Source organism: Elgaria multicarinata, chromosome 2 (assembly GCF_023053635.1).
Source record: "Elgaria multicarinata webbii isolate HBS135686 ecotype San Diego chromosome 2, rElgMul1.1.pri, whole genome shotgun sequence".
Classification (NCBI taxonomy): domain Eukaryota; kingdom Metazoa; phylum Chordata; class Lepidosauria; order Squamata; family Anguidae; genus Elgaria; species Elgaria multicarinata.
This window is the reverse complement of record NC_086172.1, coordinates 66,060,101-66,180,812: the sequence shown is the minus strand read 5'-3', so window position 1 is coordinate 66,180,812 and position 120,712 is coordinate 66,060,101. Positions and strand designations below refer to the sequence as shown.

The 120,712-nt window shown below is 41.6% G+C and overlaps 2 protein-coding genes across 4 annotated transcripts; one reads left to right on the top strand and one right to left on the bottom strand.

Annotated features, from left to right (window-relative positions):
• The first annotated feature begins 10,092 nt into the window (after positions 1 to 10,092).
• LOC134393597 (TGF-beta receptor type-2-like) lies at positions 10,093 to 51,545 on the top strand. The gene is made up of 7 exons (XM_063118653.1): positions 10,093 to 10,272; positions 35,305 to 35,455; positions 37,233 to 37,435; positions 43,346 to 44,157; positions 47,512 to 47,653; positions 48,882 to 49,009; positions 50,945 to 51,545. Exons 1-7 carry the CDS (start codon positions 10,221 to 10,223, stop codon positions 51,152 to 51,154), a joined length of 1,698 nt encoding a protein of 565 aa, XP_062974723.1. The 5' UTR covers positions 10,093 to 10,220; the 3' UTR covers positions 51,155 to 51,545.
• Positions 51,546 to 52,826: 1,281 nt separating this feature from the next.
• On the bottom strand, positions 52,827 to 105,869 carry OSBPL11 (oxysterol binding protein like 11). 3 transcript variants are annotated; one of them, XM_063116645.1, is made up of 14 exons: positions 105,850 to 105,869; positions 104,929 to 105,177; positions 80,310 to 80,378; positions 77,392 to 77,567; positions 74,666 to 74,745; positions 72,739 to 72,918; positions 69,859 to 70,060; positions 66,857 to 67,002; positions 63,647 to 63,787; positions 62,201 to 62,699; positions 59,321 to 59,507; positions 57,367 to 57,549; positions 55,988 to 56,141; positions 52,827 to 54,585 (listed from the first exon to the last, which is right to left on the bottom strand). In XM_063116645.1, exons 2-14 carry the CDS (start codon positions 105,114 to 105,116, stop codon positions 54,508 to 54,510), a joined length of 2,283 nt encoding a protein of 760 aa, XP_062972715.1. In that variant the 5' UTR covers positions 105,117 to 105,177; positions 105,850 to 105,869; the 3' UTR covers positions 52,827 to 54,507. The 3 variants fall into 3 exon arrangements, with proteins under 3 accessions (XP_062972715.1, XP_062972714.1, XP_062972716.1); XM_063116644.1 differs by having other exon boundaries at positions 105,790 to 105,857; XM_063116646.1 differs by lacking the exons at positions 104,929 to 105,177; positions 105,850 to 105,869 and adding an exon at positions 81,631 to 81,725.
• Between the last annotated feature and the right edge of the window lie 14,843 nt (positions 105,870 to 120,712).

The following is a 120,712-nucleotide window of genomic DNA, read 5'->3' as shown; positions in this document are numbered from 1 at the left end:
CTAAGCCTATGCACGTTTGGTTATGCATATTTACTCAAAAATCATGGACTATGCAGAGTTTTACTCCCTGGGAAAATGTCCATCTGCCTTTAACAGCACAAGGCCAGATCTACACCAAGCAAGATAAAACGCTTTGAAAACTGTATACGGAGTGTGTCCTGGGCCCCAACAGTTGTCAAAACTGTTATAAGCCGTTTTAAAGCAGTAGTGTAGATCCTGTATTTGGTGGGGTTTTACGTGCTACTAAGTGTGTTTAGGAATGCAGCCGTAATGTTTTCTTAGAGCATAATACGATACGAAGTTAAGGACCAGGACTTGTTTTCAATGGCAGAAAGTAATAACAATGACAGAAGTTATAACAAAGAAGAGGGAGCGTGCACCTGAGCATGTACAGTATTTGCCGTGCCTTCACAGCTTGCCTCCCATCCACTCGTCCATAGCATCTATCTTCCCACCCCAACCATAGCCCCGGTCTACATATTTCTCATAATTAAAATGATCGTTTTAATGGATGGGATTTCTGTCCGCATAGATTTTTTGAAGCACTCTTAAGATTTTGTTTCATTGTTTAATAAAGTTAATTCGAGTCTTGTTTAAGTTGAACAATCAATGGTGCAACCTTTCTAAGTGCGTTTTAAGACAGGACAGATCAAGGCTGACTGTTCTTATTGTTATTCAGTCTAGAGAAAACCAGGTAAAAGAGAAGAGAGCGAGCAGAACATGGGCCATTGCATGCTGGTGTGTAGCCAAAAGCTTTTCTTGAAACTCATTTAGACTACTTTATGTTATCATAGGCTAAAACAGAACCCCCAGTTTCCCATCATATCATCTATAGGGCCCAGCCATAACAATAATGCTTGGTGAAGCAGAGATGTGGGATTCACACAAGTATTTCAATTATATCATTGGTGTGGGTTCAGAAAATTCCAATATGTGCATCCTTTAAAATGCATGTATAATTGATGCAAGAGACATATCTTAATGTATATCTAGAATAAACAGCCCAAAGACTGCACAATAATGGGAAACAGATTTTGGGCGACAGTGTGCAATCATGCAGAAAATGGACTTTAGGTTTATAAAACAAATCTCAATGCAGTCATACTCAAAGGGCACTTCGGCAGTTCACATACTCAAAAGGGGCTTTCGTTCCAAGAAAATCTTAATTGTAAAAGCTTGGGAAACTCTATCTTACTAGGAATGTACAGTGAAGGTAATAATTAAAATAACCTTGGAAGAAATTTGTACAAACACAGAAGACAACAGAATAGAAACCAGATACATTGAAAGCACTCAAAGGGTCTTAAAAATAATATTGGTGTTTATTTTAACTGTAGTTGTGAAAGGAAGATAGGTTAGAGAGGGCAAATGTGTGCAAGTTTAGTGTAGTGTGAATGTTTTGCCTTCTAAGAAATAAAAGCTAAAATGTTCAGATGGAGAAACATATTCAGAGACAATTGTTGTTAATTAGGTTTGATGGTACAATGGTCCATGCAAAGAAACCAAGGTGTATTGGACATCAGAGGAGGATTTTGATCCTTTTACACTTTTGTAGTATGATTAACTGAACAAGAAAAAGATTTCATGGGAACATAATTATAGTACTATCACGTTGATGTTTTAATGTGCATCAGAACTGCTCCATCTGGACTGAAAATGTTAACATCGATGTGACAGTACTATTGGGCCTATAATTCTGGAGCATTCCCGACATCGTATAGATGGGGCAGAGCCACACTGCTTTCCCCCCCAGTAGCACTGCTTTCCCATTCACAGAATAAAGCTCCCTCCAATCAGGCAGGATACCGCACTAGGGGCTTGTTTCATTCATAGAATGCAGCCTGTTTTCTCCGTTCAATGAAGCACAGTTTTAATCTTTCATATCCCAATGGTGGATGAGAGGGGAGAGGTGTGGGGTTAAACTCTAGGGGTTTAATTCATCACTTCCAATTAACTTCCATGAGCAGGGGAGCATGGACAGGGGCAGGGAACAAGCCTCTCTCATTGACATTCAGTTCTACCTACCCAACCCCAAAGTTTCAAGCTCTGAGTATGACCTATGAAAAGCAGGTTTTTAGGTACAGTATACTCTGCATTTCTTGCTTCCTGTGCCCCTGATGGCCCAAAACTGATTTCATGAAAATCTGGATAATACCTGGAAGTGCTTCGGCTATTGGGCGGTATAAAAATGTAATAAATAAATAAATAAATCCATTTTCATGTAGATGTCCCCCTGCTTGACCTGGTGCCAAAAAGTAAACAGTGTTGGTCCCAGGCGAGCCTCATCGGGGAGGCCACGATGAGGGGAGGGCCACAGAAAAGGCCCTCTCCCGTGTTGCCATCCTCTGAGCTTCCCTCAGAGGAAGACCTTAGACAATGAGCATAGTGTACAGGTAGGTTCATGTCAGGAGAGGTGTTCCGTCAGGTATTGTGGTCCCAAGCCATGTAAGCCTTTATAGGTACCAGCACCTTGAATCGGGCTCGGAAATGTACAGGCAGCCAATGCAAGTGGACCAGAGTTGGTCTTACCTGTTCAAACCTTCTGGTTCCTGTTATCAATATGGCTGCTGCATTTTGCACAAGCTGCAGCTTCTGAACCATCTTCAAAGGTAGCCCCACGTTGAGCGCATTGCAGTAATTAACTTGGAGGTTACCAGAACATAGACAACTGAAGCCAGGTTATCCCTGTCCAGATAGGGGCATAGCTGGGCCACCAACTGAAGTTGGTAGAAGACACTCTGTGCCACTGAGGCCACCTGAGCCTCAAGTGACAGAGAGGTTTCTAAGAGAACCCCCAAGCTACAAACCTCTTCCTTCAGGGGGAGTGAAACCCCATCCAGAACAGGTTGAACACCCTCTATCTGGTTAGAAGAACCACCCACTAACAGCATCTCAGTCTTGTCTGGACTGAGTTTCAGTTTATTATCCCTCATCCAGTCCATTGTCGCAGCCTGTGGATGTGTTCAGCATATCCACAGCCTCACCTGATGAAGATGAGGAGAAATAGAGCTGTGTGTCATCAGCATACTGATGACAACACACTCCAAAACTCTGGATGACTGCACCCAACGTTTTCATGTAGATGTTGAACAGCATGGGGGACAGGACTGATCCCTGCGGAACCCCATACTGGAGAATCCATGGGGTCGAGCAATGTTCCCCAAGCACCACCTTCTGGAGCCAACTGCAATGCACTGCCTTGCACTCCCAACTCAGCCAATCGTCCTATAAGGATACCATGGTTGATGGTATCGAAAGCTGCTGAGAGATCAAGGAGAATCAACAGAGTCACACTCCCCCTGTCTTTCTCCTGACATAAGTCATCATGCAGGGCAACCAAGGCTGTTTCCGTGCCAAAGCCAGGCCTGAAACCCGACTGAAATGGATCCAGATAATCAGTCTCATCCAGGGGGGGATCTACACTACTGCTTTTAAAGCTCTTTAAAGCACTTTGAAAACGTTTTGAAAACTGTATATGCAGTGTGTCCTGGGCCCCAACAGTTGTCAAAACTGTTATAGTGCTTTAAAGCAGTAGTGTAGATCCCCCCCCCCCCCAGGAGTGTCTGCTGCTGACTCGCAACCACTTGCTCAAGGACTTTGCCCAGGAATGGAATATTTGCCACCAGCCTGTAGTTATTAAGATTTTCTGGATCCAGGGAATATTCCTTCAGGAGTGTTCTCACTACCGCATCTTTCAGACAGTCCGGAACCACACCCTCTAACAGAGAGGCATTAATCACTTCCGTGTTCCATTCCTGCTGGCTTTAATTAGCCAAGAGGGGCAAGGATCCAATACAGAGGTGGTTGCACAAACCTGTCCAAGCACCTTGTCTATGTTCTTGAGCTGTTCAAACTGAAACTCATCCAAGAAAGCAGGACAAGGCTGTGCTCTGGATACCACACTAGATGCATCTGCTATAACACTGGAGTCCAATTCCTAGCGGATGCCAAAGTTTTTATTCTGAAAGTGCCTAGCAATTTCATTACAGTGGGCTTCAGATGGTTTTACCATGTCCTTGGGGCCAACATGTAATAGCCCCCGGACATAACTGAAAAGCTCCACTGGGCATATTTCTTTTTATAATAAAGGGTGGGGATAAATGCACATTTAGTTGCATATACTTACCAGGGAGTAATTCCTGTTGAATTCAGTGGAGCTTACTGTATCTCTGAGTAGACATGTACAAGATTTCACTATTAAGTGTACAAGTATAGGCATGGTGCTTAAAGATAAAAAAAAGAGAATTTGTCTGAAGCATGCAGAGAGGATAATTCCTCATTTGATCAACGGACCAATGTGTCTGTCGAGTGGGTCATGAAGTGTCATGATTTGTATGTATATATGCACCCTAACATGTTCTTTGTAAAAGGTTAACTGTTGAACAAAAGGACTTAAATTCCAGTATGCTATGGACTAGGATGCATTTTTTAAGATGTATGTCATAATGGTAAAGAAGACAAATTGGCTTCTGATGCGGAAGATATATGGGATGAAAAACCCTAGTGGTCAGTGATTAAAAGTAAATAATCTTTGGTGGCCCCTTTCAGCCACAAAAGCATTTACAAGGGGAGCCAAAGCTTTATGGAAACAAGAGGATTGAAAAGAAAACAGAAAACCTTGCATATCATTCTAGCCTCCTCAAAGATGCTTCTTCATTTGAGCAGAAGGGAGCGGGGACTGTAAAGAGGCCACAAAGACAGCAGGAGGGGAACCAAATATTAAGCCAAGCACCCAGACAGAGAAACAGAAACTCATAAAAAAATAATTAGAGTCTGGATGGTTTTCAGAGAAAAGAAGGGACCCCAATCCCATCTAGACTGAAGCCAGGGGAAAATATGCTCCTTTCTTTAATGGGAGGGGCCTTGGCCCATAAATACCAATGTGGGGAAACTGACAGATCATTGAAAAAGGCCAGATATACACATGGATTGCGTGAATAACGTTTTGCATAAACATGCGGAGACTCAAAGGAAGAGGCAACACAAATCCAAAGCTTTATGGGAAGATTTGCTTGGTTTGGCTGGGTATCTGAATTGACAAACCATAGTTGAAGGGATTTATTCCACCTCCAGAGACAACTGCACCTACATATGAGAATGCTGAGCAGACAGAAATTGCTGGCAAGCTGGTCTAAGTGAAAGTTTGCCCAATTGTTTGGAAGCTCAAACCATGGCTTGGGTCCTTAACTATAATTAGCCCAAACCATGGTTGGAAAGATGTCTGCATTGAGCCCGTGGTGGGCAGGCCAGCTATTGCACTTCATCATCTTTCATATATTTCCTGGAGCTTCTGCCCTGAAAGGTGGCTAAGAAATATTTTAAATAAATAAATAATAAGTTTAGGGAAAAACAGGTGACAAGGGGGAATAGGATAGAGGTGTATAAAATTATGCATGGTGCAGAGAGAGTGGATAGGGAAACATTCTACACCAGTAAACCTGGATGATGGGAAATGTAAGACAGACAAAAGGAATGACTTCTTCATGCAGCAGCCCAGTGAATATCATGCTCAGAAGTCAGAAGCTTTTCTACATCACAGAGTGCTGGTGGTGGTGGGGTCTTTGTAATCCATACAAATTCCCCCAAGTAGACTAACCTCTAAACATGCATAGGATTGCATCTTAAAATCAGTTGTAAAGTCTATTTGAAGAGATGGCAATGGGAACAGTTTGCTTCCTCTTCCTCTCCTGTTCATAGAGCGGGTTTCCCCCACCCATTCATATTTTTATTTACATCATACTGATAACAATAACAAACAAACCACCAAAAGAGGGGAATTCATAACATGAAACATATCAATATGCAGTAACCATTCACATCTCCCTTGATATAAGGAAAAGAAAAAGAAGGGTAGGGGAAGAATTCACATTTCCATTTCAAATACATACATTAATACAAGCAGTTCATATATCCATCTAAATAAGCATCCATATGACTTTGATGGAGATACACTCAAATGTAGCTAGAGCAGTAAGATCTTCAGTCCTTTGAGTGATAGATAGGTGGTGGGTGTTTTTCCTTCCAAGCTTGAAGTATAGGTCTCTTTGCAAGTGTAAAAACTCCTGGTGTCCACTTTTGCTGTCCATCTGATAATCCCCACATCACAGGGATGTAGTTGAAAAGTTCAGGTGCATTTGCTGATATCACAGATTTTTTAAGAACAAAATTTATCTGAACAATGACTTCCAATCAAAAAGAAGCCACTACAGGGCACGCCCACATCATATGCCTCAATGAGGCACTGTCCTCATTACATTGCCAGCATCTAGCAGAGCTAGACAGCTTCTCCTTAGCAAGCGTCTGTGGTTTCCAGTTTACACAAAACATCGATTTTTTTTGTTGAATCAATTTTATGTCTACAGAAATAGTACATATGGAAGCTAAGGGGACTTCCAATTGATTAAGCTGTATAGAGCATTCCAATTCCTTATTCCATTCATCTCTGACCTTCTTAACATCTACTTTACTACATTCCAAAAGACTTTTATAGACAGCTATTGTAGGCTTGATTCTCTGTAAGAAACCCGCTAATTTCTCCAACAGTGGAGGAGGCACTGAACCACTCATTGCTCAAGGGCCATATATAGATTCCAGCAAATGCTGAAGCTGGATATGCTGCCAATTAGTACTAGATAATAAATCATATCTAATCTGCAATACTGAAAATGGTAGGAATTCATTGTACCTTAGCTGATCTAAAGTATCTGAAGTATAAATTCCATTGTCAGCCCAACTCCTCCACATAAAAGGTCATCTCTCTATTTTCAAAACCGGATTCTCTCATAAGGCTACTTTAGTATGAGAATATGATGTATCAAACTGCAGCTACTACTCTATTGCATTGCAAGTCTCTCTCACTGTTCTGATTGTTGGGGGAGCCATTGCTTTCTTTTTAATATACTTCCATCCTAATGCCATCCAAACAGAAAAGGGGGCCAAATAATTTGACTCCAAAACAGCCCTTGGAGGGGTCTAAAAGGAAAAAAAAGTTGTTTTCCAATTATTTGTAAGCTTTATGTTATAAATGAAGATCTGGAAAATTAAATCCTCTCTCTTTAATTGACAACTGCATCTTCTTCAATGAAAAACAGGAAGAGACACCACCACCACCACCACCAATCAACCTCCAAAAACTACATCAAGTTTTTTTACAGGGCAGTTAGATGGAATGGCCACCTTTAAAGGTAGAACCTTCTCAAGGGAATGTACAAGTTAAGAACCACACAAAGAGCCTATTCAGGCATCACACTAAGCCACTGTGGATCGATCAAAACCCCAATGGGTTTAGCAGTCATCCAAGGTGGTTCCCATGTTGTGTGATGGGTTCCCTGTGGTTAGATTGCTCTATTCTGTGAAAAAAATGCCAGACCATAGAGTCTGTGAGCAAGAGCGACCGCCACTTACAGCTATGTTCTTGCTGCTGTGGATTTTCTTGATGGGTTCTGTTGCTATGTGACAGATTCAGCAGCTACCGAAAGCCCATTTGCACTGCCGGGGATGCTGGGATGTGTGGTTAAACTGCACAGAGGATTGCCAGGTAACTACAGGGGTGGGGGTACGGGAACCACACAGCACTGCATAGTTCCTGGTTGTGTGTCAATCATCCGTGCAGTAGTTTCCCTACCTCTCCCCTCTCCATAGTTACTGTAACCACCATCCCTCCTCATGTATGTGAGTAGGGCCAAAATGAATAAAATAAAAATAAAATTATATTCATTTTTTAAAAAAACCCTTAAGAATAAATTACCAATTACAACTCAATAAACACCAAACCTACCAATAAAAACCAACAACACAGACAGATGAGTCTTCAGAGCTTTCCTGAAGATCTGCCAAAAGGGTCCTGATGAACCCCCAATGGAAGCTGATTCTAGAGGTGTGGGGCCGCCACTAAGAAGACACTCTCCTTTGTACTCCCTTGTAGTTGAAACAGTATCTGCTATGTTGTGTTGCAACTTAGCTTGGCTGCATCTCAAAACTGTGAACACACATCCACTTCAGTTTGGCCTATATATTACACACACACACACGTTAAAATTAGCCCCTAAGAATTAAATGTAACATTACCTTTCACTGAAAGGCTTTTAGGAACCTCTTCTATGTCTTGAGTTTATCCCAACATCAATGCTAGAATATATTCTTATTATACCAAAAGTATGAGCAAGTTAACATTTATAAATCCAATACCATTTGTCTCTTCTGTTCTGCCTCCCAAATGTCTTGCAGCAAAGCTCATTGTGATTTTTCATTGAAACAGTAATACAAACTCCACTGCATAAACTAAAGCTGAGCCATCAAGCCTTTAGTCTTTTCTATTTGTAATTGTCTTTGCTTCCTTAGCTTTCTCCAGTGTGGAACTGGATTCTTCCTAGAATTCAGCTAGATCAGTTTTTGTCACATGCAAAGGATTCCTGTGAATCATTGCCAGATTGGGTGTACCTCAAAATGTGTCCTTTACAAGACAAAAAAAGTTCCTGTGAGTTGTTTTTGGTTTTTTTTAAGGTTGGCACAACTGCTATTTTTGGCAAATTGACATGTTGTTATGTTTCAGCTGTATTTCTAAAACGATGGTGAATTCCCTAAAATGGATTCTGCTCAGAAACTGTGAGTTCAAACATAGGGTACAGATTTATATAGCATGTGTTTTGTTTTAAATTGCAAAGCACTTCCAAATCCTTAGGGTATTTATCTACGGCATTTGTATCCGGCCTTTCTTCCATGGTGGAACTAAGGTGACTATACATGGGGTTCCCAAGAGGTCTCCCATCCAGGCACTGAACATAACCTAATTGGCTTAGCTTCAGCAAAGTTGCTGTATATGTGCACGAGACTACAGACCACTTTTCCCTCATATCTCTCACTATGGGGAGGGGGTGTCACACACCACCACTCCCTCACATGTCGAAAATGCATGTGAAGAGGTCATAGGGCAGGCTGACTTGCCCTGTGCCCAATACCCCACACGCACACCATTGGCCAACACCGAACATGAGGCCAACAGGGTGGATGGTCAGTGTGGACATCAGCGCCTGTGAGACTCCTTCATGCTTGCTTTCCACATATCAGTGGTTGATGTGAACCACTCTATAATAAAAGAGCTCACAGTTATTCACATTTTACAGAGAGAGAACCACAGCTGAGAAATAGCGACTTGTTTACGGTCATACAATGGCTGGGTTCACACAACAGGCTAGCCCACACCATGTAGTGTGGCTATTTATTTTTTTACTCAAACAAGCCATCTTGAGAACCCATGGTTTGTTGTTGGGTTGTTCAGTGTAATTAACAAGCCACACTACATGGTTAGCAAGCCACCCTGTGGAAAATGTCCTGGGTTTGAACAACACACTAACCCATGGTTCAACAACTCACACTCAACCACTGAACCCAGCCAATGAATCCATTGCAAAGTTTTTATTTATTTATTTATTTATTTATTTATTTATTTATTTATTACATTTTTATACCGCCCAATAGCCGAAGTTCTCTGGGTGGTTCACACACACCTAAGTTCACCCACACCTAAGTCAAACTGCCTTGTTCCCTGTGTCATTACACACAGGCCAGTTTTCGAATGTCAACAAAATACTAACTATTGGGAGCTTTTGTTTCCTTTTTCAATAACTTAACTGTGGGTTTTTTTATGTGATGAAGATAACAATAAGTGGCTTAAAGCAACGAATGTGCCAATATTTCCCTCAATTTCATGTTCTCATTTTTTAGCATCCCACTGTAGTGATGTTTTTGAAAGGACAGTGATAAAATGGGGGAAATAGTTCCTTGCTACTGTACTCCTTCATTGAGTATTTTATTCTTCTTTTTCCAAGAAAAGGATTTGCACATCGAATCTAGCAGACCTGTTAAAATTAGAGGCAGAAATTAGGTGCTCTTCAAAGAGCTTTGGCCGGGATGGGGTTTTCTGAAGCAGCTTAGCATTGTCATCATTATATCAAGTCTTGCGTTCAGTGCCAACTTTTTCTTCCCCCTTCTCCCTTTCCCATATTTGTGTGCGCGTTCATACAGTCAGGCTTAGTCTGCTCATAAACTTCAGTTCCTGGGCGGACCTCACACACACACACACACACAGCTGGATTTGAAACAGCTGGATCTGCCTCCCCTTCAATTTCAGCCAGGAGCCCCACAAGCTCCGGACTGGCTGGCGGAGGATGAACTGATCAACACGGTGAAGCTGGGATTCAGTTGCTGGCAAGTTCCAGAGAATGGGTGGCTGGAAGAGCCTGCCTGTGCTTCTGCTACTGCTGTTGCTGCTCTGTGAGTAAAGAAAAGGCTTTGGCTTTGGCTGTGTAAAGCAAGAGAGACGGTTTATTTTCCCTCTTCCCAGCTCCATTGCTCCTCTGCTGCTGACTTGTTGAAGGATAGGAATTGTTTGAGATAAAAGTCTAGCTGCACGGAACTCCAGGCTGTGCTTCTTTCTAACAAACGCTAGATGTTTTGCTTCTGTAGTCGACTTCTTGAAGCTACATACAGGCATTGCACTATTTGCTGTAACCCAATTGGTGTAGAAGTCAAGGTTTCATGAGGAAACCTCTGAAAAAATGGCATTTGTTGTTGGTGTTTTCATTATATTTCAGCACATCCAAATCAGCTGAGGTATGGGGCTGTATGGTGTGATTTCAGCATGTTTGGATGCTGAGATGGTTGCAACATCGCTGTTGACATTCTGTTTCACATACACACATACATGCACATAGATTGAAGTGCATAATGAATTCAGCTTAATTAAGCATGGTGGGAGTGGGTAGGTGGGTGGGGAAGGGTCTCTGCATCTTGCGCTTCGGTAAAGCGGTCCAGCCAGCATATTAGCAAAGCATTCTTTGTTACACACAGTCTGTTTATGTTTCTATAACGGTCTGCTAATACTGAAGATACACCTCTCAGGCCATGGTTTGAAAATAGGTCCCAGCGTGCAGTAAAGGCTCTTCTTTAAATCTTCAGTTTCATTTTATCGCAGGAAAGTACACGCATATAGATGCCATCTGCAAGTCAAAGTAAGGGTATATACTTCTCATATATATGTAGCATACCGTGTGTAACATCTGCAGATATGCCTTTATATGGAATTTGTTTATTTTACTGATACACGCCATTTCCACTAAAACAGGATTCAATGTAAATCTATGAAACCATCAGGGCACCTCTAAATGAAGGATTTCCTGGGTGTCAGATATGCCAATCCTGTGCACCCGACAACCTGCAAACATTGCAAGAGGCCAGTCAGTCTTTGTGCTGCTGACTCCCACTAGTCCAATCAGCAGAGCAAGGGTCAACCTAGGTGGCACCCTTTACATGGTATATTTGGACAGAACAAACTTGATCTTTTCTGTGTGATGCCATTTCTCACACTTCTGCCACCAGAATGGTGCCAAGCTATGAGATGTATGAACGTATGTGAAGCTGTCTTGTACAGAATCACACCATCAGTCCATCTGGTCCAGCCATGGGTAATGCAGTTGACAGTGGCTCAGCAAGGTCTCAAATAGACATGTCAAGTGAGCTATTTTTAACTTGAGAAAATGGGGCTGAAACTTGTGCATGCAACATCTATGTTTTACAACTGAGCAACAGATCTTCTCTGCTGGGGGAAAAAAAATCCTGCCCTCATTCCCTTACTATCATTGGTAAACTCAAAGAGGTGGACAACTTGTGGCTCTCCAGATGTTTTGGCCTACAACTCCCATGATTCCTCACCTTCGGCTACTCTGGCTAGGGCTGATGGGAACTGTAGGTCAAAACTTATGGAGGGCCAAAAGTTGCCCATTCCTGTGCTAAAGGATTGGGGCTAGAAGTTGCCTTAAACAGAGGTGGGTAACTTTGAGGGTTCTGAGGATCACTTTCCACCTCCTGGACACCTGCTGCCCAGGGGAGTCATGTGCCAGCAGTGCGGCAGGAAAAAAATATTCAGTTCACTGCAGAGTCTTAGAAAGATCAACTATATCTTGAGAACAAGCTAACTGTGACCCTTCTAAGGCTCTGTAGTGGTTTGCTGCTGAATTTCAGTAGAAACCCACCCATATTTTGGCCACTGCCCCCCACTGCCACAGGTGGGGGGGCACATAAGAGGATGGGGAGCCAGAGGTGGTCTGCAGACAGTGTGTTGCCCAACCCTGCTTGAGACCTTTGGAGGCACAAGAGTTTCCTTTATTCCTAATCCTTTTAAGGGAATGCCTGCATGGACACTTCTTCAGTTGTCAATTTAGTCCTAAACCAGAAGTTTCGGAAGCCCTGTGCCAGCCTCCCCTAATCTGGACTACACCACACATAATCCTGAGTTAGCATGCCCTCTGAGGATGGTGGGAGTTGTAGTCCAATATATCTGCCAGGCACCAGGATGAGGGAGGCTGCTTTACACAAAGCAAAAACATAAAGGAAGGGGATGGACTCGATGGCCTTGTAGGCCCCTTCCAACAATGCTATTCTATGATTCTATGAATAACCATGTTGCATGGGTGGTGGTGGTTGTGCCTTATTCCCCCGAAATAGACTGCATGACATCTGCTAAAACCTCAATTCTTCTCGGGTATTGTATGAGTGTTTTTCAGTGCAATTCCCATGTAATTAGTGAAAGCAGGATGCTGCAAATCGCAGAGGCTGAGTTCAGATTAAAACCGTGGTCACAAACCAGCCAAAGTGAAGCACTTCGAAATTTCATTGATTGTGATGAAAGGAACTGCTTAAAACCCCAAGTTTATGCATGTCTTCACAGAACTAAGACACAATGAATTCAGTGGGAATTACTTCCAGGTATATGTGCATAGGACTGTAGCCTAAATCTCTGTCACTAAAATCAATGAGACTTTAAAGTGGGATCATTCCCTCAGTTAACAGGGCTAAAGGTGCAATCCTATTTCCATTTACCTACCCAGTGGGTATAAGCCCCATTAAACTCAATGGAACTTGTTTCTCAATAAACATGTATAGAATTGGATTGTAGATCTATTTTGGGTACACATTATACTATCTACAGAGAAAAGAGCATGTAATATATTTTCTTTATTTATTGATGTAGTCTGGGAGTCTGTTTTATTATCAATAGAATGTTCTTGTTGTTTCAACGGCTCTACAATCTTTGGAAAATCGCAATGATTTCATATAATATAGGTTATATTATATGAAATACTCACTACAAATACTCCCATTACAATATACATTGTAATGTAAATCATAGCTAATGGTTTAGGGAAAGTATTATTAATAATTTCTATAGCATTTTTCAAAGGGTTTGGCAATTATTGGGTTAGATCCAGACATTAGTTGAATTTATGTCCCATATATTTCAGTGGCACCATTTGGTCATGACTTAAATCCCATTGATTTCAAGGGAACTAAGTTCAACAAACTCTGAGCACAACCTTATGCATGTTTAGACAAAAAGGCCTACAACTCCCAACATGCCTCAGCCAGCCTTGTTTGGCTGGGGCATGCTGGGAGTTGTAGGCCTTTTTTTCTGTCTAAACATGCATAGGACTGCGCCTTTAGTCTCATTTCAACCAAACTATCTTGCTCATACTTAAATCAACATGTAGGACATTGTGATTCCCATTTCTCAAATGGAGAACTGATGCTGAGAAAAAGTGACTTACCTAAGACACCCTGGGAATCTAGAGCAGGGATTTGAACCCATGTCTTTGAGGGCCCAGTTCAGCATGTTAGTTACAAGCTAACAAAATACAAAGTAAATTTCCCCTCATGACTGAAATGTCTTTAATTGAAGTAAACTGCTTCATGATAGGATAAGTATCCATCCAGCAAGTTTTCTTCAAACCAGACACATGGCACAAGCAGTCACATGAATTAGACCAGCAAAGGCTTCAGAACTCTAATTTCTGTCTTTAATTTGCAAATAGGCATCTTTCCAGATTCACTGGAAAATACTGAAGGATATTCTCACCAGATGTACAGGAAGATAGTTTTTGGGTTGCTTTCTCTCCAGCATACGTCTCATCATCATCATCATCATCATCATCATCTCTTTGAAGATATCATTCTCAGTGATTTAGTCCTTCTTTTAAAAACTGGCATGTAGTACTTAGGGAAAGATTAAAGGTGATTTCAGAAGAAGGAGTCTGACAGGGTTAGGCACAATAAACCAGTGAGCTTGACATGCACAACTTATAACGGGACTGTGCAGATCTTTATATGAACCACTATTTACCCAAATGGACTTGTAGGATGTTGGATCAGGGCAGATGTCTCAACAATGGCAGGGAAGGAACTTGATGGTAAGCTCCCAGGGTTTTCTACATGAGGCATTTATTGTATGCTTGTCATTCTTTACTTATGGTTGCTTAAGGGTTCTTTAGATGATTCCAGATTTGCTTCTGTATCTAAAGAGTGCTTTTATGGTGTGTGTTTTTAAGAGTAGAGAAAATGGAGTATTATTTGTGAAAGTGAAAAGAAACCTATTTTCCTACTTGCGCTATTCCACTATAGCACAGCACCACATAGAGGTTATGTAATGGAAAAACAGGAAAGGAAAAGCTCTTTGTGTAGAGCTCAGAACTCAATTCTGCAAAGAAACCTAAAGTAGATACAGTGGATTAATAGCCTTGTTTGGAAAATCTCATAAGCTCTACACAAAGAGCTTTTCCTTTCCTGCTTTCCAGTCTTTGGTTATTAGGTAACTGTAAATAACTTCTGTTCTTCACCCCACTTTTAAAGGAAGGAAAACTGTTGTTGTTGCTGCTGCTGCTGCTGTTTTTATATTAGGCAAGAGTTATTTCTAGCTTTTGTTGTTACTATTTAACAATGAGAGGAGAGGATAGATCTTAGGCAATGTTTGCTATCTACAGAATTTGCTTAAGAATACATGACATAAAAATCAACAGTACTCTTGGGCACTATATAGTGCTTTTCATATTGGCTTTCAATCCTCTCAGAAGTATCTTGCTATATTTTACATACATCTTGTTTGTGTTATTATGTTGGCAAAATATATAAGGAATGTCTAGTTGAGTCAACGATTCAATCATTTCCCTTAACATTACAATAGCAAGTGCTAGAAGTGCTCTTAAGATAATTTTATTTTAATGCTGCACATCAAAACTGGATGTAGTATTTTTCTACCAATTTCGCCTATGTCAATTTTGGGTAAGTCAAATGGCCCAGTTGAGAGTACAAGAATTTCTTAACTTTTGCATGTTTCATAAGCAAATTTCAGATAAATATTTACTAAGATTATATGTACTTGAATCAATTGGTACAATCCACTAACTAAGGCTACAATCCTATAAACACTTGTGTGGGAGTATGCCTCATTGAACATAATGAGGCAGACATGTATGTGGGTAGACATGTATATAAGTGCGCTATAGAGCTTTAATTGCAGATTAACAGCACAATCCTATACATGTCTACTCAGAAATAAGTCCCATTATTATGTGGGACTTACTCTCAGGTAAGTGGCTTTAGGGTTGCACTTCCAGCCTAATATTGCAGCTTAAACAACCCTTTCAATTAATATTTATTTATTATTTATTTATTTAAAACATTTATATCCTGCCCTATATCATTAAGATCTCAGAGCGACGTACAGATAAAAACATACAGTATAAAACAATAAATATGCACAGTTAAAAACAAATGAAACTATGAACCAAGTTAAAACAATATATAATTCAAAAACAGTTAATACAGTTAAAACAATGTGCCAGTGAGTTTAACCATCAAAGGCTTTGTTAAAAAGCCATGTTTTTACTAATAGCGAATTCCAATAATAAGTATGTGATAGACCCTCCCTTCCTTCAGGGTTTGATGAAAAATAAATTTCGGGATGGCTCTTCTTCCTTCCAGTTTGTATCTATAGTTTGCCTCTCGGGGTGAAATGTATAGGGCTTTCCATCTAGCAACAAGGACCACAGGCTAGTGAACCTAACAAACGATGGACAGTTGAAATAAATCTCAACATGCATTTTAAATTTGGAATTGTTTACAATAGTACTGATGGGCTTTGAAGTTATTTCTGAAGTAATTTTTTCTGCTCTGAAGTATTACTGTAATATTTCATATTCTTCATACATAGCAACAACAACAAAAAGGTCGCAGAGCTGTATCCCAGCATTAGCAAAACAACCAAGTCTGTGGATAGTCTTGATGGTTATTCGTGCATTTTGAGGCCTTAGCTAGACCAGGCTTTATTATGGCGCGAACCCCGGGATCGTCCCTGTGTGTCCACATGATGCACAGGTGTTCCCAGGATCAGGGAGGGATGATCCCTCCCTTGCCCCGGGATAGAGCCTCCTCTTTGGGCCTGCTTTTTCCATGGTCCTGGGCTGATCCCGAGACCGCGGAATGTGTGGCCCATTGCCATGCTGCGCCCATTGGGGTTAGCATGGGGGGAGCGGGGAAACTAAATTAAATTACGAAAAACACTTACCTTCAGCGCACAAGCGTTTGTGTGCTGCTTCTCCTTTAATTTTTTTTAAATGGCGGGCATGACGCCTCTCTTCCTGAGGTTGTCGTGCCTCACTTGTGAATGGAGGAGGGAATCTCGCGTTAAACACAACACGAGATCTTCCCTCCTCCATCCTGGATTATAAAGTAGGTCTAGCTAAGGCCTGAGTGTCTATGGTCATGATTCTTGAGTAAGTAGATTTTATCCAGTCTCAGAGGAAGTAAGCCTATATGTACACCAGTTGCTGGGGACATTGGTGGGTGAGTGCTGTTCAGCTTGTGTCCTGCTCGTGGGTTTCCAGACGATAGCTGGTTGGCCACTGTGTGAACAGAATACTGAACTAGATGGACCCTTGGTCTGATCCAGCCTGGCTCTTCTTGTGTTCTTATGGTTATATTCAGTGTTTATATCAATGTAACCCTGAAAATTTATAATTCCTGACTATTAGATTTGGAATGACTAAGATAATAGGAAAAAAAATTCTCAAGAGGCGTGACCCTTGATAAACAACAGTAGAGACTCAAAATACATCAGATGTATAAATAAACGTTAAGACTGTCATCGACTGGTTTGGATACCAGGAACTGCTGGTTCTTGTTTTGCTGACACTCATACTCTGATATAGGAGAACAAAATGTTAAACACTGTCTTGTTAACAATGATTAGAAGTTATCTTACATTTAAGATCAGCTTCCCTTTTGTTCATTATGATTCAAAAAGAGTCATCTGATTGAAGTTCTGCAATATATAAACAACACAAAATGTAATCCACTCATTAATTAAAATTCAAACATTTCAAGTCAATTATAAAACCAGTAAAACAGTTTAAACCTCTAATATTTACCGAAATGGAAGATAAAATGAAACATTGATTTTGATTGGTGTATATTGTCACATAAACAAGATGTGTGGTCTGACAGCACATTTCCCCTGTGAAACTAACCAAGGCAAGTGAGACAAAATAAATGTTTCTGAGGCAAGTAATAAAAGCTGAAAGCTTGAAAACATGATTATTCAAAAATGGGAAAATCCCCATTTCCTTTTAGCTCATATATTGGAAATTGTCAGTAAGTTTTGAATTATTCATTGACATGCCCTTTTTTTGTATTTGAAGATCTCCACACAGTTTAAACCTATTAATGTTTACGCTATAACCTTTGACATCCAAAAGATGTTTCCTGACATAATTCCTCTGGGTACATACACGCAAACAATTCCCACGCGATTGCTTTCTGTATGATTATGTGTAGTGAGTCTGGAGTAGCTGTTGATCACCAGATTCCATTTTACAAACAAGTTGTGTGGATACTCATCTGGACACTGCATTTTCATGACTCAACTGGTGCAGGATGTGGCGGCCTCCTTGGTTATACTGCTATTATCAAGTGTTTGGATTTTATTTTATTCTTTAAATGTAGCTTTATATCCACAAACCTTTTGGTCTTCACTTTTGGAATGACTTAATACTCACTGATATTTAAGAAGTAAGACAATTTAAAGATTTTGGTAACACATTGGCCTCAGCTAGACTAATAGGTCTAGCGCGACAGAGGGGTGAGGATCCCCCCTCTGTTTACACGTGGCGTGTGACAGCCTCAGACGAACAGGACGTCGCGCCTGCCATTTTGTTGTTGATAAAGGAAATGAGTGCATGAGTGCTCATGCGCAAAAGGTGATTTTTTAAAACAATTCCTCTGCTCTCCCCCACCCCCGATGGGCGCAGAACTCATGAGGAGCTCTGCACCTCATGCACTGTTTCTGGCTCCTCGCGAGTAATCGCGAGGATCTGGGACAAACCGTGACGCACGCCCACACGTTCCATGGTCTTGGGATCAGCCAGACACTGCGGAAAAAGCGAGCTGAAAGTGTAGGGCGATATCCCAGGGAAAGGGAGGGATCATCCGTCCCTGCTTCCAGGATCCCCTGTGCGTCATGTGAACGCACAGGGATGATCCTGGGGATCGCCCCGGGATATCGCCCCGCCTAGCTATGGCCATTGACTGGTCCTCTTCAGTTGCAACCTATACCCACTTACCCGAGAGTAGGTCCCTTTGAACTTGGTGGTATGTACTTCTGAGTAGAATGTATAGGATTTCGCTGTTAATGGGTCAAATCACTGTTTAATAGTTGATTGTTTAAAATAACGTTTCCTTAACAATTCTTTTACCCATTGATGCACATTTTGTTTCATGCTGAATGATTTCTTAGAAATTTCTACCTGTTCATGACAAATGACGAAATCTCAGAAGCACTGGTCCTCCTAAAATCCCTTTCAAATTAAGGGGGCAAGGCACAGTGAAAGAAGTACTATGTTGATTTCAATTTATACAGACTGTTGCAGACTGGTATATAAATATTATAAATACCTAAACATGAAAATATATTTGGTTGGAATTTCAGGTGGATTTGCTATTTATTTTTTTAAAGTAACTAGTATATAGCCAAAGAATCAAGGAGGTTTAATTTTTGTGACCTGCCCAAGGAGCTTCGGCTATTGGGCAGTATAAAAATGCAATAAATAAATAAATAATAAATAGGGGTGGGTGATAGTGGTAGGATTTGCTTGAAATGGGACAATGGAGAGAGACCACAGGTCAGTGGTAGAATACTTGCTCGGTATACTGAAGGTCCTGAGTTCAAATTCTGACATATCCAGTTAAATAACTCAGGAGTTCTGCTTGGAAACCCTAGAGAGCCACTACCAGTCAGATTAGAGAATACCAAATCATTCAATAACCTAACCGGTGAAGACAATCTATGTTTTATAGATATACTTTGAAATTAGAAATCTACATTCAGCCAGAAATTGACTGATTAATTACAAATCAATCTGCACCATTTTGCCCTCAGCTCCCCACCTACTTGACCCTTAACTCCCCCCCCCCCCACACACATTGAGCTTCTTCACATGGGGCTAATTTTGTGTGATCAAAATTGGTTGTTCATGGATGTTTGTGGGTCCTTTAAATGACACCATCAACCTCCAGGGCCCTTCCCACAGTTTATGACCTTTATCCCTCTTTTAAAAAGTTTGGGTTAAGGGATGTTAATCTTATCTATCAGCTGGTGGAATGACAGCATTGTGCTATAATCACAGTGCCATCTAGTGGCTGTAAAACAAAACATATTGAAACATATAGAACTTGCCAAAAAAGAACTACCCTTGATTCAAACCATGTGTCCACCTGTGTAAAGGAGCTGATCTTAATTCTGTGAAAAATCCAGAAGCAGAAAAACCCAAAAAGGATGCAAGATTTTAGCTTTGTGTGATGAACCCCTTAGGTTTGAAAAGTCATAATGCAGCAATCCTAGCCATGTCTTGATGGCGCGTCTGCACCCCAAGGCCTCCAAATCCCGCATTGGCACTCCTTCCCATTATCTGCATGGAAAGGAGCGCAAGTGTGGGTTCTGTCTGAAGGAGCCGCTGTCACTACCCCCTCTGCGCCCATGCGCCCAAGCCTGTGCACACCATGGGACATTGCACAGGTGCTTGGGGGAGGGCAGCCTTTACAGGTAAACAACAACAACGGGGGGAGGAACTGGACATTGCACAGGCATGCATGTTGAGCTAGAAGCTGATGCATGTTGATTTCGGCGGAGCGCATGTTACAGGCAAACAGGGAAGCTCTCTGGTAAACAGCTGGTTGGCCACTGTGAACAGAATGCTGGACTAGATGGACCTTGGTCTGATCCAGCATGGCTCTTCTTTCATTCTAGAAATATTACCGACTGTTTGAGAGCCTCTTTATTAGGTCAAATAACTCAATCTGCTTCTCACTAACTTCTTCTTACTAATTTCTTCTTGTCTCACTTCTCTGTCTCCTCTGCCCATTTTACTTAGCCTCCTCCTTTTCTACCTCCCCTCCCCTCTCCTATGTTCGGTTTCCAGTTTCTTTCTTCGTTGCCTGGTTTCTACCATACCTTCAGCCACTTTGCCTCTGAGTTCCAGGCCCATTAATGTTTTTTTTTCTTCGGGACCTCTTTACAGCCCATATCCTTACCCATGAAACTATCCTTGTCAGTATGACTTCTGTGGTTTTTAATCCCAGCCTTCCTGACATCTGGACTGCAACTATACTTGCAGTCCCCCCCTTCTGAGCAGTTGAAATGTTTATGAGCATTCCATGCTATCCCCCTAGTTCAACAAATCGTTGTCAAAGCCTTTGCCACTACAAGCAGAATGTAATATAGTTTGAAACCCTCACAAAGTCTATGGGATGGCTCAGGTTATAAGTATGAACAAAATAAAGAAACTTCTTTCTGCTGTTCATGTATTACATTTACACAGTTGTAGAGCATGGGGTGATATCAGCCAAGAGTGTTGCAAGTCCAGTTATAATGTGTGAGGAAGCCTTTTGGAATATATATATATATATATATATATATATATATATATATATATACATACACATACATACACACACACACACACACACAGAGAGGCAAGAAATATGAGTGAATTAATTGATTACCAAGCACTTTTTTAAAAATGAATTTTAGTTTTCAGAGAGATTAAAATGGTATCAGTTGGCAATTTTGCCAGATGCAAGGAGATGGTTGCTGCTGGAACTGTCTGATTAAGAAAAAAAGAGACATTAAACATTACACCCTTCTCCTCACTTCTTGTTATTTATAGCCTTTTGCAAGCAGTGGATTCATCACTGCAATAGAATAACAAAAAAGGCTGAAAAATGCTTAGCTTAGTGGACCACAGAACTCTATCACTGAGTTATAGCAGTTTCTTTGCTCTGACATCTCTTTGTTGGCTCATCAAAGTCCTTCTGCCAGATGGTAAATAGAAAGCCTGCCAGAAATTTTCAAACACTCCCCAGGAAGTTCATCTAAATCACCAGTAAACCATTTGCACTTAAAACAGAGCACAAACCCCTATTGCTCAAATGTGACACAGATAACATTTCTGCCATGTTTGCTATTCCAAGGATAATGCTAGATTTCTTTGCACTGTTCTTTTCGGTTCCTTCCCATCCACTTGGATGGATCTACAACTCCTACAGGGAAAAGAAAGTACAGGCAACATGAGTCTTCACAACAGAACAGCCACATGAAAGTTCAGATATTTGCAGTGCATTCCTATGTGTGTCTACTCAGAATACGTCCCACTACGTTCAACGGGACGTACTCTGAAATATAAGTGTGCTCAGGATTGCAAGTTTAGGACACTGAATGTTGGGCCCAAATGCCAAAGTCTTCACTTTTGCTGTGGTTATGTTGAATAGCAGGATACACTAAGAGCTTATCTACATGAGCTATTTATTGCATGCTCATGATTGCCAATCAAGGAAGTTTGCTGAGCCTTTACATGATATCATTGACCTCCAGGACGTTTCCCACGCTTTTCCCAGGTAATTTCCCTTTTTTTAAAAAAAACTGAGATAATGCAGTATTTAAGTTATCATGGGATTTCCCCAGCGTGTAAATCTTGCATAGTGCTATAATTTCACTATTAGATGGCACTGTTTCATTTAACAGAATAGCATTGCAGAGATGGGAAGTTTCCAGTTCAAAATAATAATAATAATAATAATAATAATAACAATAATAACAATAATAACAATAATAACAATAATAACAATAATAATAATAATAATAATAATAATAATAATAATAATTTGTTACCCGCCTCTCCCTCTGGGTCACCATCTAAAGAAGCACATAATGAACATGAAAAGACTCCAGAGGAAGAAACCCTGGTAAGACTGTGGTTTCCCCCCCCCCCCCTTAATGTAGAGACAGCCACAGTCTTATCTGTAATCTGCCCAATTCTGTCATTCAAGAAGCACATTTGCTCTTTATGAATAGGGCTCAAGTGAACAGGTAAAGTTAATGGGAGTTTCCCTCTGGAAATTAATGGGACCAGTTATTATGCTCTTAAGGTCTGCAGTGACCTAGAGAGTAGATTGACATCATGTACCCTGCTCCAATGGGTGATAAGATGCAGTCAAAAAACTAGATAGCTACATGGCTGTAACCGCACAAGAAATAACAGAAATCAGATTGCTGTTGCGCTCCTTTCAAAAAGAAGACAATCAAACTTCCTTGTATTTCTAGTCTTCCGGGTTGTTGGAGAGAAAAACCCAGGAAATACATTAATAGAGTCATGTAACAATTGTTGCTGAATATTGTTTAATATGTTAATAAACTATTGGAGACTGAACCACAGCCAGAGAGGTATTGCCACTAGACTGAAGAATCACAACCAAACCTAGTTTAGATTCTCTTCTCCTTGATGTCCTCCTATTTGCAACAGTACTCTGAACTTTTGTTTCCTTCTCCATGTGTCATTAGAAATACAAGTCAAACACCGGAGAAGGCCTGGCCTGGAGTGGGGGTTACCAGGGCCCAGAATCACACAAGCTTTCTATTCCTTCCATAACATCTGGCTTTCATAGTTTGCTTCATAATCTGCTCCATATTTTGGATTTTCACACCTGTTGTCATAGACTATTCAGAGGCAATGCATCCTGGAATACTAGAATCTGTGGAGAAAAGCAACAGGAGGGTGGACTGTTGCCCTCATGCCCTGCTTGTGGGTTCCCCAAAAACATCTGGTTGCTTTGGGGGGTTGTTGGGCTAGATATGGCTTTTTTCTGATACCGTCGATTCCAGTAGAGGCTGGTGGCTTCAATTCTCGTGGGGCTGTGATTCCATTCTGGGTTTTAGTCAGAATGCTAACAGAGCTATCCAAGGTCATGAACCCTCCTCCATAATGGGTTCACCACCTTGGACAGCTCCTTTAGAATTTTGACAGGTTCTGACTGAAACCCAGAATGGAATCACACCTCCACAGAAATTGGAGCCACCACCTCCACTGGCAGATTCCTTCTTATGCTCTTTTATCTCATGTTCCTTTCACCTCTTTCCTTCCATAATCCTATGCTTCTCAGTCCCACTCAGTAGAGGCTGCTGGCTCCGATTTCAGTGGGGCTGTGAATCCATTCTGTCTTTCAGACAGAACATGCCAGAACTATAAAGCAGCTATCCAAGGTGCTGAACCATATCCCCAAAATGGGGTCAGGCTGCTTCTGACTGAATCCCAAAATGGATTCAGAGCCCCACCGAAATAATATCCCATTTCCCCTGCTCTAAAAAAAAGTCACCGAAAGTGCTGTTTACAAACAGATGTGAAACTGGAGAGTCAGGTTGTCTATAGAACCTGTAAATAACTGTGAGGAGGGAATGACGAGAGCACAACAAGTACCTCATGTAAAAACGCTCATTGTGAGAGGGGATGCTGGGATTATTTGCTCACCCCTTTTAAATACACAGAAACAATGACTGGAAAGGAATCAGGTGGTTGCTTCTGCTTATTTTAAAGAGATAAACGTCAAGTGCACCTTTCACAATTGTGGTGGCATATTTATTTATATATTATATTAATATTTAGTATGCACTAAATATTAATATAAATAATATTTAGTATGCACAAAATACTAAACCGAATGTTTAATGAATCCCTGAATACTCTTAGCCCAGATTTTTCTATATGGTCTAAGAGAGCATCACAATTCCAAAGATGGTTCTTTTTTATCCCATAGTAAGTATATTATCTAAATACCACTGGGTTTACTTTTGTCCTGGGGTGGGGGGCGTCTATACAACATCACTTTGGTAGCAGATTCCCTCAAAAACCTGCAGGCGGAATCGATAAAGTTACACAGCAAGAGAGAATGTGCACTCTCTGGTCAGGAAAAGTCACAGCACCAGCAGCCATTCTGCTTGTCAGTCCCGCCCCCTGCCCCCTACCCTGCGTTCCCATGCTTAGCCTGCACTTGGATCCGCCCCTAGTAACACCTCCTTGCTTAACCCAAATTGAGGCTACCACTGACAGATGAAGAAACAGCATGGTGCCTTCGGAGCAACTGAAAATATTTCGGTAAAACAACCCTACAGAAAAGCGCCCTTTCCAGTGGGCCGGGGATGCGGGGGAGCCTGAAGTGGCTGAGAGTTGGTGGCTGCATCTTATAAACAACACAGCACCATTGCACAGCCATGATGGGGAATACAGGGCATAAAGACAAGCCCCTGTTGAATTCCCACAAAATCCCTTGAATTTTTGTCGGTGGCCAAAAGGCAAGCTTACAAAACCCTGATGCATTTGGGAGCTGAGCAGGGTAGTCTTCAGCCAACAGCCATCCTCATGTGAGTTGGCAGAAGGACCTTAGGATTACATGGGCTCTTTCTGGGAACTGGATGCAGGGTTAGCAGATCTGCCTGCTCTAGGAGTGACTGTTCACTTCCAGTGTGCTCTGTTTATATAGCTGTAAATAAAACAAATATTACAGAGATACCATGAGTCTCAAGTGCTCTCTCAATCAAAGGAAACTAAGCCCTGAATGGCAGCCAAAACTGGGTATAGATTTAATAGTTAGTGTTATGATTGTGGGTTTCAATAAATCAAAAGCATGAATGGGAAAAAATAACTTTAATAATAAAGAATGAAGCTAATCCACCCTTGCACTTTGCTCAGCTATTTTCAGTGACCCATAAGACTGCAGCCTGCAATTTGTGTCTCCAGATCATAAGGCATTGTTGTAAATGAATGATTCTCTAAATTCAATTATCGCAATGCTTAGATTACTGACAAACTCAGAAAGGGGGAAGAAAATGCTGTCGTGCCTTTTGAATTCAACAATAGTTTGTTGTGTGTTGTTAAAATACTTGTTAAACTAATGTAAATGCAAAATGGACAAGAGGGGGATTATGTACACTGCTTTGAGTTCCTTGGAGGAAAAAACGCACAATAATAATAATTCAATTTTCCCCATCCATAACTCCACCAACTCACCTCATTAACTGAGATAGATTGAATCCTGTGCTTTGATGTTACCCAGAACAGAATTTAGTTCCATATTTTGTGATTTTGAAGTGTTTTATATAGCTCAGCTAGGATTTAAATATAAAAACCTGTGGCTCAATTTAAGTTGTTTTCATTTAAAATCTGAGATATTTGGAAGAGTATTTTGGTTTGGGTGGCTTAAAATGTGTATATCACACACACACACACACACTTTTGCCACTTGCTGTGCTAAATATCAATCTGGAATAGCTTGATATAAATTATTTTCAATTGAATGGTGCCCATACAACGATGCGGGTTTGATGTGCATCTTGAATATTTTCTAGGCTTTAGCCGAAACCCCAAAGTTAGTGGGAATGTTTGTGTCCATGTCAATGGGTTTTAGAGGATGCCGTGTATGAACTGCACCTTGATTTCATCACTTTAGAATGTGACTTCTCTCCTCCACTTTTATTGAGAGATTTGCTTTGTTCTCTGATCTGATTATTTTTTTTGCCTCAGTATTGATCAAAAAATCATGTAGTAGAGAAAACGATTTTATTGTACTAAGAGTAGAAAATGGTCTTCATTGCAGTAAATGTGTATTACTCAGCCTGTAATATTATGCACGCTGACCTGGGAGTAAGCCCTGTTCAGTTCAGTGCGATTTGCTTCTGAGTACACATTCATAGGATTGCATTGTTAATAATCTGAACCCAGAGTAAATGGAGAATATCTCCTCATTTTACTGTATAAAAAGGTTCAGTTACCTTTTTTCCCCCAAGGGCTTGCAGTCTGGCTATTTGTGAAGAGGAAAATATTTGTGAAAAGAAGAAGTAAGAAGGTGCAGGCAAAAAATGTTTGTCATTTCTTGCCTGCAAGGTATATTCTCCAGGAAGCCAGTGAGCCAATTCCCACATCATGGCGGCAAATGAATAAAGCCAAGATTTGCTCTGATGTGCACTGCGCACAAGCAGCTTCCATTTTCTGTAAACAACATCCAATCTGCCTGATCGGAGGTTGTGAGTGTGATGTACAAACCCAGACTGTCAGTGAACAGCAGCCTTCCCCAAGCTGGTGCCCCCCAGACGTTTTGGAATACAACTTCCAGCATTCCTGACCATTGACCATGCTGGTTGGGGCTGATGGAAGCTCTCCCATTCTTTGTAATCACTTTAGTGTTTTGTTTTGTTTTTAAATCAGAGGAAGTCCAGGATATTGGGGAATGACAGAATGAAACCCTAATGTAGTTGCATGATTCCGCTATACTGCAGCATCACGTAGAGTTTATGTAATAGAACATATAAAAACGCAGAGTAGGAAACCTGAAGATCTGAGCTTAATCCTGCAAAGAACCCAGAAGCAGAAGACTTGGTAAAGTGGTGGGTTAAAAGCCTCGTGTAGAAAGTCCTGTATGAGTCTTTGGCCAGAAAACGATATTGTAGAGAAACTGCATCCCTTTTCTCAGTGGATGCTTCAGCATCGCAGAAATGTTTAATTTAACTCTTTCGGCACACTGGCCATCCTCTCAACTGAGCACTAATCTGCCCTGGCACACAGAGTATGGATTACTGGTATAGAAACTTGAATGGAAACAGTTCAAATTAATAACTGCCTTAATTGAATTTCATTTCAGCTTTATTTATGGGCCCGTAGGGAAGGGGTGGAGTTCCCTCCAGACAGAACTTGATCAGCAGCACAAATAACCACAGACACTCCACAGGAGGTTTGCGCAACTAAAGAACTTTAAGAACTCACGTCGGGGGTGGAATAGCAAGAGAAGCAGCACTAAGAACACATATTTCAAACACAAGTATACATTGAAAATGGGGAGAAATCTATTCCTTTATCTCACTTTAGGTACCTTCTGTTTAAAAAAAATGACAGCAAAAAATATTTGTGGGTTCTTAATCCGCATTTAATTGACCTTAAGAAAGCACCTCAATACATTATCATTGATTCTATATGATATTTAAGTGCTCATGTTTACATAGTCATGTTAATACCAGTATTTGGGGGGGGGGGGGCAAAAGGCAGCATCTGTAATAAATCAGTTATTTTCCTATCTTTGAAGACAGTCCAATTATCCCTGCAAAACGTGTACCACAGTGCATGCATTGGCAACAGAAAACACTGGTGTCGAATCCAATAAACTTCAATACTATATTTGGTACAAGCAAAGAGGCAGAGGTGAATGAAAAGTTTAGTGAGAACAGAACAATGGGAGTTACTGCATTTAAAGGTGTGAGTGAGTCTTTTGGAAAAGAAGGCAAATATAAGCAATTCAGTATCTGCCAGATCTCAGCAAAAGTTCCACTTAGTGCTGGTGTTGTGTAGGCAGTCTTATTCGGATAACTTTAGACTAGTTGAGGGACAGAGAGACATGATGGAATTCTTTGTGTCTGGAGTCCTGCCAGGGTGGCCATGTGTTCTCTTTTCTAGAGAACCATTCTCTGTTTGAAGGGCTGTCCCGTCCAGTTCTGGTTTAAAGGTAAAGAACCGTTGCCCATCAACAGTTAGCACCTGGGCAGCAGAAGGAACAGGTAGAGACACACAGGCCACCTGGCTGCAGTCTTCCACATTATGGTAAGATGTACTGTATTTCTATTTAAATGATAAAAAAATTCCTCTAAATTTTCCTCTATACATATAAATTAGCACGGGCAATTGTTATGCACACCACTGAACTCTTTTTTATTATTATTATGCATTTCCTCTTTAGGGGCAATTTGTAGGTAACTACCCTACTATCAACGCAGAGGTGTGGAGAAAGTAATTTTCAGCCTGGTGCAGCCACGCTGACAGCCCACCTCTTTTGGTGGGAATTCACAAGATGAATTTTCTCTTTTCTTTTTAACCCATATGCGCACGCTGTTCAGCTTTCAGCATGGTTGTACTGGGCTGTGGTGGGACTTTGATCCCTCACTGGGCATGCATAGAATCTGAATAGGACTCCTCTCTCTACCAAACAGATCATAACTTTAAAATAGAGTTCCAGCTTATTCAAAACAGCCAGCTAGGCTCTCCAAGCCCCTGCTCCTTCCATATCAAGCTTCTTCACTGACCCTGTTCAGTTCCATCTGCTTAGACGTCTTAAGCTGGTTCTACACATGCAGTAGAACAACCTTCCCCAACCTGGGGCCCTCCAGATTTGATGGGCTACAATTCCCACCATTCCAGACAGCATGTGTGTGTGTGTGTGTGTGTGTGTGTGTGTGTGTGTGTGTGTATATAGGCAATGATGGATGTTGTAGTCCAGCACATCTGGACCTTCCCCTCTCTTGTCCAGGAGGGGGGGATTTTTTCCCTTTTGTTGGCATTTTTTGTTGGTTTTTCTTCTGTTTTGGATTTTTGAATTTGTTTACACGAATGGGGGCAAGTCCTTCTAAATCCCTTTTGAGGAGGGAATCCCATCTAATTTTTATGTGCACCACCGATGGCCCCTGTGCAACCCAATATGTGGAAAGATGGACTTTCTACAGCTGTGACCAGCCTGTCAAGCAGCTTCCAATCAATTGAAGTTTTAATCCAGAAGTCCTAAAATAACTCTGAAACAATTTGGAAAGCCTTCAGTGATTCTGATTCTGGGGTGTTTGTGTACTTTTTACACATCAAAGTTTTGGGGGATCTTCAGATTTCCCTGTCACCAGCTCTCTATTCTACCACTAGTCTACCACCTCATCTACTGCAGTGTTCCCACAACCTGGGGCCCTCCAGATGTGCTGGGTGATACAGTCCCAGATTCTCACTCAAAGAGGTATAGCTGATGGGAACTCATCCCTTGAGTCATGGACTCTTAGAGACATATCAACTCCTTCAGCATTAGAATGTAAGATATCTACAACCTGGTACCCTCGAGATGTTTTGAACAACAACTTCCAGAATTCCTGATCATTGGCTAAGGCTGATGGGAGTTAAAGACCAAAACATCTGGGAGCATCTGGGGTTGGGGAAGTCTACTGTAGGGCCACCACCTCAATGTTGTGTACTTGGTAGTCCAGTGGGAAGATTTCACATGGCAGTGTTTAGTTTCTCCAGCAGGCACACTGAGAAGAACTATGCTGACTGGAAATGATTGGATACACATGGAAGAATCAACAACACACTGCTTGAGCCATCCCAGAAGCATATTCTTTCAAGGAAGATGCCTCGCCTATGTGTCATTAGACACAGCTGTCAAATAAATTGAAGACAGAGAAATGTGAAAGCAAGGATAACACATGGATTAGGAACAGGTTTTGGAGAATCTGGGGTTCATAAAAGTCAGTGGATGGATCAGTCTCACCCTTACCTGCTATTCTCAAATATATCTTCTTTCTTAGTGCCAAGTGACACCATCAAGCTCTTCTATATGATTATGTATGTCTGTGGATGCACACCTTTGTGGAGAACAGCTAGTGTTGATGAACAATCACATATACAGTAGGTAGGGAGCCAACAGCTACTTGACTCAATGGCTGGATTCAATGACCTTATAGGTCTCTTCCAATTCTACTATTCTATGATTCTATGATGTGGTCACAATAGCATTTTCCCCAGCAGCACCTACCATCTCCCTGTGTGTGCAGCCTACTCCACACTTGACTTTCTCCATGTGAAACATAGGAAGCTGCCTTGTACCAAGTCAGACCCTTGGTCTGACTAGTCCAGTACTATCAACACTGGCAGAGGCTCTCCAGGGTTTCAGTAAGGGTTTTTCCAACCCTACCTGGAGATACCAGGCATTTAACCTGGGACCGTCTACATGCAAAACAGATGCTCCCCCACTGAGCTTTATGAGTGGCACTAGCAGCCAGTCTACGTATTTCTGAGCCCAATTCAAAGTTCTGGTATTAACATAGATAGGCCTACATGGTTTGGAGCCAGGTTACCTGAAGGACTACCTCATTCAACATACCTTAGAGGTACCTGAAGGACTGCCTCATTCCAGATATACCTCAGAGGTACCTGAAGGATTGCCTCATTCCATATATACATCTCTGATGCCTCCACTGAATGAGGTGAGATGGATGGCTGCTAAGGAGGGGGCTTTTTCAGTGGTGGCATCCCAGTTGTGGAATACCTTTCCCAGAGAGGCTCATCTGGTGCCTACATTCTGGTCTTTTTGGCACCAGATGAAGGTCTTTCTTTTTATTTTCCCAGGCTTTTTATCTCTTCATTTAAAAACAACAACAACAACAACAACAACAACTTGTGTTAGTTCTTTTTTAAAAAAGATCTTTGTACTTCTGCTGGCCTTTATCTTGTTTTACTTTGGTTTTATTTTATTTTAAACTTATGGTTTTTATATGATGTTTTACTACGTTACTGTATTTTATGGTTTTAAGTTTGTTTTATGAACCACCCAGAGAGCTTTGGCTAAACAAAATAAGGTCCAACAAGCATGGCTAAAGGTAAGGGACTATGGGGGGACATCCTTGTCCCTTTCCTGCCAGACAGTCTGTGTATATTTGAGATGATGCTTGGGACATGACTACGGAAGACTCATGCTATGCATGGACAATTTACCCATAGTGAGATTGGGCTAGGTAAAGGAATACTAACATGATATAGGGATGTCAGAGAAATTCACAACAGATTCCAATGAGTTCAGATTTCTATGAATCTGACCTGCAGATTCTGAGTCATGTGGACTGTTGTGTGTGTTGTTGACTTTTTTGAGGGATTTGCGCAAATGCGCATTTGCAAAGGGGAACAATATTCTCACACATCCCTAAAAAATGTGATTCTGTCAATGAGCAGACGATGAAGTGAAAGATGCCGGTCAATCTGTGGAACACAGACAATGGATTTAACCCAATTCCTATTGTGATGTGGCAGGTGTGAGGTCTTGCCTTCACCTGTGCCACCCACAGGCTATCTGACAGGACGATCTATGCCACTAGCATGCGGGACCTACTTCCATCTCCCCTGTGCTGATGATGCTTGTGAGGGTTTGTTTGTCTGTTTGTTTATTTAAGCATTTTAACCCACCCTTAGCCAAAAAGGCTCTCAAGGCAGCTTACCGAAATATTTCCTAAGACAGTCCCTGCCCACAGGCTTACAATCTAAAAAACATGACACAAAAGGAAAGGGGATTGGGAGGGAGGAGGGGGGGAAAGGAAAATCAAATTCAGGCACTAGATTCTTAGTTGCAAAGTTCAACAGTGACAGTTGGTAGCAGAAAGGAGGCGGGCTCTCAGCTGGAGCTGGACCCAGGCACGATGGAGATATACCTGGCTGCTGCTTCCTCCCCTACTGATGGCCCACTTTCCCCTTTTTTGTTCCATATTTACTTGACCTGTAAATACAAATTGTAAGTACATGAAGGCCTACTTACTTCCTAGAACTTTATGCATAATATGAACAATAACTTTGCAAATATTTACATTTAAGGCATATAAGGCAGCTGAACCCAGGGAGCTTCAGCTATTGGGCAGTATAAAAATGCAATAAATTAATAAATAGACATCACAACAGGCAATGTGGGCTTCACTCAGGGTAACATGAGCGTTATGTGGAGGGACGCTATCAAGACTTCTTGCTTTACCTCACACTCGTTTCAATTGCATTTGAGGACGCTAACAGGTGCTTTTCAGTTCTGGTGATGCACAGGGGAAAGATTTGAAGAGACATCATCCTTCCTGTAAAATCTGACTCCCATTTTTTAAACACTTTGGTGCTGGACAGCTGGGCTGTTGAATCCATATCTATGGATAAATTAGCCCAGGGCACAATCTGAAGATACATGATGCAACAGCAATCTTGGTAAAGTTAAGCAGACCTGGGTCTGAATGAGAGACTCCCTTTCAACCCTACATATGCGACCTTGAGCTCCAGCATGGGAAGAAATATGGGGTATAAATGTAATAAATAATTATTTAATGTATCTTCGTTGCAAAGACAAATCCTAAAATGTTTGGATGTACTTCCAAATATGCTTAGGATTGGAATCTTAATTTGACAAGGAATGGGGAGGGGGAAGAGAATGTATCCAGCTATAACAGTACCACTAACATACCAAAAAAACTATCCTTCAGTGGGAGATTATTGCAATAAACTAGATTTATCATGTAATTCCACTATCATTTTTGGAAGGTACGTTTTTGCATAGAAGCATAGCTTCTTAATTAGTGAAAATCAGGGCAAGAAACTTGCTAAAACTACTATTAGAACTTTGTGTCCCTGAACCATTAACTCGTAGTTTAACTGCCACATCACTCATCTTACCCCTAATTAAACCCAGACAAACGCTTTCAATGTTAATACTCAGATACTTTAACTGCTTGTGCAGCTTTATTAAATTAGCAACAAGCTTCTACAAAAAGCATTCCAGATGTTGCTGAGGAAAATGCAAAGCATCAAAATAAAAACTTCAAAAAAAAAAAAAGGTTGGAAAAGCAAAACTTGGAAGAAGCTATAACCTAATTAAATATGAGGATGAGTTTTCCAAAAATAAATTGAAGACATAAGGATTTGATGACACCACGAGTCAACATTATTGCAGAGTCTCTCTCCCTTTCACACACCACACACACAATCTAAATTCACCCATCATGGCATTTTTTCAGACACTGTCTCTTTTGTAATGCAAAATATCATTCTTATTCATCAGGAAATGGGATGGGAGTTTTACTGCCCTTGCCAGAAACAGAGGGATTCTCAGAACAACAAAGAGTCAAATCTGAAAATTGGAATAAAATATTGTTTGGAAGAACAGCTGGAGTCTGATAATCAGAACCAGGGATATGGGTCTGGTTTCCAGCTTCTGAAAGGGCACCCAGCAACTCTCCGCTGCTCATTTTGCTGGGTGGGAAGAAAGATGGAAAAGACAAATGCAGCTTCCCTGTTAATTTGAGAGAAGCTCGCCTTTCAGTTGAGACTGCCACACAATTAATATCCTCATTCCTGCTTTTCCTGAACATTCAGAGATGAAGTACCATGAACCAAACCTACACACCTACTATGGCTATTCTGATATACTTCCAACACTGTCTTGTCCACCTCAGTAGCAGCTTCTATTAGCTCTGCAGCCTTCAAATCTGTATTCTCCTTGGTCTTTCATTCCATTTCCTTCCTCAGAATATCTTCCTTAAAGTTTACTAAAAGCGGTTCTTATACTACATCTCTACTTGAAGATCTTGATGTTGTATCATACCTACCCACTCTTTTAAATCATAAGCAAATGGCCCTAATGCTCTCTCCAGACTGCTGTTTTCATTTATAAAATCCCTTCAGCCAGGTTCCCATAGGCACCTTATCTCCATAAATTTCTTATTAACACTTTTTTAAAAAACAATATATGTTTGGGAGGTTCTTTTCTCAGCTGAAAGGGAGAATTGCACTGGCTGCTTGCACTGCTACATGTTGCTTTTACTAATCCCACTCGATCCTCAATAAGAATGTGTAAAGTTCTCATTGCTTGGACGGCATCTACCTAATTTCCTTCCTCTAGAACTTTTAGCATATTCTACCTTTAGGTTAAATGGGATTTCCAGCAGAGATTTAATTATCTTGAGGGACAGACACATTCAGTGCTGGCTTCAGGTTTTGGAGGGCCGTGGGGCAAGTTACCCTCAGCACCACCCCTTCAGTGAGTCTATCTGCATACCACCATTGTCACCTGCTCCTCTTCTTCCTTGTCATTGCTACTGTCTGCTTGCTTACTTGCCAGGCAGAGAGCCAATAAGCAAATAGGCAGTGGCATCTATTGCTCCTCCTTCACAGCACCACAGCTGTGGTGCAGAGTGAACAAGCAGGTTGCAACAGTGAAGAGGAGAAGCAGGTCCAGGAAGCTATTGTCAGTGGGCTCCCTGCTGAGCTGTGGGCCGTTGGCAGGTGCCCAGCGATGCTGACCCCTGGCACCTTGTTTTTCAACTACACTACTAGTTAGGGATACTACTTCCCCTTGCTCTTCTTTTGTAGGGAAGGGAGGTTTAACAGTGTCTTTACCCACCATACCCTTGACAAAAATTACCCCGCCTAAAATTGCTCATGGACGGACACACAATCACACACGACATAGTTTGAAATGACACCGAAAACATAATGACTCTAATGCAAGCCCCCAAAACACGGTGGCCCTGCACTGTGAGAAGATCTCTGCTCTCTTTTGCACAGAGCAGTACTAGCATGTTTTCTCCTTCCATGCACGGTTCTTTGGATCCAAGCCATTGTTCTTCTGAAGGGACCAAAGAGGCTCAAACAGATGGACAATGGCAAGGAAGGTTTTGGTGACAAAATAAGTCCACAGAAGTTAATACTCCACAAAAATTTGACTGGGCCATCTGCCACCGATACTTCTGCTGGTTATCCTGACAAAAATGCACCATGTCTATTGCAGTTTGTAGAGGCTTTCCTGCCTAGTCATTTGGAAGTAAATTTGACACACCACAGGTGACTACATAAATGTCTATTATTATTTGTGAACTTTACTTGCTACAAAAATATGTATAAACAATATTTTAAATAATTATATTTTGAGGTTCAACACTGACAGAGAGAGCTTATTGGTCGGTGACCGTATCTGCTCTCTATACTTCAGGCATTCATCAAAAATATTCAGAGCTAAAAGAAGAAGAATGAAAAGAAATAGGAGATACTTAAGAGACCACAAAGTCAATCTTACCAAAAATGCCTGTTTATCCCTAGCAAGGAAATCTATGAGTTTTCATTTAAAAAGAATGGGGATCTTAGCCCTTCCTCTCATCATATCTGCCTTGATCTTTGAAACAACCATGTTACCTTACTTTGTTACTCCGCTGCTTTAGATCTTCTCCAGCTCTGGGAGCTGTGCCAGATAGGAGAGGGGTCAATGCAAATGTGTGTGAGGGAGTGATCAGCCTCTCTGCGTGATCAGCCAAAATGTGGCCCAACCACATTTTAGCCTTTGCTTGGTGCTCCCTAGTCTGGGTCATGTTAAAAAAAGTCATGGCTGAGTGGCCCTAAGAGTGACAAGCCTGTGAAATCAACTAGACAATGTTGTTACACCCTCCTCATTTCTCCGGGCTGTCACTTAAACATGAATGTGTGAACTCAAACCAATGGCGAAGGCACACAAAGCCCTGCACTGAGACATTTAAAGGTACTCTCCCCCCCCCCCATTTTGTACTCACAGCATGTGATAGCCAAGCAGGACGGAATGTGAAGAGCAACGTGTGCAAGTGGTGTGACAACACGTACCCAGTCTGTGAAGAACAGGTGTGCTACAGCAACTGCGATTTAAGTTCCTATTGTGAAAAACCAGAGGAAATCTGTGTGTCTATATGGTAAGCAGGAAAAATAATAATAATTAAGAGGACACCCTAACGGTTGATAAAACGACACATTGTCAGTGAAATCTAGTATACATGTAATCTCTTCTTCACGGAAGCCTGGGCCAATAGTAATTTCCCCCAATTAGCTGTTCAACAGCTAATGTTCTTTTGCAAAGGAAAAGGGAAAAGAAACAAAATTGCATAGCTGTTTCCATAGCCACAGAAGGATGGCAGGCCCAATTTCCAAATAATGAATCTACGCAGACCCTACAATGAACATCAGAGGCCTTCCTCTGCGTGCCTCCTCTGAGGGAGACTTGGGAGGTGGCAACAACAGAGAGGGCCTTCTCACTGTGCCCGCCCCCCGGCCCCGGATTATGGAACAATCTTCTCCTATGGCCTGCCTGGGGCCAACACGGCTATCTTTTAGGTACAGGTTAAGATTGTCCTCTACTCCCAGGCATTTAATGGCATTTAATGGCATATGATGAGGCATTTATGGCAGCTGTCTTTACCAGATCCAGTATTTTATTAAAATTGTTTAGCTGTTTAAATTGTTTGGAATTTTGTATGTTACAACTTTTATACTACGTTTTTAGTATCTTGTATGTTGTGGTTTGTAGTAGGACTGTGCACAGCCCCCCACCCCAATTTGACTTGGAGGCTGATTCCAGGGTTCACAATTCCCCAATTCAACTCAGGGAGCCTTGGCCCCAGGCCACCTCACTTCAAATTCACTTCCAAATCCCAGGAAGGCCGACTAGGAGTCCATTCAACTCTCCCCCTCCTCACCACTCCCCCCACTCCCTCCCAGCTGCTGTCCCTGCTCTCGCCCATTCGCCAACCTGTGGGACTTACCCTCCCTAAGGAGGTTCACTTGGCACCTACATTACATGCTTTTAGTCACCAGGTGAAGGCCTTTTTATTCTCCCAGCATTTTAACAGTCTATAAATAAATTTTGTAATTTTGCATTGCTGCTGTTTTTATCTGGTTGAGCTTTTATATTGTATTTTATATTATGGTTTTATACTGTTGTTTTATACTTTGAATGTTTTTAATTTTTGTGAACCGCCCAGAGAGCTCTGGCTATTAGGCAGTATAGAAATGTAATAAATAAATAAATACATAAACAAGGCCTCAGTGCACTGGTGGGCTGCCCTGTCTCCTCTCCAAACTGCTGTAGATTTAGTGTTGTAAACTACAGCAGCCAGAAATGGCCCACTTGGACTCGGATTCGGGACCAGACGAACCACCCAAAGAGCTTCAGCTATTGGGTGGTATAGAAATGAATAAAATCTTCTTCTTCTTCTTCTTCTTCTTCATCATCATCATCTCAGTTTTAGTCCTGCATGTTCAACAAGAAGAACCTTACAAGAAGACCAAGTAAAATAAGAAAATGTTATGAGAAGAGATATAAAAGCCTTTTATCTATTGCAAACTTCCCCAACCTGGTGCCCTGGGGGAGTTGTAGACCAACACATCTGGAAAGCACCAGGTTGGGGGAAGGTTGATCTATTGCCATATTAAGTGGGTGATATTAAAAGTGCAGCTGCCATATATAGTAGGTTAGTCTTCCTCAACCCAACACCTTCCAGTTGTGTTGGATGACAACTCCCATCATTCCCCACCAGCAGCCAACCGGTCATGCTGGTTGAGGATTGTGGGAGTTGTAGCCCAATACATCTGGAGGACACCCAGTTGGGGGAGGCTGCAGTAGGTCATGCATCTACTGGACTTGCATCATTCTGCCTTCACAATGGCCAATTTGTTCTGTGTTGTGCATTTCAGGAAACAAGACAATGAAAGCATTCGAGTGAGCACGCTCTGTCACAACCCACAGCTCCCTGTGGAAAATGTCATGGTTCCCAAGTATAACACGTCACAGTGTGTTATGGTCCGTCAGCACAACGAGGATGGGGTGTTTTACATCTGCGGCTGTGTGAATGAACAGGAATGCAATGACAAACTTATATTTGAAAATCATACCAATGGTGAGTCTTCTTAATGGTTGGGGGCAGGCATATGTAGAATTTCAAAGTTTTCACCCTTCAGTACCCAGAGGTGTGTACCTTACTTTGGAAAGACTTTTGACTCACACAAGCTCTCACTCGAAACCCCCCCTTGCTAGAAAGATTAGTAAATGTGGGTATCTAGCAAGAAAAATACAGCTGGTTTTAAAAAATATTACCCCCTCTCCTTCCCTCAGCTATTTCACAAAGATTACTAAATTCCCATAAAAAAAGGCCTCAGGTTTAATTCCTGGTCCCTCCAGTGAAAAGGATATCAGGTTGTAACACTGGGAAAGACCTCTTATCTGCCTGAGACTTTGCAGAGAACTGGCAGTCAGAGTAGACCAGGTTGTGGGCAGAAGGTAGACCAATCAAGTTTTAATTGCAAATCTCTGGGTGTTCTGAAGCAGATGGCTCAGGATTTCTGATTCCTAATTATGTCTGAACAGGAGTGCAATACTGGGCCTGTTCAGACAACATGCTAAGCCATGGTTGGGCCACTAACCCTTTTACAGCAAATGGTTAGTGACCGTCTTGAAACCGTGGTTATGTAGCCACCATGGTTAGGAATGGTTCACACTGTACACTGTTCTGAGATCACAGTCATATAGGGTGGGATGCAAATGTCTTGATAAACAAATAAATAAATAAGTCATGGTCTGCATGACACACTAAGCCATAATGTTTAGCTCAAAATATTTAACCACTGTGGCTTAGTGTGTCATTTGAACAGGGTCAATGTGTGGTTCAGTTCTAGTACTCCAAACAAGTTCCCTGGGCTCACTTTTTAATTTTTTTTAAAAAAGGCATGTCTCTTGTCCTGGCTTTGGTTGGTGGATCTCCAGATTCTATTTTAAAAAAGAAAAGAAAAACCAAGTAGATCCCACAAGCCTGAAGACTTTCCACCCCTGCTGTAGACAATCCTGGGCTTGATAGACCAATGGAACAAATATGATTCTTGTTCATTATTATTCACCCTTCTCAGACTTGCAAGAAGTCATAGTGTTCGGTGTTGTTGACCTTATCAGATGCTAGTTTTGCAAGAAATGGGATCTGTTTCCTGTTGCAGTCTAAAAACAGGGATGGCAAACTCCCACCCCACCTCCTAAAACATTCCTCTGAAAGTTTGCCTGCCAGGCAAAAACATAAAATCAATAATTAAACACCAGGCTGGGTCATGTGTGGGAAGAAACAACATACAGGAATGAGATGCCTCTCTCCCTGCCTTGTTCCCTAATTGAGAGTCTGCTCAGTTTAGACTAAAATACTGCTTTAACGTTTCAAACAGATTTTGGGCTTCAAGGATGAAATTGAAATTTGAGGCTTGCAAACATTTGCAGCACCCCAGTTTGAAAGGTCATTTTAACCCTGCTCTCTGAGCAGCTTACAGATGAATTAATAAAAAAAGTCCCTGCCTTCAGGCTTACAATCTAGCAGACATAACACTGGTTTGTATGTAATCCCAGCTCAGAGTATGGGCTGAGTATGGGTTGTTGAATGCTGCGTTGTCATTATGTGCGAACATGGAACTATGGGTTAACTATGGGTTAATTATGAACAACTGAGGAAGAGAAGTCATGGTTTGTTGTTGGATTGTGAACTCTGGATAGTTTTAATAATGGGTTGTCATTACATGTGAACTCAGAACCATTGGTTGTTCATGGGTTCTTTTGCTCAGCTACAGAGACAGCAGGCAAGAGTGGTAAGAAGAAACAAACATGTCCACTCTACATACTAATACTACAGTGCCAATGCATTTGAGATACAAGGAGGGAGTGTGTGACGGAGGAAGGAATTAATGAATCCAAGAACTGAAAAACAACATGCACTTTGTGTGATTGCCTGGTAGACAAACCATGGGTAAACTCTGGATAAGGCATAACCCAAACTCTGGGTTGTTGTTACTTGAAAACCAGGAAAAAGGAATTGGAGGGAGGAGGAAAAATAAATGAACTATGTTTAGGCAGAAGGTAGCAGCTGGGATGCCTCTCTGAGAACTTTGAGAGCTGCAGCCAGTCAGAATGTTATAGAAAGTAGATTGCAGTCAGATTCAGCATAAAGTAGCTTCATATGAACTCTAGATGACTGAGCCAAATCTTTTTGCTGATGGAAATTAAGCATCTTTACAAGAACTCAGCTACTAGATCTTGAATAGAGAAACCCAAGAGAACAGGGATGGAAAATGCTGGTAACACATTTATTCTAGGCCTTTCGAAAATATAAATGGCCCTGCTATTAATTATCATATTATTCTAAGGGAAGAATACTAAATAAAATAGAAAAAATAAAATAAGGCATGGGAATTAAAATAGCAACAGCCCATTAAAACTGATAGTAAAATCAAAACTGTCTGAAGTTAAAAATGCTAACATCAGCAGTTCTTAAAAGCCTGGAAAAACTGGTTGTTGTTGTTGTTGTTGCCTGGTTCCTGAATGATAGTGATGAGGGTGCCAAGCAAGCTTTGCTGGGCAGGTCATTCCAAAAGCAAGGAGCCACCATTGAAAAGGCTCTGTCCAGTCACCACTCACCTCACTTCATCCTCTTTGGTGAAAGCCCTCCAATGCCTATTTCAGTGAATAGGCAAATTTGAACTGGGAGATGGCAGTCCAGTAGGTATTTCGGTTCGATGTCATGTACGGCTTAAAAGCACTTCGAACTGAGCTCGGAAACTTACTGGGAGCCAGTGGCGTTACTTCAGTACAAGTGAGATAAGACTTCTTTGTCCCACTGCGTTGAGATATGCGTAGTCCCCCACTGCTCGTCATGAAATTCAAATAAAAACCATTACTGAGAGGGTTCTTGGCCAAATATAATAGCCAAAGAGAAGTTCAGGAACCGTCCCGCAAGCAAAAACCTTGGCTGAATGACCTCAGTGGGTGCAGCCTACAATTCAGATACTGGAAAAAGAAACCCAACGCACTGGGCTGTTTTCCTTGGCAGTTTCCAAAAAATGTCTGCCCCAGCTAACTTCAGCAAAACTGTGAATGTTTCTAAAATAGGCACCGAGTTCAAACCGCAAGATCAGCCTCAAATGATATAATTTAAGTTTGTTTTGGAAAGTGTGAGGCCTGGCTATCTCCTACTACTTCTCTAATGGGTTTACCTGATGGGTATGACAACATCGCTGAAGCTGTGAAACTCAATGGAAAGCAGAGTGTTTTCAGAGCGTTTTCAAGGAGTGCTGTGGGCAAGCACCGAAGTAATGACTGTATACATAACTCCCATGAGCTGCTTAAGTAGGTCTCCCCCACACACACATACCACCCCCCACCCACCCCGGTGTTGCAAAGTCATCAGTTCCTAGCAGTGCTCGTTCAATGAGCCTGAAGAAGGATCGGCAGGCAATTGTTTTCTATGAAAACAAATGCTGCAGTGTAAAGAAAAGGAAACCAGGACTGCCTCCTAGTTCTCTGTATCTCTGACAGAAAGGAATCCGTTCTATAAAAACCAAGGTCAGGGGACATAAGAAATATAGCAATATATTTCGGAGATAGGTATACTCTCAATATGGTGTGGCAAAAGTAAATAGGGAGATTTCCCCCCTCCGCCTCTCATAATTGTAGAACCCATGGGGTGATCCCATGAAAATGACTGGTGGGAGATTCAGAACAGATAAAAGGAGGTACTTCTTCACACAGCGCAGAGATAAATGATGGGGTTTGCTACTGGAAGGTGTAGTGATGGCTACTGATTTTGAGTGGTTTAAAAAGGGGGATTAGACCAGCTTTCCCCACTCTGGGGTCTTCCAGATGTTTGGGACTTTAATTCCCATCAGTCCCAGCAAGGATGCCTGTGGTCAGGAATGCTGGGAGGTGTAGTCTAAAAACGTTTTGCCATTGGGCAAGGTTGTATTAGAAATTTTCATGGAGCATTATTCAATCAATGGATAATAGTCATGACTGTTGTGTATTATCTCTAGTAATAAGGGCAGTATGTCTCTCAATACTAGCTGTTGTGGAACATGAGCGGAAGGGTGCAATCTTGCTGACATCTGGCTTGTGGGCTTATGGCTGTCCACTATGGGCATATGGTTGGCAACTATGCAAACAGAATGCTGGACTAGATAGGCCCTTGGTCTGATCCAGTATGGTGCTTCTTATGTTCCTATGTTTGCCAGCCAAGGCCTAATCTACACCAAGCTGGATATTGCACTATGAAAGCGGTATATAAAAGGTAGGAGTTACACTACTGCATTATAGCGGTATTGAACTGCACTGACAACTGCTGGGGCCCATTGACACAGACCATATACCGCTTTTATACTGCTATATCCTGCTTGGTGTAGATGAGCCCCAAGTTGCCAATGGGAAATATGGGGGAGGTTTGCCTGTTCTTTGGATTGGTCCTCAAATACAGCAATACCGCTGAGTGGGCGGCGTTGTAATATTCCGTAGTTGCTGTTGCTCTGCCCTGAGTACTGACTTGTTCTGCTTTAACGGAGCAAGGACCTATTCCCTTCCATGTATGACTGCCGCGCTTTGTCACTATTTCCTGGTTTTTGTTTAGGGAGATCACAGAGATAGGAAAAGTTGTAGAGTGACACACCGCATGAACTTCCCATTTCAGTAGGTTACCCCACTCCAGCCCACCCCTGTATGAAGGTGAGAGATGACTATGGATGACTATCCATGCTCTGATAACCTCTCGTTTGGATTACTGCAATGCGTTATACGTGGGGCTGCCTTTGAAAACGGTCCGGAAGCTTCAGCTGGTACAAAACAGGGCAGCCCGTTTACTAACAGGGACTGGCTGGCGAGATCACATTACGCCAGTCCTTTTACAACTTCATTGGCTGCCAGTCCAGGTCCAGGCCCGATTCAAAGTGCTGGTATTGACATTTAAAGCCCTAAACGGTTTGGGGCCAGGTTATTTGAAGGAACGCCTCCTCCCATATGTACCTACCCGGACCTTAAGATCATCTACAGGGGCCCTTCTCCGTGAGCCCCTGCCAAAGGAAGTGAGGCAGGTGGCTACTAGGAGGAGGGCTTTCTCCGCTGTGGCACCCCGGTTGTGGAATGAGCTCCCCAGAGAGGTCCGCCTGGTGCCTACACTGTACTCCTTTCGTCGCCAGCTGAAGACCTTTTTATTCACTCAGTATTTTAACACTTAATTTTAACTTAAATTTAAATTATACTGTTTTAACTCTGTATTTTAACCTTATATCAATTTTGCTGCATGGTTTTATCCTGGTTGTGCTTTTTATATTGTATTTTGTATTTGTATTTTTAACTTGTTGGTTGTTTTATGATGATTTTAATTTTTGTGAACCGCCCAGAGAGCTTCGGCTATTGGGCGGTATAAAAATGTAATAAATAAATAAATAAATAAATAAATAAATTATTGAAGCTGTGATAGTGCCCTAAGCGTCTCCCCCCCCCAACCTTCCCACCCTTGCTGCCAAAAAGGTAGCTGCCAAGATAGAAGTCCATGCTCTTTCTGACTCAGGTCTTATTTCGTGTGTGTGTTGAGTGGGGAGGGGATACTTTTGGGAGAGTTAGACATTTAAAAGCATAACAGAACTGCATGCAAATTACACCAGGCTTCTGCATGCAACTTAGTTCTAAGTTTCAGCTGGGAGGCAGTCCAGAGGGCAACGTTACTAGGCTGACCATTGCGTTGCTGCAACTTCAAGGGTCTTCTGTATGGGAGATTTTGGGCTAGAAATTTAAACCAGCGTCAGAGTGCGCCCCCCCCCCCCATGCAATACTAATAGTGGGACTACATTGTAGGGCAGTGGTACACTGGCTTAAAAAGTTGGTCCTCTGTCTTGGGCCTACGGTTCAGGAGAAGGCAAATTATTATGAGGATGCATTTGCCACTGAGAAAAGTTGTTTGTTTTAACTAGTTTGGATGTGTAGAAGCTTATCCCCCGCCCTTTTCTCTCCACTATAGGATATTCTATGTTACAAAGCAAGGAAATAATTCCTGTGGCAGCCATCAGCCTGTTGCCGCCACTGCTAGTTGCCATCGTGATAACAGTGATATTCTACCTCTGCCGAACCCACAGGCAGAGGAGGAGATCCAAGGAATGGTCCCAGAAACAAACCCAGCGTCACACGCTGTCCAAACCAAGCAGAGCCACTGGCTATGATGAGATCCTGTGTGTCAAGATGGACAACCACTCCGCCCTGAGCTCAGCCTGCGCCAACAACATCCACCGCAACACTGAACTGTTGCCCATTGAACTAGACCAGAGAGTGGGGAAAGGGCAGTTTGCTGAAGTCTGGAGAGCAAAACTGAAGCCCGCCTCCTCCGGCCAGTATGAGGCCGTGGCAGTGAAGATTTTCCCTTGCGAGGACTACGCTTCCTGGAAAAATGAAAGCCAGATCTTCACCGACGCCAACCTGAAGCATGAGAGCATCCTCCAGTTCCTCATGGCGGAGGAGAGACACTCAGGACTCCAGAAAGAATATTGGCTCATCACAGCCTACCACAGCCAGGGAAACCTCAAGGGATATTTGTCCAGGAATATTCTGAGCTGGAGGGACTTGCAGAAGACAGCCGGCTCCCTAGTGAGCGGTGTGGCTCACTTGCACAGCGACTACACAGCCAGCGGCAGCCCAAAGATCCCCGTCGCCCATCGAGATATCAAAAGCACAAACATCTTAATGAAGAACGGACAGGAATGTGTGCTCTGTGATTTTGGAATTGCCTTGAGGCTGGATCCATCCTTAACCGTGGAAGATTTTGCTAACAGCGGACAGGTGAGTGCTCTAGAACGAAACCAGCAAAGCAGACTCTTCTGCTTGATGGAAAATCGAAGGGAGCGATGACATTATGCGCGTGAAGACTGCTTCAGGCATAGAAAGGACTGTGGGGCTGGACCAATGGCCTGGCTCCAAACATTGTGCTGCTCCATGCTCCCTCCAAACCAGCCTCCCTATCTGCAAAGGGGGCTCCTCCATATGTAGCTTCCCTACACATATACTTTCTCATATACATAGTTTGCATGATCGGGTTTCCAGATCTTATGGAAGCTGAAATGTGTAGAGCTCTATGTCCATAGACTAAAACATGAAAATGTGGATGGGGGTGGGTGGGATTTGCACATTTTCTCATTTCCCCCTACCCCAAATAGCTAATGGACATGAAAGCTAATGCATATTAATATGGGTTTGTGCTAATGTGGCAAGTTGAATGAAATTCTCCTATCCCACACCATAAAAAACAGTTTTATCAAAGAGCAAAAAAAAAAAAAAGATGCCTGATAATCCATGAAAAACAGATTTCACTAAATCCGTACTTTGCTATGTGTCAATACTGTCAGTACCACCCCCTGCAAAAGGGGTGGTTTCTGTTGGAGCTGAGCTGCAGTCTTGTTCACTGAGCAATCTCCTCTCCCTTGAAAAAGCAAGTTTTCTGGGCTGCAAGTAGGTTTGCCAACACCTCTGCCTCGCTCCAGTCTTGCCTGGCCTACTTGTTGAATCACTGCACCTCCCTCTTTCTCTAAAAATGTCCTTTTCCTGACAGTAGACCTGTGCCCTCTTCATTAAGGTGACTCTGTGGAAAGGAGGACAGGGCTCCTGTAACTTTAACAATTGTATAGAAAAGGGAACTTCAGCAGGTGCCATTTGTATGCATGCAGTCCCTGGTGAAATTCCCTCTTCATCGCAACAGTTAAAGTTGCAGGAGCCCTGCCCTCAGTGACCAGATACAAAAAAGGGCAGGGCTCTTCTTCTCCTTCTGAGCCCCAACACAGTAAACAATTCCTTTGAACCCACAGTTTTTAGCAGCAAAAGAAACTTAATTCACAGCTATCCTTACTGCCAATAAGAAAAGGGGACATATATGATTTTGGTGCCCACGGACATCACTTTGCCTGCTCCTGGCCTATGGCCTATATACCAAGGAATGAGCTGTGTAGAGTTCACAGTCTATATCTACCTATGTTCCTGTCTCATTCCCACCTCAAACAATTGTGAGGATAAAATGGTAGGGGAAATAGCCATGTGTGCTGCCTTGAACTCCTTGAGGAAAGGTTGGGTATAACCCTAATGAACAAACACATAAACAAGACCCTTGGTTTCACCGCACATAACCCACGACTTGCTGCCTGCACTTATTCCCTTAGTTGGTACGGACCTCGGCTCAGCTTGCCAAACAACTGCACGCCCACCTTACCCTACAGTTAGAGGCCTGGCCTGTCCCCTTGCTTAGGCAGATCCGCTCCGGCAATACAGTCCGTCTGGCAGGCCCTGAGGATGGAGGGCCGGCAGTTCTGATGGTAAAGGAAAGTGCTGAACCCGTCCAAGGCATGGGAAGCAGTATGCTACCAATTATTGTGGATTGCATTGTATTAATTTTTGCTTCTTAAATGGCATCTTTATTCATTTAAGTGAGCCTTGTGTTTGCTTTGCTGGTACAATATTGGCTCAGGATCACTTTTGTTGCTCAATTTGTTTTGGAATGCCATATAGATGCCTTGCATGGCCTCTAGAACAGGGATGGAGCACTTGAAATATGGCTAAACTCCAATTCCCATCAATCCCAGACAGATTATGCAATGGTCAGGCATGATGGGAGTTTTAGTCCAACAACATCTCCCATATGGTACTGACCAATTGCTAAAATTATTTTTGGAGAAGAATCACTCTTCTCTGAGTGCTGCTGGCAACAATGGCGCAACGGGTTGCTACCAGGGAAATAAACTTCTCTGTAGCAGCCCCATCTGTTCCAGTATTCAAGGCAGTAAGCCTGCATGCACCAGTTGCTGGGGAACATGGGTGGGAGGGTGCTGTTGCACCATGTCCTGTTGTGTTGCTTCTTGGCCGATGGCTGCTTGGCCACTGTGTGAACAGAGTGCTGGACTAGATGGATCCTTGGTCTGATCCAGCACGGCTCTGCTTATGTTCTTAAGAATGCCGTTCCCAGAGAGACGCCCCTGGTACCTTCCCTGTATACAGTTAGATGCCAGGTTAAGACCTTCCTCTTCCCTCGGGCATTTAATTTCTAAATTGGTGCTCTGATTATTAATTTTACTGCCAGCTCTTTCATATTTGAACGTTTTAATACTTTGCTGTTTTTACTGCTGTACTTATTGTTTTGGTTGTTACTGCACTGTTGATTTAGGTTTTTTTCAATATAATCTGCCCTGAGGGCATCTGCCGGTTGAGCAGCATATAAATTTAGTAAAACATACAAACATTCATACATACATACATATATCTGGAGGGCTGTCGTTTTCCGCACCCCTGTTCAAGAAAGAATAAGTAGAGATATGTCTCTTGCCTCTGACATTATTTTTTTAAATGAAAAGTTGAGAGTTTGAGTGGTTCAAAGGTGTAGGGCTATGTAATCGTTCCCTCTCTAGCCCTTTTTTGCATGCAGTCCTCTCTCCCCAAGACACACTCTTTTCTGTTATGGTGGAAAAACAACAGAAGTGTGTGTACGTTGTGGGGTGGGTGGACCAATTTGAGCAGAAAACTGCCCACGGTAGAGTTGAGCAGTCTGGTGTCTCTGCTTCCTGATCCTCTCCATTCACACTCACAGCTGTCGAAGGCCCCTTTAAAACCAAAAAAAACAAGGAAAGATGCATCCGATTCGGTGTCACCTCAAATTTGGTCCTTAGTTTTCTTCATCCATACCCTGAAACAGAAGCTGTGGCTCAGTAGTAGAGCAGCTGCTTTGCATGCAGAAGGTTCTAGGTTTGATTCCCGGCATCTCCAGGTAGGGCAGGAAAAAGTCCTGCCTGAAATCCTAGGGAGCCATTGCTGCCAGTCAGTGTCAGCAATACTGGGCTAGATGGGTCAATGGTCTGACCCAGTATAAGGCAGCTTCTTATATGCCTCATGTTTGTGGAAAGGTTGCATAGCAACCATTCAACGCTCAGTATAAAGTCTATGCTAAAAACATTCCTGGCTATCATACACTTGGACAAAACTCTGGAGTCTTCAAAAACATTTTTGATCCCATATCCAAAGCCTTTGAAAGGAATCTCTAAGTATCAAATGTCCTCTGTATCCCAGATTTTACAGTGCACATTGCAGCCGCCTTTTAACTTGGAAACAACATGGGCTTCTTCCTCACACACACCTTGTAATGTCTCAATTTATGGTCAGGTGGGGACGGCCAGATACATGGCTCCTGAAGTTTTGGAATCCAGAGTGAATCTTGAAGATTTGGAGTCCTTCAAACAAATGGACGTGTATTCCATGGCTCTGGTTTTATGGGAGATAGCCTCCAGGTGTGACGCTATAGGAGGTAAGACTGTACCAGCAGCGTCTGTCTTTCAAGTCCTGCTTCTTTACAGGCCCATGGGACAGGGGTGGGGAGCCGGTGTTTCTCCAGATGTTGCTGGACTACAAGTTCCACCATTCCTGACCATTGGCCATGTTGGCTGGGGATTGTGGAAGCTGGTGTCCCACAACATCTAGATGACCACAGGTTCTCCACCGCTGCCCTATGGGCAATGTAAGCCTGCCTGTTCCAGCAAGCCCAGTCCTTCACATCAGCCAAGCCAGGCATTAGTCAGTCAGTTAGCAAGAAGGCAAATTCTCAAAGCTCACTTGGCGCTTGGATTGGGATAAATCCACCCCCCCATCTCTACCCAGTGCCGTAAAATTGCATAGCACAAGTCTATGTTGCTCTCTCTCTCATCCATATTTTGATTCCCCTCCAGCCCCTGCTGTGGTGCAGATTGCCCTTTGCTTCTTGGTCTCCTCCCACCACAGCTAATTTGCTCATTGTTCCTGCATTTGCCTCCCCCTCCACCGGCCATTTTAGAGCTGAGCAGTTAGGTCTCCTAACTCCCAAGTCCTTCAGTAGTCCAGATCACAGTGGCTAGTGTACTGCTAAAGCAAGCAACACGGCTTAGTTGGAGAGCCCCTGCTGAGCTACTGCAAAAAGAGAGAGAGGCAGAGAGCTGCACTTGAGGTGATTGGGGGTCGCCAGTGGCCCTTGGAGCTTGCAGGGAAGAACGCTGTTTTAGATCATGCTAAAAAGTCAAAAGGACCAAGTGAAGGAGATCATTGGAGTATCACAGGACTCTAAATGCAGTCATGAAGATTACTGTGTTCCTTAAACTTTTATATTTTTCTTCACATAGCCAGGCTTTAAAACAGTAACAGTAATGCCCTCCTCTCCTGCTAATCCAAAGTGGAGCTATGCAGCATTAGTGTAACTGGACCTAAGTTACAAATGATGAACGTGGAAGGAAGTACAAACGCTGTGAGAATTAGCACCCTTTGCTGTGTCCTACAACATGGCACATTATGCATCCTCCGGAGACTGCAGCTTTTGTCCATAACTGTTTATGAGCTGGGTCTTCCACTCATTTCACAGCTAGCCTCCACTGGAGGTAGTTTTATTAACCACTTCCTGTGAATGTGCTTGGTGGCAACGCAGCAGTGCTCCAACATGCACAGGGTAAATAATACAGGTATGTAAGTTGTTTCCATATCTGAACTACCCCAACACTGCTTCCCTTCAGACGTCAAGAGTTATGAGCTACCATTTGGATCGAAGGTCCGGGAGCAACCCTGCATGGAGGTTATGAGAGACATCGTCCTGCACGGTCGAGGGCGTCCAGAGATACCAAGTAACTGGATGGTGCATCAGGTAAGCCATAAAAGCAGTGAAGAGATAAAAGGCATGTAAAAGAAGAACACTATTTAGGGTGGTATGAATGTAAGAATAGCCTTGCTGTCGAGGCCTGCGACATACTTCTGGATGCCTTTGGGCATGGTGCCACCGAAGGCCCCTTCTCCCTCTTCCCTGCTTTTGCCTCCCCCCTCCTCCCCCCCAAACTCACACCCTCTGCTCCCCGGGCATTCCATTGGCTTTGCTGAGAGACCAGCTCCCTTTGGCTCTTCTCCCTGAACTGTTTCTATTCAGGCCAATTGTTCTAAGACGTTTTCTAACTTTCAGAACTGGCACCTGAGTTTGTTTCTTTTCCTCTTCCCTCCTCACCAACTTTTTCTTTTGTAAACCTAAGGGCAGGCAGAGAATGTCTTATTTACTACTGATCAGTTTTAAGCTATTCTGGAAACCTTTTTGGCTGAAGAGCAAGTTAGAGTCCCAGATTTGAACGTAATGACAACCCTCAATTCAACGTAACACCAACCCCCTGTGAGCTAATAGGGCCACTATGTTGCACCTGGCTCTGGCAGCCAGACCTCAGTATTCTACTGAAAGGTAAAGTAGAGCCTGTAAGCCTGACATTTGCCCACTCCTGCTCTAATCCACGAAAGCTTATGCTATAACATATTTGATAGTCTGTAAGGGGCCATAAGACTGTTGCTTTTGCAGGGGGAGGCTCCAGGTACAATTTTATTTCTTGGAAACAAGGTCAGTTGACACATGCAGCAGAATGAGGCGGCAAAATTTATTTATTTATTTATTTATTACATTTCTATACCGCCCAATAGCCGAAGCTCTCTGGGCGGTTCACAAAATTAAACCAGTTCACAAAATTAAACCAGTTCAAACTACAGGAAGAGATTCCACTTTTGAATGCTCCCCAAGCTAAATAATTCCCTACAAATCGAAAAGTAGCACAGGAGAGGGAAAAAGGTTTTAGCCCTGCCACTTGCAGAAAGTTCTTAAATTCAGGTGGGCATTCAAAAACATAGCACCACCCCCACATACAGTCCGAAGTGGCGCAGTCTATCCTAGTGCCTCTTTCTGCGGCATATGTAGGCCAAGCCTGAGAGGTTATACTTTTTTGTGTAGGCAAACAGATTTTAGATTATAGCTAAGTGAAAAGTCATTAGCTCACTCTGAAGTTACACTGCCAGGAATACCTACTAGAGGCAAAAAAATAAATAAAAAATTAACTACATTTTGTCAGTGGAGGATCAAACTGAATAAAAAATGATGCACAGGGTTGACTAATACTGCACATTACTATCCTTCTGAGAACAAAGTGTCATTTAGCACAAAAACTGTGCGATGAGTAATACCATTGACTCCGGGCAGTGAAAGAAAATACTTTAATAAATGTTCATATTCTTAAGATTTTAGACTTTTATTCACAATTCCTGAGAGTCCAGGTTATTTATTTATTCCTTTAGAATTTTTTTGGATCACCGCTCCGATCAGTGAGTGCTTCGGGTGACGAACAATAAAAATACACCGGTTAGAATACATAAAAATACAAAAAATACTAAAGCATATTTTAAAACTAGTGATTAATAATAATACCTGGCACTAACTATTATAACCTTCACCAGCTGGCTAAAAGACACTAAGGCTGAAGCCAGCATAACTTCTTTGGTGAGGGCCTTCTACATCTGGGGAGCTGTTACACAAAAGACCCTGTTATGAGTGTGCACCAGCCTCACGTCTTCACATGACAACCACAAGTTTTGGGCAGACTCATAGAGGAGGTGATTTTTCAGATACCCTGGCCCTTGAAAATTAGACAATAACTGGAGTGAGGCACAATTAAACTGGGAGTATGGTAATCTTACATCTTCCTTATTTTGATGTCTAATCCTTTCCTTTCTCCCTACCTTCAGCGTGCTAATCTCCATGTTCCTTGTTCAATTTCAGGGAATGCATTTCCTGTGTGACACCATCACAGAATGCTGGGATCATGACCCCGAAGCTAGACTCACAGCCCACTGCGTAGCAGAGCGGTTTAACCTAATGGCACAAACAGATTGTGATGACATCCTCAACAACAACAGCATTGACCATGAGGCAAGCAAAATGGGTAGTCCAAGAGATGAAGATCAAGACACTCACAGAGACATCCAGTGACTGGAGAAATAACAGCTGGACAGACGCACTAACGGCCATGCCACTCAACAAAGATATACCAAATACCAGCACATTTAGATTCATGAATGTATAAAAAACATATATATTTATAAGATCTTTTTATTTACTGAACAAAAGGCAGATCCACTCTATTAATGTTATGTCCAGTACAGTCTATAAATGATTTAATACTTATTTTAAAGGTAAAGTTATTGGGTGAAATCTGAGTATCCCTCTGATGTCAGAAGGCTTCTGTCAGCAGAATGGGGCGATGGGTGATTCCCCCTCCCATCTGTGCTCCCCCAATCCATTCCAGAAGGTTGGGTGGCTCCCCAGAGCACATTTCGGGGGAAGCATAAGGGGCTGCAGGGGGAGGGAAAGACGGTGAAGTTCTATTGCGCAAGTGGAGGCCTGCTCATGTAATGTTGGATGTAATCCATTAATACATACAGCATTTTGCTTTTTTTCTTTAAAAAGAACAATAAAAACACTTTAAAGATTTTTCTTCTTCAACTTTCATTTTTATGAGGGGTAAGGCATAGAGACCCTAGTCTATCACTGGATCACACCAGAAATCGACAGAACTATTAGGTGTTAATAGGGTAAAAGCTGAACTTGCTTATTCTTCTTTAAAATTACATTTTCTAATACGCTTACAATGCTTGAACGATTTTGTTGCTTCACTCAAAGAGCTAAAGAAACCGTTATCAATACCACGTTGGGTCTGCCACCCAACTCTTGATGTGCCTTCTGCAATCTTCCTTCTCCAATATCAATTAGAGAGGATATTTTCTCTATCTCAGCCAGATCCCACATTTTACCTAACCAAAGAGATAATGCCAGATTTCTACAAGAGCCAGCATCTTTCATCATGTTCTTAAAACATACGTACTTCAAATAAGTCATAATGATTTCAGTAGAACAAGTTCCAGGTTCTCTTCTCGATCCTCCCAGAGTGCAGGACACGGAATAATGGGTTCAAGTTACAGGAAGCCAGATTCCGGCTGGACATCAGGAAAAACTTCCTGACTGTTAGAGCAGTACGACAATGGAACCAGTTACCTAGGGAGGTTGTGGGCTCTCCCACACTGGAGGCATTCAAGAGGCAGCTGGTCAACCACCTGTCAGGTATGCTTTGAGGTGGATTCCTGCAATGAGCAAGGGGTTGGACTTGATGGCCTTATGGGGACCCTTCCAACTCTACTATTCTATGATTCAGGTGTGCTAAGGGTTGCAATCTTAAGCCTGTGCCTAACGCACAGAAATGCTACCTGATGTGATTCCTGTTGCAACCCCCTTGACACTATCTTAGATGCCAAAGTGTCCTGTCATTTATGAATGGTTTTTAGGGAGGCCTAAGGAACTCATGTGGAAGGGGAGAGAGGGTACTCAAAAATCCTGGCCCTGTGCATCACTTTGGAGTCCCGCCTTAGTTTACGCTCTAGAAGTATAGTGAGAACTGCTTAAACAACAAATTATTCTGAAGCAGCAGTTATTAGATGGTGGACAAATTTCTCTGTGTATGTATTAAGAGAGGGTTTGGAGCAAGGATTTTCAGGACTCTTAAAAAGCCTCTAGATTCTGAACTGGAAGGTTGGTTTTAAGATAATGAAGCCTAATATTCAATCAGCATTGATCATCTCATTACTATGAAAGCAGACAAAACAAACAGTTCCTTTTGGTAGCTTTATTTCCTTTCCTCTCCATTTCTTACACATGGAATTGTACACTGCTCGCATTAAGATTTCAGTGCATTTCACAGCAAAAAAAATGTACAAGGGAATCTGAACACGTGTGCATAAAACCCCAAACTTCTTTTCTCTGCACGCTTTTCAGCCTTTGTGGAAAATGAGTATTGTTAGTCAACCACTCTTGGATGCATTCCAATATTTCCCTTAATATGGAAGAAAAATAAAATAAAAACACTTGACCAGCACACACACAGTTCGTAAGTTTTCATGATGGTAGGGAGAAGCCCCACTGTTGACAAAACCAGAAGGTGACAGATTATGGTATATACACTGATTGGAAGACTACATCAGAAGAAACAGAGTAAGGCACCACTCTTAGAAAAATTAAGGTAGCTTGTAGTAACAACAAGAATGAAAGCCATAAATCAGTACTATTCTTAATTGCCAGCAATTCTTAGATTTCAATAAAATATCTGTATCATAAAAAACAAGGGACATTTTACCTGAACATGGTTTCCTGATATCAGATTGCATTTGGTTATGAATGCAGTCCCATAGCAAAAAACAAGCCTTTTCAGGTACTATAGAAAAAACAAAGTGACAGTCTTTGTACTCCGTGGGAACGTACAGATGTTGGACTTTGAACATAAAGAGAAGACAAATGAAATTACTTGCCTAGGACAGTCCGGACTCTGTCCCAGAAATGATCCAAAGAGAAAGGGGGGCAGAGAGTTGAAGGAAATTAATACTTTTCTTTTTTCATCTAGGCCTTGGTCTTTAAAGAGATGGAACATCTTCATGGTATTTACAGCATGAAGCAATTATGAGCAGTTTGCTAAGGAAATGACGCTGGGGTGGGGTGGGAGAGGGGAATGTGTAGCTGAAAATTGTTCTGATTTTTACCCCTTGCCCCACATTGCTCTCCACTCAGCTCTTTCGGGGAAGGGGAATATAGTTACAATTCTAATCTATTTTAGAATGCTTTAAAAAAGAAAAGAAAAGGTGTGGCTTACAGGAGTCCCTCATTCTTCCACAGCCATGCACTCATTGCTTTCGAAGAATAATTTTAAGAAGTAGTGCCAAGTCCTGATCCAGATGGTTCGTAACACTGATTCCAAGGTCAAACTTATGAAAAGCTTCTTCTTCAAGATATTCAGCGAGGTTATTTCAGAGCAGCAAAAGGTGTTTTCCTCTTTAAATGGGCACTGAGTAATTCAGAAATGAGTGGAAACTGAAGCACAGATTCTGAAACACTGTTCAGGTGTTACCCCAGAGGTAAATCCACTTGGGCAAAACAGCTCTGAATGCCACTGCTTCTAGATGGAGTCGTTTTGTTTTTTTAAAAAAACCAAACACATCTTAGGCAGCTTTTGCAGTAGTAGAGTGTGCTTAGAAAGAACACAATATACAGTTCAGATAAAATCTTGAGCGCCATATAAAATGTTTTTTGAGGGGGGTGGGGGGGAGATATACCTGGCAAGGTTCTCTCTCTACCTTTTGATTTTCTGCAACTTTAAAGTGCCCTAGTAGTTTTATTCCTTTATGCTTATTTAATTTTGTGCAATTGTATAAAAAAATCCCAAAGGACTCTTAGTGAGATACAGCATTTTGGAAGTTGTGGGGATTAGATAAAAGAGATGAATAATTTTGAAGAAATGCCATCTAGTTTGTGTCCACTTCTTGATTTTGTACAGCAGGCAACCTTTTCCAAAGGGGATTATAATAAACCCAGCCATCGCCCTGAAATTCAAATAGAGAACAAGTTTACACAGTTGAAGAATAATTTTCCATGTAAATTCAATGGTAAATGCTAGTTGTCTTAAGCACCAAACTGTATCTCGCTCTGTACTCTGCTGCTAAGAGACTGAACACAGCCATAGGATCTAAAACAACAGTTCAAAGCTTCAATTAAGCTGCAAGTGTTTGGACGTTACGGGGAACTGTGGCTAGTTTGAGAGCAACACTAAGATCTCCTCCTCATGGATGCAAGAGAGGAGCGGGGAAGGGGGGCTGTGAAAGGTTCACCATGCTTCGTTCTTATAGCTGCTATGATAGAGCAAGAAACAATGGCTTCTCATTACATTTGCACTGAGCCAGTGTGTAGTCTGAAGCTTTGAGATTCATTTCACTCACCATAATGCATAACAAAAAAGCATGATTTCTGTGCCTATTTTGGACCTTCACTTGCGGCACTAGAGCTAGTGCTGCACTTTGGCTAGAAGTCAAGCCAGGAAGTCAGTCATTCAGATCCCATCTCAGCCTCAAACTCAACGAGGGCATTAGACAAGTTACACTCTCTGCCTCCATCACCCCCTCATCTCGCATCAGCAATACGAGGATAATACGGACCCTACCATACGGGACTGTTTCAAAATCCTCCTTAACTTTTATTACTATGAAGAAGGAGCCAAATCAAAGCTACGTGGTCAAGGCTTTCTACACAGGAGGCAATCTGAGGCAGCTTGTGAAGCGCTCTGTATTTAAAGGGAAGGGTGGGCTGGTTCACATGATAGCAGTGAGGGAAAGTAGCCACGGGTTGCTGCCCTCTCAAACAAGCCATGCTGCCCAGGTTGAGACGACACGCCAAGCTGCGCTAGTGAAGATAATTAAGAAAAATCTGCCAGCATGCATGGCGAGGTTAGCAAGCCACCATGGTTTGTTAACCACACTTGCAGTCGCGTCAACCAGGTCAATGAGTGAGACATTAAATTTATAATATTGTTGAGAGTGGGTTTTTTTCCTTATGAAGGTTTTTGACCCATGGGAAAAGTCAGTAAGCGGCGAAACCGGTTCCCAAATTGGACAGAGTTTGCAATATTGCATGATAACATAGAGCACTCCCTCTCTACCACCCCACCCCACCCTATCTCTACCGCTTTCTCTTGTCTTGCACACGCGCACACGCACAGTACAACACAATTCAAAGCAATAAAAAGAGGTATATAATATTTTTATACGTCCAGATGGACTACTAGAAGACACCTCCCTATCACCCAAATACCTTACAGCAGTCCTCAATACATGAGTTGGTAAGTAAGAGTAGTGATTAATAAGCCTACTCCAGGGGAAGCACAGAGCAGCAACTCCATTAGGGGTTAGCAGGCTAGCATTTTAAGCATTCAGCTTCTGTTAAGTTACTTACATCTTTAACAAAGTACTTAGTATGCCACGGCGTGCCTGTCTCAGCCCGGAGCCGCTCCTCATTTCTCTGCCGTTCTTCAAGTGCTTTCTTATGCTCAGTTGCCTTATCAATGTCCCCTTCCCTCAGGGACTCTGTCACATGCTGCCACAGTTTCCTGAATCAAAAAAGTGCAACTGATTTCAAGGTCTTCAGCAGGTCAGTGAGATGCCCGAACCTGTGGCTACTTCACATGTCACAGTAATTCACAGCTATTTTCCTTCTCTCCTCTCAGATCAACAAAAAGGGGACTGAAAGGCACAAGGAAGTGCCACGAGTCCAGAGGAAGGCTGAAAGCACTTTCAAGGCAGTTTAGAATGTATCTGTTACCCAACTGAAGAGTAAGACATATGGGACCGCAACCCACTTCTTAAATTCCTCCATTTCCCATATAAATATGAACTGGTACAAAAAAAAAGGTTCTATTGTCAGCAACTGGATATACTTGGTAAACATTACTACATTTCTCTTCTTTCTCTTCTCCCAGGCATTTTAAGCAGCATTTAATAACGTTAAGTTTGTTTTTAATGGACCCCAGAATTGTTGTTTTAAATGGATACTGTTGTTGTTTTTATACTGTTTTTATGTTTTTTAAAAAATTTGTATACTTTTAATGATTACTATTTTTAATTGTTGTAAACCGCCCAGAAAGCTTCGGCTGGGGGGCGGTATATAAATGTAATAAAATAAATAAATAAATAAATAAATAAATAAATAAATAAATAAATACATGAATTACTCCTTGTATGCAAAATAGGCACAATAGGATCAAGGAGGAGAATTATTTAGTGACACTCGTTAAACAAGAAGCATTGCTAAATAGTCTAGGACAAAAAGGCGTAAGTATGAACAGAGGTAGGTAATGTATACTCCAAGCAGATATATCCAGATAGCTGCTAAAAAAAAAAAGCCACTCAATGTCACAAGGAAAAGCAAACCAGGATCACCGGTTAATGTTAATGCAGAATTAATCCATAACCAGTGGCAGCCAAATACATTGACAAAAAGATCTACCTACAACCATTTCTGGCCCAAGGGTTTTCCCTCTCACTTAAATAATATGTTGGAACCCACAAATGAAAAATTGTAGCCATTTGAAAGTGAATTCAGTAGAAGGAAATGATGAGTGTAGACAAACAGGAAAGCATCCACTACAGAGAGAGAATGCGAGAAAAAGCAACTTTATTTGTAGCCCCTGAAGAAGACCCCAGAAGATATCAAGGTCAAAACGCATTGGGCTTCATTGAAAATAGTGTTATATTTTCCAGGATCTTGAAACACGCTCTCTCTTTGTAGATATCCAATAAGAGGTCATTATGAAAACATAACAGAGCTTCTCTCACCTGGACTCAAATGGCCCTTGTTTCTCAATGGGTCGTACTCGTTTCCTAGTCACAGACAGTTTTGACAAGTCCATGCATTTTGTCTCCCCATTGTTATAGGTGAATTCAAGGATACTATTCCATTCACCTTGCACTCTACAGACCACAGTGTTGGTAGCGTTCTGCTTCACCTCACCAGTGACACTAAAAAAACAGCAGTTAAAAGTAAGATGTGAAACTAGGTAGCTTAGCGCACTCTGTGCATTCATATAAGATCACATTTCACACCATGTTATTCATGTTTAAAACAGAGGAATACATGCAAGTCCTAGTACAGCAGGATTTGGGTGACTACCTCTTGTGATCCATTTGCAAAGCTGTTTTTAAAAAATAATTTCTAATATTTTAGCATGCAGTGAGTTTAAAAAGTTTTTCAAAAGCAATGAAAATAATAACCTAAGAGCCCTCTGATTACTTTTGCACTCTTATCTCTTGTGGCTTTTATATATTGCAGCCAATTCACATTTTAAAAATCATTGCTTAATCTCATGTAGGGGATCATAAAGAGACTCCCTTGATTCAAGCATGTGGCTCTGCAATTAACATTAGAACTCAAGCAAATGAGAATCATGTTATTCAAGTTGTCAAAGGACAACTTCTGCCTCAGCATTACTGTTCAGTATAGATTGGATATTTAACAACAAGCGTCTCTCCAAAATCTGTAACACACTACTTGTTATAGCACTATCAACTAGCAGCAGGATCATTATGGCACCATTTCTTCTCTCTTGTATTTACAGCCATGCAAAAGCTCTGACAAATACTAATCCAAAGACTCAATGCAAATTCTTAAGAACATAAGAAGAGCAGCAACGCTGGATCAGACCAAGGGTCCATTCAGTCCAGCACTCTGTTCACACAGTGGCCAACCAGCTGTCGACCAGGGAACCACAAGCAAGACTTGGTGCAACAGCACCCTCACACCCGTGTTCCCCAACAACAAGTGTACTGCCTCTGATACTACATCTGTGAGATGAAGTAACAACAGTAGAGCTTCGATCCCTCTTGCCACCGCTTTTCTGAGAAGGGTCACAGTTCAATAAACCTTTGGTAAATTTCTAAACCAGCAGGGCAAGGTGGTTTTAGATCCTGAAAAATTGTGAAGTGAAGTTCTGAGTATCTCCAGTAGTGTCAGACTAGGACTGGGAGCCCCAAGTTCAAATCTCTGCTGAGTCATAACGCTCATTTGGCAATTTGTGGCCAATTACACTCTCTCAGTCCAACCTACCTCAGAGAGTTGTTTGTTATGATAAGATGAAGTTGGGGGAGACCTTTGTGCCTCCCTGATCTCCTTGGAGGAAGGATGGAATAAAACGTTTTATTCCATCGTTTTTAAAGAAATAACACACTGTGGAGTAATATTTTGAGACTATTATCGTCTGAGAGGCAAGTCATTCAATGTTGTTTGCTCTCTCCTTCCCTTTTGACTAAAAACTGGAGATTTTCTTGTTAACAAGTTGCTTTACTTGAAATTACTTTCCAGCTGGAATCAAAAGCATTTTACAAAGTGTTTTAACTTCCTTTTGCATGTAATAATAATAATAATAATAATAATAATAATTTATTTCTTTGTTACCCGCCTCTCCCTCTGGATCGAGGCAGGGTACAACACAAATGCAAACGCCATAAAATACATATAATTGATTAAAACATTTAAAAGTAATACATTATTAAAAGCAGCACATTATTAAAAAGCATCTTAAAATTCAACTGGGTAGGCCTGCCGGAAGAGATCCCAAGCTTTCAGGAGAAATGATGAGGCGAAGTGACCTACTGAGGTTAGTAGCAAAACCAGTAGATACAACATGCATTTCTATTCCTAGGTTAATTTAAAATTCATCATTCCCATAAGAAAGTGATTTACAATAAGTTTTGCCCTATACTACATAGAACGCTTGCAAAAAGAAATATTTACCGGTGAAGCTTCCCACCATAGAATGGCTTGGTATGGAAAGTAATACTAGCAGAATATCCTGTTTTTGCACAATTAACACTGACTTTTCCTCCCAGTTCTACCCAAGGGACAGTCAAAATTGACCGAGCATATGCGCATGGCAGAGAAAACGTGTATTCTTCTCCATGTTCCAGAAGACTTAAAATACCTGTGAGACAGAGATAAGTGTTACAACCACAAGAAGGGAAACAATTCACACTTCCCAAAATTACAGAAATCAGAGGACCAAGAAAAATTCGAATAAACTTAGCCTCTTGAAGGTGGTGATATTACAGGCCTTCAAGGGACCACCATCCCCGTTCTGCATCCCCAACAAGAAATATGATATCATTTTAAAGATGACAACAGCTTCCCCTTCTTTGAACTGGCAGAGGAACTCTGCTTAGATGAACAGTGTTCCTGTAAATATCATTAGGGAAAAACACTGATTTACCTCCCAATTTTTCCACTCAGAAGGCTAAATTAGTTTTAGAGTAACAACCCCTCTGGCGCTTCTCCTCTCTCCCAATTTTCTACCTTTTTGATAGCTATGGACCATTGTACGTTGCTATGCCAGCAACGTATTACCTGTCTAACTCAGATAAGTGCAACCACACAATGTTTTATTACAAAAAATACATCCACTGCACAAAATGTTAAGCAAGACTAGTTTTTGATGCTGCCAGTCCTGTGCTGAATACGCATCACCTCTCAGAGGCAACTTCCCCCAACAAACTAGAGTCATAACGCAGACTTTGTTCTTGGGTTACAACTCTGGCTTTTCAGGAGCGAGACAAGCCAGATGTATTGCTAACCAAGCCAGGGATAGAGAATCTTTGTATTGTTTAGCTGTTCCCACTGGCAGGAGGAGCCAAGCAGGAACGATCATGTCATGTTCGCTAACATGCTGGCTTGCTCATGGCAAGCCGGGGCTTTAAAAAAAGCTCTGGGTTGCTGAGACATGTGAACCATCCCAATGTTACAAGCACAGACAACCAGAGGAAGAAATTTGTGTGTCTGAAGTTCTGTGTTTCAGGTCTGAAATTAACAGAAATGTGAAAGGCAAAAGGAAAAGTGGAGAAGAAACAGTTGGGATGGAATGCAATGGATTTTAGGATCAATAAGTGCTTAAGGGTCAGGAAGTGGAGACCATATATGGAGGCACCCTCTGGAAATGAAAACCACAGGCCTTTTCAAATATAAGACATAAGATTACTTAACCATTTCAATAATCTCTGGAATCCTCAAAGCAAGAAGCCAGGTATTTTCTAAAATAAACACTTATGCTGTCAGGATTTTGAAGCAAGTACAAGAGGCTGGCTACATTAGAAAGTTTAGTTGAAAATACCAAGAAGTTTCTGCTTATTTCTTCATGATCCACAGAAGCATTTATTACAGTGACCTCAAATTGGGACTTTCCCATAACAACACAGCACCACTTAAGAGATCTGCACTTCAACGTAAGCTCAACAACAATGGTGAAGGAAATGGCAAAAATAAAAGAAAATGACCCAGGTTACACTTAAACAACCCTTAGCTAGTTGGGGTCATGTGGGACTGAGTGGCCGTACTACTTTCCTCCTGTTCACCCCTGCCACTTTCTTTTTGGATTACAAAGAAACCCTGGTATGCCCTGTTCCTGGGTTGTGCTCTGTGATGTAAGAACCCAGCACTCTTACAGAATTTTAACCCATGGTTTGTTGTTCGTGGGGCGTTCCTGGTTACTTTGGAATCTGGAAACAAAGTGGCAGTGGCAGCAGGTGAGCAGGCGGCCATGCGCTTGCTCGCTTGCTCCCATGCAGCTCCAATCACTCACAGGTTGTCATTATTTTCAAACCAGAAATAGGAAATATATTTTTTTTAAAGTGATGCTGAAGGGAATTCCCACCCACCCGGCCCCAAGTTCTAGGAATAGTTTCCAATTGTGCTCCTGAAGTGGCAGTTAAAAAGGAATTGAAGGGAAAGGCGTCTGCTTATTCTCTAGGTATACATAGCGCATGGAGCTTCCCTGCTCGAGGGCAGGGGCTAGAACGCTCTGTGGACCTCTAGAAAATGCCACCCAGATGTATTGGGCTAAAACTCCCATCACTCCAAGCCAGCATGTTCAATGCTGACTGAGGATGACGGAAGTTTTACTCCAACGTGCCTGGAAGTCGCTAGGTTGCAGAAGGCTTCTCTACAGTGTCCCAAAGTGCAGTGTCTATGAAGAAAAAGGACTCATTATCCTACCCTCAAGCCAACTAGAAATTCCTATTCAGATAAACTAGGGTGACCAGAGACAAAAGAGGGCAGGGCTCCTGCAGCTTTAACTGTTGTGATGAAGAGGGAATTTCACCAGGTGTTGCATGCATACAAATGACACCTGCTGAAATTCCCTTTTCAATACAGCTGTTAAAGATACAGGAGCCCTGTCCTCCTTTCTACATGGTCACCCTATAGGCTAAACCCATTATTTTGTCAAACACCAATGTGAGCCTTTACAAAAAAAAATCCCATTTATCAAGTCTTTGGATTAGCCCAGATATAGACAACATGAAGTACTGTCTCCCGAATCTCTGCTTCTGATATTCAAATAATACTCGAACCAGGTAATAACTAATATTCAAATAATACTCGAACCAGGCAACTAGTGGCCCTCCAGATGTTGGCCAACTGTGATCTAAGTCACCAACTCATGATCTCCAAGATAGACCATGGTATCTGACAAGCTTGCTCACCGCTAGGATTAAGATGAATGGTATAGGCAATCCTCAAGACATCAAAGATGTTTTATATGAAGTGGCTTTCATAGCGATCAGGCTTGTATTTCCAGTTAATTCATTACACAAATGGGAGGTGGTCAATGACAACATTTTCACTCACCTTCTCCAACCATAGTCACTCCTATTGACATGCCTAGGAATTTACTTTTTGTCCAGACATGAGCATTAACACACATCTTCCTCTCTCCACATTCTGCATAAAACCCTGAGACTGGAGGATGATGAGACACTTGTTCCGCTACAAATCTGACTGTGTAACTGTCCAACTCTGCTTGGTCCTGTGACTCCTCTGAGACAGTCACTTGCTCAGAGAGGGACTGGGAAGAAGAGTTACTATTTGTGTCAGATGGCACGTGGCTCTTCGCCATCTTCCACGAGCAGTGAAACGTTTCCCCGATGATCGGATTGTATGGTTTTTTCGCAATTGCTCCTTTGCGACCTTCATGAAAAGAAGTGAGGTAATACTCAACAAAGCGGATCATCCTCTCTTCGGGGCTGGTGCCACTTGAAATTGCAATGAAGAGATCTGGATGGGACATGAAGTCGGCATACATTTCCAACAAAGAGCGTTTCTCTAAAATAAAAGTGGGAAGAACCACCTGCAATGAGGAGAGAAAGTTATATTAATTCAAACACCGAGGACACATAAAACTTCAGCTATAAAGCAAACAGATGATGGGGAAAGAAACATATAATACTTTTTGTAACTGAAGTGCATAGCACTAGTACAAACACAAGAAAGGCTTTTTAGAGAATGCAGTCATAGTATAAATGACAGTGGTAGATTGGCTGCTTTTAATTTTTTTATATATATTACCTCTTTCATAAGGCTTGTACACAACCAGAAGATAACAAATACAACTGAAAACCTTGTAGAGCAGCATCCTCCAGCCTGGTGACCCCCAGATGTTTTGGATTTCAACTCCCATTAGCCCTAACCAGCTTAACCAATTGTCAGGAATCCGGGGAGGGTATGGGCAGTGGCTTGGCTGCGCTCCCGAATAGCCATCACACCCTGCTGTGCAAGAGCGGCAGGGGGTTCTGCCATTCTTGCCCTACAGCTGTCTAGCTGGCCAAAATAATCCATCATGACCACCAGATGACACAATAACCCATGATGATTTAAATAATCCATTCTGCAGACCATGGGTTATTAGAGTGGGTTATTTTGGCCAAATAAGCCATCGTGGGTTGAAAAATATCCCATCAGATGACACGATAACCCACAATGGGTTATCATGACAATCGAATGCAGCCACCATGAAAATTTCATGTTCTCTCTCTCTCATGAACACACTTAAAATGTGTGGATTCCAAAAGGAAATGAAGAGGCTTGTTTCAATTCATTTAGAAGGCATGTCTTCAATATGAGGTTAGAGTGGAGGGGAGAGAGTTGGTGTGGTTTTTTTGCTCCTCTATTGGTGTGATTGATAAAATCCAAGTTAATTAAGCTCTTTGGAGAAATCCAGATGTAGCAGGGTCATCCTCCAGTTTACAGAAGTACACTCTTCTCGATTTCAGAATGATTAATGTTTTAGTCACTTACTCTTGTTAAGTCCATGCCAAGTTTGAGTTGAGACAGGAGATGCAAGATAACACTACGCTGTTCTTCCACGGCTCCAAGGTCATCCTCTTTATTGTCACATGTATCCTCTAGTTCCTCATCTGGGTTTATTTCCTCTGGTTCCTAGCAAAAACAAATGACACTTCGAATAATTTATAATTCAAAAGTTATAACTGTAAACCCACTTTCTCCCAGACATGACAGCTTGATCATCCTCCCAAATCCTACAGGAGATCAATCATTTCTCAAGCAATAATTTGTCGCGAGTGATACCAAGCAAGTCACCAAGGTTTAATTGATTAACAGCCCTTATACATGTATAATCAGTAGTTTAAATTCCAAAGAGTTCAATGAGACTTCTGTGCAAGTATGTACCAGACCGTAACTTTAATCAGCTAACGCTTTTATTTTCATTAAAACCAGCACCCTAAGTAATTTGTTATGCTGTCACTTTCCAGCCTACAGAGATTCACTTGCCCCCTCCTCCCTCTGGACGTTGTGATAAAAAGTAAACTGTAAAATATGGATTTTATTTCCAGTTTCTGAACAAAGCTAGCAGATATTTAGTATTTCACCTGAGCAGTTCGGCTGGCAGTCTACTTTCCCAGAAGGAACTGCTGATTGTCCTAAGTGGGCCAAGTAACTATAAAACCATTATAGGCCAAGCACAGCAGGTGAGTTTAGTAAGACAACCCAGCTTGGCAGACTCAAAGGTCTACTAGCTCCTATGGCACACAGGGAATTATATATTCAGTATCATGTCTCACCTCTCTTATTCTGGATGTGGAAGAGGCAGGCTGAAGACAAAGGCAGACAAGACAACAAATTTCACAGAAAAGAGTCCTAACCACTTGGCGACTATGACTTTCCTAAAGAGTAATTTGCCAGTTCAGTGAAAACAAACTTCTTGCGATACTATTTTGACTGGAGAAGCAACACAGTTTGAACAGATTATTCAAACATACAATTCTGTTTCCCTCCATATTCCACAATACTTGTTTGAGATATTCATAAAGTATGTAAGTATTTATTCTTTGTCTTCATGTCCTATTGAACTATCTCTCAAACTTATATGCTGACAGACACCCTGCTCTACTAGGCCCTGAGAAACATGCAAGAACTTTCCATTTATGTTCTCTCCTCCCTCTAGAGCCTCCAATTAGCACGCTTAGATTTGCACACTTAGATGTTACTTGCACGCTTAGATTTTATTTTATCACTATATAAGACTTTGAGGAATTTCCTCCACAACTCTGACTAGCTAGTTGTCTTGGTTTGTTTATTTGTTTATTACACTTCCTGCTTGGTTGAACATACGGCCTGGCTTATCAGCTGGTGTCCAGCAGATCTAGTTGGCCAGCAAGTTCGAGCTTCGCCACACTAGTTCTCCCCATAACACACAATAGTCTGAACTTTGCAGTCTGAAATCTCGTAAGGCTGTAGTCAAAGAGTAAATGCCCATGATCTTGCAACAGAGTGGCAAACTACCCTCTGCTCAATGCTGACTAATGCTGGTACTTGTTGTTTTTATGTATGTTTGCAGTTTTATTACCATATCAGTTTTTATATGACTTTTACTACTGTAAATCACCTCAGGATAGCTGCTGTTGCGGAAAGCGGCTTAGTGATATTGGCAGGGAGCAAGGGCAGCAGAGCCAATGGTGATGAAACCAACTATGGCTGAAAAGCCTGATGCTGGACTAGTTTCACTTTAAGTATTCTATGGTGCAATCCTATGCAGATGTGGACAAAAAAATGTCCTACAATTCCCAGCATTTTCCAGCTTAGCATGGCTGGCTGGGGAATACTGAGAGTTGTAGGACATTTTTTTTTGGTCTAAACTTGCATAGTTTCATCTTACTGAAACAGTTCTCCTATTTATTTGTCTACTTCCTTGCATTTGTATTCCTTCCTATTCCGTCAAGCTCTCTGTTCATGGCACACTATATTCTGGTCCTAGGCTGTATTCTCCCCTGTTATTATCAATGTTCATCAGTCAGGAATGCTTGGGTGTGGAGTAGCCCTGCTTCACCGAAAGAGGGGTTGGGCATCAGGTCTCTGCAAGTACAATTCAGCAACTTTTTCAGGTAGCAATAAAGCTGTCAAATGCTGTGAGCAACAGGGTGTAGTGGGGAGAGACCATTTCCTAGCAAATAGCATGGTAGTAACGAGTAAGAAGCAAAGAAAAGCTATAAATACCAATCATCAGAATGGAAACAGCAAGCAGCAGGGGGGTGGGGGGAGAGGGAGAGGGAAAGCCTCTCCCCTTGCATTATCTCTTCCGGTTGCTAACAGCTGATGAGTTTTCAACAAGTTCATTAACACTCCTTACCCCCATTATTCCACTGCCACATATTTACACACAATTTCCTGTTTGGAACAATCTGATTCAAGAAGAAACTACCTTGAAATTCCAGAATTAATTTTCAAATTGAAACATACACACACATAACTTTAATCAAGCTGGTAAGCAGTCTCTAAATTCTCATTTTTAGCAAGAGGAAGATTTTTTTTTTGACAACCCTCCCGTTATAATTTTTCGTTCAAAAGAGGGCTCCTGAAAATCATGCCTATGTCAGAAATGGTTATGACAAAAAAACAAATCTATACCAATTTCTCTATTTATAAACTTTATAATTTGGGCTTCCCAAGCTTTTAAAAATACCCTTTCAAATATATATATTTATATTAAAAATCTAGTTTTGCAATAGAATCTCCCACCATGTCACAGCTTTAATAGTCTAACATGCTGTTAAGTTTTAAGAATGCTTTCTATATCTAGATTAAGTGAATCAAACTCTTGCTAAAAAATATCCAAATTCCCTCTTATTTTCTCCTGACAGATTTTGCTTTGTACCTGGAAGGTTTTTCACTGTTTAACCTGATTATTACTTTATAGCCGTACTTAACTGTGCTGAAAAATTAATTCATTTAAACATTACTTTTATTCATGCTCAATTTTCCATGCTTCCTCCTACACTTGTTAATGATCAAAGAAAATCTGCTACAAGGTAGAAAATGTTACCTACAATGGTACTGTGTTATTTCTTCTGTACTGAAGTCAAACACAGACACTATGCTTTTTTTTAATGATTCAATACTAGTTGCCTCTGAGATGGCAGAGAAGTTCCTTAAATAAAGCGAAGGAAAATCAAAACAAAACACAGAGTTGGGACTTTCATGTTACCTTACCCTGGTTAGCTGACTGGAATCCGAAATGGACTGGTCCTCCATGACAGATGATGGCTTGTTTTCATCTGCTGAGAAATTCTGATCTGCTCCATTTTTGAAGTGGTTTGGCAGGGAGAGCTTTGGTTCCAACCAACTGATAGTTGTTCCTGAAGCAAAAGAGTGTTTACGCTGAAACTTGCTCATATTGTAAGTGTTTAGTTTCTTTTAAAAAAAGGTCGTTGTCATTAGACAGCTTTACCCTCCCCCCTCCTCCTAAAAAAAAAGATTAAAAGCAACTGAACTCGCTCAGCCACAACAAAAAAAGGTAGGAGCAGGAGAACACCACCTCCTCTGAACATTAGAATGAGGCCTGTGATTGGGCATTGACGACACACACAACTTGCTTTGGAGGAGAAGGAGATAGTGTTATGAAAGGTGTAATCAGACACCAGATAAAGAACCCAATAAGACCGGATTGTTACATAATCCCTTCGGACATGTTGCTGCATCAACATTCTAGCAATACCACTAAGGAAAAACAATTGCAAACTGAAATTGACTTCTAGGAAGTAAGGCTAGAACTAAAGAATGTATTTTCTGCCACTGCTTTTGGGTTTTTTGTGTGTGTGGGGGGGGGAGGAATCCACACCTCTGCGCAGCTGAAGCAGCGGTGTGCTCTGTTAAATAAATAACAGTTGCTTGAAAATAAAAGCTGCAGCGTTAGGAAAACTGTCACCCATTTGTTTAATGATTCTGGTGTCTCCAATTACCCCCTAGCTACTCTATCGGAATGGATACAATTCCTCATCAATAATGAAAATGTTCCATTCTGTTCTCAAAGGCAAGTGTGTGTAGACTCTAATAAAGCCCTATTAAAAGAAACACATACATAAACTTGAATAAAGGAATCGTTATGCTGGGACATAAACATTACTGATAACTTGGCATCTTCTGCCTGCTGTGTTGGATTCTGAGCTTAGTATTAGGCCATGCACAGACCTTGGGGAGTAACAGCAGATATCTAGACTGACTGAACATACCTCATTGCTAAAATGCAGACTGATTGCAGCAAAGCGTCCAAAGTACTGAAGACATTTAAATGTTTCTTCCCCCCTCTCCCCCCGACCCCATTATGCATATAAATCATTGCTCTGTTTTATTAAACGTATATACCGCCCAACTTGCAAATGCCCTTGGGATGGTACAGTCACAAAACAAAACACCAAAACAATAAATACAATAAAAATATCAAAATATTAAAAATTTAAAAATGTCAAAAATATGGAAGAGCCAGCAGTAAAATTAATAATCAGAGCAACAGATTAAAAATTGAATGCAAACTGGAAGAAGAGTTTCTTAACCCAGCATCTAAATGAATACAATGAAGATGCCAGACAGATCACCCTGGAAGAAGCATTCTATGGATAGAAGAGCTGCTACAGAAAAGGCCCTTTCCATGGTAGCCACCCATGGTACCAGAGTAGAACATCCCAAGATTATCTTGGGAATCAAGCAGTCACATATGGGAGAAGACACTCCTTTTCAGTTTTCAAATCAAGTATAGAAGAGTTATTGAAGGTTTTCTGCTCTAGTCTCAATAAGGAGAAGAACATATGGTCAGTACTTAGTGCTACCAACTTCTGATGCATAAGGAGATCTTTAAAAGTCTGCTTTATAATTCAGCTTTGAATATAGAAAGACTTGAAAAATGCTTCATTCACCACCAAAGAATGTAATGCAGAACCTCAGTTGTAAGCTCCATCCACACAGTGACCTGGTTTGCATGATTGGGGGTGGTGGTTAATAAGCCATGGTGGCTTGTTAACCACCATGCACAGACCAGGAGGGGGTTAATATAACTATCCTTGGCAGCGTGGCTTGTTGTGTCATGCAAACACGGCCAGGGTAGCTTCTTGCCGTGATTAATAAAGGGGTCAAAATGCATGGGCTGTTGCAGCGTTCTTGGGTGGCTTTTTAACCATGATCACACAACATGACAAGCTGTGCTGCCAGGGACATAGTATGTCCTCATTTGGTATTTAGGCAGTCCATAGTATCTTCAACACATGTCAGCATATCCACATGACTAATTGACTAATTAATCAAAATTCTCACACATTTCTCAGACTCAGTTATGCAAATGAGTCATGAATACTTGTCTTTACGATTTTGCAGTGTACCTCACTCCCAACCCCATCACACAAGCCTACCAGAAATAGAAATGCCACCTTAAGTCATTAAAACCTAGTGAAATATGCTGGTTTGTCTCCTTCATGCTTGGCAGTCTAATTCCATTGGAGCAAACCAACACAAAAAGAATCCGTTTTATATAAAGTTGCTTATTAGGTAATGAACAGCTTTCCATGAACATCAGGAGTCTAACATATCACAGTTATTCAAAACATGCTTCCTACAAACAGTGTTTTCCATATGCAATCCAATGTCTTCAACTTGCTACAATTCTTCATTTATTTCAAAATCTTGATTCAACCCTAATGCAATATTTTCTCATCCATTCATAGTGCTTTTACATGGATGTTAGTTTCTCATATGATCTGACATCCTTCTGAAACAAGAACAGCTGGCTAAACCTAGCATAATCTTAAACGCAGGGTAATTTCTATAAAGGAGCTTGCATTACGAAGAACGGCATACCTGAGACTATTAATAGTTGCACAGTATAGTATCCTATTGTGCCTGTGCACTCATGGGACTCATTGCTTATGCAATGGGGCTTTGGTGTTTCTAAAAAAAAAAACCAAAACAAGTGGAAATGCTCATTTCCAAGATGGGACAGGTCAATGGAACTGCCTCCTATGTTTTGTCTCATTTCAGGGCTTATTTTAAGAGGAGCCAAAGACCCAATGCATAAGCAGTGTGTTCTTCTGCGAGTGCAACAGAACTAGAGGAGGATGAGCGGCCCTGTTGGACACTACCCTTAGAATCATCAATGAAAATAAAATACATGGCTTTGATTCTATTCCTGTATTAAATTAAAACAAAACAGAGCAATCATAACTCACCAGTAGATAAGGATCCCTTCTGTTGTGATGCATGCTGTAGCTGGAGAATGTGAAAACAGTCATTTAAGCAATTCATTGTTGCCATGGAGGTTGCCTTGAGCATCAACAGGTCTTGGTCCAAAGAAGAAAGATGACCAGAGGCAGGAAGGCATTCTATGCTTCTTATCAAGTCTCTCTGCTGTCCCTCAGCTTGAGACATCTTCTACAGACAAACAAGACATAAAAGACTGAGATTTTAGCTGAACCCTCAATTACCTAAAACTCATTATCAGTCAAATTCATGTGTGCCAATGTAACCAATAATCAACAAGAAAGAGCATTCCTTGTTGATTATCTAAACTTGTGATAATCTTAACCCCTCAAGCACCCAAACTAAACAAAAGGTTTAATGAAAATGGATTAATTATTACATTACAGCATGCATGACTCAAGTCATTTGGGTGGCAGATTCTGCTTTCAGTAAGCTATATTTTGTAGCTTTGAGACTACACAGGTCAGCAGGCACGGGAGCTCTTCGAAACAACTTGTTCCTTAGCAATCACCAGTGAACAGCACTTGTATACTACAATGTAATAGGAAGGAACTGCTCATCCGAGTCTATAGGAAAGGAAAGGCGAGCTGAATATTGTTCAATGTGTGATGGCAGTTCCAGAAAGGTGCCAAATCATCCATTCAGAAGAGTAATAATCTTAGCAAAATAAAATTCTTCTTTTCTTTCCCCACCCCTTTTTATATGGTACATCAATTATTTTCTAGGGCTACACTTAATGCAACACGGAACTGATCTTGCTGGCAAAGAAATCTGGGGACATGTAGAAAACCCCTCAGCTTATGTTCAACCCACCATATTTATGAAGAAAAACTTTATAATTGGGGGAGCGGGTGGGGGAGAATCAGAACTGAAATCCAAAAAAAAAAAAAAAATATTCCAACTTTCTACCTTCGAAAGGTGGCCATCAGTCTAAATCAATTTCAGATTTGCAAGCTCTTTTCCTCCCTCCTTTGTTTTCTCTCCCATTCAAACTCTCAACTCCCTTTCAGCCCTAACTGAAGGGTTACATCTGCACCAAACGGAGTACTAACCATAGTTCGCTCAAAGCCAGTGTTTGGAACCTGCTCTTAACCATCCTTTCAAATTATGGTTAGTCTTCAATGGGATGCAGATATAATGCTAACTATAGCTGGTGCTGTAAAACTATGCTGGGGGGGGGGGGGCATAATTTGAGAAGAATGAGGAGGAGCCTGTGAGCCCAAGGAGGAAGAGGAGAAGGGAGAGGGAGACTGTCTGGGGCACACCTTATCTCTTAAGAAGAAATCAGGAAACATTATGCCTGCACTCAGTCTTAGCATTACACATTGTTCACTAAGAGCTAAAATGAAAAAGGATTACTGCCTGAAGGATGCTAGAACTCTTGCAAACCCAAGCTGTACACACCAGGTTCCTATGTAAACTGTATGTTTTACTTTACAGCTATCTCACAGTAGCCTTAACAGTTGATGTACAAGGACTGAGGTAAGCACTATAAATGCTCTTCCATAGCCTGCCCTAATTACTGAATGAGTCACTCAAGGTATACTGCAAAGCGACACCTATCTAGCGTAAGTCAATACTACAAGATGTAAAAAAGATTCAGGTCATCTGAGGGTTGGTCTACACAGTTTTGTCATGTTCCTGAAGCAAGTCAGATTTCCCCCCCCCCCCCCCAATGATAAAAAGAAATCCTTAATAATAGGCTTTGGAGAAGGAAAGGAAGAAAGGTACACTGTGACATCTTCCTTTCTTCCAATACTACGATAGATCAAAATCATTGCAAACAGTAAGATATTAACACAGGGAAAGAGAATGGCACAATTAAAAACTAAATAAAAAATTGTTGCTACTTTTCAAGGGTTTATCTACCCAAAAGTTTAGACAAAGGTGGAAAAAATATTGAAGGAGTTACTAGTATAATACTACTCCAGTGGTTTGTTACTGACTTTCTACCCATGAGGGCAGGCAGGGAGGGAACGACCTGATTCACATGATCACTGCAGCTTAAGCCATGATGGGTGGGGTGGGTGGGTTGTGCCGGTGGCCATTTTGAATATTCAAGCTACAATGGGCAGACACAGTGGCTTATTGTGCCAGACAAACCCAGCGAATGTGGGTTGGTGGTGTGGTTAACAAACCCCTCACAACCCATATTCTAGCCTGCCTGCCACAGTGCTCACCCACCATGTTTCAAATATTCAAAATGCCTGCCAGCACGCACCACAACCCACTGTGGTTTAAATAAATAAGCAAGCCACAGTGGGCTGCAGTGATCATGTAAGCCAGCCTACTGAGGAGGAAGCCTATGAGCCCAGTGGCCATTGTTAATCTTTTCATGGGTAGAAATTTAAGGGCAAAGTAACTTCTAAATAAGCCCTAAATGCTGTTAATATTGTAGAAGTTGATAATTTACTATTAGGCAAGTCATATACAAGACATTGCTCTCAATTCCTCAACATCTATGTATACCACAAGAAAGTAACATCACTGGGAAGCACATATACTACTTTCAAGCTGCAATCCCAGCATGCAACTAGAGTGATAACCTACACACTATATAACCCAAAACAAGAGGCAATATTGTTATGTTTGTAGCTCTAGGAAGTTTCTTTGTTCTGTGTAGTAAATTTTCTTAGCTACATCAAATCAGATTAAATAGAAAAGCCTGGAACCACCACAGAATGCTAAGGAGTGGGTAAGCGTGGGTGCCTTTAATTATTTAGAAGCTTTCACTATGGGTTCCCACAGAAATGATTGCATTGATTTTCAGATGGTACAGGGGCTTCCAAAACTTCCAAAGGCAAACCAGTCTTCCAAGCAGAGTAGCAAAAGTTTTGATTTATACTAACCTCTCGTACATCAATTAAATGATCTGGTTGAAGAATGGGAATTCTTTTCCCTGTTGGCAACCTGTGATGGCCAACATTAAAAAAGGAGGCTGCATTTTGGCTGGGCCTTCTCTGCACACCAGGAGAACCACTTCCTTGAGATGCAAGAGAGAAGCTGCGGGATTTCAGAGGAGGATTGTTCTGGTGAAGGAACATACATATTAGGAAATACTTGAGAATTAATTCTTAAGTCTCCACCCTGCTAACCTACACATGGTATTAAGAATGTAGTTATAGTATTAGAATATGCAATCAAGGATTGAGAAAAACCTGAGCATTAGCTAAGTTATAAATATACTCAGGCCTTGACTAAACACTAAATATTTTTCAGACCCCACCATTGGCATCCATCAGAGCTGCTCCCTAACTTTCATTGTATAAAACAGAACGCACACTCTTCTCTACTTTGTTTACCTTCATTGCAGTGAAACTTGGCTGGCTCCAGAATAGCTCCACTGACAATGATGGGGTTTAGAGCACACCCAAGAAAGTTTCCAAAGATCAAACTTAAAAAAATACTACAGAGCCTTAGTATTTTTTCAATTATTTTGGAAACGTTTAGTAGCAGGTTGCAACCTGTATTTTCCTCTGAAGGCTGGCTAATGCTTGTTTGCAAGTAATTGAAACAGAATGCAGTGAGCCACTTTTTCCAGTTATGAAATCCGATCTACTAGCCATGCTGCAGTGATATGGTTTAGGAAAGATGGGCATGCTGACGTTGAGCATTACCTTATACTGCCGCCCTGCTTACGCCATTGACATAGTGCTAGCAGAAGCAACCTCCAGCACTCCATCAAGAGCGGAAGCTGGCGTGTGATGTCACCAGGCTCTGTTTAACCCTTCCTTCGCTGCCACCACCCTTTTCTTTATCTTCTAAAAGAATGAGGGAATAACAGACTTTTGTGTGTGAGTGTGCCTGTGTATTGTCCACCTGAAGTAACGCATATGACTGAGCGGACGTGGTTGTTAAACATAATAAGAATAAAGTTTAGTCATATAGAAAAATACTTTAAAAGACACTTTAAGATTATTCTACTTTATCCACATACACCTCCCTCCCTCAACCTCCCATGGAATACTAACCACCTCCAAATCCTATAACCCCACTTTCTTAATACTATCCTTAAGCAAGCCTCTACTAAACCTCACCCACTCCTACTGTCACTAACTCGATAACCCTGATTGACTAACTCTAACTGCCAAACCCCTTAACTGTCTCTCACTCCCCCTCTTCTCTTGCCATTCAAATCAACCAACCAATCAGGCGACACCATTCACATTACTCACCATTCTAACTCCCCCCTCCCACTTACCATTTCCTGTAAATAAAAGAATTGGCCACAGCAAATCCAAACCTGAACCAAACACTTATATATACACACATAGAAACAATAACATAAATTATCATTTTGCCACATGGCACAATGGCAGGGCCCCCCAGAGGAATATGGGGGCCTGGGGCAATGGAATTTGAGTGGGGGGCAGGGCTGTCACATGCTCATACATACACAAAATGCTTGTTGGGACCTGGGGCAAATGCCCCCTTTGTACAGCTAGATGTACAGCCAGCATTAAATGTATGAGGAGATTTATTGGCTCTGCCCACTCCACTGTTAATGACTGTGCTCTGGAAGCAAGTGGGGCGGGGCTGGGTGTTGGTGTTGGCCAATAGAAGTGACATGCATTACAAATCTAATTCATCTGCTTTTTCATATCTATGAGTACACAGATTCATGGCCTGATCCCATACATTACCCAACTTGGTGCCCTCCAGATGTTTTGAACTGCAACCCCCAGGCTTCCTGACCACTGGGAGCTGCAGTCCAACCACATCTGGAGGGCCATACATTCCTCATCCTTGACTTACAGTATGTGTTTCAGACAATACCTTTCCAATTGCTTCAGTATGGTGTTGGGTACATATCTGAAGCCTGCTCACCCAATGCTGCCGCTCCTTGGCATCAGTAGCTGGATTAAAAAGAAAAGAAAGCAAAGACAATTCACAGGTAGGCAAGGCAAACGTACAAGTATTGATTTCAAGTGACTTCCAGCAAAGCAGAAGAAGGTGTGCAAAATTGGAATGGACTCAAACTATGACAACTCTGTTTTTGGATACCTGGATCTTGTCCTTAGGTATATCACAACTCTACCCTTATTGTAATGATTCTGTCATCTACAGAGCACTGATTATCTGTGGTATGCTTTTAGGTGGTGCCAGAGCCCACAATGGAAAAAGAAGGAACAATGACAGTTCTTTCTTTAGCACAGCAACAAATACTGAATGAAAACACAACATCTTCTGCACTCGAAGCTGAATTGAATAAAGGAGTGAAAAAAATGGGTGCTATGCAGCTTAAGGCCTTATACATGAGTCTTTTCAGAAATTACATAGGGTAAAGTTCTTCATACTGCTCCTCTACACACATATGCATGTACACACATTTTAAAATATCCATTATTTTGAATATCTTCATTTGCATCCATATTTTTTAAAGGCCAAAGGACCTAGGTAAGAAAACCAGAGACATCTCCACGGGGTGTAAAATAGCCAGGGCTGTACAAGTTCATATCCATGAGAAGGGAATGGGGCGGGGGGAGTGTATGTTTAATGTGCAAATCTTGCTTCTTAGGTGGCTCCAGTAATGAAAGATGTGGCAGAATGAGTGAAAATGACTGAGCAACTTAGCTTTACTCTTAATAAAGGAAAGGTTTCTGATGCCAAGGGAGGTGGTTTGGGACAATGAGGATTCAATATTTGCCTCCTGGGGACAGAAGGCAACCTTCCATTTGCTGAAGGTTTCTGATCCAGCAGAGCATTTCCCCTGTTGGAAGGAAGCAGCAGCAATTTTTGTTGATTCCTCCCCTTTTTTGCAGCTCCCTATGTCTCCCTTCCCCCAATTGCTCCAGACTCTCGAAAATAGTGGGTGAAGTGGCGCTAGAGCCTGCAGGTGGAGAAGGACGTCAGCAGAAGTCACATCCCCCAGTTTCCACAAAGGGGAGCGTTCTAAGGGAATCTCTGTTAAGGGGTTGCTACCTTTGACAAAATGAAAAGCTGACTCCAATCCAGTGGCTGAGTAGCATATATCTCAATATATAATGATTTATTTGTCCAAACAAAAGTACCAACTATAAAAAGAAAGCTAATCTCTCTTTAATAAGGTACTAGATTTCACATGATGAAACCAAGAAGTGGCGCATCTATCAACAACCATCTAAGGATTAAGCCTGAGATGAAGACTGCAACAAAAATAGACTGCAAGCGAGTGACCTGGTGTAGGCATCTCTTAGGTATCTATCTTAGTTCATTTCTACTTTCCACCAGCAGATCAACCTCTTTTGTCATAGAATCATAGAATAGCAGAGTTGGAAGGGGCCTACAAGGCCATCTAGTTCAACCCCCTGCTCAATGCAGGAATCCACCCTAAAGCCTTCTTCTCCCAAAATGGAGAGAGAGAGAGAGAGAGAGAGAGAGAGAGAGAGAGAGAGAGAGAGAACACACACTTGCTTAGGAAAGGCCAAGCTATATCTCTGTATGCTCTGGCATTAAATTCATGTGAATAAAGCTGGAAAAAATGAGGCCAAGTAGTATGTATGTATGTATGTATGTAGATATCAGCGCTATAATTAAGTCTCAGAGAATGAGACATTTTTAAGCAATATAAAATCACACTGTATTTCTATGCAGATCAGGAAAATAGATGATCACACATGCGCACACATGGACAGAACAGCCTTAATGAGAAAAACCTAAAACTATCCCCTTTAGCCTCTTGTGCTACACAATCTCCTGCACCTTGACAGGTAGGCAAACCTCAACCCTCCCAACCTTTTTTGCCATTCAGATTGGTCCAGAACAAATGTGAATATCCTAAGCTCTACCATAAATTATAAGATTGATTCAGTGGAGCAATGTAGTAGTAATGGAGCAGTGTAGTAATCTTACTATCTGATTACTACAAGATTCTCACAGGAAAGTGTTTTAGTCAAAATAAACTTTCCAATCTCAATTCTGTTTCTGAAAGAAATTACTCCTTGGAGAACCTATAGAAATAAGACTTTAGGAAGACTTTTTTAAAAAAATTAATGAGTGCTTGACTACAATTTTCCTATGAATATACTCTGAGCAAACCAAAGTCTGCATTTCCACAGAAAGCTTTCTTACTGTTCTATGAACTGTACCATTTGCCCAACCCCCTGTATTAGTCAACCCAGTAAAAAGGTCAAGACTTATCCTTTCTCAGTAATGACATTTTTCTGCTATGTGTTTTGGGAAAGACCTTCTGAATTTCATAGTGCCTTCAAAGGCCAGGACAATGAAAAGGCATCACTCTCTCCAAATTGCATAAGTAACTGTATATGTTGATAACTATCAAGCTGGAATGACTAATATAATCTCTTTCAATAGTTGTTGAAAATGTCCATTCTATTTGTTTATGGAAGTGCTATATAATTTCAGCACTCTAATTTGCAAAATGCATCTTGCCCAAATTCAGACAAAACAAGCTAAAGTTGAGACAAAGTTAGCTACGTAATCAAAGAGAGGCAAAGAAGAGACAAGATTGCCCCCTGGTGGGAAAACAACATACTGCCGGCCAGGAATGAAGGAAGTCCTACCTCTCAGCTTATATTGCTCTCCACTAGCGGCATTCACCGTAAAAGTATGAGAATCTTCATCACTAGGGGATATCACAGCTCCAGCCAGTTGTAAGGTACCTCTTGGCTTCTGATTTCTGGACTGTTCATTCACAAAATACTCCAAGAGGCCAGCTTCATTGTTTAAGACAAAATACCTGTAGTTGTGAGGAAAATGTAATTTCAAACATCACCAAGCTTTTGCAAGCTTCTAACCAAAATACCCAAATAATATGGCTTGGATCCAGACTTCGCTCCTGCCAGTGTAAAGTGATGGGTGGCAAGGTTACTTCTGCCCATTCCCTCCTCCCCCTGCAGCCCCTTGCACCCTCTGGAACCCTGCTCTGGAGGGCTGGATGTCCCTCCAGGTTTAGTGGAGAGGAAATCAGCAGAAGTTGCCTCCTGCCCTTCTGCCAGCCAGATTGCTCTCTTTCATTTTTACATTAAAGTCTGAATTCAACCCTCTCTGTTTAGCAGGCTGAAGATGCAATAATTTTTCCTCACTATATTTTGCATAAAGTTCCAACAATCATCGTCAAATTAAATTGTGGAGCTGTGTTCTGGCTTAAAACTAAATTTAGACAAAAGTTTAAACATTTGACTCTTAAAAGATGGGCACACTTACAGAAGTGTTTGGAATGCACAGGACTGGCTTGTGGCAAATAATGGAACCAGTTCCAGCTTATGAGTTTTAATTAGCATTGCAATTCCTGTCAGATGACTGTTCAAATATTCCACGAAGCCAAGAACAGTCCTTGCCTGCCATGCAGATAAGTCAGCCAGCTCACAGCAGAGCCAGGATTTCTTCCTGTGAGTTCAATGACTGTTCTCTCCCTCAGGCACTGGGTGCACTGCCACCCAAGGGGGCAAGCTAATGCACAGGAAACCCAAACTGAACAATCTCTGGACAGGCAAGGAAGCTTTCCTGTCACAAAGAAATTGTGCATATGCTCAGGAGCACTTTGTCCTTTGTTGAGAGCCCTTTCTTCTCTTAGAATAGAACTCTGTACAGAGGCACTCACCAATAAGGTGCCAGAATTATAGTAAACAAAAACTTGACAATCCTACGTAGCTCACAAGAACTCAGAAGCCAGCAATACTATCTTGGCTTCTCTTTCTGACTGAAGAAGTCAAGCTTTTAAGTGACCAAACAACAAGAAACTTTAATATGCAGAAGTAGCCACCTTTCCAAAAGTACTGTTCCTCCCCCATCCCCCTAATTCGAGCTAGCTTCCAGAAACCAATAAGGTTGAGATGTATTTTACATTTTAGCATGATTTCATTTCTTACTTCATTAATTACCGAACCACATGATGTGGGTGATCCATGATCAGATCTGTCCTTACATTTTCTCCCCTACAGACCTAATAACAGATACAGAGAGGGGCAATTTAGACTAGGACAATGGGGTACAGAGAAGGGTTAAACATCTTCCCCCTAGCACTGATCTTCTGATCAAATTCAAAGTCCCATGAATGTTTTAAAATAATAATGTTTAAAAGTTGGGAAATCCAAACATGGATCTCCCACATCATGTGTGGTTTGGTCCCAAAGAAATGTATTTATTTCTAGGTACTGTTTCTGTATCAATTATGGCTACCCTGAAAATACACAATAAAGTATTTTAAAACATGTTAAATTGTCCTAGATGTTCAGGGCTGGGCAAATAAAGCGCCACTTATAAAGTAAACTAACTTTTGTGGTACTATTGTAGCTCATGCACACAATCAAATATTACCGGTGCTAAGGAAATATCACTGTTTCCATTAATTTTTTTAAAAAAAAAACACAGTAATTTTGCAACTGCACTATCAGCAGTAGTGCCACTAAAAGCAGAGCAGTTATCACTCTATTTAGAACCAATTCTTTACTGGACAATAAAGATGCAGTCAACAATGAAGATGCGATAGTTGGAAAATATTTATAAATATGTGTGGTATGCTGTTCTCTAAGGCTCAGCAAACACAATCCAATATTCTTAAAGCATTGAGAGAGAAAGGGCAGGTGAAATGGCTAACTTCAAAGAAAACAAGAGGCGTTTCTGTTTAAGTGTATACTTCAAAGAGCCTATTAAACTAGATAGAAGGCATCCCTGAGTCTCTTGTCAAACCTGTATATCACTGAGCTTTTGAGGTAGGGAGAAAGACTCTCTCTCTCTCTCTCTCTCTCTCTCTCTCTCTCTCTCTCTCTCTCTCTGTGTGTGTGTGTGTGTGTGTGTAAGCAGCAGCTAAACTGGGCTTTTTCCAAGGCCCTTGTGAAAAATAAACATTTCAAGCTTTGTTTTCAAATTCTCCAAAATATTCATTCACCAAAGGTAGCTGCTGTAGTGATACACTAAGGCTGCAATCCTATACATACTTAACTAGGAGTAAGCTCCACTGACAACATTGCTACTTACTTCTGAGTAGACAAGTATAGGATTGCACTATAAATACACTCCAAGACATGCCTCAGAATATGAGCTGCAATCTTTTACAGAGACACAGTTTATCCTCTTGTGTAAACACAATAATGTATGAAATATGCAATATTAAGATTGAAATCAAAACATGCCTCATATCTGCACTTTGCTTCCAATACTAACTGTCTGTGATGTGTTTTTCCAAGTGTGTTTCATAGCTGTGTTTTCCTCTGCTCTATCCCTTGAAAGGTAAAATACATAAAAACCTGCTTGTTAAGTTAAACATTTACATCACATGAAATCAAGGCCTGTAAGAGATTATCTACAACACTTCTGCCCTGACCTGTAGTTTGCTTATCTATTTCTAAAATTGAACATAAACAATTCATCTCCCTTGTATTTCTAGCATTCTAAGACAACTATCTACTTGATGATTAAAACAACTTCATTTCATCAAGTTTAATCAGGAAATAGTGAAATGTTAAGAAATCAGACTTACCGGTACTGCCAGCCTGTGACAAGGTTTGTATATTTCATTAAATAGCCAGAAATATTTTCCATGTGATCACTGTGACAAAGGTAAGAACAAAGCCCATCAGTGAAAGGCAAATAATGGCAGTGAAAGCATTTCACATAGATGCTCTGCAATTTCATATTTGCAGCCTAAATCGTACTTCAGTAATTTTATTTTTAGAAGCTGACTTTACACTCAGCACAAATGTCAAATGACTCTTAAACACAGATCGCTGCAAGGGCTCTCTCTCTCTCTCTCTCCCCGTTTGTCTTTGCAGCGCTGATTCAGAATAGAGACGCTTTAAATACATCTACTAGACTGCAGATTAAGGGGAGCCATTTCCAACATTACTGACGCAGAAACCACTTTGAAGCGGCAAGAAAATCACTGGGCAGCTCTTGAGTCATTTATAAAGCTTCAATATGAAGATTAAATTACTCAATACAATTAAGATTTCCAATTTCCCCTAAGGTTTACTTTTGGGCTCTTGGACAAGTTTTCACTATGAAAACTGCTCTTAACTAAGATTTAAATAATAGATTTAAGCAGAATGGAGTTAAGAAAATCAATCACTGGACACGAATAATTAAGGAAAAGATTTTCATTTCCAAACACACAAGTGTACTTGCAACCAATAAGTAGGCATTATATATTAAGACCCTCACTGAAAGTTGATATTTGGCTCAACAGTCTGAAAGAAAACTCCAAATCAATGGCCCACTTTATATCTTGACTTCATAAGTCGCAATATGAACAAGCCTTTTGCCTGCTTAAACAAGCCTTTCGCTTGCATATGCTTCCCCTTCATGATGTGAGCAATCAAACTAGGAACCCTCTCATTAACCATTCTTTCCTGTTTCATCTTAACCAAGAAACAATAGTTATCAGTTTTGTAACAAGCCAAGATATTAAACCAACCTCAAACTATGGTTTCATAGCTTAACTTGTTCTGAAACTACTAACCGTAGTTTCTCAGTTCAGTCAAAACAGGAAACCACGGTTATTTAGTGGCTTCCTGATTTGATTATTCATATCAGAAAGCTACGTATGCTTGAAAAGTGCATGCTCATATCTTGATTTATTAAGCTGATCACCCAAAAAGTGGCCATTGTGTCCACATGCAGTCTCAATACCCATATTAAGAGAAGAAAATAGATCTTTAATATATCCACCCAGTTTGTTGCTACTTAGCACAGCTGATTTTGAAAGGTGTGCTCAACACTTTGGGTGGTTTAAGAAGCCAGCTCACCACCACTGATGGTGCATACAGAACTCTGACGTGAAGTGCAATCCTATGCAAACTTACTCAGAAAGCCAGTGTGGTGCAGTGGTTAGAGTGCTGGATTGGGACTTCGGGGGCCCAGGCTCTAATCCCCCCTTGGCCATAAAGCTCACTGGGTGACTTTGGGCCAGTCACTGACTCTCAGCCTCACCTACCTCACAGGGTTGTTGTTGTGAGGATAAAATGGAAAGGAGGCAGACTTCGTCAGCCATCTAGGGTTCCTTACAAGAGGAAAAATGGTGGGATATAAATGTAACAATAAATGTAATAATAATGAAAAACACACGTCCTACTAATTCCACTGGGACTCACTCCCAGGTAAGTGTGCATAGGATTGCAGCCAAACTGTTTGTATGTGTTGGGCAGACCCTAATTTGTAATTCCTTGGATGCTAAATGTGTTCAAATAAAATTGGTTTTTGTAAAAAAAGAAAAGGAAAAAAAAAAGAGAGAGAGAGTAACAATTGGAACCACACATGTACAATACATACGGGACTTGATGCCTACTCCATAAGGAAAACAACTGAAGGGAGTTTATATGCCAATTCCATTTTAGCTGTGCTCTCAGATATGGCTAAACCACCAAGAGAGCTTCGGCTATGGGGCGGTATATAAATGTAAATCATCATCATCATCATCCTCACTACCCAACTTGCATATGAGCATTGCAGTTCACATAAGTCAAAGGATTTTGACATCAAGCCACTCGTTACCACTATGAAAGAACACCTCAAGAATTAATAAAAGAATGACAGTGCTCCATACAATGAGGTGTTGCAACACAACTGGGTTGATGCTACCAGGTGATGCAATGGAACTGCCATGAAAAATGGTGAGAAATCTGAAAGGATTTAAGGCACACACAATGCAATTCTGCCCCACAGATCAAACCGAATCGTACCTCACCCTTCATAATAATATCAGGACAGTTTTAAACATTCAGAGGAGACATAAAACCAAATTCCAAAATCAATTTATAGAACAAGCAGTTAAAAGTTATAGCTCTACACAAGATCAAGGACTTGTCTAAAGGGAATTCTGTTTTCTATACATTTTACAAGGCTAGAATCTGTGAACCTGCATAGGGAGGATATTCCAAAGGACTGTAACCGTTGCTGAAAAGGCCTTATCCCTGGTCCGTGTTACTTCGCAGAGGGCTAGCAACCCAAGCAGAGCCTCCACTAAAGGAGATGCCATTAGATCCCACAATTGGCCCAGACAAGTTGGCCCTTGCAACTCTGAAATAATATCTCCAGCTCTACTTAAAGTATATTAAATGGTAAAATGGAAGATCTCCTATCCAAGCAATTCTGTTCTGTGGCCACTTAGAGAAGAGCATTACTCTACACCTAAACACCAGGAAGAAAATGCTTTGAAGTCACTATAAAGACCAATAAATAGCCAGACCCCACGCTGGTAAAGGCACCCAGATACTCTACAAGCACTATCTTAATCAAGCAAGTCAGTGTTGCTGGAGCTTTGCCTATTTGGTGTGCAAAATACAGAACCTGCCGCAGATGCATTGCTTAACAGAAGCCTTTTATTAAATATGACCTATTTTTCGCTTAGAAGCCTACATCAAGATGCTGTCATTTAGAACTGCATACACAGGGTATGTGAATAATTGAAAAAGCATAACGGAACTAGGAACAGTATTCATCTTAAGTCCAACACACAGAAAGTCACCTAGAAGTGGAGAAACCCGCCAACATTTCCCCAAGTAATGGATATCACAGAATCCAGTGCTATTACTTTCTCCCAACAAATCATCATGGAGCTACCTTGTCACAATTTATAACAGTATGCCTGAACCTTACAATGAAGACAATTATCCCATCTCAGCTTCCTCCATCCCAACACAATGCTCCTTTCTGTGTAACAGGTCCTTTGGCTGGCAGGCATAACACATAATAACATGTTCTGCTTGGTGGCAGCACCATCAAAGGGCGGGTGCTTCAGAAGCAAACTCAGGTCAAAAGAACAGATGAGGAAAATGTGAAGATCACACTGTAAAGAAGAATGGCAGTGGGACTCAAACTTAGACATACATGTCATAAACGCAGATGTTAAGAGTATTCAAATCTTCCTCTTATAAAATAATTGTTGCGGAAAAAAGTGGAGTATCTAGAAGGGAGAGCAAGATGGATCAGCACTGACTCTCTTTTTTTACTTTACTACATAATAATACTGGAATGAGAATGAGAATGGCCTATATCGAACTATGCAAGTAGCATAAAACATAATCTGAAAGCTGTATTTTAAAGTTTCTGTGGTTAAGGAAACTGCTGGGGCTGAAATCCACAAGCTCTGGCTCAAAGGTTAACCTTCTTAGAGAAAACAGCCCCCCCCCCCCTCATACTGCTATCTGGCCTCGGAAACTGTTTTTGAATTTGTTATTGCATTCATTAGTAGCATACGAATCAGTGGAGGACTCTCATAGATTGCTGAGGTTCATTTACTCTGTACAGCACCATGTACATTGATGGTGCTATATAAATAAATAATAATAATAATAATAATAATAATTTATAATTTTGCTCCTGATGAAGATTTTGCAGGAAGTTTTAGTGACTTGTCAGCTGAACCTTCACAACGGCGTTTCAACTTCAGTGAATTTTGTGGACTGCTAAAGTTGTGAATTTGGTAGACTACTAAATTTGTTATTTAGTAGGAATAAAATTGACTAATTACATGTGAACATTTTGTTACTTTATATTACAATTATTCTTGTCCATTGGGCAATGTATATTACAAAAATATATCGTTTCTTTGTCTCTGTTGCTCTTCACCATGTGCATTCCTGCCTGCATTGCAGTACAGCCAAACGTATTTCTCTACCACTCACTAAAGCTGACTTCCTCAGTCCGTTGTCCTTCGACTACAACTCCCATCAGCCTAGGATAGTATGGCCAATAGTCAGAGGTGATGGGAGTTATAGTGTAAAACATCTAGTTAGGGAAGGCTATGCCAAAGAGTGTCCCTTTCCCCCCCCCAAAAAAAAATCAACAGGTGGGGGGAGATTTCCAGCTATCAAGAAACATCAGGGACTTTTGATTAAAAAAAATTAACCATCTGTGCATTGCTCAGTGCCCAATCACCAAGAGAGTGCAAATCATAACAGTTGCTCTCTCTCAACAATCAGTGCAAAGGAAATAGACCACATTATCTTTTGGCTTGCTCTAGCAACTGATATTCAGAGGTATTAACAAACACATTATTTTTACCAATGCTATGTGTTAATTTATTGTAATGCACTTCAGCAAATTAAGCAAGAGCACTTCATGTGGAAAGAAAATTTATTTGTTATGGAAGTCATCCACGGAAATGTTGGTTCCAAGTTTTAATATTCAAGGCAAGAAACACCATCCTGTTTGAGGATCACAATACAAACGAAACTGCGTGGAGACTATCACTACGTGCTACTGCTCAAGGGCATGTCTTAGCTAATGATCTACTATCTGAAGAAAGTCATTTATGTTCAGCAACTACAGGACAAAAGCACAGTTTAAAAGTTAATACACTGCTGCCTTACTGAAATGTTGAGACACAAAGCAACTTCTGTTTAGGTTTAATAGTGAACTTCGTCCTCCAAATACAAAATCTAAGGGTGAATTTACACAGCAAATGTGTAGTCCCAAAAATACATTTGCCAAGGAAATGTAAATACAGAGATATAGAGGTACTTCCGCACACACCGATTCTCATCCTTTTCCCCTTAACCTGACAAAGGGGGTGCAACTGAAGGTTACAGGGAAGCGTAGCACAAAAGCTGCAAGAAGGATTACATCAGCCTAAAACAGAAGGTTTCAGAACAGGTTGCAAGGGAAAAAATCCTCAAAGCTGGAAAGCTATCTTTGCAGGTAACAAACAAAAATAAAAGATAGTTGGGTTTCCTTCAGGTCCAGGGGAAGGAGCGGAGCATGGTCCACTGGCCCAGCCTGTGCTTGTCTTAGCAGAAGTCAAATTGTTCGTGGAACAAACAGTTGTTTTGCTCCACTAAGAACATAAGAAGAGCCCTGCTGGATCAGACCGAGGGTCCATCTAGTCCAGCACTCTGTTCACACAGTGGCCAGCCAGCCATCAGCCAAGGACCAACAAGGCAGGACATGATGCAACAGCACCCTCCCGCCCATGTTCCCTAGCAACTGGTGCACACACTGATACCCCAACTCTAAGGGAAAAAAGATCAGCACAAGGGCTATGGCATTATTCTTCCAGTATCGCTGGACAGAAGAGGGGGAGGGCTGACAACTCTGTCATTTCTCCCGAGAGGCACAGACTTCCATGCCTCCCTTGGCAACCGTCCATACCTCACATTTTGAAACCCATTGATCTAATGCAATGGACCTTACAAAACAGCTCTGTTCTAAAACAGTACAACTTATTTATATCACAAGCAGGAAATGCAATATCAAACCGCTGCAAAGCGCCATTACGAAATATTGAACCCACAACACCACGAGTTTGCAGTGAAACTACAGATTTATGACAGCTTGCATTGCTAAACTCTGCTGCCTAGTCTGCATCAAAAGCAAAACACACACAGTAGAATTCTCTCTGAAATGAAAGCGCCAAATGGGGAACGATGCTGCTTCCTCAATGCTGCAAAGTCCAGGGCAAACAAACAACCCACAATCAATTTGCAATTCTGCAACAAATCAATTACATGACTGTCTGATGTGCACTGTTTAGTGAGTAGCTCTTCTGTCAGTCTCTCTGAGCCTACATTTCAAGGTTCTTTATAGAAAAATCATAGAAAACAGAGCTAACAACCCAGCAAATAGAAGATCAAAATCAATTTCTTCTCAGCTAGAAGCAAGACATACTTTCAAATGGAACATGGTAAACCTTAGAGCTCAAGCTCTGCTTCTAGCACCATATGCATGTAAAACAAACAAACCTTAACTCCATGGTGGAAGATGAGAAGCATGTGTCATACCCATATATGGTTAAGAACCTTGCATGCATCTGTTTGCTCCTGCACAACAAATTGGCCCACTTGACATCATCATCATCTATTTATTTCTTACCCGCCTTTCCCTCTGGATCGAGGCGGGGAACAAAAACAACTTGATATCTAAGAACTATTTTTAATGCTGGACTTAGCAGTATGAAGTGTCTATTCTAAGTGACACAGGACAACTTCAAATGCCCGTATGAAGCAGCAGTCCCAAGACTTGATCTGAACTAGAGCTCTCTTGCAGAATCTGTTTTGCATTCAGAACTGAGTCCTGAAATATACAGCCAGACAGCCAGAAACATACGATTGCCAGCTCATGGAAAGAAGCATCTCAGCCCCTGCCAGAGCTTCCAACTGCAATGGCTACTTCATGTATGATAATATGGTGGCAAATGCACATTTGTCACTATGCGTAGGAACAGCAGTTAACATTCAGTTTCAGCTTTCAGGTGCACATATTACATTTGTGTGTGTACAAACCACTACAACCTTTTGTATGCTTACTTGGGGAGTATCACCAATGAACCTAGTTCTAAGTAAATATGGATAGGATTTCATTGGCAATGTGAGAAGCAGCCCTTTCACCTACTTGAAGCTGTTTGTATTCTGTAGTAATTTTTTTTAAAGTGTAAAAAGAAAACACCTTGCACTAGGAAAACAAAGGTCACATTCAGAATATATATATATATATATATATATATATATATATATATATATATTAAATGCAATCCTTACAAAGATTCTGGCTGCAGCCTTCTACACCATAAATCATGTCAGCTACTGATGAAATTAAACTGTAGTTACTAATTCAGACATTATGATAATGTTCTAAGAGGCTTGCTGTTAGCTTCTCGGGTCCTAGAAGTTCTCCTTTTTCAAGACTTCACAGTTTGTCAACAATATTTTCCAGGTACATGGCTGTCAAGAGTCAACAAGCCATTCTAATGAAACTCTGTTGAAGCCTTTAACACATGGACTTCCTGTTTTCCACTCAGAGCAATGGAGCTAGGAAGAATTTGATTCTAGCAGCAAGCAGTATCTGGGCCTCAGGATATGGACAAGGCATTTAGAGGGGTGCAGCCTAACATTTGACCCTAGCCCTTCATGGCTACTAACTGCAAACAGAAAGGGATGGATAGCTGGATCCAGGAGATTAGTGGGCGCGGGGGTGGGTGGGAGGAGAGGTTTCCCAATCATCTTAAAAAAGACATTCCTGAAAGCTGCTCCGAAGAGAACCCTGCCTGGACCTGAAGAGTTGTCACTATCATTGACCAATAGCTAACGTCCCTTCTTTGGTCAAGGTACTTCAGCAGTTGATGGCTTCACAACTCCAGGTGCTTTTAGATGAGACTTGCTTAGCTGGCTTCAATCTGGTTTCAGGGCTGGTTTTGATACAGAGACTGCCTTAGTCACCCTGATATTTATTTTATTTATTTATTTATTTATTAAAGCATTTATATCCTGCCCTTTTATCACTGGGATCTCAGGGAGCCATACAGATAAAATCAAAACAATATAAACATAATTTACATAGCTAAAATGTAATAAATCGTTCACAAATTAAAACTGGTAGAAATTTTTTAAGAGCAATAAAACAATTAAAATTAATTAAAACTATGTGTAACCATGGAGAATTGAGCCCTTGAAGCCATGTTTTAACTTGGCGCCGAAATGAAACCAGTGTTGGTGCCAGTCAGACCTCCAAGGGGAGGGTATTCCACAAGCAGGGTACTACAATAGAGAAAGCCCTCTCCCACATTCCACCATAATGTATGTCTCGCTTTGATGGGACGTGGAGGAGGGCTCCTCTAACAGATTTCAAATCTCAGGCAGGCATATATAGGAGGAAATGCTCCCTCAGGTCCCTCAGGTCCCCTCAGGTCCCAAGCCGTTTAGGACTTTGAATGTCATTGCCAACACCTTGAATTCCGATTTCATTCCACTGTCAAGAGGACTGCCCGCCCTTTGCTGCCACACCTAGGCTGATACCTCACTCTGAGGACTCCTCAGAGCAAAACAGCAGGGTAGATGCTCCAGAGAACTCCACTGGCTGCTCTCCTACTGCAGCAAATTCTGTTGCAGGAAATTGGCCACAACAGCTCTCATGAGCAGTGATATAATGCCTCAGTCTGAGGACTCCTCAGAGTGAGGCACTGGGCATACACTGCAGGCTCTCTGGGTAGCCCCACTAGCTGCTTTCCTGCTGCAGTAAATGCCCAAATGCTTTGCTCTAAGGGATCCTTCCTCAAGATAGGCCTGAAGACCATCTGTGACACCGGGCCACAATGCCTCATCAAAATGCCTTGTTCGGAGGAAGGAGCCATCGGAGCGAGGCATTGGGAAGGGCAGAAAGACAGTGGCGCCTCATGGTTGCAGCAGGACAGGGGACAGAGAGGACAGTAGCAGGATGTCCCTGCACCCACCTGCTGTTGGGTAGGCAGTTCAGTTATTTCTTTCTTCCAGGAGCAGAGACCATTTATTTATTTATTTATTTATTTATTACATTTTTATGCCGCCCAATAGCCGAAGCTCTCTGGGCGGTTCACAAAAATTAAAATCATGAAGAGCATAAAAACAACCAACAATCTAAAAACACAAATACAAAATACAATATAAAAAGCACAACCAGGATAAAACCACACAGCAAAAATTGATAGATGTTAAAATATGGAATTAAAACAGCAAGTTTAAATTTAAGTTAAATAAGGTGTTAAAATACTAAGAAAATAAAAAGGTCTTCAGCTGGTGATGGAAGGAGTACAGTGTATCATAGCACCGAGGGACTGAGTCTGCCTTACTAGTCACTTCTGAGACTCAGATTGCAATCTGAGGCACACTTACTTGGAGGAAGTTGCAATGAACTCAATGGAACATTTTTATTTCTACATGTATAAGATCTGACTCTAAATTTCACATATTTTAAACTAGTCAGCCTCAGCCTCTTGTTTCATGGAAGTAGCAGCTCCACATACATATTCCTGAGTGCACAGTGGAGGAGAGGACATCAGGGATTATTTATTTCTGGAATAAATGTTTAGAGTCACCAGGTAAGCATGTCAGTACCATGCTGTTCTCTCTATGTAGGCAGACTCTGACAGATGAATAAACAGCATTGAGCAATCGCTTCTCAGGCCTCTCTGACGAGATCCCAATGTGACAGATCTCATCTCACAGTTCACATTCTCAAGCCCCAAATGTCATCATAGCAATTCCCAGAAGGAGTGTTGCAATTATCAGGGGAACTTCCTATGCAGGTGTGCATTATTTATTATTTACATGCACATTATGCTTTACAGATTGTTCTTGTTATTTTGGAAACAGGTCATCAGTTTCATTGCTGCTCAAGTGCAGCCTTAAAAGAAAATATATCCAATATTGTAAAGCACACAATTAAATTTATTATTAAAGTTTATACCCTGCTAAACCAAAAGGTTCTTGCAGCAGCTTATATAATACAACAAGCCTCTGTGTTTCTTTGGAGGCTAGGAGTGATATAAAGATGTATATTCTCAGAGGCAAGAAAGGAAGAGAGGTTGTTTACTGGTTTGGAATTGCAAGGATGAACCAAACAACACATAAAAACTGAGCAGAGGATTTAATGGAAGAGACAGACAAAAGATAATTTAAAGAATATGGAAGCACACAAGGCAGCATGGGAAAGGAATGGAAAACTCACATTAAAAAAAACTTGATCCCAATACATTAAAGTATTATATTACAGCTCTTTAAAATGAATGCTGGTTTATTCTTCTGTATCTAACATCCAGAACAGGCTTATTTTGGAAAAGCTAGTTAAAATGCAAATATTCATTACAGATGCACCGCTGTAAAACATCTCAAAGGAAATCTACTCTCTAAGACAGCAGGGGCATAGAAACCTGATTTTCAGGCAGTGTTATCTAAAGTATGGCACCTAAAAATCATTACAGAAGCATTTCAGCCAATAAATCCACAGGATAGAAACCTCGCAAAAAGAGGGAGGGAGTATCCCACTGATTGGCAGCTTACTTTGTGATGTCACAATCATCCCACCACCCAACTATGAGCTGCTTTCAGAGAGATGCAGTACAAAAATGAATAAATAGGGAGAGCAAGAGTCAAGGAAGGGAGCAGAGGGGAAACAACAATGCCTGCCTCAACACAGAATCCAAGAACACATCAGGTGAGAATTCTTAAAGCAGAAAGAACAAAAAACAAACTTAAAGACATATTTATATTGTAGTGTTTATCAGCCAAAGCCCACTTAAAGCAATAATCTTAAGCAACACCAAGACCAAATTTCAGGTCACAGGTATAGATAGGTACAAGCCTCATTTTGCAGCTCCCAGTTGTAAATGAGAAGCAGATCTGAAGGTTGTAGAGGTCAAAGAACACTGGACATGGTTCCATCCTCACAAGACCAACTCAATGTGCCACAGGCTCTATGCCTCAACAGACCAAAGCAGCTCAGATATACTTTAATAATATTAGTCTTTATTATATGGAACATGGGGTGCATAAAACATGGATTTTGAGAACACGTTGGAAGTCAAGTGATTTTCACAAGAAGGATCCAAGTCAAGTTTATCTGAATCAAAGTCAGAACATGACACTGTACGTGAGGGGATCAGTGTAAAATAGAATAGTACAGGAGGAAAGAGAAGACTCTGGAATTTTCTTAAAAGCATCAGAGAAAACTAGCCATCAACCAATTATGCACACAAACCATCTTACTCATCAGAACACCAAGAGCTTTCAATTTAATGGAAGCTTTGGCAAAGCCTCAAACATCCAATCTCCATTAGACTAATTATTAATACCTATAGAATTCTAATGCATTCTACAATTTCCTGATGTGAGGAAACGGGGTTAAAAACTCTGAGGGATCAACCTATCATAAAGCCCACAACGATCAAACTCCAGCTGTACGGTGGTAACCAATACCCAAATTTCTATTATTTGCAATCTTACAAAGAATACAATACTGATGAAGGGCTACACTGTACATCCAATTTTGCCAGAATCCATAATATATGTCCTTCAAAAAGCATTTCAGGCCCCAAGCCCGCTCCCATCTCCCCAGACTTTTTGTCCTTATAGTATGCTAATACACCTATTCAACCATTCTCCCTATTTGTGTTAGGGCTTGCAAGAATCCCAGCAACTGGACCCTAGAATATTAAAATGCAAGGTAATTCACATGAGGGAAAACCATCCCAATTTCAGATTTAAACTGAAAGGATCTGAACTTGAATCACCTGTGACTCTCTTGGTGTGTGTGTGTGATGGCTAACTAAATGAAAATATCAACTGTGGGACTGTTAAAAAAGTAAATTTCATGCTAGGGAATATTAGAAGAGAGACTGAAACTAAAACACCCAGTACCATAACATTCCATTTCAAATAAATCTGTGGTGCTGCCGTATTGCAAAAAGACGACCAAAACAGCTTCCCTATGAAAAAAGGCTAACACATTTAGGCTTTAGGCTTTTTAGTTAAGGGGTGGAGTGGGAGAGAAGAAAACCAAGGAGGATTAGAAATGTATCAAATCAGTAATGAAATGGAGAAAATGGATAGCATTTTTTACTCTCCAACTCTACTTTTCTCTCATGGTCTCTCAATGAAATTAATGGGCTGTACATTCAGGACACAACAAGTATAACATATGTAATTAGCTGTCTCAGGATGTGGTGATAGCCACTGCCTTAGATGGCTTGCAGAGGAGATTAGATGACTTTATGGAGGATAAACTTGACTTGGATCCTTCTTGTGAAAATTTTTGTGAACTGCCCAGAGAGCTCCGGCTATTGGGCGGTATAGCAATGTAATAAATAAATAAATAAATAAATAAATAAATAATATATCTATTAACAACGGCTATCTATAATTCTATTGAACCTCCAGGTTCAGAAGCACTGTACCTCTGAATATCAGTTGCTAGGGCACAAACAGAGGAGAGTTGACTTCATGACCTGCTTCTGGGCTTCCTGGCACCTTTTGGCTAACCTAGCAGACTGATTCAGCAGGGCTCTTCCATTCTTAAAATGGGCCCTCTCCCTCTTTTTTTCAGACTATACAAGACCATGATTATGATGTCAAATTGAATTTTGAAATATTTTCCTACCTGGCTTCTGCAGTTCTAACATTATTTCGCTCAATGCAGTTCCTGGCTGCCCCATGAAAGGGGTCATACGGTTAACAAAAACTGTATGGAAAATAGTGGTAACTCTATGGATACATAATCCATAACTCTGATCAAAGATGAGACTATGTGTTAACAAATGAGTCTAAACCTCAATTCTCCATCAACTAAACTTTATTTTTTATAGAATCTTTAAAGTTGTATCCAGCAGCACTGTTGTGAGGTTTAAATTTAATTATTAGATCATTTATATTTGCATATAAAATTATACAGTAGGCATAAACACATAAAAACATAAGAGCAACCCTGCTGGTTCAGACTAAAAGACTATGGGCCCGTTCATAAGACACCTTAAACCATGGCTTTTAACCATGGTGGTTAAGCCAGAAAACCAGGCTGTGTTCGGAAGACACCTTAAACCACAGCTTTAACCACAGTAAATAAGGCCTTTTGTTTTATTCACCGTGGTTAAAGCCATGGTTTAAGGTGTCTTCTGAACATGGCCTATGTAGTCCAGTACCCTGTTCCTACAGTGGCCAACCAGATACCCATGTGAAGCCCACAAGCAGGACATGAACGCAACAGCAGCCTCCCACTTGTGTTCCCCAGTAACTGGTATTCAATGGCATACTGCCTCGGATACTGGAGGTAATGTACAGCAATCATCAATAGTAGCAATGGATAGCCTTATCCTCTATGATAGAAGTTAATGTGTAGGATGTTACATTCCGCCAAATCAATCTTTATTTGAAGTTGTTTATCAGGCTCTGTATGCATTTTGATGCCGCAGAACAAAAACAGGAAAAGAAAGCAGGCAATATGATACAAATGTGGAGATAGGTTCTTTGTAACAGAATACTCAAACTTTTGATGTTTTGAACATTAGTTGCTCCAGTAAAAGGTACCTAAGCATTATTTTTTTAAAACAGTAATCTCAATTTCAGTGTTGTTACACAACATACAACACTGACCTGGTAAAGTTGAAGGTCACATCCTTTGGTTTGATATTTACGATGGTAGAAAGCCAACAGACTATTTAGTAATTGATCTTGTCCTTCTACAATCTCTGCTGGCATCACCACTACACTACACTTGCCAAATAAGATACCTACATGCTCCTTAGAACCAGCCATTTCAAGTTTCCCGATAAAAAGAAGCCAAATTGGTAATATTGATGGCAAAAGCGTTTATTTTCTGTCACAACTCCTCACCAAAGAAGATGTGTTCAAACCTTTTGGAATATTGTTACAAGATGAATTTGGCTTATCTCCTACAGGCACCTGAAGATATCTACAATTTAAATACAGTCTCAATAACAAATTCGGCCCAAATGCAATGGCTGTCTCAGATGCCACAGACCTACTTTAAGCGGCACAGGCTGTGCCAGAGTTAACCAAAGACCAAAACATTCCTATATGGCTTCATCTGAGATGCCCTTATCCCGGACTTGGACCCCCTAAGGATTAAGTGGAATGCAGAGTTAGAAACTACACTGAAGCCTACCTATTGCATTGAAATCTGTCAAACCATCTAACATCTCAGGCTGCAGCTTATACAGCAAATTGGACTCCAGAACAAAAAAAATATTAAACACATACATGCAGGTTATACAGTACATTGGACTCCGGGACAATTCAAATGTCTGGGCATCTCACAGTAAGTTTTGGAGGTGAAATAGCTTGCAGGTTAATCTAGTGCCTATGTTACTGAGTTGCCCAATAGTGATACCTTTCTTGCTTGAGGTCCTAACTAGGATCAACATGTTTCTGGAAACATCAGTCAGTGTAAAAAAAATAAAAATGCCCATGCCTTAATGAGATACATTCCAGGCAAATGGGACTTGGCAGAGGGGGATAATGCATGAGTTAGTAAGGCCACACTAACATCTAAGTTTATTATTCTACAACACTGGAAAGCAAATAAAACCTCAAATTTACATAGATGGATTCAGGATCTATTGATCTTAGTTGTCTGTAAAAAGGCGTATCACACCAAATTACTAAAAGAAATAAATTCCAATTAACATGGGGAAGTGCAGAGTAATGTAATCCACCACAAAACCAGTGCAGGTCAGCAAAGAGCCATGCTTGACAGAAACTTTTATTTGTTTTTTCTATGTAACTACCAATTTATCAGAATTTTGTTTAATGTTTTTACTTACTAGTCATGAAACACTTGCTCTTTAAATACAGAATGGGGAAACAGAAAGGGGAAGGAATGGGAGCAGGAGGAAAGGGCCTACTATTGTATTGTATTGGAAAATCAAACCAAACCAAAACTTATAAGCTGTTAACAACAACAACAAAAAGGAAGCCAAGTTGGCATACAGTGTGCCTCACCTGCCTGCCCCCCCCCGCCCCCAACGTATTGCTCAAAAGAATGACAGAAAACCAAAATTACCTGCCATGGGTCAAGACATTTCTGTGCCATCTCCCCACCCCATTTATTCACCCTAAAAGAGACGCCACAGATGTATAACCCAGTCTATGGGTTACGCTAAAATAAAAAGAACACTTTGTAGAGAATTAAAATGCTCAATTACTATCCCTTGTGGTCATGGATACAAATCTTTTTCACTCTCATTCTAAACTTGTAGTTAACCCAATTACATGTGGACAGTTTCATCAACCAGAGTGGGAAAAGCAAAAGCAATCCGAGAAAAACAACCCTTAATCATGTGAACCACAGACCAGGAGAAGGTTTTAATGAAGTTAAATGAGTGAAGAAAAATATATAGTAGTGGCTATATGATGTCGCTGTTAACACTATTTATTTCTCACCATCAGGAATTAAGAACCTTTAATTTAATCTGGAGCTATGATGCTAATCTTAAACAAACCAGAGGTCTTTACAAAACAACAACACTGTACATATGTTCTCTCCCTCCCTCCATCAGAACCACAAACACTTGATTTAAATAGAGAAGACACACAATTGTGAACATGAAGTACCAGTTCTAAAAAGTCTTCTGGCTTCAAGTGTGTTTCGGAGTTAAATCCAATTGTGGGTTTTAAGATTTAAGAAACAATCCTTTGCATGTTTGCATTTAGGACAGAAAAATGTTCTACAACTCCCAGCATTCCCCTGTTGTAAGTCTAAACATGCAATGGGATTGTGTCCTTAAAGGCTTAAACAGTTTGGCAGGGGAGTTAAACGACCTCTTGCGTGAAACTGACTGAAATTACAGACATGAGGGTATCTGTATAATTGGGTCAAGCTGCATTCCACCATGATAAAACCTGAATATTCTAAATAAATCTAGATGATTTGCCCAAACAGTATGAGACTTGGTATGGAATATATCTGCATGTTGTCCTGTCATAGAAGTGTGTACAGATTTCAAGCAGATACATTGAACGATAACCAAGTTACAGCAGTTGAACTGACTTCCCTTCTTGGGAAAAGTTCTGCTATTTACAACCTTTTTTTGTTCTTTCACCCCCTTATAACATTTCCTTGCCACTTTAAATGCATCCAACGATTTGATGATCTTTCATTGGGGGGGGGGGTATTTTGGCTGGAAATCCTCAGAACCACCTCTGACCTGCAATATTAGCAGTGGACGACATTGCAGGGCTATTGTAAGCTGCTCTCAGTCACAGTCCCCTCTCAAACAGCAACTTGGGGATAATGGACTGTATTTGCACTGAAACCTGCACTAGCAGGGCTTTTTTTGATATTGAAAAATAAGAACAAAAATCATACAAAATAAGGCCCAAGTCCAAAAGAACTGGGACTCTCTTTGCTGCTACTTTTTGTTTTGGGATGGACATGCTGGTGTCAAATTACCTGAATTTCTCCACAGTGTCTACGGCCATTTTCATTTCTGCCCTAGAGACATGTAAAAATGACTACCCTCGTGTGAACCTACCTATACAAACAATGAGATGTTCTATTTTGTTTTTTAATATCTCAGTGGTAGGTTGGGGAAGTGCTGTGTGTATGTGTTTGCTGTGATGTATTTGGTGAAGTTATATGAACAACTGTGAGCTGGAAGAACTCAGGGGGTTGTAAAGGGCATGTGATCTAGACACCAACAATACACACTAATTCTATTCACTCCCCCAAGATGGTAGAAGTTTTTATGCATGGTAAGAACCTCTATCCTTTCTTTCTGGCTGTCAAGGTGCCTGAGCGAAGGCAAGCATACATGGGGATGCAATCTAATAGCTTTTGTGGACTTGTTTGCAAAGCTGACATAAAGTACGTCACATAGCCATAATTCAGCAAGGACTCTGCAATGGATATGCCATGGATGTGAATCATGCTAAATCTCAAATATCGCTCTGATATTTCAATAACAAGAATTTCAACCCAGCCAAATATGAAAAGGAAAAACATCCCAATCTGAAGGGACCTATCTTCACATGCAGCATCTCTGATGTGATTGAAACCAGTATTTCGGATAGACTTCCAGTGATTTATATAGTTTCAGATTATAATGCATAAAGCTTTTGAGCCTCCTCATTTAGGAATTTGAACATATGAAACCGCCTTATGCAGAGTCCATCTAGTTCAGTATTGTTTAAACTGACTGGCAGTGCCTATCTACAGATGCCAGGGATTGAACCTGTATGCAGAGCAAATGCTGTACCACTGAGCCATTGACGCAACCTCAAAGCCTCTGGTATTACCTGCTCCCTTTAGAATTTGTGTCCCATAACAGTTTTCTAAAGAAAACAGGGGGAGCATTTTAAGATGAAGGACTTAATACGTTATGTTTTGCTTTACAGACACAAGTTACACCATCTCCTTAAGAACTTCATCTGTTCAAAGACCTCTTTGTCAAGGTCAGTACAGCTAGTTTTAAACGTATAATCAATTAAGTTCAAATAAGATTATTCTTAAAGACAATCTAAATTTGGGGATTATTACTTTCTCTGCCTATCAGAGACATTATTAAAGGAAGAAGACAATCCACATGCCTCTAGTACCATTGGGGTGGGGGGCTCGAAATCTACATTACAGTATCCCAGAATCTCACAGTCCGTTCTTTCTTGTAAAGCAAATGTATACCCCTCCTTGTAGCTGTGCACAAGCAATGGCTTTTCAGAGATTTGGAAATGGTATTATAGAACAGTCATTGCCCGTGATACACTCATTTTTTTCTGTCCACCCTTCCATGATCTGTGGCCAATCTGATTTTGCAGGTTTATGTAGCGTTTTAAGCAGACACCTGGGAAAAGCTGTAACTAACTCTCAGCAGCGTAGCTAGCGCGACTGTAATACATGTGTGCACATTTTAATGTGATTGTAGATGCCCATGACAAACACCACCCTTCCACCACCCTCCACTATGCCTGGAGCAATTTTGGAATCATGTCAGTTTCTTTTCTAAGAGCTGAATGTTGTTGTTTTTTAAGTTGCAAAAGCATAGGTACATATCTCCACAAGCATACAGCTAGTCAGCTTTTACATGTGGCTGTGGCTATAAATGCAGGAAAAAAGGATGCATTACCAAATGAAGAACGTGTTGGACAACAAGGAGCCCTCACTCTTGCCTTAGCTACCAGATGACACCAAGATACAATTTTCAAAAGCTAGATCAACTACTACACAAGGGCATTCTTGGCTTCATTGAGTAACCAGTTGGGATGTTCTGAAGCAGCAACTGCGAAACAGGTTAAAAGAAACCGGAGGCCTGTAATGCTGTTTTGCTCAGCTACAGAGAAAACACACACCATTCTGCTTTGTTCAGTTACAGAATATTATTGCGATTATATCATATTTATGTACCTTTCTCATATATATTTGCTTCCGGATTATATATACTTAGGCTTAATTTGTGGTTTTTTTTACATTATAGCTATGGTATTATAAAAACCTGTGTACCCGTTTTCCTGACATTGCTTAGTTCTTCTAGCAGTTGTGTGCTGCTTAGCATTATCCCACTTTGGTAATCAAATATTGTCACATAGTCAGCAGCCTAATAATTACTTCCCAGCCCAATTTCAATGGCTGCATTTGGATTTAACCATGTCAGAATTGCTGAGAGTTATGGGTTATCATTCATGAAAAGTGTGAATGGGAGTATTGCCTGATTGCCCCCATTACATCCAAAGCTATACCCTGGCTTGTTGCTCTCTTAACAATCCAGGAATGGGAAACCAACTTCAACCCCTGACTTCAGACTCTAGTTTGTTAGGGGAGAGAAAAGATAATATCTTGCTTTAGATGTAGCAGGAAGCTTTTACTTCCTCATTAGTTTTTAGTTATTTTAGCCGCTCCCACTGACAGGAAGACTCAAGGAGGGTTGAGTTCTCAGCAATTCTGGATTAAAGTTATAGCTGAACACAGCCAGCGACCGCAATGTCCTTCTTCCCTTCCACTATTCTAATCACTGACAAAACAAATCCCAGAGCCTACAAAGAAACCAAACTTCTGCAGCTAGAAGATACTCCAAGTAAGGAAATTTGCCACAAACATAAGGCTTTGGGACATTTAGCACAGCAGTGCACAGTCATGACTAAGAACTTTTACCTGCCATGTAGTTTCAACTATCTGGATATTTTCTTATTTTGTAATTGCTTTTCCCACGGTTATTATATCACAATATACTTCTGTTCTGTTTCAGCAAGTAATACCTGCAGCAAAATACTGCAGCGTGGAGTACTGCTGTTCAGGATTCCAGCCACTCCATTCCCCCTCTCCTATGTTTTTCCATCCTCCCCACTCCCTCTCAACAGTCAGCATTCTGTGGCCACAGAACATAGTTCCTTTGATCTGTTTTAGAATCTCTCCACTGATGTTTCCCCTAAAGATACCTCCCCCATGTGCATGACTGGTGCTGTTTTGGCTAAACAAGCACCAGTGTTCATAGCTTGAACATCAGAAATAGTGGTAATGTAGGAATAACATGTTCATGCCCTCATTCTTCCTCTCTGTGCTGCTCCAAGCCAGCTTTTCCAAACCTGTAGCCCTCCAAAGGTGCTGCACTACAGTTCCCATCATCCTGTCTGGCAAAGATGAGAATCATAATCCAACAAATCTGGAGGGCACCAAGCCAATACTAGACAGTGAAAGAAACATTCCAGACCACAGTTATTTGTCTAAAAGGGGAATGTTTAGATTGATAACAGTGTTGGTTCACATCCTATAAATTATCTGTTAGATAACACGAACTTTCAAAACAGCATAAATAAGCAAAACTGGAACAAAGTCAGGTGGGGCTCAAGATAATGAAGAGTTGCCACTAGCCTGCTTGGGATGAATGCATGAGCAGTTGACTCTAACGCAGGCTGATTTTGAATATAATCTAGTCTCTACAGAAGCCTTTTTAAACCAGCATGTCTGTGGTTAATTAACGGACTGAGTTAATTGTGCTCAAAATCATTTGAAGGTTGCTTGCACTTTGAGAACTCAAAAAATGAAAATTTTAGCAGTTTGGGGAAGGGCTTAGATTGCCCACTACTACTACTACTACTAATTATTTTATTGCAAGATTGGTTTTGAGCTCATCTTTGTAGTTTTGAGCTCATCTTTGTAGTTGTGTATTTAAGAGTAAGCTATGGACAAACTTTCTTTTCCAACTTTCAAGATTCCACAAGTCATGTAACCAAGTATACGCAGAGCGCTCGCGCTCTCTCTGTAACTTCTTTAATATAAATCTACTTATGTCACCTGATGGTCTATTTGCAAAATTTATGTACAAAAGGCTGAAGTTTACAGGACAGCTACTGCAATCATAATTTCCGTCTGCAACTATAGACCAGGTTCTCATGTAACAATCAACCATTTTCCTCCCACTGCTTCCACTTTGCATACTATTTAGCAAACAGCCCAATCACACCCCATTTCTGGGTCGGCCAGCGTGACGCAAGAACTTGACTCAGGGTTGTTGAACAAAAAACAACCTAGAGTTTAACCCAACAAAAAGCCATAGGTTAAAACTCTGTTGCTTCCCCCTCAACAACCCAGAGTGTTGTTGAGTTGATGCAAAGTAGATGCAAAGCGGAAGCAGTGGGCAAGAGACAGGAGAACCAGGTCATATTGGAGAGGGGGGGGGGACAAATCATAGATGTTTGCCATTTCCTCCCTCTAATTATATTTCACAGTAGGGATTTTTAGCTTGTTTAAAATGCAAATTGAAGACAAGCATTTGAGTATTATTTTGGGAACTGTTGCGTGTCAGACTTTTTGGTGTCAGGTTTTCTAACGTCCTGTCTAGAACATTCAAGTGTGAAAATACCTGTTACTTCTTTAAAAAGCATGTCTTTCATTTCTGAGAATTTGACAGGCAATTGAATTGCCTCTTAAAACTACCACTCATATAAAACATAGATATTCTTGGAGCCCTATAGAAGGGCTCTGAACTACAAATTACATCATGCTTTTGACTTCTAGCATATCTAGAGTAGATAATGTTGTACCATGAACCATTCTTCTAGAGAAAACAATATGGTTCATTTATAATAAATGAAAACTCAAACTTATCTTCTTTGAGGAACTCTTATTACATTTATCTTCTCTGGTTTTGCGTCCCGCCTTCTAAATTTTGCCACTTTTTACTTTAGTTGACTGACTACTGCAAACATTTATTTACTTATATAAATGTAAAATGTAGTTAAGTTTATTCTTTATCCCACCTTCCTTAGAGGGGTCTCAGAGCAGCACACATAGGATTGTATCCAAAGTTAATCTAACATAAGCACCATTCATTTCAAATGGTCTACTTTAAGTAGGACTAACATTGAATACAACCCATAGTCTCCTCAGACCCATTTTGTCCCCACAGCAAGTCTATGAGGTACATTAGGGTGAGACATAGTGATTAGCTCAGGGTAATAATGCCACTGAGCTTCATAGCTGAGTGGAGAAATAAATCCCGATTTCCCCTGTCTAAGTCTAACACCCTCTTCACTACATCAGCTATGTGTGATTACAAGAACATTCAGTTTGGTTCTTTATCATATTCAGACAAGATTCTACTAGCTCTAAGGAAAATAATGCTTAGTGAAGAGAGGCTAACATCAAAGGGCTGAGCATTTCCCCCATCTCACCCCACTGCACCATCCTGGAACCTGATAAAAGTTTGCTGCTTGAAGACAGTACAGGAGGGGTCCTTGGTGGACAGAGTGACCAAGTTATATATATAAAAAATGTGAGCGCATTTGGAGCTTGAGTGAGGCCTACGTCCCCAAGTGAGAGATGGAGATGGGACTGAGAGAGAAAGGAAGGCTGTTGAGAGTGAGAAGTGTGGCTGACCACCAATGTGTGTAGATTAGTTGTGGAGAGCACCATGTTGCCTTTGTGGAACAGAGATCTATTTGACCTTGAGATAGTATATTTTTATTTCTATATTAGGCTTTATGCTCTCTCTGATTTAGTTTTAAACTGTTGGACTAAGTCAGTTTATTTGTATTGTTTTATTCAAAGTTGTATGGACTGTATGATTTTTTTAATTATATATTTCCCTATTGGCACTATGTTTATTTGTATATTGCTTCTATTATGTTTTTTGCATTGTTATATTGTTGTTTATTTGATGTGTCATGAACTGCTTTTGGCAAACTTGTTATACTAATAAAGGGATTATCATTAATTGAAATTAAGTTTCAGGAAGTGCAACGTAACATTAGAAGTTATTTTTGAGGGGACATGCTGCAGACAGATTCTGTTGGGGTATAACAATATTCTGAAATCTCCTACACAGTTTCCCACCACTACTTGAAAAAGTAAACACAATGACAAGTTATTTAAGGAACAGGACAGTAAATGAGACGATATTAGAGATATTGTTTCAGTGGGCCTGTTCACGCTGAGCCACGGTTAGGCCGCTATCCCTTTTGCAGCAATGGTTAGTGAGCATGTTTAAACCATGGTTATGTAGCCACCATGGTTAGGAATGGTTCACATGACATGCTAAGCCATAATGTTTACCTCAAAGTGCTTTACAACAGCGGCTTAGCATGTCGTCTGCACAGGGTCATATTGCTTAAACCGTGGTTATGTAGCCACCATGGTTGATAGTGATTCACATTACATGCTAAGTCATGGTTTAGATGACACTCTAAGACATAATATTTAGCTCAAAAAGCTTAACCACTGTGGCTTAGCTTGTCGTCTGAACAGGGTCAGTATTATCCTTTCTTAGCCTGATCTGCGCATGTTTACTCAAAATCAAATCAGACTGAATTCAATGGGGCTTAATCCAAAATAAATGTGCGTATGATTGCAGCCCTTGGGATAAAGAACCCTTATAATTCGGAAATCATTCCTATGGGATTTACAAAGTTATGACTAACATGCACGAATTAGGTGACTGATAGTAAGACAGACAGATCTACAACCTAATTAAAGACAAGGCATTTTTTATTTCATTAGTTTCTGCAGGAGGAAAAGCCTGTTGAAATTATAGTTAAACTGGAATGTTTTAGACTGTTGATTATGCAAAATATTCGCTAAAAATATTTTTAAAAATCAATTAAGTATGAAGCAGTGAAATACCTGTATTGGGATATTTATTCATTTTTGTTTCCTTACATGTGCCTTCCCCAAACTAACACCCTTCACAAGTATTGGACTGCAACTCCCATAATTTCCAGCTCGTATGGCCAATGGCAGTTGCAATCCAACACATCTGGAGGGCACCAGGTTGGAAAAGGCTAGCTTATATCAAAGAAGAGGCCATATACTGATATTTAGAAACAATAAAATAACTGTTTAGCACAGAGCAATTTCAAAGCAAATCCAGCTAAATACCACTTAACAAGAAGCTGCCAATAACTGTAGATATTTGCAAATCATTTATTCCATTCATAATTATAGATACATTAAGTGATCTGCACCGCATGACAGCATGATTGTACTATGAGTACCTGCTTAACTGATGCACAACAGAGCTGTGCTACTCACACTATAGTAGAGTGCAAATGCAGTCAGCATGACTTTCAGAGGAAACTAGATTTTCCTGTGGTACCTCATCTGTTGTATTCAAAATATAAAGTACTTTTCTGCCATTATAGGAAAGCATGAAGTGCAGATACTTCAGGGCCTAGATGTCAAGATAAGCTACAGCTAAAGGTTGATACAATTGGCTAATTCACATCTTACACAGAGGAAAACCTGGGCTACCCACCAAATGTACACTCAAGGAGCTTGACCGGCCTGCATAACATATGGATTCAGAAAAAAATGTTTCATCGTATTTACCCTTCATATTTTTATGTATATACCTAAACATGTAACATGTAAAATGACTCTTGTAAGGAGAACACCAATGGCCAACTCATGCACATGTCTGCCACATGTACAGGCTTAAGCACTTATCAGTGTATTGCAAAGACATGCATTGTTATATACATGGCAGAGAACAACTCCATGCCATGTGTCCACTGAGAATTTCAGCACATTTACCAACATACATTTCCACTTACACAATTATTGCTGCAAACACCAATGAACATGTCGCAAATACCATTTCCACAGAGTGTGAAGTAACCCCAAGAGATTGTTTTCCCTCTTATACTTAACTGTTCTGACATTACACATCCCTATTCACATATATTCTGAAGACAAACATAGCACAGCAAGCAGAGAACCTCAGACCTTTTGTTTGTTTTAAGTTCCCCTCACTATTTGTGAGCCTCTTAATTATGACATTTGTAAGCTTACATACATAGAAGAAGGTAACTTTGGCAGTGCACAAGTCTTGAGGTCTGAAGAAACAGTTTTGAACAATTAAGCCTTCAAAATGAAACCTCCATAGTACAAGATAAAGTGCCAGCAACTTTAGAGTTGGGCCTCTGGTCCACCATTCTACAGTGGCCCCATTCAGACAACATGCTAAACCATGCTGCTTAACCACAAATTGCATTAGCATTCCGTTAACTATTTTGTGGTTAAGCAGCATGGTTTAGCATGTTGTCTGAACGGGGCCAATGAAAGCAGGGTTTTGTCAAAAGTTTGCCAAGCAGATGAGTGCTTTAGGTGCATGCTTAACACCTCTTCCTTCCTTAAGTCATGACATAACTTAAGGCATAACATGACATGACATAACTGAGAGACAGTATAGTGAAATGGTTAAGAGTGTTGAACATAGATTCAGATCTGGGTTTTAGTCCCCACTCAGCTAAGAAGCTCACTAAGTGGCTTTGGGCCCTACTTCACAGGGTTGTTCTGAGGATAAAATAGAGAAAAGGAGGATCATGTAGGCTGCTTTGGGTTCCTTGCAAGAGAGAAAAGAGCAGGATAAAAACGTAGTTATAAAACAATAAGCCCGCACTGGATGGATAGGTACTTACCTGTACTGCCAGCTTTTGGTACTGTTCCCTCCTCGGCTACTGCTGAGCCCACTAGTGCTGATGCCACTACTACTGCTGCTCTTGCTTGTGCAATTCTGGGCTGGGAGCAAGTTCTCCAGCTTGCCTTCACTTTCAGAGACTTTCATAGCTGTTGCTGCAGGTGCCGCCACAGGTTCCCCACTTTGCATGGCAGCGTATGTCAAGCCACCCCCACCCACAAGGGTGGGAGGGTGCAAGTTAGCAGCAACACTGAAATCACAATGGTTCGGGGAAAGCTTTTTAAAAATGATCAAATGTTGCCACTAAATCTAAAAAAACTTGGGTGATTCTGAAGTGGAACTTTTGCTATAGGGGCAAAAGTGCCAGGTGCAGCCAAAAATATATTAGAAACCTTGGAGGAGAGTAAAAACTGGAACTTAAAACAGGGGCGGGGGCAGTGAGGGACAGTCCCTCTAATGCAAATAAAAAGAGCTCCGAATGGGGGAGGGTTTTTTAGGAGGGAAGGGGAGAATTCGCACCAGAGACTCCTCAACCCCAGCGACCGAATCAGAAGTGGGCAGCCGTGTTGTTAATGTGGGGTTCAGGCATTTCCTAGGCAAGTGGGTGGGTGTCAACGGGATGGGGTGGATGAGTAACTCTACATTAAATTATGGCCCCGCCTCAATATCCCAAGTGTAAAGGGTTAGGCATGGGGAAGCAGCAGCGGTAAGTGGGAAGATATGACAATTGTACCCAAAAGGATGCTCTACACTGAAGAGAGACTGCGAGGGAGAGGCTGGAGGCTGCTGCTTCTCCTCCTCCTCCTCCTCGCCCGTCCTCCCTTCTCCTCCCTATCCAGAGGCTGCCTGGGGCTGGTCTCACCATGAAACGCGAACACCCTCCTCCTCCTCCTCCTCCGGCAGCCCCCTCAGCCCCGCTTACGCCCTCCGGTGGGGTCTGGAGCGCGAGGGGAGCCCGCCCTGCTCGGCCAAGCTCCGTCTCCCAGGGCCAGCGACAGCACCCAGCCCACACGAACCGAGAGCAGCAGCGGCAGAGCCGCCGCCGCCGCCACCCCTTCCGGGTCAGGCTCCGCCGTCTCTGCCCTCCTCCCTCTGCCGCCAAAGAAAGTGGTTTGGTGCCGGAGCCGCCATCTTTGTTAAGGGAAAGAATGTCCTGGCAGGAAGGAAGCGAGGAGCGGATTTCCCTTTTTTAAAGTACAAAATACTTTCTTTGGGGGATTTTTAAAAAATCTATGGAAGAACCGGACCTTCAGCAAGGATGTGTGGGTGCTGCACATGAGCCTTCCCTAACCTGTTGCGCGCCAGATGTGTTGGACTGCAACTCCCATCATTCCCAGGCGGCAATGGCCATGATGGGAGTTGCAGTCTAACACACCTGGAGGGCACTAGGTTGGGGGAGACTGTCCATTAACACGCCCTTCCCGCTCCCCCCCCCCTTTCCCTGTGATGTGTGGCAGAGTTTGCTTTTTAGAGTCGCTCCCCAAGCCTCGCACTTTCGCTGGCCGAGGTCAGGGTTCGGTTTATTTTCGTCCCCGTCAGCCGCAAGTTATAGCTTTCGCTCCAGCATCAGGCGAAAGAAAAAAGGCGTGCAAAGCGGCCGGTAACCGCTTCTCTAATTTGTTGCGGCGAAACAAAGGAGGAGTCTTGTGGCATCTCAAAAACTAACCGATTTATTCCGACCTAACCCTTCGTGCCCCTGAGTCCGTTCCAAAAGTGTGTTTCATTTTCATTTAAATTTCTTTTGTTTCTTCTTAAGAAAACATGATTCTAAACCATGTTTAATGTAATTTTATCATTATTAAGCTTTTTGTATTTTTAGCATGTAACACAATGCTAACCAATGCTTTATAGAATTTCATAAGCATAGTTTGCTTACGCCCAGTATACTCTTTATCACATACTAAATAAGAGTGCTATCCTATGCATCTTTAGACAGAAAAAGTCATGAAACTCCCAGCTGAGCCATGCTAGGAGTTGTAGGCCCTTTTTCTGTCTAAATATGCACATGTTTGCAGCTTAAATATAAATTTGAAACAAATCAGAGTGGCAATATGTTTTTATTTAACATACCTCTCCGTTATCAACAATGTTATCAACAACAACGTCTTTTGGCACCTTAAAGGCTAACAAATTTATTGCAGTGTAAGGCAGCCTTCCCCAACCTGATGCCCTCCAGATGTTTAGGAGTTCAACACTCATCAGCCCCAGCCAGCATAGCCAAGAGTGAAGTATCCTGGCAGTTGTAGTCCAACACTTCTGGAGAGTGCCGAGTTGGGGAAGGTCAGCAGATACCTGAAGTGTGTTTTCTGGGTTTCCCAGTACATAAGAACATGAAAAGAGGCTTAGCTGGATCACACCAAAGGCCTGTATAGTCCAGCATTCTATTCTCACAGAAGGTCCATGGTGAACATTCTGCCGCTTCCCAAGTGCTGGCAACTTGTGTAAACTAAGACAGGAGGAAGAAGAAGCTATTTTGTGTCCCATCCCATTTGTGCCCCCCAGCCTGGATAGATATGCATTTTTGTTATTTTCCCTCCCATTGAAACCAATGGGAGGGGAAATACCTTCAACAGGCATAGGCTGACATAGGTTCTGGGTGAGATCCGGGGGGCTTTTGGAATGAAGAGACTTTGTATCTAGGGATATGAATTTGGTAAATAGATGTAAACATTTGTGAAAAACGTAAAGAGTGAATTTGATGACAGCATATTTGTAAATGCATGTATTAAGGAGAGGAAGTAATACCTTTATACTATACCATTGTGCCTTTATATGGTGTGGCTTTTTATTTACAGTATTTCAGTGGTCCAAATGCCACCCTGTAGGATGACGCCTTGGTGATGAATCATGCTGCCAGAGATCCCTTTTTAATGATGGCACCCATGCTGCTACAAAACACAGAGTTGTTAGTAGTTCCTAGTGCCACAGCTGGGGAAGCATTCATTATGCCTCCATGAGTAATTGACCATAGCTCCTCATCACTCATAATGCACTTGATGAAATAATAGTCTGTTGGCTACAAAAAGTAAAAGAAACCATCCCATTGAACTCAATGGGTTGGATCCGGGATCCGTCTTCCACAAGGGACTTTCTACGAGAAGAAGGTTTCTGCTTGTGGTGTCTTGGGGATTCCCCAGACACCATAGTTCACTCCATTTGGGGGTGGGTGGGTCCTGACTCTCTGTGTAGCATTTTCATGGGGCTGGAGGAGCTACTGTGGGGAGGACATGGTGGGGAAGTCTGCTTCCAGCAGTGCAGTTGATCCTGCACAAATCTAGGTCCAACCCAATGAGACTTACTCCTGAGTAAACATGTATAGGATTGCACAGTTAGGCCACAATGCTAAACACATTTACTAAGGATTAAGCCCTACTGGAATGGACTTCCAGGCAGTAGTGTATTGCAGGGAGACACAGAAGTGGGAACTATGGGCCTTTTTTCAGAACAAGAACAATTATTTGTGCTGGAGCACTGGAGTAACTGGTGGACTCTCCTTCCTCTGGCAAATGAATGAAGTGATAACGAGGCCTTCAAGTTTTACAATTATTTGTTACAATTTGGCATAGAGGAAAATAGATGAGGAAAATAATCAAGGAGAGGATGGATGCTTCTTTCCTTTTCCTTGATGGTGTTCCTACTTCATGCTTGCAGTGTGAATGGGAACTCTTCTTTGTAAGATTGTTTGGATTTCTAACTAAAAGCTACATGTTGCAGTTCAGTTGATGGAAGATCTTTTATTAAAACTGGATTGTCTTTTTTTAAAAAAGTCGAGCCTATTTAGTCAGAAGTAAGCGCCACTGAGTTCAGTGGAACTTTGCCCCAGGTAACTATGCATAGCATTGAAGTCATGCCCCATAAGTTTATTTGTGGTTTATTTGTTTTGGATTTCTTTGTTTTATGATGGAGTTTTTAACCAGAGTTTTGGCTCCTCTGAGTATAAATAATAGAAAAGCAGTATGTAGGTGTGTATCTATACACTGGGGAGATGACATGGGGGGCTGTCATGAGCTTCTGTATTTCAAAATTTATCATTCCACTGTTGCTTCCAAGTAAACACGCATAGGATTGTAGTGTTCATCTCTATGGTGTCATCATGGTTTCCCTTCCTCTTTCTGCTGTACAGGAAACTGCATACTCTTTTGAAATTATTGGCTTAAAACAGAGGTGGGAGACTTCAGGCCCATGGGAACTACTTTGGTTTTTTTACTACAATCCCAAGATCCAGCAGCCGGAGCCTTGTGCTAAAGACATACACTTAAAATTAAAGAATTCAGAGTTCAGGCCAAGAATGTGAGTTCTGAACTGAATGGAACTCACATCCTTCCACACTAAATCACACTTCCGGTTACCCACCCGCCAGCCAGCTTTCTTAATTTCTGCAGTATAATTTAAGGTGGGCAATGTCATTTCAGTTTTGCTATTATTAAAATAAAGGCGAGTAAGAAATCTTTGTTGACTTATTGCAAATCACTCACTACATCTACCTTTTGATCTTTTGGCTTAAAAGATCAGAAGACATTTGAAATAAATACCCTTTTGTACTGAGCAGTTTTAGGATCCTGACTGGATAAGGGTAGTTTAAATCATGACCCTGAGAACTGTTTTCTTTGTAATGATTATGAACATTTTTTTTATTTTATTTTTTTGCTCTTATTTAGGTTTCATGATTATCTTTTTCTATGAAAAATGCAATCTTTTCCTGTATAGGTTCACTGATTCTGAATTGACCAGGCCTTGAACTTTTATGTTAAAAAGGAAGAGGGTTATCTATATTTTACATGTTGTTCTTGACTCAATGAGATTATCAATCATTTACTAAGGACTTCTTTATTACAAGGAATTAAGTGTAGCATCTGTCTTAGCTAATAGATAAAACTTCAAACCTTTCAACAATTTGTGCAGTCCATTCTTCAGTGTTCTTCCAGCATTGGTATTGAAGCAAATGCAAAATAAAATAAAATGGATGATGTTCTCACACCTGTACTTTAAAAGCAAAAGAAAAATGTAATGAAAGATAAGTTTGATTTTACTTAACAATCGTTGCCCTCTAGTGACCAATCTAAATACTACACATGCATACAACATCAAACACGTTTTTATTCTTGTTTCTAAAAACTACTGATAAGGTTAGCATCCTCCTTATCTTAAATACCACCAAACCAGAAATGCAAAAATCACACAAATTCTCACATGAAGAGCTTGATACAGTACTTTACCTCCACTGTATGATGTGATGGATTAAATCTTTCAAGCAAATACTGGTACTGAGTTACAAAGTAGGGATGTGCTCCGCTTCTAATCGGACCGGCGAATTAGAAGCGGAGCAGGGGGCTTCGCCTGCCCTTAAGGCGGAGGCGAAGAGGATTGGGGGGCCGGCGGAGCGTGGTGAAGAGGATCGAGGTGAAGGCGGATCCTTCGCCTCGATCCGGAGCTCTGCCAGAAAGGTAAGTGGGGTTTACCGGGCCCTGCCGCTGTCGCCCATGCGGCGATGGCGGCAGGACCCGGTAACACCCCCCCGCCCTCCTCTCCCTTACCTGCCTCCGTCCGTGGTCCGTCGGCATCTTCAATTGAGCCCGCGGTTCAACCAGGAAGTCTGGGACGCTTGCGGCCCAGACTTCCTGGTTGAACCGCAGGCTCAATTGAAGACGCCGACAGACCGCGGATGGAGGCAGGTAAGGCCCCCCTCCCCCTTGGTCCCTTACCGGGCTCTGCCGCCGTCGCTGCACGGGTGGTGATGGCGGCAGGGCCTGGTAAACCTCCCGCCCTCCTCTCCCGGCCTTACCTGGCGCCACTCCCCTCCACTGCGGAGCTCCGATTCGGAGTCGGAGCTCCACGGCGAAGAGGAGCGGAGTATGGGCGGAGCGGCGCGGAGCGGGCCGACCCAAAATTTTCGGATCGGCCCGCTGGGCGGAGCGTGGGGTCCGTGCACACCCCTATTACAAAGTATTGATAATTGCATTATGTTTTATGCTCCCGCCTACTATTCACATAGGAAGTACATAAGAATACACAATACAGGTAACCAGTCCTTTCACTATTGTGGATCCTGTGGCTGCATCAGTGAGAAGGGATTTAGATCAAGGAATAGAAGGGAAGGAAGAATTACCTCACCACCAACAGTGCAGCAGCTCCAGTAAAAATTGGAGTTCCTAGTGCTGTTTTAATTTTTGTTAAAAGGGAGGAGAAATGAAGTCTGGAGATTCAATCACGAGGGTCTCCTGTGTCACGTTTGCTTTGATTCTGACACTTCTCAAATGTGGTAGAAGTAACATACACGGATAAGAAAAATATATAACTTACCACCACAAAAACACATGAAATGTCATGGAAGGGCCTTGTGAGTTAAAAGACAGAGCTACAAGACTATGGTGCAGAAATTTACATACTTTGTAAAGTGACTTACAATAATGACGGTTTAACATGTTGCTCTGTTATATTACTTTATTGATAAAATAAATTATTAATAATAATGAGGTTTAAGGAAATTAAAAATCAGGCAAACAGTGCATGTATATTTACATGTTTGCACAAGTTCTGTACATAGTGTGTAAACTTTAACTAAGGTCAATGTCTGAAATAGACACTGGTCTTTTTTTCCCAGCTTAGCTTTGCCACTTGATTATTTCTGGCAGGGCTCCTGCGTTTTCAACAGCAGAAATTCAACAGTTCATCTTCATGCTGGAAACAGCACTTCTGGAATATCTGTCTGCCAAGTTGTTAAAGTTGCAGGATCCCTGCTAGGGAAAAAAAAGAAAACCTGGCAAACCCATGTATGTTTCATGTTATAGGACACAGGTGGGCTTTCATGTTGATCTAAGAGGCTGGGTCTGGCTGCTCATATCAGGTTTTCAGACTATCTATGAGCATCATGTATACTGCTCTGAATTCCTTAGAACAAGTTGAAGGTATGAATAAACACCACTATGGTCTGTTAAGCCCAATACCATCACAATATGCAATATTAATAATCTCACGCTTTTTCCTAAGCACTTAGACAGGTAACGATATATGACCACATACATTGGGCCTGTTCAGACAACACACTAAGCCATGGTTAGGCTGCTAACCCTTTTGCAAGATGTGGTTAGCGAGTGTGTTTATAAACTGTGGTTATGTAGCCACCATGGTTAGGAATGGTTCACACAACACGCTAAGCCATAATGTTTAGCTCAAAATGCTTAACCATCATGGCTTAGCATGTTGTCTGAACAGGGCCATAATTTCAGTAATGCTTGCAACCATAATGTAAGATAGACCAGAATCCTTTTACAGATGAGTTGATAGGCCGTTACCTCTTTAAGTCCTGGTCACTTGATAAGTTAATTGCTGAGGTAATATTTGAACTTCTCAACTTGTTCACTTTAATCTCCATGTTACAGTTAGCTCAATTAAATTAGGATTCATCCCTAGGAATTGCTTTCAAAGAACTGGAAGCACGTCTTGAAGAATATGTAGGATGCATACCCCAACCAGGTGCCCTTCAGATATTTTTGACTACAACTTCCTGCATTCCTGACTATTGGACATACTGACTGGGACTGATGGGCCACTGGAGGGCACCAGGCTGAGGAAGGCTGAGCGAAAAGCTTCCAGTTCCAACCAGCATAGAAGCTTGACTGACAATGAAGCTCTTAGTCTTCACCTCCACCATGTGCAAGATGAACAAAATGAGGGCCAATTTGGATCAAATGTGTTGCCTAGCCTCTGGATACTGGATCCTATGGTCATGTGAAAAGATAGTAAGATGTAGCCTCCAGCCCAATGAAATGGTTAATCCCAGCTATATTATCCCTTAACAGCAGTTTATAACCCAGGAGAACAGAAGGATGGACCGGAAACACTGGTCTTAACTGCATGGTTAGGGGCCACATTTACTCAGTTCTCCACATGGCTACAGGTCCACTACATATTTAGGGCCGAGAGAATCCTTGGAGAATCATGAATTCCACTGATCTTAAAACATGTATCTGCAATTGATTCATGACATCTGTGGTTGACTTCATACCCTTGAGAAGCTGGTGGTCTTCATGCAGCAAAGAAACAGCCACATGTATATAGTATGTGGGACAGGCAGGCACTCCACGTGAAGGTCTGACTCATGCAATTCTTGCCTCTCAAACAAACAAACTATAGGCAGGGATGAAGCATGAAACGAGGGCTTTGCCAGTAGAAGTTTCTAATACACCCAACTCACATAGAAACGCCTAAAATTTAACTATGTCGAAGCCCAGGTCGCTCTGTGGAATGCAGAGATGACTCGGGCGGTTGACACGATCGCGCCCAAGCGTCCTCTCCCTCTGAGCAGAGCCCGGTCAGCTCCTTGGTATACACCTGAGCTGAGGGCAATGAAGCAAGAGGGGAGACGGCTAGAACGCAGGTGGAGGAAGACTCGTGCTGGGTCTGATCGAACACGGGTTAGAGCTCACTATCGAGCCTACTCTGTGGCGGTGAGGGTGGCAAAGAGGCAGTTCTTTTCCACCAGCATTGCGTCTTCTCAGTGTCGTCCGGCGGAGCTTTTCCGGGTGGTTCGCGGCCTGTTACACTCTGGGCCAGGGCGAGAGATGGTGGAACCCTCGGTAGCACGCTGTGACAAATTTGCACGGCACTTTGAAGATAAAGTCGCTCAGATTCGTCATGAATTGGACACCACACTTAATGCAGCTCCACTAGTAGAGGTGTTCAGAGCGCCGTCCGGTTCAGTTTTATTGGATGAGTTTCAGTTAGTGAGGCCCGAGGATGTGGACAAGGTGCTTGGCCAAGTCCGGTCGACCACCTGTGTGCTTGACCCTTGCCCCTCGTGGCTCATTACATCAAATAAGGAGGGGATCGCCGGCTGGGTCCAGGAGGTTGTAAATGCCTCCTTGAGAGAGGGAGTGGTGCCGGCCTCTTTAAAAGAGGCGGTAATTAGACCACTCCTGAAGAAGCCTAATCTGGATCCGGAAGATGTTAACAACTACAGGCCGGTGGCTAATATCCCTTTCCTGGGCAAGGTGCTTGAGCGGGTGGTTGCAGGACAACTCCAGGCACTCTTGAATGAAACGGATTATCTAGATCCATTTCAATCGGGCTTCAGGCCTGGTTTTGGAACAGAAACTGCCTTGGTCGCCCTGTGGGATGACCTCTGTCGGGAGAGAGACAGGGGGAGTGCGACCCTGTTGGTTCTCCTGGACCTCTCAGCGGCCTTCGATACCATCGACCATGGTATCCTTCTGGATAGGTTGTCTGAGCTGGGAGTTGGAGGTACTGCGTTGCAGTGGTTCCGCTCCTACTTGGATGGCCGATTCCAGAAGGTGGTGCTGGGGGATTATTGCTCTGTGCCGTGGCACCTAAGCCATGGGGTTCCACAGGGCTCTATCTTATCCCCTATGCTGTTTAACATATACATGAAGCCGCTGGGGGAGGTTATCCGGAGATGTGGACTGAGGTGTCATCAATATGCGGATGATACCCAGCTCTACCTTTCCTTTTCATCAAACCCAGGTGAGGCAGTGGCTGTTCTGAACCAGTGCCTGGGCACGGTAATGGACTGGATGAGGGCTAATAAACTGAAACTCAATCCAGACAAGACGGAGGTACTGTTAGCGGGTGGTTCTTCTGTCCGGCGAGGTGATGTTTGCCCTGTCCTGGACGGGGTTGCACTCCCCCTAAAGGATCGGGTCCGTAGTTTGGGGGTGCTCTTCGATCCAGAACTGTCACTTGAGGCACAGGTGAACTCAGTGGCAAAGAGCACCTTTTATCAGCTTAGGCTGATATACCAGCTGCGCCCTTATCTGGACAGAGATAGCTTAGCTACAGTTATCCATGCTCTGATAACCTCTCGTTTGGATTACTGCAATGCATTATACGTGGGGCTGCCTTTGAAAACGGTCCGGAAATTTCAACTGGTGCAAAACAGGGCAGCAAGGTTATTAACAGGGACTGGCCGGCGAGATCACATTACGCCAGTCCTTTTACAACTTCATTGGCTGCCAGTCCAGGTCCGGGCCCAATTCAAAGTGCTGGTATTGACATTTAAAGCCCTAAACGGTTTGGGGCCAGGTTATCTGAAGGAACGCCTCCTCCCATATGTACCTACCCGGACCTTAAGATCATCTACAGGGGGCCTTCTCCGTGAGCCCCTGCCAAAGGAAGTGAGGCAGGTGGCTACTAGGAGGAGGGCTTTCTCCGCTGTGGCACCCCGGTTGTGGAACGAGCTCCCCAGAGAGGTCCGCTTGGCGCCTACACTGTACTGCTTTCGTCGCCAGCTGAAGACCTTTTTATTCACTCAGTATTTTAACACTTAATTTTAACTTAAATTTAAATTTTACTGTTTTAACTCTGTATTTGAATCCTATATCAACTTTGCTGTGTGGTTTTATCCTGGTTGCGCTTTTTATACTGTATTTCGTAATTGTGTTTTAAACTGTTGGGTGTTTTACTGTGGTTTTAATTTTTGTGAACCGCCCAGAGAGCTTCGGCTATTGGGCGGTATAAAAATGTAATAAATAAATAAAATAAATAAATAAACTATGTCTGTCTTTCTCACACTCTTTCTACATGATGCTTTTATTGAGCTCTTGTGATTGCTCACTCATAGTAGTTTGTGGATTCTTTATACAACATCCTCCTCTAGGGCCTCTCCTGTGCTTTGCAAGCTTTATCACTTTTTCTTTCTTTTCTTTTTTTGATAAAGGAAAGTCTGGATGCTGCTATGAAACGTTCTGTGTATTTGTGCAATTCCACTAGACTGACCCTGTTCAGACGACGTGCTAAGCCACAGTGGTTAAGCATTTTGAGCTAAACATTATGGCTTAGCGTGTCATTTGAACCATTCCTAACCATGGTGGCTACATAACCATGGTTTAAAACATGCTCAATAATCATTTGCTGCAAAAGGGTTAGTGGCCTAACCATGGCTTAGCATGTCATCTGAACAGGGTCACTGTGTTATTTGAGGTCAACCCTGTGCTTTGATGAGGGTGAGCTAGTGTGTGTCAAATGATTTGTAAGCCTGCCTGCTCACACTATTGAGCTACCAGTTTGAAGGAGAACACACACACAAACACACATACCTATATCTAACTTATATAGCTATATCTGCATCTATCACAAATACACATCTCTGTCTCTTTCATCATGCCCATTGTCTCCTTCTTCAGCTTTGATACTCAGATTCCACCTTGGTCCTTTTGTAACAGCACATAAAAATTAACAGCCACATCAAATGTGCTGAGCTCACTGTGCTTCCCCAGTCATGAGCCCATACTTCCTAAAAGCTGTGTTTCCATTACTCCTACTTTCCCCCCCCCCCGCACACCGGTTCCTATGGCAACACTGGAATGGCTATATCTACCTCCCACGCTAACTTAATTCCAATTTCCCAGCACTTAATTGTGCTTCTGATACTCCACTCCTATGAATTAGCTCAGGGTTGCAGAGGAAGCACAATCTTACGCCTGGCTAACAGGGCAGAGCTGTGTTGCTTTGGAGCGAGAGAGCTGTGGGGCAGTAAGGCTGCCCAAATGTGCCAGGGCTGCAATGGGGTCTAGCTCTGACAAAAGTGTGTACTTTGTTCCCTCATGCCAGAAATAGAATCCTTTAGGCACCACAACCCACAATCACAGCAAAGTTTATCCTAGCACAGGGTTGGGCAACTTGTCCTCCAGATAGTTTGGCCTACACTTTCCATAACCTCTCACCTTTGGCTATCTTGGCTAGAGCTGACAGGGGTTCTAAACCAAAACAACTGAAGGGCCGCATGTAGGGATGTAGGGATGTTTTGTAAAACCTGTTCCACCTGTGTTTTGTGGATTGCCAGATGCTCCTTTTGTTCTGTCATCTGCTCACCAACAGAACTGGATTTTTCCCTTTTCCAAAACTTGCTCAAATTCACATTTATGAAAATGTGCAACTCCACCCACCCCACCCCCAAATACACAAATCTCCTCAAAATGCACATTTTCACACTTTAGCTTTTGGAGAAATGTGCATTTTCAGCTGGTGGTTTGTTTGTATTTGTTTGTATTTCTACGACTGAATTTGCGTGAAATTCCGGAAAGTAAAAAAACACCACCACCCTGCTCCACAGTGTGAAATCCATGCAATTCGGGATAAGCAGGCCTGCTGAGGAACCTGTAGGTTAGATTCATAGAAATCCAAACCCATTCCATTCCTGTTTTCTCCAACATCTCCTGCCACAAGTTGCCCACCCCTGCCCTAGCAGCTAGATCAGTTTGGAAGCCTGGGCAGAGCCAGACTTTGTTCAGTGTGAAAACGCTACAAGGTTCACAAACCAGACTGGCACCCTTCCATGGCCTTTCTATGATTGTTGCCTTTGCCCATCTCTCCTAGCACTCAAGGTAAATCATGAGATTTGGTTTGCACAATTTCACTTCTCTCTGTGACCTTTTCCTCCCTGTGACTCCTTGTACAATTTTATGTGGCTTTAAAAAAAAATTAAATTTAAAAGAAGAAGAAACAGAGGACAATTCAGTCTGATAGACAAGCAACCTCCACAACTACATCAGTGTGGTAGGAAAAAGAAACAACACCAGCAATACTTTGGGGTGTTCTTTTTAGCAATGGGTAACCAGAGTTTGGTGAAAATTCAGCTCCAAGGCACTTTTGAACCAATCATATTTTGAACTACAGTAAGCCACAGCACAGGCAAACCACACATCAACCCTAGTGCATATGTAGACTACTCAGATATAAATCCCACTGAGTTCAATGAGGCTTCCAAGTAAGCTTGCAAAATTAGTTGCTTACTGCATATTAAAGCTAAAAACTACATTTCTTACTCCTCTAGGAAGGTTTTTAATTACCTTCCTGGTGCATACTTTCTCCTCTCAACACCTTATTTTACGTTCATTATGACTGGGTATAGAAGTGACTTTATTTGCTGATCAGATTGTCAGTGATTGTGTTAATTTCACTCCGTCAGTTACACTTCAGCCACCTCTCTTCCTGAAAGCATATGCCACACCAAGAAGGCACTCTTGCGTTTCAGGTTCATTACTCCATGATAACTAAACCGGCTTCTTATTTTTATGCTTGCTACCACTAATGTAGATTAGTGGTAGATTAGAAGTCTCATTGGGGAGAGGGGAAATCTACCATCTGACCAATATTTGACCAATCTTTACCCACCCTGCTCAAGGGGTAACTAACCAACATTAAGAGATCTTCACTGAATCCCACTGAAGGCACACACAGGGCAAACCCAACGTGAGCTTCCCATGTGCCTAGTTAAATGGCAACTAAATATTATTCTATAACCCTCAAGAAGCCAGCTTCAGAGAACGTTTCTACATGAGGCTTTTATTGTTCACTCATGATTCCTCTCTTGTTAGTGGGTACTTTACATGACATTGTCAACCTCCAGGACCTCTCTCATTCTTCACAACCATTTTTGCATTTGTTTAAATGCATATCTGGAAATGGTGGAATGAAACCTCGGTGTAGTTGAGCAGTTCTGCTACACCACAGCACCACCTAGAGGTTATGCAATGGAACATATAGAAATAACGGGGGGAAATGGGAGGAAAACATCGCAATCCCACAAAAAATCCAAAAGCAGAAGCCTCGGTAAAGTAGCGGGTTAAAAAACCTCATGTAGAAAAGCCCACATATTCCATTGTCTGCAATGGTCCTTCATGAATGTTAGCCATGTAGGTGTGAAGAATCAAGATGGACTTAAACACCTTACAGAACTGGACTGCAGGTGTTCTGAACTGAAGGGAAGCTAATCACGCAGATTCTATCTTTTAGATGTGCCCATAGAATCACACATTCAAATCAATCCTAAGAGGGTAATCTAGCTCAACAGGAGCTGGCATCTCCAGATCTTGTGAGGATCCTAAACTTTTCTAGAAGGGAAAACCCCCAGGAGAAGCTTCTTTCCCACCTGGAGGAATTTTCTGCAGCAGTGTGAAGAGGACAACGGCCCTTGCAACAGTCCAGTCTTTTAAGCAGCTCTTGAAGGTTTCCTGGGGTCTAAGACAGCCTTTCTTCTAAAATCTTAAGTTCTTGCTACTGCTGGAGAGAATTTGGATTTCTTTAGAGAGGATTTTAAATAATCTAGTACAGCAAATAAGGGTGCAGTCTTATGCAAGTTTAGACGGGGTGGGTGGGAATCGTACAACTCCCAGGGTTCCTCAGCCCTGCATGCATAGGATTACGTCTTAAAGTATGTTAAAGGTACAGTAAAATCTGCTACATAAAAAAGGCATGGCTCCTTCTATTTGATGGTTTCAACAACCTGGGTATGTGAGAGAATACCCGTACGGCAAGGAAGCTTCTTTTTTCAAGGTCCTTTCACAATGCTTAGTGTTCTTGTCCTGATCCTTGTATAACCATATACAGGTTCTTTTATCACAGCTATCTTACTCAAGTCGCATTAACAAAAGGGTAGTTGAACATATGTGCACATCAAATACCACCCACAAGCCAATCTAATGCTGGCATTCCGTCCACCCCATATGACTCATTAAACCAGCCCTCTTCACTGAATCCCCAGAACCAGATGGACTGATGAAAATGTGACAAAGGCATGCTTATTGTCTGAAATGCCAGAGAAGGCAACGGTCCCTTTGCTGCGAGAGTGTCTAGTGAAAGCCGTGATCCAAGTTAGGCAATAGAGCTCTTGGAGACTGTTGAGAAACTTACTCCGGTTCAAAATACAGCAGCTAGGGTGTTAACGGGCATTGCCAGACTTGAACATACCTTGCTAGTGCTAAAACATAGCATTAGGGAGAAATTCCATACTGCTGAATGCATGAGGGAATGTATGAGTTCTCCTTCAAAATTTGCAACTTCTCTGAATTTTGTGAAGTTCTCCAACCAAAAGCACAGTATGTGCTTTTATACTGAATTTTGTATTTGTGCTTTTAACCTGTTGGTTGTTTTATTATGGTTTTAATTTTTGTGAACCGCCCAGAGAGCTTCAGCTATTGGGCGGTATAAAAATGTAATAAATAAATAAATAAAATGCATACAAAAATGTGTGTATTAGTGTAAATGATGTTCCAAATAGAATATATTACAGGAAATTACTTACAAGAATGTATGAATTAGGCAAAACTGTGTATAAAAAGGGTGATGCTACAGAAAAGGCCCTGTCCCAGTTTTCATCTGACTGTCCTCTGCAGAGCAGAGTCTCAGGTGAAAATAGGCGAGTTCACAAGGGAGTAAGTTGCCTTTCAGATATCCATGTATTAAGCTATTAAGGACACAATCCTATCATTTGCACCCTCGGTGTTCAAAAGCTTCCAAAGCCAATCGTTCTGAGATTCCTATGCCCTTCTGGGCTAAAGCCAGCAGAGGGGAGAAGCGGTAGAAGTGGGTTTTGCCTCCCCATCCTCCTCCTTTCCTGGCTTTTACTTGACAGACTTTTCAGCCCTTCTAGCGAGGGCACTTGGGGGCAGGAGGAAGGAAGATAGAGGAAGCTCAGGATATCTTGTATCCTGGCCTCTCTGGCCTCCTCCTTTCTCCACCCACTAGAATGCCCCCTTTCCTCCTCCTCCAAGGTTGCTTTTCTGACCTCAGAAGGCAGCTTGCAGAATTCTTTCTATGCAGTTGCGAGGGGAGTGGGGCCAGAACTCTGACTCCCCTTTCCAAGGTTCAAGTGATTCTTCTGACAATTCCTCTGGTCCCTGGGACACTCTTCTGGGGTCAAAGGATTGCTCTCTATGGGCACAAATCCAAGGTTCATTTTTGACCTTCCTTCTCTTTCCAGCAGTGCCAGCCAGATGAGCACAAGATGTTCACAAACAGGGTGTGACGGAGGCTGCTATCCCCTGTGGTTT

Coding starts and splice junctions, on each gene's coding strand:
- LOC134393597 (XM_063118653.1), top strand. CDS start 10,221: ATGGGTGGCTGGAAGAGCCTGCCTGTGCTTCTGCTACTGCTGTTGCTG. Junction 10,273..35,304: donor GCTACTGCTGTTGCTGCTCT/GTGAGTAAAGAA, acceptor TTGTACTCACAG/CATGTGATAGCCAAGCAGGA. Junction 47,654..48,881: donor CAGGTGTGACGCTATAGGAG/GTAAGACTGTAC, acceptor GCTTCCCTTCAG/ACGTCAAGAGTTATGAGCTA.
- OSBPL11 (XM_063116645.1), bottom strand. CDS start 105,116: ATGCAAAGTGGGGAACCTGTGGCGGCACCTGCAGCAACAGCTATGAAA. Junction 67,003..69,858: donor GAAGGGATCCTTATCTACTG/GTGAGTTATGAT, acceptor CTTTTGCTTCAG/GAACAACTATCAGTTGGTTG. Junction 57,550..59,320: donor TATGGTGGGAAGCTTCACCG/GTAAATATTTCT, acceptor CTGTTTTTTTAG/TGTCACTGGTGAGGTGAAGC.